Source organism: Oncorhynchus mykiss, chromosome 15, assembly GCF_013265735.2.
Source record: "Oncorhynchus mykiss isolate Arlee chromosome 15, USDA_OmykA_1.1, whole genome shotgun sequence".
Lineage (NCBI taxonomy): Eukaryota > Metazoa > Chordata > Actinopteri > Salmoniformes > Salmonidae > Oncorhynchus > Oncorhynchus mykiss.
The window spans coordinates 52,054,740-52,176,635 of record NC_048579.1 but is presented as its reverse complement, the minus strand read 5'-3'; the positions used below and the strand labels follow the sequence as shown (position 1 = coordinate 52,176,635).

Genomic DNA, 121,896 nt, shown 5'->3' with positions numbered 1-121,896 from the left:
ATTTCAGTTTGAGATCAGTTTGTGGGAGCAGACATACCAGGGGGTTATTCAGGTATTCAGACAGACCGTGGAACATCACTGGACAGTCAGATAGAACTATTAAGTGTAGATCAGAAATGCTCTGTAGCATATAAGAGAGATTCAAGTCTGCTCTATTCATTAAATGCTATATGTATCGTTCAAAGACCCCATGTGAATATGTCTCAGCTGTTGTCTGCTCAATCATGCCAAGCTGCTGGTGATGAGAGCTCTGGTCATCACTCACTACTGATGGAAGGGTTGCCAGAGGGCTTAGTGCACATGCACGCACACATCCACGTGCACGCCTTTAACGTGCTCAAACATCAAAACAAGTAAACACTCAGGAGTTGCTCTCCCTCAAACAACCCTAGGCCCAAACAAACACTTATTGTACAGTATCCTACTGTACAACGGCTGGTCATATTTATCATCATACTCACATCCATCCCACAGAAAACAGGAGAGCGTCGCTGTAAATATTAACATTTATTCGAGTGTACAATTTAATAGTCCATTATTCTTCCAACCTCATTTCTGAAGGTTTGAGGTCCATATATCCTGGTTACTGAACAGTTTCACTAACCGTGAAAACAGACAGAGCGATACTGTAAAAAACAGCATTAGTTCCCTTCCCCAATGAGAAAGCAGTATCCCTCTGTGTAGAGACTAGGTTAGTTTCAATGGTAGATGAGTGTTAGTGTAGTTCACTGGTCCTGAAGGACAGTTTTGTTAGTGAAACAGTTCAGATGTCATATTAAGTTAACACTAATTCCTCCTCAAGCGTTGCATCCGCACCGACCTGATTCAAACAAAGAACTGCAGGCGGCTGATTGCTACAGTAAAACATATGTTTGTAGAGTATACTGTAACTGTATATTGTAACTGATGAAACAAGCCGAAACGCAGAGCAGACAGCTGTGTGTGTGTGTGTGTGTGTGTGTGTGTGTGTGTGTGTGTGTGTGTGCGCTACTGTAGTGTACGGGTTGACAGTATTGGATAATTGAAGTGATATCGGTAGCCTTTAAAGCATAACTTTGCAGATACAGCCATGATACTGCTCCGTATTCACGTACTGAGCCGCTTCTTTCAATTCGTGCAAAAATACAAACTCTGAGTAGATTTACCATTGACAGCGAATGGGACTAAATATTCCAACAGAGCTGATTTCGTAAGAAAATAAGAGCTAAACTAGGATTTTTGAATAAGTAAAAATTAAGTAAGAGAAGGGTATGAAAATAGTGTTCTCGTTCTTAACAACTCTTAACATTTAGGGCCCTGTCAGTTTGTTCATTTGTTCTCCCTCCAGTCACTGACTGAACTCTACAGATCAAGAGAAACTTGACATAAAAAAAATGTTAATGCAGGAGAGAACAACTTTACAGAAAGAGAACATGACAAACCTTTACAGATTAAATGAGGTATTGCACAGAATACAAATAAAAAAAAAAGCATAAAGGCAACAAAAATATACAGCAAATCGATAAAACATTTACATTATCATTTGAATAAGATTTAGAAAAACAATTTAGGAACAATGTAGTGTTGTCATAATCATCTGGGGGGGGGGTGTCACTAGTCATCCCACTCATCATCATCCTCAAAGTCCTCTTCCTCATCATCATCGTCGTCATCATCTAGGGAGAGAGAGACACACGAACATAGAAAATACATTGGTATGAATATAACGGCAACCTCTTATCTGATATGTATATGGGTGTGTGTGTGTACCTGAGGAGTGGATGGCTTTGCTCCTCTTCTGCATCACTTCCATCAGAGCTCCTACGATGCCGGCTGAGGGACTGGCGGGTCCTCCTGACACTGGTTCGTCAGTCACCTGGAACACGCAGGAATACACACCAGTCAACACGCTCCAGTATAGGGGAATGTGCATCTAGTATCACTAGGGTAGGGGAAGTGTAGAAGTCAGGCCATTCATACTTCCTGCGCTTCGCAGAGCTGTTGTGAAGGAAGATGTCAAGGAAGTGATTTGTGTGTTTATAGAGGACTTCCCGCTCCCACCTATCGCCAACCAATCATGTCAATGCGGAGCTATACAGAGCAATACGGAGCCCTCCACATTGTTACAAAATTTGAGAGGTGCACGGTGATGCGGTACAGAGCTCGATTAAGCTCTACAATTGCATCATACCCTCAGTACTCAGCATCTGGATCGCAATGCCGGAGCAATCATAAATTGGCTTTTAGTGGTTGAGGTAGGAGCTAGGGTATAGGGAACATGGGCATAGGGGTTAGAGTGTAGTGTATAAGGTAATGTCCACTCACAGCCTTTAGCTGCTTCCCCTGTCGTATCTGTTCGAGGAGACCGTCTCGGCCGGTGCTGGTGGAAACGGGCCTCTCCTTCTGCTCCACCTTCTTCAGCGGAGCCCCCTCCCTGATCTGGCTCAACAGGGCTGAGGGCTTACCAGCACCACCACCCCCTCCATCAGCTTCCAGCAGCATGGGTGGGGGAGGAGGGCCGGGAGGCGGGGGAGGAGGAGGGGGTGCTCCGGAACCCATACCTGCTGGGGCGGAGGAGGGAGGCGGGGGAGGAGGTGGGGCATGGGGAGCCAGGGAGGCATGGGAAGGCTGGGGAGGAGGGGGCAGAGGGCCTCTGGTTGGGGGTGGGGGTGGAGCTCCCATGCCTGTTCTGGAGGGGGGAGGTGGTGGTGGGGCTGAGGTGGGCGCTCTGGAGGGGGGAGGAGGTGGAGGTGCGCCCCTTCCCCTGATGGGTGGGGGCGGGGGGCCGGAAGTCTGGTGTGGGGGAGGGGGTGGTGGTCCACCTCTGGAAGGAGGGGGTGGGGGGGCTGGACCAGAGAGAAGATACATTATTTTTGCATGGAATCGACTATTGCATATTAACACATACTGAGCCTACTGTACACTTCACAACATGCTTTCAATTCTAGAAGAACCTCAGGAGGAAAGGCAGCAATAAATACAGCTCAGTTGCTGGTATGACAGCATGCAGTAATGACTGTAGTCACTAGGGACAGCTATGCTTCATGTTATTCTTCTCAACTAACCCAGAAACTCAAAACAAAAGCTCTGTGGTAGCATAGCATTGACTAACATGATATTCTAAAGTCAAAAGGCAAACGTCTCTTCAGCACACTGCAAACTGACTCCTGGTCTGGTCTGTCAAGGCAGACATGTTAGATCCAGCCCAGGGTTGCACAGCTATGGGTCCTTCTCCACAAAGGGTCTGCGATTAGGAGTGCTGATCTAGGCTCTTTCCATAGAATCTTATTCATTATGATCTAGAAGAGAAAACAGAGCCTAGATCACCCTTCCTACTCAAGACACTGGACAGAGACCCTGGTCTTCAAGGGCATCAGTCCTGAGGAACTCGGGGGCCTGAGTTGTGCACCCCTGTGTTAGACCAGGGATTCCCAAACTCGGTCCTGGGGCCCCTTCCTGGGAGCACATTTTTGGGCGTTTGCCCTAGCACTACACAGCTGATTCAAATAATCATAGTTTAGGGCAACAAAACGTGCACACAGGACCCAGTTTGGGGAAACCCCATGTTAGACTTTGGGACAGAGATGGAACTACTCTTTTGTCCTACAGAGGTCAGAGTTAGTCTATCAGACAGCTCCCAGTCAGGTTAATGCCACAGCAGCACCATGCAGAGATAAACCAACCTACCACACCACCTCGGAGGTGGAGGACCTGAGGAACATACGATGAACATTAGAGCACTAAACAATCTACATGGACTCTATCACAGTTTAGGCTACAAGACTACTTGTTTGTCAGTCACTATGGATATTCTTCTGACAAACACAGAACCTAAAGCCCTTAGTCTCCTCCCCCCCCCCCCCCCCCCGACTCTCTCACACACACACACCTTGTCTGCGGAGCTCGATCTTGACTGCCTCCACGCCTCCCTTCTTCTCAATGAAGTCATAGATGACCTTGGAGGTCTCCTTGTCCTTCAGCTGGGCCTCAGAGATGCCACACATGTCAAACAGGTTCTTCAGCTCCGGGTCTAGGTTGTTCAGCTGGAGGAGAGAAGAGAACACTGGGTTGGAACCACACTGAAATACTGGAAAAGAAACTAACAGGAATTGAACCAATGCCGGGTTCAGTTAGAACATCACTCAGCACTTCAATTGGTTACAACTTCACTTAGTTTGAACCTCAATGAGTTAGAACGATAAAACACTACTCAGTTAGAAACACATGTCAGAGCTGGCGGTCTCATGTTCAGATAAACTGCTCAGATGTTGGCACCCCTGTTGTAAACAGCCCCTGCATCGCCACCTGGTGGCTGAGGGGGAACTGTGCCAGGTTGGCACTGCCCAGGCGGGAGAGTGGATTGAAGGCTGTGGGATTATATTCACACAGAACTAGATTACACAGGTTTATATCACATCTACTTTAAACCACCACTCTAGATCTCTGGGCAGAGACACAAAACAACAGCTTAGTTTAGCGTTTAGTTTATGTAACTCAGGTTGTGTTTTGATGTAATGAATTACTGCTGTAAGGGGTATTCTTTCCTGTTCCTGTCGAACCATGTTAAACCACCCTACAGCTCTTTCTCTTAAACTCGCTCATCTCTCTCTCTCTCTCCACTTAAATTCTTGAAAATATTAAAGCTCAAACTCAAAAATCATTGAAACCTTAATTTTAGAAATGTCAACAAATCATCCGGTTCCCCGTCTGTTCGATGTGCGTGTAGAACACCACGCAATAATTACTTATCCTTTTTTGGAAACAACTGAATGGATGACGCAGAAACAGGTTTAGTGACTTCTGCAGGGGGCTGAGAGGAGCGATGACATAATATTTCATATTTAGTTCAGAGGAGAATCATGTCTGATGAACACGACATCAGAAATAAACAAGTTCTGAGCCTGAGAACTCGTAAGGGGGGTAAAAACACCCCCCCCCCCCCCTTCTCCCAATAATACACATCCTCGGAGAAACCATCCCACTGTCCAGGCCTACTGGTTTGAGTTTGCAAGACCGGCATTTCACTGTACTTGTGCATGCGACAATAAAACTTTAAAATGTCCCATACCATTAGAAGTAGGGGATGATTCTACTAGTCAGATGCTACAGTGTAGACAACAACAATATCTCCTCAGTCAGAACCCAGTCAGTCAGTCGGTCAGTCATACTCACATCGAAGCCTGTGTTAGGGTCCCAGCCGACGTGGCCAACGTGCCTGGAAGGAAACACATGATCAGACAGAGAGGAGTACAGAGCCTGCGGGAATGATCACATATGCTACCTACTATACACACACATACCAAACCCTAAACTCACACACAAGAGGAAGTGTAAACTCTAAAAGTAGCCAAGCTAGAAAGGTAACTCCAAGCACATTTTCGCTAAGAGCAGCTGTTTAAACAAGGGTGAATCATGTGTTGGCAAAAATGTATGTCTTGCCTTGGACACTGCACCCGCCACACTGTCAGGCTTTGAAAAAGCACCTGCGAATAGGCTATGTCAAACACTCCAGAGACTGTAATTAGCTTAACATTAGGAGTTGAGAAATAAAGTTGGATAGAAAGATACTACTAACTCAAAATGTGTTTATTCTGTTGCTAGTGATATTCATAAAAACATCAAAAATATATATCACCCCCCCACAACATGATGCTGCCACCCCCATGCTTCACGGTTGGGATGGTGTTCTTCGGCTTGCGAGCGTCCCCCTTTTCCCTCCAAACATAACAATGGTCATTTTGGCCAAACAGTTTCATCAGACCAGAGGACATTTCTCTAAAAACTATGATCTTTGTCCCCATGTGCAGTTGCCAACCGTAGTCAGGCCTTTTTATGGCGGTTTTGGAGCAGTGGCTTCTTCCTTGCCGAGCGGCCTTTCAGGTTATGCCGATATAGGACTCGTTTTACTGTGGATATAGATACTTTTGCACCTGTTTCCTCCAGCATCTTCACAGGGTCCTTTGCTGTTGTTCTGGGATTGATTTGCCCTTTACACACCCAAGTACGTTTATCTCTTGGAGACAGAACGCGTCCCCTTCCGGAGCGGTATGACGGCTGAGATTTAATATTTGAGATCAGATGATCTGGCCTCCACTATCACACAACCAAATTGAGATGGTTTTGGATGAGTTGGACTGCAGAGTGAAGGAAAAGCAGCCAACAAGTGCTCAGCATATGTGGGAACTCCTTCAAGACTGTCGGAAGTGTGTGCAATGCTGCCATCAAGGCAATGGTTGGATACTTTGCACAATCTAAAATATATTTTGATTTGGTTACTAGATGATTCCATATGTGTTATTTCATAGTTTGGATGTCTTCACTATTATTCTACAATGTGGAAAAGAGTATAAAGAAAACCCCTTGAATGAGAAGGTGTGTCAGAACTTTTGACTGGTACTGTGTGTATGTATATACACTGCTCAAAAAAATAAAGGGAACACTAAAATAACACATCCTAGATCTGAATGAATGAAATATTCTTATTAAATATTTTTTCTTCACATAGTTGAATGTGCTGACAACAAAATCACACAAAAATGATCAATGGAAATCAAATTTATCAACCCATGGAGGTCTGGATTTGGAGTCACACTCAAAATTAAAGTGGAAAACCACACTACAGGCTGATCCAACTTTGATGTAATGTCCTTAAAACAAGTAAAACTGAGGCTCAGTAGTGTGTGGCCTCCACGTGCCTGTATGACCTCCCTACAATGCCTGGGCATGCTCCTGATGAGGTGGCGGATGGTCTCCTGAGGGATCTCCTCCCAGACCTGGAATAAAGCATCCGCCAACTCCTGGACAGTCTGTGGTGCAACGTGGCGTTGGTGGATGGAGCGAGACATGATGTCCCAGATGTGCTCAATTGGATTCAGGTCTGGGGAACAGGCGGGCCAATCCATAGCATCAATGACTTCCTCTTGCAGGAACTGCTGACACACTCCAGCCACATGAGGTCTAGCATTGTCTTGCATTAGGAGGAACCCAGGGCCAACCGCACCAGCATATGGTCTCACAAGGGGTCTGAGGATCTCATCTTGGTACCTAATGGCAGTCAGGCTACCTCTGGCGAGCACATGGAGGGCTGTGCGGCCCCCCCAAAGAAATGCCACCCCACACCTTGATTGACCCACCGCCAAACCGGTCATGCTGGAGGATGTTGCAGGCAGCAGAACGTTCTCCACGGCGTCTCCAGACTCTGTCACCTGCTCAGTGTGAACCTGCTTTCATCTGTGAAGAGCACAGGGCGCCAGTGGCGAATTTGCCAATCTTGGTGTTCTCTGGCAAATGCCAAACGTCCTGCACGGTGTTGGGCTGTAAGCACAACCCCCACCTGTGGACGTCAGGCCCTCATACCACCCTCATGGAGTCTGTTTCTGACCGTTTGAGCAGACACATGCACATTTGTGGCCTGCTGGAGGTCATTTTGCAGGGCTCTGGCAGTGCTCCTCCTGTCCCTCCTTGCACAAAGTCGGAGGTAGCGGTCCTGCTGCTGGGTTGTTGCCCTCCTACGGCCTCTTCCACATCTCCTGATGTACTGGCCTGTCTCCTGGTAGCGCCTCCATGCTCTGGAAACTACGCTGACAGACACAGCAAACCTTCTTGCCACAGCTCGCATTGATGTGCCATCCTGGATGAGCTGCACTACCTGAGCCACTTGTGTGGTGTTGTAGACTCCGTCTCATGCTACCACTAGAGTGAAAGCACCGCCAGCATTCAAAAGCGACCAAAACATCAGCCAGGAAGCATAGGAACTGAGAAGTGGTCTGTGGTCCCCACCTGCAGTACCACTCCTTTATTGGGGGTGTCTTGCTAATTGCCTATAATTTCCACCTGTTGTCTAGTCCATTTGCACAACAGCATGTGACATTTATTGTCAATCAGTGTTGCTTCCTAAGTGGACAGTTTGATTTCACAGAAGTGTGATTGACTTGGAGTTACATTGTGTTGTTTAAGTGTTCTCTTTATTTTTTTGAGCAGTGTATGTATATATTTTTTTTTTCCCCCACGGGTCCCTGCAGTACCGGAGGGTGGACCCCTGGTTAAATACACCTGGTTTACACTACTTCAGTAAGCCAGTACTATAGTATTGACTACCAGTGTCCTAGTCCTAAAAACACGGGACAGAATCCTCGCATCAATCATGCCAGATACATATTACATGAGATTAAAAATATGTCCAGGATTTTAAAAAGTCCCATCAACTCTTTGCCACACATTAACACATGGCAGTATGGCTAGAGGTACTCCTCTATACATTAGCCATGCAATACCCCACAGATGACCCCAACGGGCCACATCCTAACTTGACATCACAGAACTAGATGTTCCCCACAAATCTAATGTCATGTGAGGATTCAAACCACACTGTGGGCTTGAGAATGACCCTTACTGCTCAGGTGTGACACAAAAAAAAGAGCAGAATTTAAAAACAAAATACACCTAAATAGAACAGAATGAAATAGAACATAACAGAATATAACAATCATATAGAACAGAATAGAGAGTAATAAATGAGAAAGGAATGGAAAACTCACTGGAAGTTGCTGGGCGTTCCGATGTCTGCCTTGGTCAGCTTCTTGCCCTTCTTTCCCTTCACCTTCTTCTCCTTCCTGTTGTTGTTATTGAAGCTGCTGCTCACCATGTTAGTCTGAGAGGTGTGTCCGTGGAACCGTGACACAGTGTTGATCTCTGGGTTCTTGATGTCCACCGTGGCCATGGGCAGGGCCGGGCCTGGGGGGGGGGGGGGGGGGGGGGGGGGGGGGGGGGGGGGGGGGGGGGGGGGGGGGGGGGGGGGAGAAGAGAGTCAGAACTACAGTACCCACAACGCAACAGGCCCGGAGAGTCTTGGTCTGGGGAAGACCAGAGTCTCAGATCTAGGTAGTTTAACATACTGGATTACAATAGAGACTTTTGACATTTCATTAATGAGGTCTACGTCCATCGTTGACTCGTCCTCCTCCAATTAGTTTGATGAGAGGGCACACAGGTTGACACAGTGCGTTGGCTTTTAACACCTGGAGAGTTCAGCCAGCGTCACAACACAATCTGCTGCTGGGATCACATTACATTCTCACTAACCACTCCTTGTGTACAACCATCTCCTCTCGAATGCCTCCCATTAGGCTTAGGACAGTCAGAGAGATGTGTCTGCTAACCAACGCACAGCAGACAAGAAAAACGACCACCACACTGACTGGATGAGATGCGTGTGGAAACCTCACACGGAATAATATTGCCACTGCCTGCGGCTCACACGTCCTGTGACACCCACATGGTGGTCAAACCAAACTGAATTCTACGGACATGAGTGTCCTGACTCCTCAGCCACCTACCTCTGTGGCTCGAGTCCCCACGGGGGCTCTTTCTGACCGAGGGCGAGACTGAGGGACTACAGTCACAGGGAGTTCCGTCCCCCTTCCTCCCACCTCTGTCCCCCTTACACCCTCCGGCAGCTGCCATGTTGACGTCCAGAAGCATTTCACCAACAACGCCGCAGGCCTGGTCCCCGTGGCGTAGCGAGAGGCGGTTGGTAGGGTCAGAGGGGGGTGCATATAGTTCCTCCTGGGGAAGGATCAGGCAGTGGAGGGTGGAGAGACACCCTCCTGGATGGATCCCTCCTCCTCCCCCCTCAGATAGGTCCTCAGAGGGAGAGGACAGGAAGGTGGTACAGAACATCATCACAGAGCGATGGCGGCAGCATGGGGGGCGGCAAGACTACGTGGTGCCCAGTCCTGGGCTATAGCTTAGAGATCCACTGATCCAGAGATCTTTTGGTCCTGATAATCAGAGAGACATCCCGAAAGGAACACAGGGTGTGCGAGCCACAGAACTAGAGAACCAACTCCAGGATTTTCAGATCCAGAGAACCAGGTGGAGGAGCAACCAGAGAGATCAAGAGAGGAGACTGAGCAGGGTACTGACCAGACAGACAGCAGGCAGAGCCAGGCAGACTAAGACCCTCCGGCTAAGTGAGGAGCCTAGGGTTTGGGCAAATGCCACAGCAACAGCTGGCCCCGCCTCCAAACTGAGTACTCTCTCCTCCCCTTCACAACAGGGAGCACTGCCAGGTCCCAGCTCTGAGCCTGACTCTTTCCCTTACTCTCTCATCCCTTCCCTTCTGCCCTTCTCCACCAGCGGACCAAACCACACCCCCAACTCCAGCCCACCTCTAATCCCAGCAAATCACGATGATGCTGGATTTTACATAACCATTAATGCCCACTGCTAATCCACCATAATCCCTGAGGTTCTCTTAAACATGATGAATCTACATCAGAGAGAGAGGCTGGCTGGGTGGGTGGGAGACAGGACTCAAGAGACAGCATGGAGAAAGGAGGGGAGATGGTGTGAGAAAAAGGGAGAGAGCGATAAGGAGCGGGAGAGGTGAACGAGAGAGGGCATTCAAGGCAACGAAAACTGGAACCTTCCCGGGTGAACACAGTTAATTCCGCAGACACACACCCAAACCCAAACAAACACGGTACCACATCCATCTGCCCAATGCGGATCTGTCTGTGCCCTCTTCCTATCCGCAGGGTCATTCTCACCTGTCCTTACCGCAGACAGAACACACAATGCCAGCCAGACCGGAATGTTGTCTGTATGGGCAAAGCCCAAGCCATGCCAGTCTGGCTTGGGCACTATGCGCGGGAGTAATAAACTTGACCACTGCTACTCTAACTTCCGCGATGCATACAAAGCCCTCCGTCACTTCGGCATATCCGACCACAAAGCCATCTTGATCCTACCGTCTTATAGGCAGAAACTCAAACAGGATGTACCAGTGACTAGAACCATTCAATGCTGGTCTGACCAATCGGAATCCACGCTTCAAGATTGTTTTGATGACTGGGATATGGTCAGATGACTGGTCAGCCTCAGAGAATAACATCGTCCTATACGCTGACTCGGTGAGTGAATTTTTAAAGGAAGTGCATTGGAGAGGCTGTACCCACTGTGACTATTAAAACCTTCCCTAACCAGAAACTGTGGATGCATGGCGGCATTCGCGCAAAACTGAAAGCGCAAACCACCCAATTTAACCATGGAGAGAGGTCTGGGAATATGGCTGAATATTAGATATTAGATTAGTTAGATGTTAGATATTACTGCACCGTTGGAACCAGAAGCACAAGCATTACGCTACACTTGCATTAACATCTGCTAACCATGTGCATGTGACCAATAACATTTGATTTGATCAAGGGGACAGGATAGGTCTAGGCCGCACCATGCAAAAACAACCCTCAGCAATCTGTTTACAGTTCACCGCTATGATGAAGAGAAAATGTCACCAATTCTGACCTCCCCCTTTCCTCTACCCCCGCACCACAACTCCTTCCGTTCCACATAGCCATTGCTATGAGTGTTAGGGGACTGGGGTAGTGTGAGTGCTGTGCAGTAACTAACATTAGCAGCTGAATTAAATCCTCTTAGCCTGATTAAGCAGAGCAGGGGTTGACACCGTCTGTCCACCCAGTCAGACCAGTACAATACTATGGGGAGCCAGGCAGAGCAAACTAGCTGAAGTCCAATAGTATGCACTGTTGCCAAGCGATGCCAAGGAGTGCTATGAAAGTGTGCCACTGTACTGTTCCACAACAGCAAATCTACATGACCAGTTCAGAGAGCATCTCTAAAAGAGCTTTTGACTGCTATAGTATCTGTACAATTGGGGAAAGCTCTGGTACCAAGTGACATGAACCGTATCACCCCCAGCCTGTCTGGGTGCTGATGAGAGGGGATTTGAGCATGAGATGCCGCTTATACGCTACAAGGTTATATATATCTTATCTATAGCTAAGTGATCTACTGTGAATGTAGGCTGATTATTCATATGGCCTGGTTTGGAGAATGAGTGTTGTTACAGGTTTGGTATTTTCAGATTGAGGGGAGGGATCTGCTCAACGTCCCTGTGGAACTGGCTTTCTGGAGAGTGTGTGTGTGCAGAATACCTAAAGCATGTCCTGTATAGTGGATGTATGTACTTAGAAATTGCCTCTCACCACTGATGCTACAGTCAGATATACAGTACTTCCATGCCCCTTTTGGTTAATATTAAGACTGGGGAGAGGTCATCTGTTAGCCAGGGGCTTGAGAGAGGTGTTCACTCTAAGACCCTGCTATCAGGGGATTATCCAATGGCTTTACACTGGAACCATTCAATCAAAGCCATGTGGGGAAGTCGGGGAGTGACGATTGTGTTTGTGGAGGAATATTTTAAGTCAAATCATTTCTGAGTTGTTTAAAAGCGTAGTGTCTACATCAATGTCTGATTAAAATTAAAATTATAAAAAAAAAAAAAAAGACCCGAGTGAATTTCATGAAGGACCTACCATTTTGACCTGGAGGGTCACGTCTCTTTTCTGTAAAACAAAATGTATAGAATTAAACTCCTGTATAGTGCTGTGTGTTAGTGTTAGTGAAAGGGAGAGGTGAGGGATTGGCATGGAGTTACAGGTGACTGAAGTGCACGGATCAAAGAGGAACTCTTCTGCAACAAGGGGAGGGGGGGGTTCGGACCGAGCTAGTTTATAAGCAGCAGGGGTGTATGTGTGTGTACGGATTAATTGTCAAGCGTAGGTGTACGAGTTAGTAATTTACCAGAACGATCACAGGCAGACTGACAAAACGGAGCTCAGATCTAAAAGAGTCGAGGGCCATCATCCATACAGAGACTGCATAGACAAATTGCTTGTTTGGGACAGAGGGCAAACAGTCCTGACCTTATTATAGCAAGCTTATTTCCAGGAGTACTTCAGGAGCACTGTTGCCCTTGGACACTGGTCTTAGCTGATCAGGCACATGTTTATGTTAAGGATTAGAGGTCGACCGATTAATCGGCATGGCCGATTAATTAGGGCCGATTTCAAGTTGTTTCCATAACAATCGGTAATTGCCATTTTTGGATGCCTATTATGGCCGAATACGTTGCACTCCACGAGGAGACTGCGTGCAAGGAGCAAAGGTAAGTTGCTAGCTAGCATTAAACTTATCTTAGAATGTATTTTTTTTAATCAATCTTCACATAATCACTAGTTAACTACACGTGGTTGATAATATTACTAGTTTAACTAGCTTGTCCTACGTTGCAAATAATCAATGCGGTGCCTGTTAATTTATCATCGAATCACAGCCTACTTCGCCAAACAGGTGATGATTTAACAAAAGCACAATCGTTGCACAACTGTACATAACCATAAACACCAATGCCTTTCTTAAAATCAATACACAGAAGTATATATTTTTAAACCGGCATATTTAGCTAAAAGAAATCCAGGTTAGCAGGCAATATTAACCAGGTGAAATTGTGTCACTTCTCTTGTGTTCATTACACGTAGAGTCAGGGTATATGCAACAGTTTGTGCCGCCTGGCTCGTTGCAAACTAATTTGCCAGAATTTTACATAATTATGACATAACATTGAAGTTTGTGCAATGTAATAGCAATATTTAGACTTAAGGTTGCCACCCGTTTGATAAAATACGTAACAGTTCCATATTTCACTGAAATAATAAATGTTTTGTTTTCTAAATGCTAGTTTCCAGATTTGACCATATTAATGACCTAAGGCTCGTATTTCTGTGTGTTTATTATATTATAATTAAGTCTATGATTTGATATTTGATAGAGCAGTCTGACTGAGTGGTGGTAGGCAGCAGCAGGCTCGTAAGCATTCATTCCAACAGCACTTTCCTGCGTTTGCCAGCAGCTCTTTGCAATGCTTGAAGCACAGCGCTGTTTATGTCTTCAACCCTATCAACTCCCGAGATTATGCTTCAATACTATAGTGCCTATAAGAACATACAATAGGCAAAGGTATATGAAATACAAATGGTGTAGAGATAAATAGTCCTATAATTCCTATAATAATTAACTACAACCTAAAACTTAACTTGGAATATTGAAGACTCATTTTAAAAAGGAACCACCAGCTTTCATATGTTCTCATGTTCTGAGCAAGGAACTTAAACGTTAGCTTTTTTACATGGCAATTATTGCACTTTCACTTTCTTCTCCAACACTGTTTTTGGATTATTTAAAACAAATTGAACATATGTCATTTATTTGAGACTAAATAGATTTTATTTATGTATTATATTAAAATAAAAGTGTTCATTCAAAATAAATAGTCGGCATCGGCTATTTTTTTGTGCTCCAATAATCGATATCGGCATTTAAAAATCATAATCGGTCGACCTCTAGTTAGGATTTCAGAGATGGTAAAGCTGATTCTAGATCTGCTCCCCTTCTACCGGAGGTAACAGTGGGCCAGAGAGAGAAAGGAAGAGAGCGAGAGAGAGAAAGGAAGAGAGCGAGAGAGAGAAAGGAAGAGAGCGAGAGAGAGAAAGGAAGAGAGCGAGAGAGAGAAAGGAAGAGAGCGAGAGAGAGAAAGGAAGAGAGCGAGAGAGAGAAAGGAAGAGAGCGAGAGAGAGAAAGGAAGAGAGCGAGAGAGAGAAAGGAAGAGAGCGAGAGAGAGAAAGGAAGAGAGCGAGAGAGAGAAAGGAAGAGAGCGAGAGAGAGAAAGGAAGAGCGAGAGAGAGAAAGGAAGAGAGCTGTCAATTGAACAATTAGGAAGTAAAGGAGATGGCAGATAAAGGTGAGATATATATCTCAAAATGGAGAGGACCTGTCCAATCATTAGCAGACCGCGCTGAGGTCAGAGGAGAGGAGATGGTTTTAATAGATGTCTGAGGTCAGTAGAATCAAAGATGGCGTCGGTAGTCACCAGATTTTCTCTGTCGTCTCCCCAGCAGGTCTCCCACGGCGACTCGGAAATGCTTGGCCTCCTCCTCGCTTGCGAAGTTCAGTCCCATCTGGCACGACTACACACACAAATACGCACAACCACAAACGCATGAAGTAGAATGTCATAAGAACGAACGAACACGGCAAGCTTGAAAAAACAACACACAGGTTTTTGCCATAAACAAATGGCCATGTCATGTGAAAGGACTTGGCTGGAGCAAGATTTATCAAGTACATAGAGAAAGGTATAACTCACATCTCCTGCGAACGTGAAGAAGTAAGATTTGGAAACGGTGATTGAGAAGTTGTTGTAGAGCTCCTGCTCAAACACGGTTTTACCCTCCTGTGGGGAGAGAGCGAGAGAGAGAGGATATGTGTTTTACAGGGTCAGCCATAGTAGTGCGGGACACTCAGAGCAAATTAGGATTAAGTGCCTTGCTCAAGGGCACTTCAACAGATTTAGTGTGTGTGTGTCTCTCATCTCTATAGTAAAGGACATTGTAAAGGTGCTGCCATGTCCCCGAGTTGGTCTGTGTTTTGTGTGTGAACTAAACCCACCTTGATGTCAAACACCCTGATAAAGTAGGATCGTGCTGGGTTGTCTTTGACCAGACAGGCCACACCACAGCACCTCTTGGTCCAAGCTGAGTTCCTGTCTGCTGCATATACCTGCACCACTGCAGAACACAGCGACTGCAGAGTGACAGAGAGAGTGACAGAGAGAGTGACAGAGAGAGCGACAGAGAGAGCGACAGAGAGAGCGACAGAGAGAGGCACAAGGGGTTAATGAATGATTGTGATGAGAATATAGTACCCCTAATACAAGGAATGAAGGCACTAACTAAGTCGCTCTGGATGAGAGCATCTGCTGAATGACTAAAATGTAAAATGGATGGAATAGGGATTTAACTTTACAGTGATTTTTTTAACTTTTTTTTTTTTACTTTAATAAAACAGAGGTATTCGACCTCAATGGAATCAACTTTCTAGTTAAAAAAAAAAAAGGTACACTCAAGGACCCAAGTAAACACAATATCAGGCCGACTTATACAACAACTAAGAGCGTGGAAGCGCGTGGCTAAACTTCTCCGCTGTTTTGGTCCCGTAGCGGTCATGCTGAAACTGTGTGAAGCGCACCTGCGCAAGATACTCTGTGACTGCGCAAAATGTTTGCATCGCGCTCATCTCAAAGTCCGCGGATCTGCTCAGGGCAACCTCATCTTACCAAGTCGACCTTTAAATCAAGGTCAGAAAATAATGTATGCGCAGAAACACTACTACAGAGGTGTGACAGCACTGGCAGAGTTTAGACTACCGCAGCGTTGTTCAATTCTCAGCAGGAATAAAGTCACCCTGTCCTTGTGTGTGTGTGTGTGTGTGTGTACACGTGTACCAGTACCGTCCTCTGTATGGCTTACTGACATCTAGGCGGTCTCCTCACGCAAGACGGTAAAAGTAGCCTGCCAAGCAAATGGGTCTTCCAAATGGACAATAACCCAGAGCATTCTTCCAAAGTTGTGGCAAAATGACTTAAGGAAAACAAAGTCAAGGTATTGGAGTGGCCATCACAAAGCCCTGACCTCGATCCTATAGAAAATGTGTTGGCAGAACTGAAAAAGCGTGTGGGAGCAAGGAGGCCTACAAACCTGACTCAGTTACACCAGCTCTGTCAGGAGGAATGGGCCAAAATTCACCCAACTTATTGTGGGAAGCTTGTGGAAGGCTACCTGAAACGTTTGACCCAAGTTAAACAATATAAAGGCAATGCTACCAAATACTAATTGAGTGTATGTAAACCTCTGACCAACTGGGAATGTGATGAAAGAAATATAAGCTGAAATAAATCTTGACATTTCACATTCTTAAAATAAAGTGGTGATCTTAACTGATCTAAAGACAGGGAATTTTTACTAGGATTAAATGTCAGTGAAAAACTGAGTTTAAACGTATTTGGCTAAGGTGTATGTAAACTTCCGACTTCAAATGTAAGTACAAACACCCCTGAGTCAATATTTTGTAGAAGCACCTTTGGCACCAATTCCAGCTGTGAGTCTTTCTGGGTAAGTCTCTAAGAGCTTTGCACACCTGGATTGTACAATATTTGCCCATTATTATTTTCAAAATTCTTCAAGCTCTGTCAAGTTGATTGATGATCATTGCTAGACAAACATTTGAGGTCATGTCATAGATTTTCAAGTAGATTTAAGTCAAAACTAACTTGGCCACTCAGGAACATTCGTCGTCTTCTTGGTAGGCAACTCCCATTGTAGATTTGGCCCTGTGATTTAGCTATTGTCCTACTCAAAAGTGAATTAATCTCCCAGTTTCTGGTGGAAAGCAGACTGGTTACAGGTTTTCCTCTAGGACTTTGCCTGTGCTGAGCTCTATTCCTGTTGTTTACGAAGCATGTGACAAATATATATGTACATGTCTATTTACACACACACAAAGGTATGCAGACACCCCTTCAAATTAGTGGAGTCGGCCATTTCAGCCACACCCATTGCTGACAGGTGTATAAAATAAGAACGAGCACACAGCCATGCAATCTCCATAGACAATGTCAGTAGACTGGCCTTACTGAAGAGCTCAGTGACTTTCAACGTGGCACCATCATAGGATGCCACCTTTCCAACAAGTCAGTTTGTCAAATTTCTGCACTGGTCGACTGTAAGTGCTGTAATTGTGAAGTGGAAACGACTAGGAGCAACAAGGGCTCAGCCGAGAAGTGGTAGGCCAGACAAGTTTACAGAACGGGACCACTGGGTGCTGAGGCACGTAAAAATTGTCTGTCATTGGTTGCAACACACTACAGAGTTCCAAACTACCTCTGGAAGAAACGTCATCACAATAACTATTCGGCGGGAATTTTATGAAACGGGTTTCCATGGCTGAGCAGCCGTACACAAGCTTAAGATCAACACGCGCAATGCGAAGCGTCGGCTGGAGTGTTGCAAAGCTCGCCACCATTGGATCAGTGGAAACAAATCTGGGTTTGGCGGATGCCAGTGCCAACTGTAAAGTTAAGTGGAGGAGCAATAATGGCCTGGGGCTGTTTTTCATGGTTTGGACTAAGCCCCTTAGTTCCAGTGAAGGGAAATCTTAATGCTTCAGCATACAATGACATTCTAGATGATTCTGTGCTTGCACCTTTGTGGCAACAGTTTGGGGAAGGCCTTTTCCTGTTTCAGGATGACAATGCCCTCATGCACAAAGCAAGGTCCATACAGAAATGGTTTGTTGAGATCGGTGTTGAAGAACTTGACTGGCCTGCACAGAGCCCTGACCTCAACCCCATTGAACACCTTTGGGATGAATTAGAACGCCGACTGCGAGCCAGGCCCAATCGCCCAGCATCAGTGCCCAACCTCAATGCTCGTGGCTGAATGGAAGCAAGTTCCAGCGGCAATGTTCCAACATCTAGTGAAAAGCCTTCCCAGAAGAGTGGAGGCTGTTATAGCAGCAACGGTAGGACCAACTCCATATTAAATAACGGTAAATAACGAGCGCTTTCAAGTGCAACTTTAGTAACAACGGTTTTGGGAAACAGCACAGAGATTTACCGATGCTCCTACGAAAGTTCTAACAGCGAACTTAGCCTTAAAATGCTTTTGGGAAACGGGGCCCAGGTTCTTCCCTGAGTTTACTAGCCTTGTCGCAGTGGGGTTCAGGCCCATTGCCCTGCAGATGAAAGGCAGGCCAGAGCAGAAAGTGGTAAACCAAGTTTACTAGAAAACTTAGTAGCTAACTACACACAGATGTGCTGTGCAGGGACTGGGGACGGCATACATTTCAAAGAAAGCAATATCTGTCTGTGCTCATCTAGTGGGCTGTGCTACCGCAGTGAGGTCACAGAGCTGAGCTGTATCATCCATCAGCCTCTCCAGCGGCAGCCAGAACGAGCCCCGCTGGCCACAGGAGGCACCCAGTCCCAGTGACATCATCAAAGCTCGCCATGGCACCACTCTCCAGGCTGCTGGTGCTACTACACACTACAGCCAGTGGGACTGTAGAGGGCTCACAGGGGGAAACAAACAGGATGTTGAATGCACGGCAGTGTCCATCCATGTCCTGACAGTATTTCCCATGTATCCTAAAAAGTGGGATAGGGTAGGAATGGCTGGGGTTGGGAAGGACAGAAAGAGAGGGGGAAATTCAGAGTGGAGTTGGGAAGGAGTAGAGACTGGAGAGTAGTAGGAAATACAGACACTGATAAGGGGAGGCAGAGGCCCAGAATAGGGCTGGTAAGGGGAGGCAGAGGCCCAGAGTAGGGCTTGTAAGGGGAGGCAGAGGCCCAGAATAGGGCTGGTAAGGGGAGGCAGAGGCCCAGAATAGGGCTGTTAAGGGGAGGCAGAGGCCCAGAGGAGGGCTGGTAAGGGGAGGCAGAGGCCCAGAGTAGGGCTGGTAAGGGGAGGCAGAGGCCCAGAGTAGGGCTGGTAAGGGGAGGCAGAGGCCCAGAGTAGGGCTGGTAAGGGGAGGCAGAGGCCCAGAGTAGGGCTGGTAAGGGGAGGCAGAGGCCCAGAGTAGGGCTGGTAAGGGGAGGCAGTGGCCCAGAGTAGGGCTGGTAAGGGGAGGCAGTGGCCCAGAGTAGGGCTGGTAAGGGGAGGCAGTGGCCCAGAGTAGGGCTGGTAAGGGGAGGCAGTGGCCCAGAGTAGGGCTGGTAAGGGGAGGCAGTGGCCCAGAATAGGGCTGGTAAGGGGAGGCAGTAGCCCAGAGTAGGGCTGGTAAGGGGAGGCAGTGGCCCAGAGTAGGGCTGGTAAGGGGAGGCAGAAGTGGGGAAAGAGTGGGAACAGGGAAGAGGTTGGGAAGGAGAGTATGTGGTAAAGATCAAAAGGCAAGTTTTTGCCACTCCTGCACAAAACACTGAAGGAGGTTGACTACCGCACTTCCTGCCGGAGAGGACTGCTGCTCAGGCAGTCTCACACATACACACACGAATTGGATAGCTTCCAACTCTAGCCCGGTGCTGATAGTAAAAAGTGAAGCAGTAGGAATACCAATGAGTTGAATGTCAGTAAAGCCACAGCAACACAGGTTGGACCTCTCACACGTGTGATTCATCATCTGGCAGGGCCCTGCGTTTCAGAGTTTGCGGCTCACTGTTTATATGTATGAATGACTGAAAGAGAGGAGAGAGAGAGACACTGAGCTGAAATCCACTGACAGCTCTGATTCCGAGTAGCATTTAACAGCTACGTCTCAACAGGCAACTTGGGTATTAGACATTAGCTTCTGGCTCAGCTAGCATAACATTACTTGCCTTTAACGAATGGAATAAACCAAAGGTTAAAACACAGAAGCCAGGGGCTGTTCAGTGTTCAGTTCTCTGTGGAGGAAGAGAAAAGACTGCAGCAGCAATGACGAGTTCCTGCATTTTCTTCTCTAGCTACGTGAGACCACTACATAACAAGCAATCACTCAACTTAAAATATTTTTTTTTCAAGACGAGAGTGAGGCAGGAATGTTCCTCACGCAACTGCCTGGGCTGTGTCACATGGTGAGTGACATGGCCTGGATGTCTGTGGAATGACGTCATTGGCTGTGTATGCAGGTGTACAACACATGTGCAGAGACACGTGGGACAGGTATGTATGACTGACTGACAGGTAGGAGGCGGGACTCTCTTCTGGCCCACCACGTGAGCAGTAGGAAGTAAATTAAGACTACTTCCCCCACACCACCTTAGCCTACTTTGTGAACATGACAAAGGTAACATGACTCAAAGCCAGATAATATGGGGAAGGGTGTGGTAATGTGGCATGGGAAAGTTACTACCCGAGACAGAAAACATCTACTCTGGAGAAACTGTCGGCTCAACCACCGTAGGGAACCTGTGCGAGCAGTATCCGTCTTCACACGGGGCAGAAACCTGCCAAGAAGCCATACTTAGTTTCAAACATTACGCAACACATCCTGACCTATATCCACGAGGAAATCTGATTAAACCACATGCCCGATGAACTGATTAACAACATGAAATGGCGTCCAATTGTATCAACCAACCTGGTGTTTACAGGAAGTTCATACCTGTATGGAGAGTGAAATACAGGGTGGGTGCATTCTCTCTGAATTGTCATCTGATGACAATTAGTTAACCACCCAAGGCTAGCCAGGTAGTTTATTGACATACACCCCAGTGTGTCAACTTGATCTAAAAAAAACAACAGCGAATAGATACTGTACTGTTTTGTTGACATAAGTGTAGGTTACAATTCTATTGTACATTACACCAATTTAAAATACCCAAGGTTAAAGAGTGCAATCAATGCAGATCATATTTCAAGAGGACACATTGCTTCTATTGAAATATAATTTCCTGGAAGTGTCAATTGATAACAAAACGCGTTATATAACATACATTTCAGGCCGTCACATTAAATAGCGCCTTGCCCAGCAGAGATAATTTGCCAGTGATACACTAACGCTACATTGGACACATTCTCCACTGATTGCGGAAGAAAAAAAACCCGAGGAGAGCAGTCAACTGAATTGAATCGTGTGATTGCCTATGAGAAAGTATCGTGTGGACAGCAGAACAATGAATGGCAAGTGTTGTAGCATGCCAGACAGATTGTTCAGAACACACAGGCGGCTTCCGAAATCTGCCAAGGCATTATGCAACGCTGGTACGAATAATAATAATTCGTAGCCGGGTTGATGGGTTTTCCAGATCCAAACACTGGCCTTCGTCTAGGCCAACAAAACTGAGGAGCACATTCTTGTTAACAGTGGTTTACCTCGTTTGGGTGTTTCCATGCTATGCAGGTGTGTCAGGAAACACAAGAGGCCTCCGGGCTTGACAAACTTTCTACCGCCTAAATGGCACTGTGTCCTGGGATATCAACATTCCCTTTTCCTTAACCCTGTTCAACCGGTCTAGCCCAAGCCAATGGAAGGAACGTCAGTGCCAGTGGCGAGAGTGGTTTCCCTTTAGATTGTTTTATCAAATATATTGGAGGCATCAATTACACAGGTTTCAATTCATCCTGAAACGGGTAAACATCATCCATGAGCAATTAGTAAAGAAAGTATGACTGATAAAACTTACCGTGCATTTCCTGCCGAGGTAATTGAAGAGACAGTCGTTCTCTTGTGGGGTTAGCAGTATGGATCCATTGTTAGCGGGCCGCCGTTGCGGCAGATGGCCACTCATTACTGACAATCAACCAAAAGGTGTGTTATGATTCCGATTCGTCGATGTATGAAACTCAAACAAATAGTCATTGATCTGCCGTGGCCTGCAACCGGACCCTCACATCGATGCACGTCTGACCACAACCCGATAGAAACCGCTTTAGTACGCGAACATCCCCGTTGGTTCCAAACACAACGCAAGGTCCTCCTTCAATCCAAATTATGAGAACATTACTGCAACGTCCTGAAGACGGTAGATACTAAAGTTTCATCGGAACTCCAGCGCGAACAGCAGCAGATTTGTGGCTCAATCCAACATGGCAGTCTGTGGGAATAAACCAAACACCTAACGGGGGGAGTGCGCACTTTTTGAAATGCAGGACTAGATCATCTTGAGAGCATTAAGCGGTTGTTACACAACATGTATCACATACACATATAAAATCTTTATATTAAAAATGAATGCAAATTCGTCAAAAGAAGCGCAATTAAAATATTTTTTGAGAGAACGGTACGATCCAGTCCGCCTATGCTTATACCAAAGATTCTTATAACTAACCCAAGATGGAACAAAGCCTGACGTTTGAAACGGGAACAAATTAAGCACAGTGGGCAGAACGAGCAAGGAGGTGGGGAGAGGCAAGCACGAACTAGTGAGATCCTATTGGCGCGTTTAAGCATTAGGGAACGCCTACTATGGGAAGTGCGCCTGTGCGATAACTCTATTTCAACCTTGCACTCCTTCTAAACAACGCAATTTTTTGAAACCTTGGCAAATGGTCATGTCTACAAAACGCAGTCCACTCTGTTTGTTTCAGATTCTGGTTTTGGAAACAGAAACCTGTTAGTTTAATTGATGAGAAAACTTGAGGAACATTGGCCAAAATCCGTGTTGCTCCATCTTCTCCCACTGCCTGCCACTGGGCTTCCTCTCATTACCATATTTAGTAGTGAGTGGACACGCAAACCGGATGCTTCACATCTATACATCCGGTGAAATATCTGGCTCATTGTTTTATCTGTGGTTATTCCTGAACGCAACTAGGAAACCTGGACATTCCGACTTGCTACGTCAACCAGTTATTAAGTCGGACATTTCCGAGTTTCCGAGTTCAGACTAGAAAGTGAACACAGCACTGAGGATAAGGATAAGCATTGAGGATAAATCGGAGATGAGGCTATGGTGGAGTAGGCCTAGGCCTGGACAAATCAAATCACATCAAATTTGTGTTTTTTTTGGGATGGTGGACCATTCTTGATACACATGGGAAACTGTTCGCACGTGAAAAACCCAACAATGTTGTATTTCTTTACACAAACCGGTGCCCCTGGCACCTACTACCATACCCAGTTCAAAGGCACTTAAATATTTTGTCTTGCCCATTCACCCTCTGAATGGCACACACACACAATACATGTCTCAAGGCTTATAAATCCTTTAACCTGTTCTCCCCTTCATTTACACTGATTGAAGTGGATTTATCAAGTGAAATCAATAACAGATCATAACTTTCACTTGGTCAATCTATGTCAAGGAAAGAGGTGTTCTTTATGTTTTGTACACTCAGAGTATACAGTGCATTTGGAAAGAATTCTGATCATGACTTTTCCACATTTTGTTACATTACAGCCTTTTTTTAAATGGATTAAATTGTTTCCCCCCCTCATCAATCTACACACAATGCCCCATAATGACAAAAACAGGGTTTTAGACATTTTTGCAAATCTATTCAACATAAAAACTGAAATATCACATTTTACATAAGTATTCAAACAAAGTTTACTCAGTACTTTAAAAAAAACCTTCGGCAGTGATTACAGCCTCGAGTCTTCTTGGGTATAACGCTACAAGCTTGGCACACCTGCATTTGGGGAGTTTCTCCCATTCTTCTCTGCAGATCTCCTCAAGCTCTGTCAGATTGGATGGGGAGCATCATTGCAAAGCTATTTTCAGGTCTCTCCAGAGAAGTTCGATTGGGTTCAAGTCTGGGCTCTGGCTGGGCCACTCAAGGACATTCAGAGACTTGTCCAAAAAACACTCCTGTGTTGTCTTGGCTGTGTTCTTAGGGTCTTAGTTCTGTTGGAAGGTGAACCTTTGCCCCAGTCTGAGGTCCTTAGCGCTCTAGAGCAGTGTTTAATAAGGGATATCTTTGCTCATTTAATCTTTCCCTCAATCCTGACTAGTCTCCCAGTGCCTGCCGCTGACAAACATCCCCACAGCATTATGCTGCTACCACCGTGCTTCACCGTAGGGATGGTGCCAGGTTTCCTCCAGACGTGATGCTTGGCATTCAGGCCAAAGAGTTCAATCTTGGTTTCATCAGAACAGAGAATGTTTCTCGTGGCCTGAGAGTCCTTTAGGTGTCATTTGGCAAACTCCAAGCAGGCTCTCATGTACCTCTTGCTAAGGAGTGGCTTCCGTCTGGCCCCTCTACAATAAAGGCCTGATTGGTAGAGTGCTGCAGAGATGGTTGTCCTTCTGGAAGGTTCTCCCATTTCCACAGAGCAACTCTGGAACTCCATTGGGTTCTTGGTCACCTTCCTGACCAAGGGCCTTCTCCCCCGATTGCTCAGTTTGGCCGGGCGGCCAGCTCTAGGAAGAGTGTTGGTGGTTCTAAACTTCTTCCATTTAAGAATGATGGAGGCCATTGTGTTCTTCAATGCTGCATACATGTTTTGGTACCGGTTCTCAGATCAGTGCCTTGACACAGTCCTTTCTCAGAGCTCTACAGATAATACCTTCGACCTCATGGCTTGGTTTTTGCTCTGACATGCACTGTCAACTGTGGGACCTTATATGGACATGTGTGTGCATATCCTAATCATGTCAAATCAATTGAATTTACCACAGATGGACTCCAATCAAGATGTAGAAACATCTCAAAGATGATCAATGTAAACAGGATACATCTGAGCTCAATTTACAGTCATAGCAAAGGGTCTCAATACTTATCTAAATAAGATGTTTCTGTTTTTTACACATTTGCAAACCTGTTTTCACGTTGTCATTATGGGGAATTGTGTGTAGATTGATGAGGAGGAAAAATGATTTAATACATTTTAGAATAAGGCTGTAATGTAACAAAATGTGGAAAAAGTGAAGGGGTCTGAATACTTTCCGAATGCACTTTATAATGGTGTGAATGGACAGTATATGAATAGAAAAGGTGTGTACAGCAGTAGTCATATAGGATGAGCCAGTATGTAAACATTATTAAAGTGACAAGTGTTCAATGACTCTATGTTGATAGGGCAAAGCAGTCTCGGTGCAGGGTACAGTACCGGGTGGTAGCCGGCTAGTAACAGTGACTAAGGTTCAGGGCAGGGTACTGGGTCCTCTACAGGATCGGTGGGTATTACGTTTTAAGGTATGACCCAGGTGCAGACAGTGTTGAAGAAACAAAAGTTTATTCCTCGAACAGCGGCAGGCAAACGACAGGTCAAGGCAGGCAGGGGTCAATAATCCAGATAGGGTGTAAAGTACAGGACAGCAGGCGGGCTCAGGGTCAGGTCAGGCAGAGGTCGGTAATCCAGAGTAGTGGGCAGGCTTGGGGTCAGGGCAGGCAGAACGGTCAGAAATGGGAAACTAGAGCAAGGAGCAAGGAAACAGGAGCAAGGAACAGGTGGAAGCAGGGAAACAAAACGGCGGTAGGTTCTACGAACAAAACAAACTGGCAACAGACAAAAAGAGAACACAGGTATAAATACACAGGGGATAATGGGGAAGATGGGCGACACCTGGAGGGGGGTGGAGACAAGCACAAAGACAGGTGAAACAGATCAGGGCGTGACAGTGGATCCCCCAAGGGACGGTTGAGCTAACGTAGGCTAATGTGATTAGCATGAGGTTATAAGTAACAAGAACATTTCCCAGGACATAGACATTTCGGATATTGTCAGAAAGCTTAAATTATTGTTAATCTAACTGCACTGTCCAATTTACAGTAGCTATTCCAGTGAAATAATACCATGCTATTGTTTGAGGAGAGTGCACAGTTATGAACTTGAAAGTGTATTAATAAACAAATTAGGCACATTTGGGCAGTCTTGATATAACATTTTGAACAGAAATGCAATGGTTCATTGGATCAGTCTATAACTTTTCACATACACTGCTGCTATCTAGTGGCCAAAATCTAAATTGTGCCTGGGCTGGAATAATACATTATGGCATTTCTCTTGCAATTCAAAGATGATGGTACAAAAAAAAAACGCATGTTTTTTCTTTGCATTATCTTTTACCAGAACTAATGTGTTATGTTCTCCTACATTAATTTCACATTTCCACAAACTTCAAAGTATTACCTTTCAAATGGTATCAAAAATATGCATATCCTGAGTGAGCTTGAAACATTTGTTCTACATAGATGGTAGCGGGATAAACATGACGTGGCTCTGGTGGTTGAGGTTATTGATTATATTCGTAGCCTTCTTGTGACACCAGGTGCTATAGAGGGCAGGCAGTGTGCCCCCATTTCAGGTCATCAGTGATGTGTACACCGAGGAACTTGAATCTTTTGACCCTCTCCACTGCGGCTCTATCGATATGGATTGGGGGAGTCTCTCTGCTGTCTCCTATGGTCCACGATCAGCTCCTTTGTCTTGTTGACGTTGAAGGAGAGGTTAATTTCGTGGCACCATACGCCAGGGCTCTCACCTCCTCCCTGTAGGCAGTTTCATCATTGTTGGTAATCAGGCCTACCGCTGTTGTGTCGTCAGTAAACTTGTTGATTGAGTTAGAGACATGCGTGGCCATGCAGTCATGGGTGAACAGGGAATACAGGACGGGGCTGAGCACGCACCCCTGTGGAGGTCTGCCTGTCAGGAAGTCCAGGACCAAGTTGCACAGGAAGGGGTTCAGACCCAGGGCCCCGAGCTTAGTGAAGAGCTCAGAGGGCACTATGGTGTTGAAGGCTGAGCTGTAGTTGATGATCAGCATTATTATATTTCTCTTGTCCAGGTGGGATAGGGCAGTGTGCAGTACATTGGCGATTGCATCAGCCGTGGATCTGTTGGGGCGGTATGCGAATTGTAGTGGGTCTAGGTTGTCGGGTAAGGTGAAACAATCTTTAACTAGCCTCTCAAAGCACTTCATGATGACAGAAGTGAGGGCTACGGGGCAATTTACAGTTACCTTCGCTTTCTTGGGCACTGGATAAATTGTGGACATCTTGAAGCAAGTGGGGACAACAGACTGTGAGACAGACTGACAGATTTAATATTTGAAGACGTGGCTTGGGATGCCGTCTGGGCCAGCCGCCTTGTAATGGTTAACGCGCTTAAATCAAATCAAATTTGTTTATATAGCCCTTCGTACATCAGCTGATATCTCAAAGTGCTGTACAGAAACCCAGCCTAAAACCCCAAACAGCAAGCAATGCAGGTGTAGAAGCACGGCGGCTAGGAAAAACTCCCTAGAAAGGCCAAAACCTAGGAAGAAACCTAGAGAGGAACCAGGCTATGAGGGGTGGCCAGTCCTCTTCTGGCTGTGCCGGGTGGAGATTATAACAGAACATGGCCAAGATGTTCAAATGTTCATAAATTACCAGCATGGTCAAATAATAATAATGACAGTAGTTGTCGAGGGTGCAGCAAGTCAGCACCTCAGGTGCTGAACAGTTGAAACTGGAGCAGCAGCACGGCCAGGTGGACTGGGGACAGCAAGGAGTCTTCATGCCAGGTAGTCCTGAGGCATGGTCCTAGGGCTCAGGTCCTCCGAGAGAGAGAAAGAAAGAGAGAATTAGAGAGAGCATACTTAAATTCACACAGGACACCGGATAAGACAGGAGAAGTACTCCAGATATAACAAACTGACCCTAGCCCCCCGACACAAACTGCTGCAGCATAAATACTGGAGGCTGAGACAGGAGGGGTCAGGAGACACTGTGGCCCCATCCGATGATACCCCCGGACAGGGCCAAACAGGAAGGATATAACCCCACCCACTTTTCCAATGCACAGCCCCCACACCACTAGAGGGATATCTTCAACCACCAACTTACCATCCTGAGACAAGGCCGAGTATAGCCCACAAAGATCTCTGCCACGGCACAACCCAATGGGGGGGCGCCAACCCAGACAGGAAGATCACATCAGTGACTCAACCCACTCAAGTGACTTACTCAAGTCAGACACGGAGAACGAGAGCACACTGTCCTCGTGAGAGGAAGCGGCCCGCGTTGGTGGCTCAATGTTGTTTTCCTCGAAGCAGGTAAAGAAGGTGTTTAGAGAATTGAGCGAAGAATTGGTGTCTGCGACGTGGCTCGCTTCACTTTATAATCTGTGATTGTCTGGAGTTCTTTCCACATACGTCTCATGTCTGAGCCATTGATTTGCGACTCCACTTTGTCCCTGTAACTGTCGCTTTGCCTCTTTGATTACCTTACAGAGGTCATAGCTGGTCTGTTTGTACACGTCCAAGTTCCCAGTCACCTTTCCATAGTTAAATGTGGTGGTTCACACTTTCAGTTTTGCACAAAGGCTACTATCTGTCCACGGTTTTGGTTTAGATCAATTCTAATTGTCACAGTGGGAACAACATCTTCTATGCACTTCCTGATGAACCCAGTCTACCCAGTATACGTCGATACTATTCTCAGAGGCGACCCATAATATTTTTCAGTCCGCGTGATCAAAACAATCTTAAAGCATAGATTTAGATTGATCAGACCAACATCAAATAGTCCCTACCACGGGTGCTTCCTGTTTAAGTTGATCCTTCTGTGTGCGATTTTTAAAAAATCAGTTCAAGGACATACATCTGGTGTATTAGAAGCAATTATTGGTAACATGATTGTCTTCATAACCCTTTTTTACTTACTGGAAGATTAACCAACATGATAGAAATGTTCTATCCACTATAATGGGGTATCCTGTTTTCTGCAAACTATGCCTGCAGTAGCACGGTCTGCCTTGAACTTCTGTGGTTTCAATGAACGGGGACAGTCGTTCCCCCACTAATAGGCCATACATTATGGACAGGAGGACATAACTAGATAACATGTATTAGTAGCTGATTATTACATGGATAATTCATTCTAATTAAATGCATAATTATTTATTATTCCTATTATTTGCAGTTTAGGCCTTATTTTATTGCAATTAAATCCTAGGAATATAATAGAAAATACAAATAAAGATGGAAAAATCGGATGCTCTGCAACTGCCTTGCTCAAGGGCTGCTCCCCAACATCAACTGCTCCCCGGGTGCCGATGACGTACACTTCAATTAAGGCAGCCCCCCCCAGCACCTCTCTGATTCAGAGGGGTTGGGTTAAATGTGGAAGATACATTTCGGTTGAATGCACTCAGTTGTGCAACTGACTAGGTATCCCCCTTTCCTTTCCCCTGAGGGCAATAGTGTGCACGTGGCAGGGCTGGAACAAATCACACATTAACCAATTGTGTCAGCAATTGTTGTTGGCCCTTTCAACTCAGACAGTACAGTACCCAACACACATCTAAATATTTTTGTTCAGTTTTCACAGTTTCATTTTGCTTTAATATTCACTTAAACAATGAAGCAAAGCCTATGTAGGCCTACGAGAGCAGCATACAAGTTTCTATGTAGGCCTACAAGAGAAGCATACACGTTTCTATGTAGGCCTACGAGAGCAGCATACAAGTTTCTATGTAGGCCTACGAGAGCAGCATACAAGTTTCTATGTAGGCCTACGAGAGCAGCATACAAGTTTCTATGTAGGCCTACGAGAGAATCATACAAGTTTCTATGTAGGCCTACAAGAGAAGCATACAAGTTTCTATGTAGGCCTACGAGAGAAGCATACAAGTTTCTATGTAGGCCTACGAGAGAAGCATACAAGTTTCTATGTAGGCCTACGAGAGAAGCATACACGTTTCTATGTAGGCCTACGAGAGAAGCATACACGTTTCTATGTAGGCCTACGAGAGAAGCATACACGTTTCTCTGTAGGCCTACGAGAGCAGCATACACGTTTCTATGTAGGCCTACGAGAGCAGCATACACGTTTCTATGTAGGCCTACGAGAGAAGCATACACGTTTCTCTGTAGGCCTACGAGAGCAGCATACACGTTTCTATGTAGGTCTACGAGAGCAGCATACACGTTTCTATGTAGGCCTACGAGAGAAGCATACACGTTTCTATGTAGGCCTACGAGAGAGGCATACAAGTTTCTATGTAGGCCTACGAGAGAAGCATACAAGTTTCTATGTAGGCCTACGAGAGAAGCATACACGTTTCTATGTAGGCCTACGAGAGAACCATTCACGTTTCTATGTAGGCCTACGAGAGCAGCATACACGTTTCTATGTAGGCCTACTAGAGAAGCATACACGTTTCTATGTAGGCCTACGAGAGAAGCATACACGTTTCTATGTAGGCCTACGAGAGAAGCATACACGTTTCTATGTAGGCCTACGAGAGAAGCGTACACGTTTCTATGTAGGCCTACGAGAGCACCATACAAGTTTCTTGCTGCATATTTTATCATGGAGCTCGAGGGGGTAGAGATGCAGAGCCTCGGCTCCCAGCCTCTAACAGAGGGATTCATACACACATGCGCACGCACATACACGCACGTACGCACTCCTGATGAGAGCATCAGGACAATATGCCTTTATAGTTTCTCTGGGTCTACATCATGACAGTGGACTCTGGCCACTCCCATCAAAACTGATTAGTTGCCATAAAATGATACATAGGCTGGTTTTGCTGAGTGGCTCAATGGAGCAGACTGAAAGAACCCGTGGAACCAGACAGGCAGGCAGAGAAGGACCCTCCTCAATGAGAACAGAGGTCTCAATATGGGTCAGTGAAACAGAGAAAGAGGGAGAGAGGCCCACGGCATGCCAGCACAGGAGGCCTGTCAAACACAGATAGGAAAACAAGTGTTTATCAGGAAACATGCAGACAGAGAGAATGAATGTTGTCAAGGAGAAGAATGTAGTACACAATACTCTTTCAGAGTGTAAAGGAAATCACGACGATGGTAAAGATGATGACGATGATGATCATGATGAAGAGGACGAGGCTAACTGCTCACTTAAGTACAATGACAGCTCTGTTGTATTGTCTCTAAAGGGCAGTAGTGGTAAAGCCAACGAAACACAAACCAAGCCAGAGAATGGGGCGTTACTGATGTAAACTTGGTTTTCTGAGTAGAGTTACACCGTTTCACATCCCTCAGTGTTCTGAGGTGTTTCCCTGTGGTTGGGACTGAGCTGAGCACAAAGGAGAGCCCTGCAGTCACAAATTACAGCTGGATCGAATTAAGGACAGGGATGTGTGTTATAAGGTAACTTGGCTGTCAACATTCGGACACCGTCTTTTGTGATTTTTCAATATCATTGGGTGCTTTATGGTTTCTCACCATTCTCACCATTCTTTGGTACGAATCACAAGGATCTTAAGAGTATGTCACCAAATGAGAGAGAGAGAGTTGACATACAGACTGTTTGGGAGTAGACCTAGGTCAGGTTAGCTGATCAACTACAGTATGCTCTGTCTGATGATGACTGAAGAGTCAGGGCTGTGGCCCATTAAACTGATCTCAGATCTGTTTGTGTTTTAACCAGCTCCTCTGACCGTTGGTGTCATGCATGCCATTGTTGTCAGAATAGTTGGCTAAAGCAGGGCATGCAGATGGGACCAGGCTACTGAACTGCACACACAAACACACACAACACTGAGAATGTTTTCAGTGCTCTGGAAACTCTAACCTCTAGGATTAGATTACATAATAGGATTTGAAGGAATGGGAAGTCAGACGGACAATAGGTCTTCCAAGGTTCACTCCCAATCAACTTGAGATGAGGCATCTTGTGAAATGTATAATGACTAAACTGACCAGGCTGTGGCAGTAACAGAGTCATGTGAATTTTCAAACTTCAGGCATGGAGCCCCATCCATGCCTGAAACTCCATGCCTATTCAGGATACTTGACCCTTCATCTTTGTAGCTCAGGGGCAGCTCATCAATCCGTCCACTTGATTGAACTACAACTCCTTGTCCTCCTCAGAGAGTGTTCTGTAAAATCTCAATGCCCCAAGAAGAGAAACTCCCACAGAAAGAAAACAGACCCAAGAGTGAACATTGTAAGAGATGGAGCCACCACAGACACAGCTACAATGCAAACCCTGGCCTCAGTGATCAAGCACACACACGCACACACACACACACATTGTCCCAGTGCCCAAGAAAAACAAGGTGACATGCCCAAATGACTATCGCTCCATGGCACTCACCCCGGTAATCAGGAAGTGCTTCGAGAGGCTGGTCATGGGCCACACCAAGGTCAGCATGCCAGGCACACTGGACCCACTCCATTTTGCCTACCGCTCCAACAGATCCACGGGAGATGCCATTTCCATCGCTATTCACACGACCCTTACACATTTGGACAAGATGAAAACCCCATGTGAGAATGCTGTTCATTGACCACAATTCAGCATTCAGCACTATTGTTCCCTCCAAGCTCAGAGCTCAGAGCCTGGGTCTGGACACCACCCTCTGCAACTGGACCCTGGACTTCCTGACAGGCAGACCACAGGCCGCAAGGATCGGCAACAACATAGGGGATTTTAGAAACACTTAAAATAAGGGCTGTGTTTTGTGTACGCTAACTCTGGCCTGACATTTTGATAACTGTGTAAATCTCTCTAGGACGATATGACTTTTATAAATATATTTGCCTGTATTTACCCCCCGAAAAATGAAATGCTAATTAGCTGCTAATGTGTCTAAAATAAATAACTACAAATTTCATGATGATCTGGACGAAACTTATGACTTGAGGCAAAGGTAAGAAATCTCTGGATTAACTATTGAATGTTAGCTAAATGTAGTATTGAATACATTGGGAAAATGTCTTTAAATGGACAATTCTGGGAACTGTCTTGTGGAAGTTTCAAATTGACAAAATACCTGTTAGCAAAAGTATCAGATAGAGATGACTTGAAGGTGCTTGCAAGGATTTATAGTTTTGCACGATGGCTGCTTTGATGCTAATTAGCATTTTAGAATCTGAGAGTAAATTGAGATGAATATATTGATCAAAGTCACCTTGTCTGAACGAGATTTCCATGGTTTTCAAAACGTCACCCCAGGGTAAGCCTTCACGAAACACAGCCCTTATTTTAATTTTCCCCTATGGGAAAAATGAATGGTGGAAAAACAATTGGAACCATTTCCCTGTTTGACTGCTTGGCTTTATGGGTATTATGACACCTCCACTGTGGGGCTCTATATGCATATGATGGGTGTTCTGCAGTGACATCTAAAAATGTTGCTGTACATTGATGTCTTGAAAGGCTGTAAGAGATTCAGACTTGGGTAAGCCCCACAGCTCTGCTCGAGCATGTGTTCATAGTACATATTCCGCAGTGACGTCTAAAATAATTTTAATGAATCAGCACCTTGGAGAGCGCTGTCCATTTCACCACCATAGATAGTAGGCTTCTTGGCTTTTTACTCTGTCTGCTGCACTCCTACGTTGTGTTTGTCACTTTTCTTCTCATGCGTTGCGCTACCTCAGAGACCCCTGGACAACCTCCCCCTCAACGTCAGCAAACCAAAGGAACATGCTCCGATCCACATCAACAGGACTGCAAAAGAAAGAGTCAGAGTTTTACCGAGGACTTGACATGGACTTGACATGGACCAACAAAACCACCACTCTTGTCTAGAGGGCGCAACAGCGTCTCTACTTCCTAAGGCGGCAGAAGAAATTCGGCATGCCGACTAGGGTGCTCTCCAAATACTGCTTAACATCGAGAGCGTCCTGACAGAATGCATCACGACCTGGTTTCGGGAATTGCTCCGTCCAGGACCACAAGACCCTCCAGCGGATGGTGAAGACGACCCACTACATTACTGGGACCGTGCTCCCAACCCTCCTGGACATCTACTCAAAATGGTGCCTGAGGAAGGCCCGTAGCATCATCAAGGACACCACACACCCCGGCCACGAGCAGTTCACTCCCTTACTGTCAGGCAGACGGCAACGGATCATTAGGTCTGATACTAAAAGGCTCAGAGACAGTTTCTGGCTACAGGCCATTAGACAGCTGAACACTCACACAAACTGGACTGACCACCTGCACCTTAGCACACATGCACTCACTCAGTCACGTACACACACACACACACACACACACACACACACGCGCGCGCGTGTGCGCGCACACACACACACACACACACACACACACACACACACACACACACTAGGGTTGAATATTTTCCCGGTATTTATAAATGTTCCATCCCGAGAATAGATCACTTTTCTCCCAGGTAACCCAGTATTTCCCGCCAAAATCAGAAGTGTCATTCTAAAGCATATAAATATGTCTGGATTTGATTAGAGCTTTGACCAGCATGAAGATTCAAGCCTGATGCTACCTGAGCCTGACGAGCCATACATTAAAGATATTTTATGAGCCCTACTTCAAGTAGATTTTATGATCCCAAGCCCAAAAAAGCTATTTATCCAATAAATAGCCTATGATATACAGTATGCTACCTCACATAATGCATGACAGAAAAACATAAAAGCCCACAAATGCAGCAACGCTCTCTTGGGAAAAGAAACGAAACAAGCTCCAATAGGCTAATTTTGTGGACTGTATTACTTTTCTGTATTGTATTATACTGTATTATATGTACTGGAATTACACACCTCTTTAAACCATGAAGCTGGGAGAGAACTTGCGTTGCTGGTTCAGGACATGCTGCCTTCAAAGTTACAATTATAGGCTATGAATGTCATTTTAATAGGAACGTTTTAAAAATGGTATAATTAGGAGGGTGATATATACAGAACCAGTCAAAAGTTAGGACACTCCTACTCATTCAAGGGTTTTTCTTTATTTTTACCATTTTCTACATTGTATAATAATAGCGAAGACATCAGAACTATGAAATAACACATATGGAATCATGTAGTAACCAAAAGGTGTTAAACATATCAAAATATATTTTATATTTGAAATTCTTCAAAGTAGCCACCCTTTGCCTTGATGACAGCTTTGCACACTCTTGGCATTCTCTCAACCAACTTCATGAGGCAGTCACCTGGAATGCATTTCAATGAACAGGTGTGCCTTGTTAAAAGATGATTAGTGGAAATTCTTTCCTTCTTAACGCGATCAGTTGTGTTGTGACAAGGTAGGGATGGTATACAGAAGATATTTGGCCCTATTTGGTAAAAGACTAAACTATGGGAAGAACAGCTCAAATAAGCAAAGAGTCAGTCCATCATTACTTTAAGAAATTAATTTCAGTCAATGCAGAAAATTTCAAGAACTTTGAAAGTTTCTTCAAGTGCAGTCGCAAAAACCATCAAGCACTATGATGAAACTGGCTCTCATGAGGACCGCCACAGGAAAGGAAGACCCAGAGTTACCTCTGCTACAGAGGATAAGTTCATTAGAGTTAACTGCACCTCAGATTGCAGCCCAAATACATGCTTCACAGAGTTCAAATTAAGTAACAGACACATCTCAACATCAACTGTTCAAAGGAGACTATGTGAATCAGGCTTTCATGGTCAAATTGCTGCAAAGAAACCACTATTAAAGGACACCAATAATAAGAAGAGACTTGCTTGGGCCAAGAAACACAAGCAGTGGACATTAGGCCGGTGGAAATCTGTCCTTTGGTCTGGTGAGTCCAAATCTGAGATTTTTGGTTCCATCCTCTGTGTCTTTGTGAGATGCAGAGCAGGTGAACGGATGATCTCCGCATGTGTGGTTCCCACCGTGAAGCATGGAGGAGGAGGTGTGATGGTGTGGGGGGTGCTTTGCTGGTGACACTGTCTGTGATTTATTTAGAATTCAAGGCACACTTAAGCGGCATGTCTACCACAGCATTCTGCAGTGATACGCCATCCCATCTGGTTTGCGCTTAGTGGGACTATCATTTGTTTTTCAACAGGACAATGTGTCACGCCTGTTCCCACTCTTCCTTCATGCGCTCGAGGGTGCAAGGCTGCCCAGCACTACGTACTCCTGCCGCCATCATTACGCACATCTGCTTCCCTCGTCACGCTCATCAGCAAATTATTGCACTCCCCTGGACTCAATCACCTGTCTCATTACCTCCCCTATATCTGTCTGTTCCCCAGCTCTGTTCCCTGCTTCAGCATTACATTTTTTTTTGTTTTTTTGTTTGTTACTCAGTTCTTACGCTTTTCCTTTCCTGTTCCATTTCTGTGCAAAATTAAATGTTCACTCTCCGTACCTGCTTCTCTACTCCAGAGTCGGTTCTTACACAATGACCCAAAATATACCTCCTACATTATACAGTACAATAAATAAAGAAAAACCCTTGAATGAGTAGGTGTGTCCAAGCTTTTGACTGGTGCTGTACTTTCATAATATTTCCCCTTATTGTTCTCCTTTCTCTCTCGATTGTTGCTTCGTCCCTTCTTTGCTTTCAACAGTTAAATGAAATAAGTTGTGTTTTCCTTATCTTCATTGTTCTAATGACATGCTTGAATAAAACTAGAATAAAATGCAGAAGGCTTTCACTTCTCTTCAGTTAGAGTGAATGGTTATGGGTCTGAATAAATAACTGCAATAGCCTACCGCCATTGTGTTTTTTCTCTTCTTTCAGACTCCCAGTGAGTTCTATTGGCTGCTGTATTTAACATGGAGCAATCAAGAGCTTGCATCCCTCTACAAGTATTCTATTAGTATAAGAAATGCTAAAGAAAAATGCCCAGCAAGCTATTCTAGTCTAGGTTTTTTCTTTTTGTTGGGGGGGGGGAGACTCCAAGAGAAAAGGAGCGTTTTTTAGGAAGCGAGTCCACGGGAGCGCAGGTGCAAATTGTGCAAAAGACAGAGGCTATAAGTTAGAAGCTTATGTATAACCCCATATCCGCAGGAAGTAGCTGCAGCCCCCCCCCCCCCCCCAAAAAAAGGTAAGTAAAAAAATATATATTCATAAAAGTAGTGCACTAGGCATTTAATACTCCTGTATTAGGAGACCTATTCAGCTGTCTGCAGCGCGGGAGAAATGTCCTGGGAAAAGGGAGTGGAAATCTGGTCTGGGAAATCTCTATAACCCTGTTCCCACTACTCAACCCTAACACGCGCACACCCACATACATTCATGCTACACACATATCACAACTGCTGCTACCAGACTCTTTTATTATTATTGCTAAATACTGCACAATTTAAACACTTGCCCCCCAAGGTCCCCGTCTCCAAAACACTTGTACATTTTGGGCTATAAATTGTGCCTTCCTGTATTACACTTATGATAAAATGTTTATTCTATTCTACTGCCATTGACTTTGTTCGTATTCCTTTCTTTTATTATTTGTTACTGTGGTAGCATTGTCGAGAAGGAACCTGCATGTAAGCATTTCGCTGGACGGTGTGCATCCCATATACAGGACTACTAAAAAAACGGGAAACTTTAAACACACACGCCCCTTGCCATACCAGTGCTCTCCTCACACACAGAGCGATGGGAAGTGAGGGGAGAGTAATGCAGCAACCAGGTCAGTTCCTCAAATGCCCACAGAACAGAAATAATTGATGATGTAACTTAATGAATGAAGAAAATTATAGTTCGTATGAGACAGGAAGGGAGACAGAGATCAGAGGGAGATAGAGGGAGAGATCAGAGAGTGACAGAGGGAGAGATAGAGAGATCAGAGAGAGACATAGGGAGAGATATAGAGGGAGAGATAGAGATCAGAGACAGATAGGTGAGATATAACTGTACCACAAGAGGGCAGTATATGCTAGGCAGAAATAAAGATCATATAATATAGCCCTTCTTTTTTCCCTTCTCCACTCATTCACTCATTCAACTGCACAAATGAATACTAAAAGGCCTCCCGAGAGGCGCAGCAGTGCTTGAGGCATCACTACAGATCCGGGTTCGATCCCGGGCTGTGTCACACACACAATTGGTCCAGCTTTGTCCGGGTTAGGGGAGGGTTTGGCCGGTCGGCTGGGATGTCCTTGTCCCGTCTCGCTCTAGTGACTCCTGTGGCGGGCGTTTCCTAAGGTGTTTCCTCCGACGCCTTGGTGCGGCTGGCTTCCGGGTTAAGCAAGTAGCGTGTCAAGAAGCAGTGTTTCGGAGGACGCGTGGCTCTCGACCTTTGCCTCTCCAGCGATGGGACAAGACTGTAACTACCAACTGTATATCACGAAAAAGGGGTAAAAAACTAAATACAAAAAAAAGTAACACTAAAAGGTATGAAAGGGACATCTACAGGAAAAGGCTGAGTGAGGAACCTGTGAAAATAGCATTGCATTGGAAAGAAAAAAATAAGAAAAAGGTTCCGTCTTTGTCAGAGCTTGGGCAACTCTGATGGGGGTGGGGGCCACCAGAAACATGAATTAATCCTGAGGGGTTGCGGTGGCTCACGGTTCTACATGCAGTCAGAGCCATCCCTAGCCTTTTGGGGCCCCTAAGGTCAATTGTGTTGCTCCCCCCATTTTACAATTGTACAACTCATTGGGTGGAGAAAAACGATTGCAGTTTTTAATATGATATCTGAGCGAGAGTGACTAACAAAATCAATGGGGATGGTGACTAATTGAGTGAATCCCAGTGACTGACATCACAAGTGAAAAACTGCTGATGCACAGCCACATTCCAAAACGGCACCTTGTGTATTCTACTATTCTAACTCTAATATCTTATATTGTATATTTTTATGTGTTACTGCCATTCGTCTTCAGGTGTGTATATCCCCCTCTACTGAAGGGGAACACAGTTCAAATGTCTACAGGCTCCAAGGCCTATCGGGAAAGAGAAAGGAAAGGGGGATACCCAGTCAGTTGTACAACTGAATGCATTCAACTGAAACGTGTCTTCCACATTTAACCCAACCCCTCTGAATCAGAGAGGTGCAGGGGGCTGCCTTAATCGACATCCACGTCTTCGGAGTGACTGCAATGGCAGCACACACTCATTTGACCATACCATACCATGCATGTTGTTTGTTTTTTGGTTTGAATTGAACAATTTAGCTTTGTTCGATTTTTCGTAACATTTTTGTAACAAGAAGAACGACAAATACATGGATTCTTATATTTCGACTTGAATCAAACTCTGGACATTGGATTCGTTTGCATCAAGACTAACAGTTCACCTCTCTCCATTATGGCGGAAGGATTAGGATGGAAATTGTATTGGGACAATTATATTGGACAATTTAGCCACCACAACCCCATGCATATGTCATACCAGGAGCACCATCTTGTGGTTGGATTTGAAAATGTACCGGAAAGTCACTCACATGCAAATTCTCTCTGACTTTGTCTTCTCAAAAGACAATGTCAACAATGTACTATACAGTGGGGCAAAAAGTAGTATTTAGTATTAGTATTTTAGTATTTAGTCAGCCACCAATTGGGCAAGTTTTCCAACTTAAAAAGATGAGAGAGGCCTGTAATTTTCATCATAGGTACACTTCAACTATGACACACAAAATGAGAAAAAAAATCCAGAAAATCACATAAGTATTTGGTCAATAACTAAAGTTTATCTCAATACTTTGTTATATACCCTTTGTTGGCAATGACAGAGGTCAAACGTTTTCTGTAAGTCTTCACAAGGTTTTCACACACTGTTGCTGGTATTTTGGCCCATTCCTCCATGCAGATCTCCTCTAGAGCAGTGATGTTTTGGGGCTGTTGCTGGGCAACACGGACTTTCAACTCCCTCCAAAGATTTTCTATGGGGTTGAGATCTGGAGACTGGCTAGGCCACTCCAGGACCTTGAAATGCTTCATACGAAGCCACTCCTTCGTTGCCCGGACGGTGTGTTTGGGATCATTGTCATGCTGAAAGACCCAGCCACGTTTCATCTTCAATGCCCTTGCTGATGGAAGGAGGTTTTCACTCAAAATCTCATGATACATGTCCCCATTCATTCTTTCCTTTACACGGATCAGTCGTCCTGGTCCCTTTGCAGAAAAACAGCCCCAAAGCATGATGTTTCCACCCCCATGCTTCACAGTAGGTATGGTGTTATTTGGATGCAACTCAGCATTCTTTGTCCTCCAAACACGACGAGTTGAGTTTTTACCAAAAAGTTATATTTTGGTTTGATCTGACCATATGACATTCTCCGAATCTTCTTCTGGATCATCCAAATGTTCTCTAGCAAACTTCAGACTGGCCTGGACATGTACTGGCTTAAGCAGGGGGACACGTCTGGCACTGCAGGATTTGAGTCCCTGGCGTGTTACTGATGGTAGGCTTTGTTACTTTGGTCCCAGCTCTCTGCAGGTCATTCACTAGGTCCCCGCGTGTGGTTCTGGGATTTTTGCTTACCGTTCTTGTGACCATTTTGACCCCACGGGGTGATATCTTGCGTGGAGCCCCAGATCGAGGGAGATTATCAGTGGTATTGTATGTCTTCCATTTCCTAATAATTGCTCCCACAGTTGATTTCTTCAGACCAAGCTGCTTACCTATTGCAGATTCAGTCTTTCCAGCCTGGTGCAGGTCTACAATTTTGTTTCTGGTGTCATTTGACAGCTCTTTGGTCTTGGCCATAGTGGAGTTTGGAGTGTGACTGTTTGAGGTTGTGGACAGGTGTATTTTATACTGAAAACAAGTTCAGACAGGTGCCATTAATACAGGCAATGCGTGGAGGACAGAGGAGCCTCTTAAAGAAGAAGTTACAGGTCTGTGAGAGCCAGAAATCTTGCTTGTTTGTAGGTGACCAAATGCTTATTTTCCACCATAATTTTTACAAATAAATTCATAAAAAAATCATACAATGTGATTTTCTGGATTTTTTTCCCTCATTTTGTCTGTCATAGTTGAAGTGTACCTATGATGAAAATTACAGGCCTCTCTCATTTTGTTATTGGGAGAACTTGCACAATTGGTGGCTGACTAAGTACTTTTTTGCCCCACTGTATGTGAAATAATACATTAACCCTCTGTAACAGGGGTGTCAAACTCATTCCATGGAGGGCCTAGTGTCTGTGGGTTTTTGATTTTTCCTGTCAATTAATACCTAGACAACCAGGTGAGGGGAGTTCTTTACTAATTACTGACCTTAGTTCATCAATCAAGTACAAGGGAGGAGCGAAAACCCGCAGACACTTGACCCTCCATGGAATGAGTTCGACATGTGCTCTTTAACATCATACAATGTAATTGTATTTCTGACCTCCCCACGTCCACCTCCCATCCCCCATCAGAACCCTGTGCCTGTGGCCCTGGCACGTGTCCTCCCCCATCACCGTCACTGTCGACCACTCCCCAGCCCCATGACTGTAATCCTATAGTAAGCCAGTATTACCAGGTCAGAGGTCATATGTCACAGAGTTCATTGTGCGAAAAGAGAGAACATGAGGTGTGCTGCCAGTGCTATGTCCTCAATAGATTCAGAGGAATTTAGTCTATCACGATTCATAAAGTATAGCCCATCTTCATTTCAAAATGAGTCTGTTGTTGTTTTACTATCATTTCATATCGTACTAACTACATTCAATACTTGTACTACATTCAAGACTCTGCATTCAAGCCCTGGCCATTTTGTCTAATGATTTATGGTTTATTATGGTTTCTCAGTTCTACGTGAACCCTCCAGCCTGTATGTCTACCTTACATTTGACCTCACAATAATGTACCGTAAGCTGCAGAGAGACCTTGCAATACCTCCCACCCTCTCCCAGCTTGCCCTTTCCATGCCTGAAAGAAGTATGTATTCATCAGTGTCTGAATCGCATTGTCGCGTTGGAGGCCTAGGAGGAAAAACATGTCTGTTCCCACAAACACGTTTGACACCCCGGACTACAGTGGTGTTGCTGCTAGTGAGTCTCTAAGCAACATTCAGTGTAGGATCTATTACGTAATGGTCCTCTCTCCTGTCACTGAGGTGTGAGATGGTCTGCATAGACAACTAGTCTGGCCAGAGCGGAGCGCTGCACAGATAACCAGTGTTCCCATCGAGCTGCGTACTGGAGATGACCGAAACAATGTGCTCTGAACCAGACAATAGAAAGTTACAATTGTTATAAGCTCTTCCTCAGACTGTCAGGTTCAGGAAGTCTCACTGATTTAGATTACTACACAGCTACAGTGCTTTGATAACTAGCCCAGTTTCATAACCGGAACCCCTGTGTGGTTGACTGTGACATGTGACACCTCTATTTTAAGGCGGCTTTGATTCAGTGCAGTGTAAAGGCAATCAAATCAGAATGAGTAAGGCATTCGGAAATACTGCTATAAATACAAAAGCATAAACTGTTTGTGATGCTCTGTCCAGTCCCAATCTCAGTCCCAACCCCATATGCAGCCCCAGCTCATCCCCTTAAAGATCCCCTTACCAATCTCCTTATCGATCACAATCCCCATCCCCTGCCGAACCCCCATACCCCAGCCTAACCTAGCCCTAGTCCCATATGCTGCCTCAGCCGATCCTCTTAACAATCCGTATTTACTCCGGCCAAGCTCCTGCCCCCGGTCCCTGCCCCCGGTCCCAGACTGTTTGCTACAGAGGTTAAAACAGTACACGCTCCACAACCTCACACCCAGGTGTCTCATCCTCTCTTGCTCCAAGACCAACTTGGCTGGTGCAGACCATAACAAGTTATTCTTGATAGACAAACAGGCAGTGGTGGGTGCATCCTTATACACAGCTCTGCCCAGCTTTCTCCTCCCTCCTGTTGGTCTGTGTAGGAAATGGGTCTAGTCTCCTCTGTATAGGATACCCAGAAGGTTGTTTTTACAGTACCTTCTTAGTCTGGTCCGATGAGGTGCGAAAGCCATTTCTCCAAAAGCCAAGGTGTCTTCGTTGGATCCAGAGTGTCGTCAGATCAAGGAGCTGTGGTTAAGACCTGATGTGAAGGGATGACCAGGTACTGTGTCGTCTGTCTTTTACCTTGTCGTTATGTCTATCTGTGGGTTTGGCTTGGCAGGCTAGGGATAAGGGATAGTGATTATCCAAATGGCAGTTCCATGGCAGTTCTTCCATACAGTGCCAGCCATCTTTGTGGGCATCTTTGAGGCTGGCACTCAGCTGCCATAGCCAGCATTCTGACATGGCAACAACCTTTAGCCAAGGAGGTTCATTTAAGGACATGGGGAAAGGGATTGAAAAATGTTTGTGAGAAGATTGTTAAGACGATACAAATCTCTCTGTGAAACAAATAAATGTCTGTAGAAGTTCTAAATGACTGTAAGTTCTAAATGACTGTAAGTTCTAAATGACTGTAAGTTCTAAATGACTATGTTCTAAATGACTGTAAGTTCTAAATGACTGTAAGTTCTAAATGACTAAGTTCTAAATGACTGTAAGTTCTAAATGACTATAAGTTCTAAATGACTGTAAGTTCTAAATGACTATGTTCTAAATGACTGTAAGTTCTAAATGACTGTAAGTTCTAAATGACTGTAAGTTCTAAATGACTGTAAGTTCTAAATGACTATGTTCTAAATGACTGTAAGTTCTAAATGACTGTAAGTTCTAAATGACTAAGTTCTAAATGACTGTAAGTTCTAAATGACTATAAGTTCTAAATGACTGTAAGTTCTAAATGACTATGTTCTAAATGACTGTAAGTTCTAAATGACTGTAAGTTCTAAATGACTGTAAGTTCTAAATGACTATGTTCTAAATGACTGTAAGTTCTAAATGACTGTAAGTTCTAAATGACTATGCTCTAAATGACTGTAAGTTCTAAATGACTGTAAGTTCTAATTGACTGTAAGTTCTAAATGACTGTAAGTTCTAAATGACTGTAAGTTCTAAATGACTGTAAGTTCTAAATGACTGTAAGTTCCAAATGACTATAAGTTCTAAATGACTATGTTCTAAATGACTGTACGTTCTAAATGACTGTAAGTTCTAAATGACTGTAAGTTCTAAATGACTATAAGTTCTAAATGACTGTAAGTTCTAAATGACTATAAGTTCTAAATGACTGTAAGTTCTAAATGACTAAAATTCTAAATGACTGTAAGTTCTAAATGACTAAAACAAACAGCCATCTGTAAATCTGTACAGTATATATGCTCTATACGCAGTACACTTCCTACTGACAGTTTGTTGTCTGTTTCTTTGCTGAATGTTTCTCCTCCACAGGAGAAAGGATGGGTTGGTACATCCAGAAGAGCAGGGGCTTTGTACTGCTGCTGTCCGCCTTCACCCTCTCTCTCCTGGGTGTCATCAGCTCCACTACCCTCCTACCTCCAACAACCTCCAGCCCTTCTCTTACACTTACGGCCACCTCTCTTCTCACCCACACTTCCACATCCCCCCAGCTCCAACGTCAAACTTCCTTCACCACCTTAACCCTTCCTCTCTCTCAGTCCTCGCCCTCTCCTCTCCCCTACGCCACCATCTCACTCCTCTCCAAAACCACTGTTCCTCCTCTTCCCAAAAGCTCCCATGCTACTCTACCTCATACCACCCGTACCAAACCCAAAACTTTCCGCCCTCGACTCCCCCATACTACACGCCTCCTCCAAAAACCCTCCCGCCCTCGTCTCCCCAAAACTTCCCTTCCTATTCCTCTCTATACGACCAGTCCCCTCCCCAGAACTTCCCGCCTGCGTCTCCCCAAAATCTCCCCCACTCATCTGCTCAAAACCCCTCGTCCACTTCTCTCCAAAGCAATCATAATTCCTGTCTCTCAGTCCTCGCCTGCTCCTCTCTCTTACACCACCTCCACCACCATACATCCCCTCTCCACAAAAACTGTCCCTCCTTTCCCCAAAACCTCCCCTCCTCCCGTCCTCAATACCTTGCCTCCCCTAAACCAAACCTACCGCCGTCGTCCCCCCAAAGCCTACCGCCCTCATCCCCCCGAAACCTACCGCCCTCGTCTCCCCAAAACATCTCCTTCTCTTCTCCCCGACATAGCCAGTCCCCTCCCAAAAACCTCCCTGACTCATCTCCCCAAAACCTCTCGCCCTTGTCTCCACATAACCTCTCACCCTTGTCTCCCCAAAATCTCTCGCCCTCGTCTCCCCAAAACTACCTCCCTTCTCCTTCCCAAAACCTCCCCTGCTCCTACTCCCTATATGACCATTCCCCTACCCAAAACCTCTTCCAAAACCCCCAAAACTACCTTTCCTCATCTCCCCATAATTTGCCCCACTCGTCTTCCCAAAATCTCCCACCTTCGTCTCCCCAAAATCACTGTGCCTCCTTTACCCAAAACCACTACCCCTTCTCTCTTTCAGTTCTCCCCTTATCCTGTCCCCTACACTTCCTTCACAACCACTGTCTCTCCTCTTCCCGATACCTCCCATCACCTAACCAAAACATATCGCCGTCGTCTCCCCAAAATCTTCTCCTCTCATCGCCCGAAAACCTCTCGGCCTCGTCTCCCCAAAACTACAACTCCTCATCTCCCGAAAACCGCCCGCCCCCGTCCTCCCAAAACGACCATCACTCCTCTCCCCCAAATCTCCACCTCTCCTTTCTCTCAGTCCTTCCCCGTTCCTCCCCTCTATACTTCCTCCACCACCATCCCTCCCCTATTCACAACCACCATCACACCCCCCCCCAAAACCTCCCCTCCTCCACCTCCCCATACCACCCCTCCCCTTCCCAAAACATCCCGCCCTCGTCTCCCCAAAACGACCAAACCTCCTTTACTCAAAACCTCCCCTTCTCTTCCTCCTCCTCTCCCCCATACCACCAGTCCCTTCCCCAAAACTTCCCATCCACGTCCCAAAACTACCACTCCTCATTTCTTTCAGGTCTTCACCCCTCCTCTCTCCAGAACTACTGTTCCTTCTCTTCCCAAAACAACAATGGCTCCTCTTCCCTCTACCACGCGTCCCTTACCCAAAAACTCCACTCCTCATCCGCCCAAAACCACCCCCCATCCTCTCCCCCACACTGCCCCCCCTCTATTTGACCGTGAGCCCTTCATAGTGACCTGGAACATCCCAAAGCTGGTCTGTAACAGGTACAACATCTCCCTGGACACCTCCCCCTACAGAGGCGTGGCCACACCTGCCAAGGTAAGAAACAATAAGTACATTCCTCTTGGATAGCTGGTAACGTGTTTGAAATTGAAGGATGTCCATAACAATATTTGACACATCAAACCTGAAACAATCATATACTTCAATGTCCTAACAGGGATTTATTGCGAGAAGTACAAGACATAACTTTTTCCTAACAAAAACGTTACTGTGCTTCCTTCCTCCCTGTTTCTAGGTGCCAGGTCAGTTCCTGTCTCTGTTCTATACTGACCGACTGGGGCTCTACCCCCACGTAGACCTGCCTTCCAGGCAGCAATTCTACGGAGGCATCCCCCAGAGAGGAAACCTTAGGGCCAGTCTGGCCAAGGCTCGGGCTGACATCAACTACTACATCCCCTCCAAGTACTGACCTAGAATCAGCTCCAAAACCCTAACCTTAATTATTAACCGTGTAGAGGTTGCCCTTAGGCACAGATCGATGTTAAGCTTACCATGTTCAAACACTAACCTTAACCATTAAAGGAGAGTTGGGGACACAAAACTGACCTTAGATCAGTGCATAATAAGTCTATAACTTTACTGCTCCACCACCTCCCTCCAGGACGGCCCGTGGCCTGGCTGTGATCGACTGGGAGGACTGGCGCCCCCTGTGGGCCAGGAATTGGGGCTCCAAGTGGATCTACAGGACCCTATCAGTGACCCATGCCCGCCAGAGGGACCGCTCCCTCACAGCCTGGCGGGCCACGGCTACGGCCAAGAAGCAGTTCCAGGCAGCAGCCCGCAGCTACATGGCAGAGACTCTGTCCTTGGGTAGCCGCCTCAGGCCCAACTACCAGTGGGGATTCTACCTTTTCCCCAACTGTTATAACCATGGATGGATGGTGCCGGGATACACAGGGAGATGTACCAAGGAGGTGATGGGGCAGAATGATGAGCTGCTCTGGCTGTGGGAGGCAAGTTCCGCACTCTACCCCTCTATATACCTGCAGGTAAGAATGTTTTTTGTTTGTTGGGGGTGGGCAGGATATGACTAATTCATAATCTAACATCTACCCCCAGATGTGTTTTGGTTTTGCCATCTCCTATCTAGTCTGTCAGGTTATACTAAAGTGCTTCCTAGTTTGTAGTGCTTCCTAGTTTGTAGGTAAGGTAAGGGAGACTAACTCGTATGGGGTTGTTGTGCCTCTTTTAGGCGTCTCTAGGGGACAGGCATAGCGCCGCCCTCTTGGTGAGAAACCGAGTCCAAGAGGCGCTGAGGGTGTCTGCCCTGCCCGCCCGGCCCACCACCGCACCCGTCTACGTGTACACACGACCCGTCTTCATCGACCAGAACAGACGCTTCCTCAGCCAGGTGAGAAATATCTTCTTACAGAGGCTTTTGACCAATCCTAAATGAGTCTCTAGCCCCCCCCCCCCCCCCCCCCCCCAGACACATGAAACAGGGTGATGGTGGGGTTCTGAGGTCAGAGAAATGTTGTCATGAGGTGCAGTTACCTCTGTCATACCCCCTACCACCGTAATAATAACCCTGCTTTAACCGTGTGATGTTCTCCAGGGGGACCTGGTCAGCACCATCGGGGAGAGTGCTGCCGTGGGGGCCTCAGGAGCCGTGCTGTGGGGGGCCAGTGCCGACTACGATGACAAGGTTAGGTGATACTCTAGCCCTGTTCATACCTGGTTGTGACATTTGTCCACATCTTGTCCACATTCTGATTGTGCCCACATTTTCATGCAGGTGTACGTAGACAATCAAAAGATGCATTGTGATCAGATCTTGCTCAGCACCTCCGGAGGTGGTCAGGCACACATTGTGTCTGGATATCTTACAAGTGTACATGGATCTGGACGGTGAAACCATTTAAATCATCCTTATCCTGCCTTCTAAAATATTTGACAGGTGGCACCATTAACTTATGGCATTAATATGTATCTTAAAACAAATAAATACGCATACAGGGAGGGACCAGGAAATCTGGTCACAATGTGGACACAATGGACAGATTTGAGTCACACGTTAATACCAAAGCCTCACATAGTTCTGAAAATGTGGGCAAAATCAGAATGTAGACAATATCAGGACAAAGGACGCATGCTAGAGCCAGGTATAAACAGGGCTTCTGACACACATACACACTCAAGGTGATACTCCCTACTCACACTGAAAGCCAATGCCACTGACATGTATAGGGTGCCATTTGGGACACAGAACATTGTTTTAAGCAACAAAACTATACGAAAACAGGAAAAAGTATTCTCACCATGAATAGAATATTACGTTAAACTCCAGCACACATGAATCCACTTGACTTCCTTTGGTGTATTGTTCCTTCCCTCCACCCTCCCTTCCCACGGGCGTCCTGTGAGCCTCACTAGGTGTACCTCACCACTACGCGTGGACATGAAGAGTTTTCATTTCCTCTGAGCTTTTTCTCTCTCTCCCTCCCCATAGGCGTCCTGTCAGGCTCTTTCCTCGTACCTCACCACCACGCTCAACCCCTACGTCGCCAACGTGACAGCCGCCGCCCAGCTCTGCGGCGACTTCCTGTGCCAGGGGAACGGGCGCTGCGTCCGGAAGCACTACGAGTCGGACCACTACCTCCACCTGTCCTCAGGGAACTTCCGTATCCTCCGGGCCAGGGGCACGTACATGGTCCTGGGGACGCCCAGTCTGGCTGACCTGACTCTCTTCTCCAGGAGGTTCACCTGTCAATGCTATGCAGGACGGACATGTTCCCCCAAGCTGCCCATACACCTGTCTAAAGCACTGGTGTTTAGACTGAAGCATCAGGGTCTGTCAGACAAGACTAAGACACTGAATAAAGTGATCGCTGATATGGAACAATCAACCATTAAAGAGAACTTGAAAAAACACTGAAACACCAATGGATGGATCATGAGTGTTGACCTGTGTAACTGGACTGTGTCCTATGTAACATACACAAGGTGGCCCAAGTCTCTTGTTTGACCTTCATAATAATACTGTAATAATTATCAGAGGTAAGTGATGTGCGGCAGGGTAGCCTAGTGGTTAGAGCATCGGACTAGGAACCGAAAGGTTGCAAGTTCAAATCCCCTAGCTGACAAGTTACAAATCTGTTGTTCTGCCCCTGAACAAGGCAGTTAACCCACTGAAAATAAGAATTTGTTCTTAACTGACTTGCCTAGTTAAATAAAGGTAATAATATCTCATGCAGATGTTGATTGCAGATAAGGACAATAGAGTGTGCCATGCAGTACTGTGCCATGCAGTACTGTAAAACCTGGGTGTTTCAGGTCGCTGTTTTCTCTGTGTCTTAATAAGGTTCAGGCTGCAGTAATGATGAAGCTCCTCACTGATTTACCGGTCTACTGATGTCATTCGGCAGGAAATAGATATGTTGCGACTGGAACAAAGAAGAGTTTCTTGCAAGTAGAGATGGTTAATCTGTGACAACATTCCTTCAGTAGTTATTTGTATATCATTTGAGTGCATATGTAAATCAAAACACGACTCTCTGTCTCTGTGAGTATTTACAGTGTCATTGGTTGACCCTCACGGTGTTGATGTTTTGAAGACAGGCACCTATTACAGCTATTACAGCTGTTGTTATAAATATTTTATTAATTGACATTGACAAGACTAATAGTTTCTTCTCCACTCACTGCGAACGACTGTAATGAAAGTTAAAGGCCAATAGTGTAATATGAGATTTTCCTTGCCCTGCCCTGATAATAATATACCTTGAGTGTGTGTGTGTGGATGACTCCTGCCTTGGTTTGGAGTTTCTTGAAACTCGAGGGGGGTAGACCACGGTAGAGCCCAAAGCCTTATTAAGCATTAAAGTAGATTACTGTAGATATTTGGAATTTAAGCGTTAGCCTGCTTTACTCTGTAAAGAATGACCTTGAATTTTAGCCAGACTTCTGGAGTTAGACCTATTAAGAGTTTGAGCGTGTGCGAGTGTTATAACTGGAAATGGACAAGTGATACCTCAGAGAACCAGTGAAGCAGTAAGCAGCAACACTAAATACTGTGTTAGTATCATTGTTTTACTGTTGTAACAAATAGAGGAAGTCTGCAGGGAGATAATGAGTCCAGAAGGAGAAGTGAATGATGGGAGCCATCCGGCCAATTAGATAAGCCAATGCTGTCCCTAGAAATGTATGGCCAATCAGATAGGCTGATGGTGCTGTGTCGCTGGGTATCAGATATATGAGAACATAAATAACAGGTCCCTACATGTACAACACAGCTCTTCTTACCTTACCCCTCCAACCGCGCTGAATGGCCTCCTTGACAACTTTCCATGGGTAGCCTAGTCTAAACACACACACACATACACACACGCGCGCACGCACACACACACACACACACACGTACACACAACACACACACACACACGTACACACACACACACACACACACACACACACACACACACACACACACACACACACACACACACACACACACACACACAACAAACAGTGCAGAGGTGGAAAAACCAGATTCATCATCTCTGCCTCTCATACAGACTCAATCTGACACCAGGCACAGATAAGAGTCATTTAGTATCTCTTGATCCACTCACAGAGCAGTGTTGACTTTATATATTTGAGGTGCGGTTTCCTGTAAAGGTCAGGCATTTAGTTTTTTATGACATTGTGCAGCTTTCCAAGGAAGCTGATCTGAGAGAAACACAGACAACCTGTAAATACAAACAATTTAGTGAGAGCACAACGTCAATCAAGACAACATGAACATGAACTGGGCCAACCTTGTCGGTTCAACATGGAATTCTTTGAGATTGAAGTAATGTACAGTATACAGGCAACACTATTTCCATCCAGTGATTGATTCAATTCAATTCCACCATGGGCATACTATAGCAAGAATACTTTCGGGCTCCCTTCATTTATAACCTAAAATAAACATGGTTTTACTTCCTCATTGTGAGCCATGTAGTACATGATTGTAGTGTATTATTAAATACAGTTGATCAACGATTTCCAAACCTCACATTTGAAAAGAAACCTTGTCATATAGTTAAGATAACAACTTCACCAGGGACAGGAGATCCTCCCCGACCACATAACCAGGAAAGAAACTCCTGGTCCTATTCACCATGTGTATCCTTCTTTTGCATCGCTCACAACAAAAGCCCACCATTTTGAAACGACAAACCAAAAGGAAAATAATTGTGTCATTTCAGTCCGTCCAGTGTGAGTCTCCAGACGACTGGAAGGTATTGTTTGTTCGCGCAGGACAGGGAAACTCCCACGGCATGAAACATTCAGTCCATATTCATAACAATCTGACACAAATCAACATGTGTAAAAGTTGTAATATTTTAATGACATTATGTTATAAGATATTTCTCCCTGCACTAGTATTACTCATCAATATTACCAGCTTTCAGTTACCTCCAACCTTCGTTTCACGGGATCCCCAAGACTGATGAAGGCAGGCAGTAAAATGCATTAAAAACATGCTAGAGAATCATGACAATCAGTAAAAATAGCAAAAACGATAGGTTTCAAAACGTACTTTCCAAAGAGTATAAGGTTGGAACAGGTTGCTAATGAAGTCACAGTGCCAGGTATCCACACATACTGTATGTGTTTGGCCCCTCAGAGAGAACATGAGACTTGACCGTTTGGTACATTGGCAAACGAGGAAATAAAACAGGCAGAAAGATATATGCCAAAGAGCTCTATGCATGGAGGTTGATCCCAGACCTGGATTCAAATACTATTCTGAAATCATTTCAAATACTTTATCTAGGCTTGATTGAGCTTTCCTGGCGTGGAACCAATAGAATAGCTGCAAAAATTCAAACCCCAAACCCCGTCCATCTCGCACTCCGGGCAGGTTAAAACAAACAGTGAAAGTGCCTGAAAGATTTCAAGTAGTATTTGAACCCAGGTCTGCTGACTCCCGATATTGCCCATTCCAGATCAACCTATAGTGTAAACCATAAAAATCTGACTCGTGCTCCACTGCTTTATAAATGTTAGGTAAACAAGCCTGGGGCTGGGATGCCCCTATGTAACGAAGGGAGAAATATAAAGCTGATCATCAGGGTCTGTCTGATTGGCACACATTGCCTGTTTACATGACCCAGATTAAGCCTATAGTTGTAGACTAAAAAGCACTATCAATTCCCCATTGAGCTTCATTTTGAGTTCGGACAGGCCTAGGGGGAAACTGGCCCACAGTGTAGTTCAGTTTGTCTTTAGTCCAGCTGTCTGTAGGTTTGCTCAGAAAGGCACTCCAACACAGTAAGGTTAAGGTTTGGTTCAGAAAAAGATTCACAGTGAAATGAATTCGGTCCACCACCTGTTCTATTCGGTTCGATTACATCTCACGCTACATACATTTTGAACTTTTTAGAAGCTATTTTATTTCCAAATGTCATGCATTGTTTTTAAGGTAATACGATTTAAGCAATTAAGTGATCATGAATGCAGCCATGCAGAAATGAGTTCAAAGCATGCTCTGGGATTGAAGAGACCAATCTAGTCAAATGGTGCCTCCATGCATATGGCTGACTTTGTCAATATAGTTTAGGAAATAATTCACAGCTCTAAAATGAGCAAGCAAGTAAAGTGTAAAATGTTAAATATTATTGTTTCATCTACATCAAAGTTCGAAATGTCAGTTGTCATCACAGCAGAAGGCATGTCTGTGTGTCATCACATGCCAGGCAAGGCATGTCTGTGCTTTTAGGCTACCTGTCACAAATTGATAGGCTATTTGTTAGAATCACTGATAAAAGATGCTGTCTAAACAGCCACATCAATTCCACATTTCCACAAGGGAAATACACATGATTTAAGTCCGGGTACAACATTGATGGTCTTAAATGTCCTCTTCTTTCTTTGTATTGGTATCAATAGTTCCTAAATCAAATGTGACCTAGGCCTATAATACAGTTTTTTTCCCTGGACACATGGCAGACGTTGATGCCAGCGCCCTGCCCTGGGTGCCTTCACTCCTCGTCTTTGGCACACACCACCACGCGCAGCAGAACGCTGGACAGAATATCCTGGTAGAGACTGATGCAGACCCATCCGGGCAGGTAGAGGAGCGTGATCAGGCCCATGAAGTTGAATGGATAGTGGGAATAGTCCCATGAGCATGCGCCGTACTGCCGCAGCGCCAGCCCCCAACAGAACTCCCAGGTGTAGATGAAGCAGATATAGATGGGGAGCCGCCTCCAGGTGCTCCAGCCCCGTCTGAAGTGCAAATGCAGGTAGAGTTTCTCTACCACGAAGCTGCAGCTCCCGTACATCAGGAAGGACCACAGGGACGTGTGGCCGCTCATGGTCCGGTCCGATTTCTCCACAAGGTTGAATATCGAGGTAAAAAAGATCTCGTCCAAAAAGCCGTGCATTCCAAAGAAGAGGAATCGCACAACATCGGGCAGACCATTATTAGGCAGCGGCTCCAGGGTGCGCTTTTCCGGTGTAGACATGGTCCGTTTCCCGGGGCAGTGGTAGCGCAGCCGCTCAAGCCCCTTGTGGAAAACTTGGGTGAAGTACAGTGCCAGTAGGTAGTGAACGACGAGATGAGTGGCAGAGACTATTCTAACGTGCTCGGTCAGCGTGTTTATATTCCCAATCAGGATCTGCAACCCAATGTACACAGAGGGATAAAAAACAAGGTGAAAAATGACTGTGCGTCCTTGAAAGCACTTCTTTTGCGAATATATTTTTTCCAGCAAAAAATGGGTCACCGAGTGCATGATGCAGAGGTACGGGGAGGAAAAGCCGAACAGTTTGGGGTCGCTGTCAGCCAAAAGCCCCTGTGCCGACGACAGGAGGATATCCAAAGTGATACCGTGCATCCCATAGAAATAAAACCGCAACCATTGTGGTAGCTCTGTCATTGATTCGCCCGCGTCCCCTAACTCGCTGGAAGGATCTCTCTGCCCGGGCTTCCTCGCTGCTCTCAGACTGCCACTTGCCTGTCCTGCCCGGCTCCGTGGGCTCTCTCTCCGACAGCTGGCCATGGCTGATCTCTCTCTCTCCTCGGAGAGAATCAGAGAGCAGCTCTTGTTCTTTGTTCCTGGCACATTCTGTACTTTAACCGAGCTGCCGCGGTGTCGTTAGCGGCTTTGCACCTGACAGCGCCTGTGCCACAGCAAAGATGTTCTATTATATTGATAAGATAGTCGAGTGACCGCTTTAACAATTGAAATACATGTCCTCAAAGGTGGAAGGCAGGTGGGAGGAGGCGAGATCAGATGGGACAATTCTAGTCAACGAGAGGGCAGATAAGCTTGTGAACAACAGGCACAAAGTCAAACACAGTATGGCTACAGTATGAAGATAGGCAGAAACTGCTTCTCCAATAGAAATCCCAGATCATGCTTGTAGGTAATGTCATATTCCTTGCTAGATACAACTTTGAGGTTTCAAGCAAGGAATATGACACTGTTATTAAAGCTATACATAGTGGGATAAAATCTTTACTTCAGAATAATGCATATTTTGGAATAACTCCATTTGTAAGTGATATCCAGGTGAACGGCATAGGTTTACTAGATAAGAAATTTAACGATCGTTTATTAAGGGATATTTTCTACATGAAGTCTATTCCCTCTGTGATATTTTGTTGGGCTTCATCGTTTGATGTAAACTGGCGCCGTGCTTGGCTCACTGCACACAAATGTATGGTGGCCAATAAAGTAAAGGAGATCTCCTTTAAGATTATCCATAGATTATATCCGTGTAATAGCTTGATTTCTAAATATATACCTGATGTTACCTGTGAATGCAGTTTTTGTAAACTACAAACCGAATCTATTGAACACTTATTCTGTTATTGTTTACATAGTGAAGTGTTCTGGACTGATGTAAAACTATATATTGGCAACAAAATGCATACAACCATTGAAATATCTAAATTGGACATATTATTTTACCACACTGATTCCACAATTGAACGTGAGTATATTAAAAATCTCTTTCTTTTATTAGGAAAATTGTTCATACACAAATCAAAAACTATTTAGAATCATTAAAACGTATGCAAAACAAAATGTCTTAAACATGTATTCGTTACATGGTTGTATTTTAATTGATATAATGTGGATTTGTAATTTAAAGAAGAAGAAGATATATTCCTTATTTCTTTGTGGAATCGCTCTGGCTGTTCTGTTTATTTGTGTGTTTTGCATGTCACTGTTTAATAAAAAATAAAATAAATGAAATAAACTCATGCGCAAAAAAAATGTAATCGGATCAATTGGTAATTTCGCGCCGAACTGCGCATGTGCAAATCAAAGCAGCTCCTTCGATGTAAAGTTTTTGATAAAAATTAAAACGTGTCAGTTTGTCACTTTCACAAGGTTGGAGTAATGACATGTTCAACTACTTAAGATATTGGCTTGAATCTAGGTTGTGCCTTTATATTTATTTAGAAAATTAACAACTAAAGAAACATTTTCACTTCTCTCATTGACTTCTCAAACCCCAAACCCTGACCTGCTCTGCTTGGTCTGTTTCAAAGCATTCCCGCCTCTGGGTTTTGAAACTCTGGAATAAATTGGTTTTTTTAGTTGCCAAAATGACACGTGTGTTCAGTGCATTTGTAACAACAGCCTAACCATTATAAAACATATATTAGACCAAATAAGTCTCGAGTAGCAAATGACCAATTACATTTTCTGTTGACCAAATTTGACACTCTCTCGTTGACCGCCATACAAACATTTCTCACTTATTTTCATGGGCACATTTTGGGCGGAGTAAACCCTCTCGCATCGCCTCTTCTCTCTCTTCAGCAAGAAGAGGAGAAAAATTGAGCGCCGCGGAGGGGGCGTGACAGGAGAGAAAACACGCTACTAAACTGTACAGTAGTGAGTAGTGACCTAACATCCCGCTGGTCTAACGGTCATGTGGCCATCTGAGATGTCAAACAAACATCTGTCATCGATATATAATGGCCTGCTAGCCTATAGGCCATATTATGAATTGATCATTTGAATACTGTTTGACTCCAGAGTGGCGCAGTAGTCTTTGGCACAGCATCTCAGTGTAAAAGTTGACACTACAGTCCCTGGTTTGAATCTAGGCTGAATCACATCCGGCTGTGATTGGGAGTCCCATAGGGCGGTGCACAATTGGCCCAGCGTCGTCTGAGTTTGGCCGGGGTAGGCCGTCATTGTAAATAAGAATTTGTTCTTAACTGTCTTGCCTAGTTAAATAAAGGTTAAATAAAAAAACATAATTGAGCAATGTAATCTCAGTAGCCCTAGGTCTGTAGGCCTGACATAATGGCTTAATTAATATACACTACTGTAAATATTTCTTTAGCCTAGTGTACCACTTTACAAATCCTGACCTAGAAAGATGGAATATCCTAGGCTACTGCAGTTTGGTCCCAGACAGTATTTTAGGATGGTATCATGTGCAGGATCTCTCAGTTTCCTAGGTAACTATGTTTCCCACAAGCCTCTGCTCCACGATTTATGTTAACTCACTCAGGGTGTTCAAATGTCTCTCTCTCTCTGGGACCTATAGGCTGCTATTACTGAGGTATTAACAGGTTACTGGGTCCTGCTTTTAATGTGATATTACTGTGATATAAACACCCACTGGCACAAAGGACACACAGGTGTCTTGGATCAGAGGTTAAGGATGCTTTGACTGAATAAATGCAGACTCTCCTCTGCAGCTGCAATGTTATTTGTCAAACGTATCCTTTTGTATAGACTAGCGTGACAAACATGTCCTTCAACTGCACAGTCTGTCGACATCGTTTACAGCTCAACAGTCCAGACTTGTAGCCCAATTCAGATTCTCCCCTCTCTCCCGGAAACCTGTACTCACTCACTCCCCCTCAGGGATTTAAAAGTATCAGATTGCTGTAAGACATATGGCAGTTGGCCAACCCTCCTCCGCGAGAGCATTCAGGTATGTCGGCTTATGCCTGGGGTGAATCGGGAATTGGGCAAAAATGAGCAAATAGAATGACAATATACCATAAAGATCAACTAATCAAAGTGAACCACAAATGACTTGTATTTTGTCTTTTAAAATACAGAAATACTTTTGTAGGTAGCCGGCCTGAACAGCAACAACATTCTCAGTAACAATTACAGAAATGTTTTCCTTGCTATGACTGTGATATGTTCTTGTTTATCTTCCTTAGTTGAATACACTTGACTATAAGTCACTCTGGATAAGGGTGTCTGCTAAATTGCCGAAATGTAAATGTATTTGTGAAAGTGAACCAAAGTGAACTGCAAAGCACACTGACCTTGTTTCGGGCCGGAACTCATTAGAATAATACTGCAAATGCTTTGCAAATGTATATTTTTACATGTACAATACGTTTACACTGAACAAAAATATAAACAAAACAAGCGTTGGTCCCATGTTTCATGAGCTGAAATAAAATATCTATGTTCCATATGCACAAAAAGCTTATTTCTCTCAAATTTTGTGCACACAATTGCTTACATCCCTCTTTTACATTTCTCCTTTGCCAAGATAATCCATCCACTTGACAAGTGTGCCATATTTAGAAGCTGATTGAACAGCATGGTCAATACACAGGTGCACTTCGTTCTGGGGACAGTAAAAGGCCACTCTAAAATTGTGCAGTTTTGTCACACAACTTAATGCCACAGATGTCTCAAGTTTTGAGGGAGCGTGAAATTCATATTCATTCATATTCATTCATCTTTGCTACGTTGTTTTAGGGAATGTGGCTTTACGTCCTAATGGCCTGACAACCGCAGGCCCCGTGTATGGAGTCGTGTGGGCGAGCGGTTTGCTGATGTCAACGTTGTGAACCGAGTGTCCCTTGGTGGCGGTGGGGTTATGGTATGGGCAGGCATAAGCTAAGGAAAAAGAACACAATTGCATTTTATCAATGGCAATTTGAATGTACAGAGATACCGTGATGAGATCCAGAGAACCTTTGTCGTGCCATTCATCCGGCGCCATCACCTCATGTTTCAGCGTAATAATACATAGCCCCATGTCGCAAGGATCTGTACACAATTCCTGGAAGCTGAAAATGCCTCAGTTCTTCCATGGCATGAACACTCACCAGACATGTCACCCATTGAGCATGTTTGGGCTGCTCTGGATCGACTTGTGTGACAGCGTGTTCCAGTTCCCGCCAATATCCAGCAACTTCACACAAGAGGAGTGAGACAACATTCCACAGGTCACAATCAACAGCCTGAATAACTCTATGCGAGGGGATGTGTCGCTCTGCATGAGGCTAATGGTGGTCACACCAGATACTGACTGGTTTTCAGATCCTTTTTTAAAGGTATCTGTGACCAACAGATAAATATCTGTATTCCCAGTCATGTGAAATCCATAAAGTAGGGCCTAATGAATTTATTTCTAGTGACAGATTTCCTTATTATGAACTGTAACTCAGTGACATTTTTGAAATTGTTGCATGTTGAGTTTAGATTTATGTTCAGTATATATTTAGTTCATTTCGCAGATGATCTTATCCCACCATAGTGCCATCAGACTTCTGATACCAATGCAAGGTGAAAGGGGAGGGGGAGGGGGCAAAATTGCGAACCACAATTAAAAAATGAGCATAGAAAACGATTTTGTATTTTGAAAATACAAATTACAGCTCTGGAAGGTATCTTGTTACAAAATCCATTGGAGTGTAGTTCAGCCCAGTGTAATACGAATGACTAAATACTCCGAAGTAGTTGAAACACATCTATCAAATTCATGTAACAGATGTACTGTCCGTCTCTGGGGTGAATGAGTGCACACTTCAGGGAGGAGGGGCATGTCGCAATTGAGCAAAATATGTCCAGTTAACTGCAATGTGTCTGTTTGGCTGATGAGTTTGCTTTGAATGGCTTCTTCCCCCTAATAAGGTGATGATGTTCTGGTTGGGTTGACTTGCCGGAGTGTCGCCATGTAGTCGAGAGTGAGTGGTTCAGCAGCTGGAGTGCAGACGAGGGGGTTAGTTGGACCATGTGGGTTTATTTGGCACTGTCTGATAGGACACAGACAGAGACACAAGATGGTTTGCTTGTGAAAGAGATAGCTGGGATAAAACAGAGTGTGGTCTGTGGTCTACAGGGATTAGACACACACACACACACACACACACACACACACACACACACACTCACTCACTCACTCACTCTCTCTGTCACTATTATTGTATCAATGGGGAATCTGCCTTCTCTACTGTTACCAGTAGGTGGAGTCAGTGTAACATATTATATCTGGTGGCCTGGGCAGGGCAGTTCTTCCAAGGCATCTACAGCTCTGTCATCAATTCATTGATATATCAAACCTGATATTGTTACCCCTATACTCTTTATAGACTATGACAAATAATGTCTCATTACCGTCATTAATATCCTTAAAAATGAGTCAATGTGTGCTGGGGACAAAAACATGGGGTGAGGTTAATTCGACCTGCCTTCCATTTTTTCACGACAGTGAATCTTTTTGACTGCAGATATATTAGGATGTATCTATATTAGGTGCATAATATTGTAACCCCATTACCATTCCGTTTTCTCAGCCTCTCTGTCTCTATAACCTGATCAAAGGGACGTGAATGGGCAGATGTTATATTGCTACGTGATGCTTGACTAATATTTCTGATGTCCCTACAGGATATTGAGTCTTAATATGAATCTAACCAGGTCTCAGGCATGCACTTTCAATGAGACTCTCTGAAATGTAATTTTAGATCCCATTTCCTCCAATTTGAGCTGTTATTCGTTGGTCTAGCTGAGCGCCTAGCTTTGTCCCTCAGGCACAGAGGGGATGGGCTGAGGGAGGTGTGTGCCTGTGTGTGTGTGTGTGTGTGTGTGTGTGTCTGTGGTGTGTGAGTTTGTGAGTGCGTCAAGTGTTCGGTGTGTGTTTGTAAGTCTGTGTAGCGAGAGCGCGGGGAGTGGGAGGGTGGACACTTCCTGTTAGAGAATAGAATTCCTGATAGGAAGCAGCAGAATTCCCGAGTGTGGATTCCGAGTCTTGTTTACAGTTCAGAGCTCATTAGGAATTCTGCTCACCTCCGGGGGCTTCGAGGGCCTGGTCACAGTAACACAACACTCTGCAGTAACCCTGCCTCACCCCTACTCACCCACTCCTCACCTCACCCCCTCCTCACTGAAACACAACTCTTACACTACCTCACCCCTCCTCACCCACTCCTCACCTCACCCCCTCCTCACTGAAACACAACTCTTACACTACCTCATCCTTCTACTTCTCCATCCTCCCCCTCCTCCCAGACAAACAACACACTGCTTCAACCCTTTCTCACCTTACCTTTCTTCCTCCCTTCCCCTCCTCTCCCCTCCCTCCTCACCATCTCTCTCTCCCCCTGAATACTTGATCATGCCAAACTGTCCTCGTCAGGCCATTAGCACTGTGCCTTTGCTCTCTATCTGTCTACCACTAATTAGCCTTGTGCCCTCTCCATCTCCCTCTATCTCCCTCCAGTTAGCTAGCCCTCTGCCCTCTCTCCACTCTCTGTCCTCAGTCTCTTTCTGTATCCCTTTGTCTAGACAGGCAGAGCAGGACTGGAGGACGAGACTGTTTGCTACTCACCCCAGAGGTCACCCGAGAGGTCGCAGACACCGAGACAGACTTCCTGTGGGCTGAGTCTGTCTCTGCATTCTGATTCCCTACATCCATAACATCCCTTCTATTCCTGTGCACTGCACTGTGTCACTCCCCCTGAAGAGTAGGAGGTATGCCACTAGCCTAGCCTCTTGATAGGTCAGAGGGTGGGTCCACCATCTTATTGACACTTACCCAGTCCTCTCAGATCTTTGAGGGCGCGTCAGTAAGGAAGGAAAGGAGGCGAGGTAGATAAATGGAACACCCTCTATTTTTCTTTATTAATTCAGGGGATCTCTGACAGGTGATGCGGGTCAGAGTCGTTGCTATGGGATACAGTTCCTCTATGAGTGTGTGTCATCCTTTGATTGGCTCTGGCTGCCGTGGGCAGGGGCGTACTATTAGCCCTGTAGTGATATGGTTCTGGATCATCAACCAAATGAAATCAAATGTATTTATATAACCCTTCTTACATCAGCTGATGTCACAGGACTGTACAGAAACCCAGCCTAAAACCCCAAACAGCAAGCAATGCAGGTGTAGAAGCACGGTGGAAAACTTCCTAGAAAGGCCAACACCTAGGAAGAAACCTAGAGAGGAACCAGGCTATGAGGGGTGGCCAGTCCTCTTCTGGCTGTGTCGGGTGGAGATTATAACAGAACATGGCCCAGATGTTCAAATGTTCATAGATGACCAGCATGGTCAAATAATAATAATCACAGTAGTTGTCGAGGGTGCAGCAAGCACCTCAGGAGTAAATGTCAGTTGGCTTTTCATAGCCGATCATTAAGAGTATCTCTACCTCTCCTGCTGTCTCTAGAGAGTTGAAAACAGCAGGTCTGGGACAGGTAGCACGTCCAGTGAACAGGTCAGGCAGGGTTCCATAGCCACAGGCAGAACAACTGGAACTGGAGCAGCAGCACGGCCAGGTGGACTGGGGACAGCAAGAAGTCATCGGACCAGGTAGTCCTGAGGCATGGTCCTAGGGCTCAGGTCCTCCTGAGCACACGTGCACCAAGCACACGCACACGCACACACACACACACACACACACACACACACACACACACACACACACACACACACACACACACACACACACACACACACACACACACACAAAGGAGATAATGTCCTGTCTGGTATAGTGTAGGCAGCTGATGGGTTGTAGTGAAGGAAGTCACTCCATGCTAATATGTGTGACGCCAGGAACAAGTAGAGCAGCTGATGCTGGCTGTGATGTTAACCCTCAACCTGACCTCTAACCTTTGAACCTTATTAGTGAGCGCTGCTCTACTCTTGGCGCGGAGGCTTTATGGCTCACTCTATGGCTGCTAGCAAACTAACACCTGTGCTACTTGGCTGTACTTTAGTTCTCGTCTTCGTGTTGAGTCACTGTGATGTGAAACAAACGACCACCCAGTATTCAGTCAGTGTCAGTGTAGAGATGCAGCGGTCTGATGTTAGAGAATAGAGATGTTCAGTAGAGATGCTTTTTCTTATAATAGAGATGTAGATAGAGATGTCTGCTCTCAACACATAAGAAAAGAAAATACACACTCCTTCTCATGAGCTCCTTGGTTGGCAGGGTAGCCTAGTGGTTAGAGCGTTGGACGAGTAAACGGAAAGGTTGCAAGTTCAAACCCCCGAGCTGACAAGGTACAAATCTGTCGTTCTGCCCCTGAACAGGCAGTTAACCCACTGTTCCTAGGCCGTCATTGAAAATAAGAATTTGTTCTTAACTGACTTGCCTAGTTAACTAAAATAAAAATTCTGGCTACAAAAGCAGAGTGACTGCTTGTGTGTGTATATCTCCTGTGTGTGTTGTAAAAAACAGCGTGTGGGTAGGTAAGAGGTAAGGCTACACTCACATTTAGCCGGTTGTTGGTTTCCTATCTCTGTGATCAGCTCTGAGGATGAACTTTCACCCTGTGAAAAGTAGAATACATTAGCTACACCGTACAACTCCCTTATGGACTTCCTTCACTACAGTACATCTTGTTAGTGGAGCTTTCCCTAGCAGGGCCACTGTGCACATCTCTGTTCATGTTTAAATGTCTATGTTCATGTTTAAATATATCTGTTCATGTTTAAATGTCTCTGTTCATGTTTAAATATATCTGTTCATGTTTAAATGTCTTTGTTCATGTTTAAATGTCTTTGTTCATGTTTAAATGTCTCTGTTCATGTTTAAATGTCTCTGTTCATGTTTAAATGTCTCTGTTCATGTTTAAATGTCTCTGTTCATGTTTAAATGTCTCTGTTCATGTTTAAATGTCTATGTTCATGTTTAAATATATCTGTTCATGTTTAAATGTCTTTGTTCATGTTTAAATGTCTTTGTTCATGTTTAAATGTCTTTGTTCATGTTTAAATGTCTTTGTTCATGTTTAAATGTCTCTGTTCATGTTTAAATCTCTGTTCATGTTTAAAGCATGTTCTCTATGAGTACAGAACATTAGGAACACCGGCTCTTTCCATCACATAGACTGACCAGGTGAATCCAGGTAAAAGCTATGATCTCTTATTGATGTCACTTGTTAGATCCACTTCGATCAGTGTAGATGAAGGGGAGGAGACGGGTTAAAGAAGGATTTATAAGCCTTGAGACAATCGAGACATGTATTGTGTCACGTTTTTTTGTATGTGAAGAAGGAGAGTCGGACCAAAATGCAGCGTGTAGATTGCGATCCATGTTTAATGAACAAACGTAAAACACGAATCAATTATAAACACTACAAAACAAAGAACGTAACGAAAACAGCCTATACTAGTGTAATCTAACACAGGAACAACGACACTAAGGACAATCACCCACGACAAACTCAAAGAATATGGCTGCCTAAATATGGTTCCCAATCAGAGACAACGATAAACACCTGCCTCTGATTGAGAACCACTCCAGACAGCCATAGACTTTGCTAGATAATCCCACTAGCTACAATCCCAATACATACACACCAAAACCCCAAGACAAAACACACCACAATACAAAAACCCGATGCCACACCCTGGCCTGACCCAATACATGAAGAAAAACACAAAATACTTAGACCAGGGCGTGACATATTGTGCATGTATACCATTCAAAGGGTGAATGGGCAAGACAAAATATTTACGTGCCTTGGAACGGAGTATGGTAGTAGGTACCAGGCACACTGGTGTTTCAAGTGTGTCCTGAACTGCGTTTCTGAGTTTCTCACGCTCAACAGTTCCCCGTGTGTATCAAGAATTGTCCACGACCTGACATCCAGCCAACTTGACACAACTGTGGGAAGCATTGGAGTGAACATGGGCCAGCATCCCTGTGGAATGCTTTAAACACCTTGTAAAGTCCATGTGCCGACAAATTGAGGCTGTTCTGAGGGCAAAGGGGGGTGCAACTCAATATTAGGAAGGTGTTCATAATGTTTGGTACACTCCGTGTATGTTGCAGCCCTCACTAAGCCAGAGGATATCTCTATTATTCTCTATCATCAGGTATAGTCTTCCTGTCGGAGGCTATAGAGGATAACAGGGAGGTCAGTCACTGTGTTAAAGGATAACTCCACCCACTGTTTTGATATTTGTTTCATTGGTCCATTGTTGACATAGTCCCAAAATGTTTTGCATGTCAGCAATCAAGTTCTCAAGATATGCGACTTTCAAAATACAGAAATGATCCCCAGTATGATGCATTTTGCATGATGTGATGATGCGTTTTGCTTCATATGATGCTGTGTTTTGCATGATATGATGCTGCGTTTTGCATGATATGATGCTGCGTTTTGCATGATATGATGATGCGTTTTGCTTCGTATGATGCTGCGTTTTGCATGATATGATGCTGCGTTTTGCATGATATGATGCTGCGTTTTGCATCGTATGATCACTAGGGGGATGAATTTAAGTTCTCAGGATATGTTCTGTCGTTCTGCCCCTGAACAAGGCAGTTAACCCACTGTTCCTAGGCCGTAATTGTAAATAAGATTTTGTTCTTAACTAACTTACCTAGTTAAATAAAGGTTAAATACATTTGTTTTAATAAAGAAGACCCAGATGCAGACGGCTAGAGTCAAAGATGTTTATTGACAACAACACAGGGGGCAGGCAAAGACAGGTCAAAGGCAGGCAGTGGTCCGTAATCCAGGGTAGAGTCAATAAGGTACAGAACAGCAAGCAGGCTCGGGGCCAGGACAGGCAAATGTTTATACAATGGTCAGAGTCAGGCAGGTACAGAATGGCAGGCAGACTCGGGGTCAGGGTAGGCAGAATGGTTTGAACCGGGGTAACTAGGAAAAATAATTTGAGAAAGCAGGGAGATGGGAAAACACGCTGGTAAGACATGACAAGACAAGATGAACTGGCAACAGACAAACACAGAACACAGGTATAAATACACTGGGGATAATGAGGAAGATGGGCAACACCGGGAGTGGGGTGGAGACAAGCACAAAGACAGGTGAAACAAATCAGGGTGTGACAGATTTCTGTATTTTGAAAATTATATTGCTGACAAGCAATTTTTTGCAGGACTGTGTCAACTATAGATCTAATGAAAAAAAATGCTTTTGTGTGGTACTTTCCTTTAAGGACATCATAACCAACGGGCTAACTGATGGTTGGGGGTGGGTAGGAGGACTATTAGTGAGTGGTATTGAGTTACACCTTCACTGGGAATGGGATGTGATCCCCCATTAGTCATCAAACGATCCATCGGCTGTACAGGCACTTAGAGAGACTATAGGGAAGACAGACAAGCTGAGAAGCTGGAGAGATGAATAGTGTATTTGCCAGGCACTATGTAGAACTCACACTTCACCAGATTGAGCTACACAGCCAATTTCCATATTCAGTCAACATGTTATTTACTTTGAGTAATGATACGATTATATGGCATCAAGGGTTCATTAATTGAACCTTTGAAAGTGAACTACATACGATCTGCTTTGAACCATAGCTTACATGTTATTGAATGTTATTGAATGAATGTACTGTGGGATTGCATCAAGAGCTCCCAAGCACACAGAAGTAGTAGGATGGAGCTCATTACTGTGGAGAACACATCATAACACTGACATCTCAACACTCTAGAGACTGGAGCATAGAAAGAGAGGGAGATAGAGAGAGAGAGAGAGAGAGAGAGAAAGGGAAAGAGAGAGAGAGAGAGAGTTTGAGAGAGAGAGAGAGAAAGAGAAAGAGAAAGGAAGAGAGAGAGAGAGAGAGAAAGGAAGAGAGAAAGATAGAGAGAGAGAGAGAGAGAGAGAGAGTGAGAGAGAGAGAGAGAGAGAGAGAGACAAGAGCAGGGAGAGTTTCATCTATGAAAATGGAACAGTGGGGATGGCAGCCCAGTGGTGCTCCTTCCCGTCACTGTTCCCCGGTCAGGTGGAAGAGGCGATTCAGTAACCAGGGTTGTATTCATTAGGCGTCAAACAGACTGAAACAGTGAGTAACTACCAGGACTTGTCCAATAAGAAACACTTGTATTTGATATGTTTGCTATGTGTGCCTTAATGAATACAGCAGGTAGTAACACGTTAACAACACCAGTAATAGAGTAACCAGCCATAAGAGGCTGAGGTTTTCTTCATCTGATATTGAAGGTCGTAGGGTGCCAGCCTGTTACTGGGGGAAGTAGGTAGAGCTGCAGAGAGATGCAGCCTCTGTGTGTAACCATCTATTCTATAAACCCCGACATGTCTGTTTATGCAAACTGAACTCCTGCTTCTGAAGGCTTTCTCCTTGAGACCCCGCGTCACACACACAAACACATGGATGCATCACGCACGCACGAATGCACAGACACACACACACACACACACGCACGCACACCCTGCTGTGTTTTAAGCTCTTTCCAGCGAGGTGCCAGGGGAGTGTAAGGCCAAGTGTCAGACATTAGATCCCATCCATCATCAGACAAGCATCAGATGTCTGTCTGTCAAAGAGGAGAAAAGGACCAGGGAAGGACATCAGCTGGTATACAGGGATGAAATGACAAAACAGAAGATAAAACAGAATGCCTCTCCTCTGACACTGCCCTGCTTTCTCTCCTCTCTCTGAATGCAGCAAATGACCACAGCAATGTTCAACATAAACATAATCCAAGTTGGATGATTAATAAACAATAAATGTGATGGATATAATGTGTGTGTGTGAGCATGCAGGCATGCACGCATATGCTGTGTGTGTGCCTGCGTTCGTATGTGTGTGTGTCTGTGTGTGTATAATCTGTGTATCAGCAGCACTGTGAGTCTGCAGCGTTCAGTGTTCTGAGGAGAGAGTGTGAGAGATGTTTCTTTAATTCAGTGCTGCAGCCTCTGGCCTACGCTTTCTCCTCTCCTCGGCCTCATCCATAACCATCGATCAGGCCTGGTTCAAACACAGCCCCGGCCTTTAAGATATGAAAAGACACAAATCCCTCACACCCTTTCTCAACCACAACCACTAAATTATTCAGAAGTGTATTCCAATATTAAGCACTTACTCAATGACTCTTTGTCAACATACATTCTAACAAAGAGAGTAAAGTGTAGATGTAGCACAGCTGTAGAATCTACTGGCCTTGCTCCAGCCCTGCAGCCCCAGTCCCATCCTGCAGGCTGTCTGGGAGTGTGTGTTTGTCTATAATCAGCGGTGCCGTTCGAATGACTGGATTGCCATGCAGCTCAGACCCGAGCACACAGAACAGGCTGGGAGGGACACACAGACATGGAACACACACACACACGCACGCACGCACGCACACACACACACACACACACACACACACACACACACACACACACACACACACACACACACACACACACACACACACACACACACACACACACACACGCTCAGAGAGCAGACACAGGATGCTGTGACAGCTTTGAGGTTGATATGGTGAGCAGGGGGTGCTGGGTAATTTCACCCTGTGTGTTTGTGTGTGTGTGTGTGTGTTTGTATGGGTGGGTGGGTGTTTATGAATATGTGTGTGCATGGGTGCATGTGCTGGATTGTGTGTATGCATGTGTGGGTGTGTGATGGGGTTACTGGGCCGAGGCGTCCACACACTGTTCTATTTTGATTTGCATAACCCTGGCTTTGATTTCCACAGGGTGCTTGGTCTCCACAGGTGACTAGAGTTGGGAAAATATTCCTCCATGTTAAAGACAGGACCTCTACACTATAACGCGATTAAACAGAGCAAAACTAACAAAACATAGCCACAATAACAGAAACAGGATGAAAAGAAGAAACAATATTAATATTTTATGGCTAAAAGGTCCAGAGTAGCAGCACTTTGGGAAAGAACACATCTGAATACATTAAGTCATCCAAGTCATCCATTTCCCTGTGCAGTCTGGGTTAGAGAAGGTGACTGGTGTCTCTCTAAGATGGCTGCTGAGGTTTGACCCAGTGACACACTTCTCCCTCCATCTGTCTCTAAGACCCAGAGGAGGACTGAACCAGAGCTGCAGTCTCCCCCAAACACACCACAAGCAGGGGCCCATACATAACAGTGAGTGTGTGTGTGCGCGTGCGTGTGGATACATCTCTCTGCCTGTTTAATGTTTGCCCACTCTGCCAGAGCTCATTTGTGAACAATTGTTAGTACACACACTCTCTAAAAAATGCTGGGTTGTTTGGTTGACCCAACTGCTGGGTTGCAGGCGTTGAGTCACTTAATTGGGTTGTTTTCTTTAAAAACTGCTGGGTTATTGATGCTGGGTGCTAGGTTATTGGTGCTTGAGTTATGACCCAGCAGGTCAGATCAGAACACTGGAGGTGTAGTTTAGTAGGGCGTGGATTTAGGAGTTATTTTTAGCCAGAGTAAATGTAAATGTAATTCATCTGTTTTTTTCATAGTTACTTCAAATTAAGCTTGAAAATAAAAAAATGTATAGGTTAATAACGCTTACAGAGCTGTCTGAGTTTCCTAAAAGCCTATGTAAATCACCCTGTTGGGAAACAAGAAGGTGGCATAACTTATTATTAAAGTCATTAATCATTTTTATATTAAAGAACGTGTTAAAACAATTATTATTGAACATTGAATTTACAGTATGTCAACTTAACATGATGAACGAGTGATATTTACTCTCACGGATGGCCAATAAGATTTAGCGGAAAGCCACGCCTCTAGTAAGCCACGCCTCCTGAGCATGACCTAAGAATTACTTTCAAAAAAGACCCCGATGCTAGGTCAACCCAGCATGAGAGTTAAATTCACCCATATTTGGGTAATCATGCAATTATAACCAGATGTTTTATGTCCCCTATTTAAAGGTGTAATGTGCAGAAATAGTTCCACCATTTCCTGGTTGCTAAAATTGTGATAGTTGGCCTAATTTCAGTTTATGTGACAAAAAAAAAGCATATGTATAGTGTAGAGAATCATTGTAGCATCTAAACCCCTGTGGAATATGTTTTCAATAACCAAAAATATTGTATTTTCAGCTGTTTGAAACTGGTGTAAAATCCAGCATCAACAACTCACCTTAAAGAAAACAAGAAGTGTTTTGTAACCCAGCATTTCTTAGAGTGTGATGAGCAAAGACATAAACAAACAATATGAATAGAAAAATAACTGAACTTTATTGAAAGAATGAGGTTAGGGAAATACATTGTGTCATTCAAAACTGTATGAAAATGGGCAAGTTATCACTAATCATAGCCACATTATATACAATATTCAGCTGAGGGATAATGTCATCAACATGTATCTGGAACTACATAATATGATAAGAATAAGGCATGTAATAATAATAATTGTCTTATAAAACGTACATTTTATCTGTTCATCCATTACACTAGGCCTATAGCCTATCACGTGAAGAGTCAGAACGGGAACAATTTTAAAGGCCATTCATTATTATTTTACAGTCTTCAAGAGGGGTTGGATAGCTATTTGATTAGATGTTCAGGAGTCTTATGGCTGGGGGGGGTGGGGGGGGCTGGAGTCCTTGACAATTTTTAGGGCCTTCCTCTGACAACGCCTGTTAAAGAGGTCCTGGATGGCAGGCAGCTTAGCCCCAGTGATGTACTGGGCCATATGCACTACTACTCTGTAGCTCCTTGCGGTCGGTGTGTTTGGACCATTCTAGTTTGTTGGTGATGTGAACACCAAGGAACTTGAAGCTCTCAACCTGCTCCACTACAGAGAAGTGGGGCATGCTCGGTCCTCCTTTTCCTGTAGTCCACAATCATCTCCTTTGTCTTGATTACGTTGAGGGAGAGGTTGTTATTCTGGCACCAACCCGGCCAGGTCTCTGATCTCCTCCCTATAGGCTTTCTCGTCGTTGTCAGTGATCAGGGCTACCACTGTTGTGTCGTCTGCAAACGTAATGATGGTGTTGGAGTCATGTTTGAGTCCCAGGATCCTTAACTTAGTGATGTGCTTTCCACACTATGGTGTGGAACGCTGAGCTGTAGTCAATGAGTAGCATTCTCACGTAGGTGTTCCTTTTGTCCAGGTGGGAAAGGGCAGCGTGGAGTGCAATAGCGATTGCATCATCTGTGGATCTGTTTGAGCGGTATGCAAATTGGAGTGGGTCTAGGGTTTCTGGGATAATGGTGTTGATGTGAGCCATTACCAACCTTTCAAAGCACTTAATGGCTAAGGACGTGAGTGCTACGGGTCTGTAGTCATTTAGGCAAGTTGCCTTTGTGTTCTTGGGCACAGGGACTATGGTGGTCTGCTTGAAACATGTTGATATTACAGACTCAATCAGGGACATGTTGAAAATGTCAGTGAAGACACCTGCCAGTTGGTCAGCACATGTCCGGAGCACCCGTCCTGGTAATCCGTCTGGCCCAGGGGCCTTGTGAATGTTGACCTGTTTAAAGGTCTTACTCACTTTGGCTACGGAGAGCATGAACACACAGCTGTCCAGAACAGCTGATGCTCTCATGCATGCCTCAAAGTGAGCATAGAAGTGATTTAGCTCACCTGGTAGGCTCGTGTCACTGGGAAGCTCGCGGCTGTGTTTCCCTTTGTATTCTGTAATAGTTTGCAGGCCCTGCCACAACCGACGAGCATTCGAACCAGTGCAGTACTATTCAATCTTAGTCCTGTATTAGCGCTTTGCCTGTTTGATGGTTCGTCTGAGGGCGTAGCGGGATTTCTTCTAAGCGTCTGGGTTAGAGTCCCGCTCCTTGAAGGTAGCAGCTCTACTCTTCAGCTCAGTGCAGATGTTGCTTGCAATCCATGATTTCTGGTTGGGGTAAGTATGTACAGTCACTGTGGGGATGACATCATTGATGCGCTTATTGATGAAGCCAGTGACTGATGTGGTGTACTCCTCAATGCCATCGGAGGAATCCTGGAACATATTCCAGTCTGTGCTATCAAAACAGTCCTGTAGTTTAGCATCTGCTTCATCTGACCACTTCTTTTTTGAGTCACTGGTGCTTCCTGCTTTAGTTTTTGCTTGTAAGCAGGAATCAGGAGGATGGAATTATGGTCAGATTTGCCCAATGGGGAGTGTGAGGGAGAGCTTGTATGTGTCTCTGTGTGTGGTGTAAAGGTGGTATTTTTTCCCCCTCTGGTTGCACATTTAACATGCTGATAGAAATGAGGTAAGACTGATTCAGTTTTCCTTCATTAAAGGAGGGGCCACTAGGAGTGCCGCCTCTAGTTCGGCATTTTCCTGTTTGCTTATTTCCTTATACAGCTGAGTGCGGTCTTAGTGCCAGCATCTGTCTGTGGTGGTAAAAAACAGCCACGAAAAATAGAGATGAAAACTGATTCTCTGTCAGTCATTGTCTTAGAACACTCCGGCTGGAAAGGGTTAACCGGTGCTGGGTTACCAAATAGGGTTGTTTTTAGCCCATCATTTTTGAGTGCATGCATGTGTATATACACACTCACAAGCACACACAAGCAAGCACTCAAACACGCACTCATACTTGTGCCTGTCCCAGCAGCACCCAGACTGGTCTAACTCTCACTGTCAGCCTGCATTAGACACTAACAGCAAAACATTTTTTAAAACATCCTCTCCTCTCTCTCTCTCTCTCTCTCTCTCTCTCTCTCTCTCTCTCTCTCTCTCTCGCTCTCTCTCTCTCTCTCTCTCTCATACATTAGTAAATAAGAAGGTAGAAATCGTCTCACCGGACCTCATGTTCTGCCACTCTGCAATAACGATACATTTTTGAGCAGACCCAGAAGTGAGAAATTAAGTTATAAAGTTTAAGCTACAATACCAACAAGTATTTTGGAAAACGACGCCTGATAGAGGCAGGTCAATTGTAGCCTACTGCACATTGTAGAGTTGAGTACTGCAAGGAAGGGAAGGATGAAGGAGGGAAGGAAGGAATAAAGGAAGGAAGCAGGGAAGCAAGGATGAAATGAAGGAAGGAAGGATGAAAGGAAGGAAGGACACGCTGATGAGTGGTGACCTTGGGGAGCAGCCGCCAGGTGAAATGTAGTCTGTCAGGGTTTAATAACAGTCATCCCCACATCACACTAAAGCCCAGTCATGTCTTCAAATCCTCCTGTCATCCAGCATCCATAGGACACAGTGTCACATTGATGTTATTATGGTTCAACCCTATACTCCTCTCTCCTCTCTCCTCTCCTCTCCTGCCTTCCAACAGAACAGAATAACATTTCTCCACTTCAGATTCATTTGTACCGATACTACATCCTGAATCCAGATTCACTCGTGTATAATATAATATAGAAAAACGTTTATTTAGTCAGGGGGTCACCATTGAGACCAGGGTCTCATTCTCAAGGGAGCCCTGTGAACATGAACATGTAATTCAATACAACAGAAAGCAACAGAACAACATTAACACGATACAATACATACAATAGGATGACTCAAAACAAACAGGCAATCCCCTGGCATACCACAAAGACACAGAGACAGCGGTGGACTGTAATAGTAATTGATTAATCAGCTATGCAAATCAGGTGTAATGCGATGCTGTTCAGTGGGCTTTGGCCAGAGGAATGTAGTTAAATGACTGGCCTGGACACAATGTGTCTCTAGCCTATTAGATACTGACCCACTTCTTTCTTTCTCAGTCTCTCAGTCTCCCCGTCTGTCTGTCTCCCCGTCTGTCTGTCTCCCCATCTGTCTGTCTCCCCGTCTGTCTCCCCGTCTGTCTCCCCGTCTGTCTGTCTGTCTGTCTGTCTGTCTGTCTGTCTCTCTCTCTCTCTCTCTCTCTCTCTCCCTCTCTCTCTATATATATAATATATATATATCCATCTCTCTCTCAGACTCATTCTCTCATAGTAATAGCTGCACTCTATCATAATTTCCAATCTCTCTGTCAGGAAATAAGCTAGTCTGACTCGGCTGGGGTGACTGAGGCTGTGCAATCAGGACATGGAGTCGTTTTTGGAATGAGAAATGCAATTATAGTGACGGTCTTGTACTGTGTGTGTGTGTACTGTGTGTGTGTGTGTGTACTGTGTGTGTACGCAAACAAACACATACTGTGCACACACGTATGCAGGGGTGTAGGCTACTATTTCATCTTTAGGTGGATGCAGTTTACAGTACATGAGTCAGAGGAAAACACCACAGTACCATCTCTTCTACATCTCATATCTGGTAGTGTTTGTTATCTGTTCTCACACCTGTGTCAGACTGAGACTACTTCCCATTGCCCTGATCACCCTGTTGCCATGGTGAACTCCCTCTGTGTGTGTGTGTGTGTGTGTGAGTGAGTGTGTAGCTCCCCCAGGAACAGAGAGAGTAGGACTCTGATGACTCACACAGTAGGAGGCTCAGGGTCTTGGTCTCCTTTAGCTGGCCCTTTGTTGTCCCGATGCTCTTTATTTCTCATCATTAACAGTCTCTCCAGTCTGAGTGGGTTTCTTCAGTCTGTGTGGGTTCGTTTACTTCTCCAGACCGACTGGGGGTGTTAGAGTGGGTGTTGGCAAGCTACAGTGTTATACAATGTTATAAGAGTTACAGTACCTCTCTGTTCTGCTTCAGCCTCCACCTAACAACAGCCAACTCCCCAGGTGAGGATTCTTTCCCACCTACCTACCCGGTCATCAGCCCCCCCCCCCCCCCCCCCCCCCTCCCCCATCTGATGACGGCAGATAATACTTTTCCCATTTTGTTCTGAAAGATACTCAGCAAAGACCTTTCGGTAACTATGGCGACGGCAGAAATATGAATGGAGCAGGTCTTCATAAATGCAGCGAGATTGAAGACATTACCATGTAATTACTGAGGTGGAGGTCATTCCTAAACTACCACCCGTCGCACACTCCATCCCTAACCTCACCAGCATTCCAAAAAGCAGCGAACCATCAATATAGACGTGTATGTTATCAACAACATGTACTTTTAGCAGCATCTAATTTTATAGAAACGTCAATGCAAGGAAGGATATGTTACTCCATAAAAGTAATTACAGGATTTTGCGGTGTTCTTGCTTCTGAGGTCATTGTTCCCGGTCTGCAAGCTCCTCTTCACCCCAGCATCTTGTAAACACAGATCGAGGATCAGCTTAGCCTTCCTCACTACCAACATCAACCAATAGAAAGAAAACACAAAACTGACCTGAGATCTACATCTAGGGGCAGCTTCATCCCACTCAGTCCCAGGGAGACAGACACACATGACTGCCCCACAGGGATCTGACCTTTTTTGAACATCCCTGATCACTGAGCTGTAAAATGCTACGCCAAACACATCCAACTGGAAATTCACTGGAACAATCAGATGAATCATCCTCTAAACTAAGGTATAATAATCAGATAGCCATTTGTAATAAATAGCCTTTATAAGAGCTCATGGCGGATTCTCTCTTTCACCTAAAATAGGCCTGTTTCACTCAGCCGAGCCATAGCAATAGTCTCCAACACATGCTGTTTCACAAGCATCTTGCATGAACAATGATCAAGAGGCATATGCACTTAAAACCCGACACTCCCAGAAACATTAACACCTAATCAACACAGCCAGGTCACCCGTGATACAAGTCAATATTCAACATCCATGATGAGGAAACTGGTGGCAACAGTGAGCTCTGTTGCCTAGGTTTCGGTTTTGCTAAGGCGTTGTGGATGGGCTGTTAAGGATATGGCAGACATATGCCCCCTTTGGAGAGATTGGGTACCCCTAGTAAACTGAAAAAAAAATCTGTCAAAAATTGCTAATATATGCATATAATAATTATTATTGGATAGAAAACACTCTAAAGCTTCTAAAACCATTGGAATTATGTCTGTAAGTATAGCAGAACTCACAGGGCAGGCATTCTTCCAAACTAGTTTTTGTGGTCATGAAAGTTGGAGCAACTTTGACGTCATCGCCCCCACCCTTCCCAACCAGTTATGATTCTGGGGAGACTTTCTATGTCTTCCACTAGATGTCCTCATTCAGTAGAGCTTTAAATCGTTCAAATCCCGCGAGAATTGGCCCTATGGGAGTGAAATTAGTGCGTGCCACGAGAAAATATGTTGTGCGTTGTGGCGCGAATTGGTCCCAGCCATTCCTTTGTTCCAGCACTCAAGAGAAGGACAGACGATGGCCGATTGAATTGAAGTTTGTTTTGTGTGTTTAAAACATCATAAAGCTTGCTTCTGCACTTAGTTTGACCTGTTTAGTCGACATATAATATGTAATTTTGAAGTTTTGATGCGCAACTTTTCCGGACCAGAGGACATTTTGGGTGCATTTCAGCTGATGTTATTAGCAGTAGCTAATACAAAGACGCAAGACTTGAAACCAAACGATGTATTGGGTAAGTATGAAGCCTTCCAGAACATTCTGAACGAAGACCATCGAAGGTAAGGGAATATTTATGCTGAAATCTGTGTTTCTGTTGACTCCAACATTACGGAGAAATGTAGCTTGTATCTGAGCGCCGTCTCAGCATATTGAATAGTGTGCGATTTCTGTAACGTTAAAAATAAATCTAACAAAGCGGTTGCATAAAGCAGTGTATCTTTCTAACTATATGTAGAACATGTATATTTAGTCAAAGTTTATGATGTCTATTTACGTTATCTTGCCGCGCTACCTAGATTTCCTGCGGACATTTTTGAGTAATTTCTGAACGTGAACTCAATGTAAATGGACATTTATGGATATAAATGGCATATTATTGAAAAAAAAAATGTACTGTGTAACATGTCCTATTACTGTCATCTGATGAAGATTTTCAAAAGGTTAGTGAACTATTTATTTTTTAATCCTGCGTTTGTTGATTGCATGTTTTGGCTATTCAAATGAGCTGTGTCTGGTGGTGGTTTGACATATATATGTGCTATGTTTTCGCCGTAAAACATTTTAGAAATCTGACTTGCTGGCTAGATGAACAAGGTGTTTATCTTTCATTTGAGCTATTGGACTTGTTAATGTGTGGAGGTTAAATATTTCTAAGAATATTTTTGCGTTCCATGTGCCACCGTTTCAGCTGAACGTGGGAGGGTTGATTCCCAAATGGGAACCAATATCTTTAACAAGGCATCTGCCTCTGGTTGCATGTTCGAATCCAGCGTTTTAAGCCTATCCCAGCGTATCTCAAACCTTATCCCTTACCTTAAACATTTGGAGTTAATGGGGTGGCAGGTAGCCTAGCGGTTAGTGAGTTCGGCCAGAAACTGAAAGGTTGATGGATCAAATCCCCGAGCTGACAAGGTAGAAAGTTGTCGGTCTACCCCTGAGTAAGGAAGTTAACCCACTGTTCCCTGGGCACCGAAGACGTGGATGTCGATTATGGTAGCCCCCCCCCCCGTACCTCTCTGATTCAGAGGGCTTGGGTTAAATGTGGAAGATGCATTCAGTTGTACAACTGTCTAGGTTTCCCCTTAATGGTTAAGATTAAGGAATCAATGCCTAAACTTAACCTTAAAAAACACTTTTAAAACTTCTTGATACTACCCATCCCGCATGCGGGAGCGTAATCATTGCCTCAAACTAATTAGCATAACGCAGCGGACATAATTATCCCTAGAACATCTTCCTATTCATGAAAATCACAAATGAAATATATTGAGACACAGCTTAGCCTTTTGTTAATCACACTGTCATCTCAGATTTTCAAAATATGCTTTACAGCCAACGCTAGACAAGCATTTGTGTAAGTTTATCATAGCCTAGCATAGCATTATGCCCTGCTAGCAGCAGGCAACATTTTCACGAAAATAAGAAAAGCAATCAAATTAAATCATTTACCTTTGAAGAACTTTGGATGTTTTCACTCAGGAGACTCCCAGGTAGATAGCAAATGTTCCTTTTTTCCAAAAATATTATTTTTGTAGGCGAAATAGATCCTGTTTGTTCTTCACGTTTGGCTGAGAAATCGACCGGAAAATGCAGTCACTACAACGCCAAACTTTTTTCCAAATTAGCTCCATAATATCGACAGAAACATGGCAAACGTTGTTTAGAATCAATCCTCAAGGTGTTTTTCACATATCTATTCGATAATATATCCGTCGGGACAATTGGTTTCTCATAAGAAACGATTGGAATAATGGCTACCTCAGTACTTTACGCAAGATTTTCTGCGGGAGCCATCATCTGACCACTTGCTCAATGTGGTCCCTTACGGATATTCTTCAACATAAATGCGTAAAAAGACGTCACAATGCTGTAGACACCTTGGGGAATACGTAGAAAACGTAAGCTCATTCGTAGCCCATTCACAGCCATATAAGGAGTCATTGGCATGCAGCGCTTTCAAAATATGGGGCACTTCCTGATTGGATTTTTATCTGGGTTTTGTCTGTAACATCAGTTCTGTTGCACTCACAGACAATATCTTTGCAGTTTTGGAAACGGTAGAGTGTTTTCTATCCAAAGCTGTCAATTATATGCATAGTCGAGCATCTTGTCGTGACAAAATATCCCGTTTTTTTATCCAAAAATGAAAATACTGCTCCCTAGTTACAATTAAGAAACATGGGTGAAGGTCTAATTCCGAGTCTATGAGAGCTTGTTGAATAAACACGTCGGGCCCATATGAAGACAAGTCAACATTTGCGTTATAAACTAAATACCGTAGAGAAACATTTACACATCAACAAGGATAACTACAGTCCCTGACTGGAGCAAATGTGAATATCTACCATTTGCCACACAGAATTAACCAATGTATAATAAATGCCACCAAATATCCTATCATTAACTTCAGCCAAACCAATCTTAAAACACGTGTAACTGATCATTAGGCCTGCATGTTCTTATGAATCCCTCCAAGTGCCACTGCGTTATGAGGTTCATAATGACTGTGTAGAATCTGTCCTGATGTTGTGTACAGATACAGGATCGTAATTTGATCACTCTTTTGTTGCTGAGATTTTTCCTGCACCGCAGAAAATGAGGAGGAGCGTCATTATTGACATAAATTCACTGTAAACCCGCACTGGCACACGGTTATATTAACAGTATTGCACTTTTCACGTATGCTACTTTTTTTGCCAGCTAATAGCCTAACCACCGATCAGGCAACATAAACATTACAATCCTGCTGCTGCAGGATGATTTTGCTGGGACTATACTGATCAAATTAAGATCCACCATCTGTAACTACTGTACGATGCTGCATCATGTCTATATCCTTCAGCAGTGAGAGGGAACATATGGGGGAACATACTGTATGTCAGCAGAGTTGCATGATTCCATTGAGCATAATGGAGCTAAATGAGCACCATCAGTGAGCTAGCAGTAATCACTGTTAAAGGATGGAGAAAGGAGGGAGGCACTTCTGTGGTCTATTAGGAAATATATAACCTTGCACGTCATATATACTGCACATAGCTCTGGCCTCTGGAGCTCCCCACAGTACCCTCATCATTATGTGCTGTACTGCCAGGACAACAGCCTCTCCCTCAACGTAACCAAGACAAAGGAGATGATTGTGGACTACAGGAAAAGGAGGACCGAGCACGCCACCAATTCTCATTGATGGGGCTGTAGTGGAGCAGGTTGAGAGCTTCAAGTTCCTTGGTGTCCACATCACCAACAAACTGGAATGGTCCAAACACACCAAGACAGTCGTGAAGAAGGCACGACAAAGCCTATTCCCCCTCAGGAGACTGAAAAGATTTGGCATGGGTCCTCAGATCCTCAAAAGGTTCTACAGCTGCAACATCGAGAGCATCCTGACCGCAAGGCACTACAGAGGGAAGTGCGTACGGACCAGTACATCACTGGGGCCAAGCTTCCTGCTATGCGGGACCTATATACCAGGCGGTGTCAAAGGAAGGCCCTAAAAATTGTCAAAGACCCCAGCCACGCCAGTCATAGACTGTTCTCTCTGCTTCCGCATGGCAAGCGGTACCGGAGCACCAAGTCTAGGTCCAAGAGGCTTCTAAACAGCTTTTACTCCCAAGCCATAAGACTCCTGAACAGGTCATCAAATGGCTACCCGGACTATTTGCATTTTGTCCCGCCACTCCCCCAGGGGTTCAATTGGAATTGTTTTAATAATCGAATGAGTCCTCTCATTAAGTTGTGTCTCTAAAAGAGCACAAATTCCCACTGTAGACTAGAGTGTGCTGCCTCGTGTCTTCAGGTGGGTGAAATCAGTTTCCCTTCCCAGTTACCCTCTCCGTTCCTTCCTGATTTAACCCAACGTCGACCCTTCATTCATCACCACACGTCCATTTGACAATGCCTGTCAGGGCTGTGGGTTGAATGGAGGGAGAGAGCTGAAAGTGTTTTAAGAGAAGGTCGGGTCTGCAGTGATTGAGGCAGCCTGTGCCAGTACTACCAATGTCCTTCCTTCTTGTGTGTGTGTGTGTGTGTGTGTGTGTGTGTGTGTGTGTGTATGTGTATTTCAATGTGTGTGTGTGTGTGTGTGTGTATGTGTATTTCAATGTGTGTGTGTGCCCATCACCATGCCCGCCTCTGTGCATTTGCTTGCGAGGACACAGGTCCAGCCGGCTGGTTCACTTGGACCTGTCTCCCACTCGTCGCCCCACTCAGGAAACACACTGCAGCCACATTGTCACACAGAAGCCATTGTTCCTTCAGGGCATGTGACTCAGAATGACGCATGTCACCGCCTTTGTCTTTCAGATCATCGAAGGTTAAATACTCTAGTGTAGTGTTGGGGCACACACTGTGACTACTGCAGAAAGCACTATGTTGTCTTTGAAATACTGCTTGAAAACGCTGCTAATTTGCTACCAAAAGCATACAGTACGTACCGCTCGAAAATGCATGACCTGTCGCTAAAATTGGATAGTTATGACAGTATCAGAATCATATGAAGCGGCTCATTCATGTCTATAATCAACCTGTGAATCAGATATTATGGTCTGAGATGTCTGAGAGTCTCAAGCTGTCCCTTCAGTTTTCTCTCTTGCCACCCGGCACTCTGTCTGTGACATAAGCCCTCCCCCAGCTCTTAGTTTGTCCCTTCAGTGCAAATGCTTCCACACACACAATGCAGGGTCTGTGTGAGGGCCTATACGGTGTGCATTGTGCTCCAGTGCCGTCTCCCGTCATCCATAGGGAACTATTTCCCCTGCCCTTCACTGGGTTGGAGTGGGTTTGTCTGCGCTGCTCTCAGCTGTTATCTATGGCCACATCAACTGCCTGACCAACAACACAACATGTGACTCTGATACAGTGCACTCCTCTCATAAGAACCACATCCGTCAAGGGCCACTTGATTTTTGTTGCCGATTCATGAGCATTCATTATTGATTCCTTTTTTGAGCTTAATAACCTTGTAAGTATGAGGAGGTATCCATGGTTTTTGACTAACACAAATGGTTGATTCTTACGTCTGTGGTTCTTAGACATGGAGGGCCAATGTGCTAAGGAGGACATCTGATCCCAGTGTCACATATGGTCTGTTTTTCATCCCCACGTCGTGTCATTGGGGACCAATGCAGTCTCGACGGCATTGTCTGCTCTGATGCTCTAAATACAGTAGGCTACAGTATTAGACTGCATACCACATGAGCTGTTCTGATGAACTCATCTCGTGGTTCACTACACTTCCCCATTTCATTCCCTCCTCTTCATTTCCAATCCTTCCCATCCCTCCATTTTTTTTACCTGACAACAGTCACTCACATCTCCCTACTGCCTATAAGGAGGGACTGAGCCTAGTCAGGCTCGCTAGCCCAGAAGGCTTGGGAAATAAACATGTTGTTTTTTGCTCATGAGGCAGAGTAAACACAGCTGACCTTGCTCTCTGCACGCAGGTAGTTCTAATCTACTGACCATCTACTGAACAGCATTGGGGATTTATGTGAGTGGGGAGGGGTTGGTGGTGGTATTGATGTGTGCGTAATTGAGAAGGGAAGACGGGATACAGAGGTCTAGGCCCATGTCATCACTCCCCCTCAGTAGACATGTATCTGTGTATCTGCCCTACAACTGAGCGAAAGAGGCTAGCCAGTGACGCCCCAGATGAGTTTACATGGTGATGATGATGCCCCATGGAAAGTGTAATAGAAAGGGTAGTGCGAGACAGTGTGTGTGGGTGTGTGTATGACACACACATAGAGAGAGAGAGGAGAGAGAGAGAGAGAGAGAGAGAGAGAGAGAAAGGGAGAGAGAGGGAGCAAGAAAGAGTGTGGGAGAGACAATATTTGAGTGTGTAGGTTTGTAGGATAGCAGGTATGCGTGTGTGTGTGCGCGCGTCTGTGCACGCTCCCGTGCGTGCATGAATGGCCCATGAATGACTCAACTTAATGGGTGTTTTGAGACCATGATCCATTCTGAATAGCCTTGTTCCTCACAACTCCTCTACAGCAATACTAGGTCAAACGGTCTGTGATAAATCCTCATTAAATATGGATAAGCAGCATTTCGTTAGCTGGTGTGTGTCTGTGTGTCTGCTCTGCTAGCAGCTAGACTCAGAGGGAGGTTCTCCACCTAACAGCTTGTCAAGGAGGAAACATGTCACACAGCCCCAATATGTAATTCTTGCTGATGCAACCCATAGCCAGTGAAATATTAGAATAATCCCTACAAAGAGAGGAAGAGAGAGGGTGTGTGTGGGGGGGGGGGGGGGGGAGTGTGTGGGTGTGTACCTGTGTGTGCGTGTGTCTGTGTGTGAGCGAGAGAGAGCTTAGGGAGACAGATAATGAAAAGTGGAGGGAGGGAGGAGAAGGTGGTCTTGTTTAGTTGACAGCAGAATCACCTGAGACACCCAGATGAGCTATCACCTAAGCAGTGAACAGAGACAGACAGGTGATAGAACGGACAGCCAGCTAGCTCCCCTTCCAGCCCTGGTTACCTTAGTCTGCAGATTCACACACATACAGACAGGGTCAGGCAGCTCTGCAGTTTGCTAAATATAAAACCAACCCAAGTTATTTAAATGGAACGAAGCTGCTGTCTGAATGTGAGGATATGTATTCATCTCAAAGCTCACTAAAGAGATGGTAGTGGAGTAGTTAAAGCACCCCTGTGCTTCCCAAATGTTACCATATTCACTATATTGTGCACTACATTTGACCAGAGCCCTATGAGCCCTATGGACCCCGGTCAAAAAGTAGTGCACTATATAAAAAATATGGTGTCATTTAGACACATCCTCAGACACTTTTTGAAGATCCAGCTTCATGCATTCGCTCTCTCTCTCTCTCTGACCCTGTGAAATGTCAGACATTTACAGCTCCTCAGCTCTGCAGGCTGTCTGCTTCGTCCAAGGTGCTGACATTTTGGGATGAGAATCTGAGACATTCGCTGACATTTCCATTGGGGGAGATAGCTCCAAGAAGTGCAGTCGTTTCTGTCTGACTCAGAAACCACCAACGCTGTCAGTGGAGGAGCCGAGGGAGGATAGACAGGAAGTGACAGAGGCCAGAGGAGAGGTGGAGGAGAGATGGGGCTATCTTCAGCTACCTTTACCAAGGCGACAATGTCAACATCCCCCATTTACAAAATGGACTGCTGATATTAAGAGACACTTTAAAGGGTTGGCCCAGGTACAGGGGAATGACCCTGAATAATTCTACGAAAAGGGTTAAAGTTGACTAAAGATTACTCATCACTCAAATTGTAGTGTACTATTAGCAGTATTGTGGTGTACAGTGCCTTCGGGAAAGTATTCAGTCCCCTTGACTTTTTCCACATTTTGTTACATTACCAACTTATTCTGAAATGAATGTAAAATTTAAAAAAACATACCAATCTACACACAATACCCCATAATGACAAAGCAATAATATTTGTTTGACATTTTTGCAAATGTATATAATTTTTAAAACGTAAATACCTTATTTACATAGGTATTCAGATCCTTTGCTACAGTATGAGACTCGAAATTTAGCTCAGGAGCATCCTGTTTCCATTGACGATCCAAGAGATGCTTCTACAACTTGAATGTCCACCTGAGTCCACCTGTGGTAAATTAAATTGGTTGGACATGATTTGGAAAGGCACACATCTGTGTATATAAGGTCCCACAGTTGACAGTGCATGTCAGAGCAAAATCCAAGCCATGAAATCGAAGGAACTGTCATAGAGCTCTGAGACAGGATTGTGTCTAGGCACAGATGTGGGGAAGGGTACCAAAGCATCTCTGCAGCATTGGAGATCCCCAAGAACACAGTGGCCTCCATCATTCTTAAATGGAAGAAGTTTTGAACCACCAAGACTCTTCCTAGAGCTGGCCACCCAGCCAAACTGAGTAATCGGGGGAGAAGGACATTGGTCAGGGGGGTGACCAAGAACCTGATGGTCACTCTGACAGAGATCTAAAATTCCTCTGTGGAGATGTGAGAACCTTCCAGAAGGACAACCATCTCTGCAGCACTCCACCAATCAGGCATTTATGGTAGAGTGGCCAGACGGAAGCCACTCCTCAGTAATAGGCATACGACGGCCCGCTTGGAGTTTGCCAAAATACTCTCAGACCATGAGAAACAATATTCTCTGGTCTGATGTAACCAAGATTGAACTATTTGGCCTGAATGCCAATTGGAGGAAACCTGGCACCATCCCTACGGTGAAGCTTGGTGGTGGCAACATCATGCTGTGGGGATGTTTTTCAGCGACAGGGACTGAGAAACTAGTCAGGATCTAAGCAAAGATGAACAGAGCAAAGTACAGAGAGATCCTTGATAAAAACCTGATCCAGAGCGCTCAGGACCTCAGACTTTGGCGAAAGTTCACTATCCAACAGGACAAGGACCCTAAGCACATAGTTGCCCTCTTTGGGTACAGCAAGCCCCATCCCCCTCTCCCTGTCTCTTACACCCAGGCTGCTGTGGTCAGAGAGAGGTCATAAATTCCTGGAGGAGATTATCTCCTCATGGCCACAGTATAGAGACAGAGTGAATTTTCATAGAGAACAAAGGAATGTCTTCCACCTCACAGAACTTGAGGTCCGAACAACATTTATGTTCTGGAGAAGGTATAAAAGATCGGTGAAGAATCCAGCTACGAACTGGTCCGTTTGGTACAATATTGTGAAACTCATGGGAGGCAATACGGCCACATTACCATAACACTGTTTATATAATAGCCTCAGAAATGAGGCTTACATCTAATTGTTGTATAAGATGAATGAGTGAGGATGATACTGTTTGTGAAATTGTGGAATGTGATTTTGGACTGTTTAATCAAGGAAACTCCAATTCCCTTGGGATTTTAACTAAATCAGAGGACCGCCCATGAGCACAGTTATGGTCGGGCATCCTGGGACAGGCCCTTTTCTGCTCTCCCGACTAAAACCCCCACTTTGAGAATTTCTCAACAGACCATGTTGCTCTCAACTACGAGAGGACAAAGGTTGCAGACCAGCTTACCTTGATAACGAGAGGGCCAAGGTTTGAAACCAGTTTGATGAATCTTTTAACCATCCCACGTGGTTAAACTGTTAGACTATCGATACTGACAGAAGAAGAACAAATCTTTGATATTAATTACTAGTCTGCAGCTAGGAATTCGGTATCATTGAATGCGAAGACCGACAACCGCCGAAACCTCGATTCATAACAACACGAATGAATGTCACTCTGAACTATCCATTCTAACCACGACGGAGAGGGAGGACAAACTCTCCAACAGAAACAAACTCTTCAACAGAGACCCCGACGACACACTGAGCGTAAATATATATATTGATTGCATTTGTTCCCGAATGAGTGTGCAAAGGATTACCATTTCAATTGTTATAATTATCAACTGTGTGTTGTCTTATCTCAGTCAACCCCCACTTCCCTTATGTACACCAAGCCGCGATGCCGGTTTATCCCACTAGGGAAACTCTGTTATCATTTCCTTGTAACTATCTACTGTTTGTTTATGCATTTCTGTGAATTACTTAGTTAGTAAATAAATAATTTAAGACAATTGATGTATGGATGACTCATAGTGAAGACTGGGTTTGTGCAGATAACCAACAATTTACGACGTTTGGAATGAGACTAATGTGAGGTAAAGAAGAATTCATTAATCAGAAGAATTCATTGATCAGATATGAATATATCTGAAAACTTATATTAGGAAAATTATATTCTGAATATTTTCCTTGGTGCCCCGACTTCCTAGTTAATTACAGTTACATGATTAATCAGTTTAATCGCGTAACACTAATTACAGAGAATCTTTTATAAAAACGAAAAGCCTTCATTTAATGATAGTAAAGACATGACAGCACACAACCAAGACAGTGCAGGAGTGGCTTTGGGACAAGTCTCTGACTGTCCTCGAGTGGGCCTTTCAGAGACTGGACTTGAACCCGATCAAACATCTCCGGAGAGACCTGAAAATAGCTGTGCAGCGACACTCCCCATTCAACCTGACAAAGCTAGAGAGGATCTGCAGAGAAGAATTGGAGAAACTCCCCAAATACAGGTGTGCCAAGCTTGTAGCGTCATACCCAAGAAGACGCGAGGCTGTAATCGCTGCCAAAGGTGCTTCAACAAAGTATTGAGTAAAGGGTCTGAATACTTATGTAAATGAGTTTGAGTTTTATATGAGTTTTATTTTACATTTGTTTTCTGTATGTGAAAGAGAGTCAGACTAAAATGCGGCATGGCTATTGCGATCCATGTTTAATGAAACAAAGTAAACACAAATCAAATACAATAAACGTAACACGAAAACCGAAACAGCCTAATACTGGTGCAAAGTAACACAGAGACAGGAACAAGGACAATCACCCACAAAACCCAACACCAAACAGGCTACCTAAATATGGTTCCCAATCAGAGACAATGACGAACACCTGCCTCTGATTGAGAACCATATCAGGCCAAACATAGAACTAGACAAACTAGACATGTAACATAGAATGCCCACTCAGCTCACACCCTGACCAACCAAAACATAGAAACATACAAAGCAAAACATGGTCAGGGTGTGACAACATTTTTTAAAATAAATTAGCAAAATGTCTAAAAACCTGATTTGCTTTGTCATTATATTGTGTGTAGATTGCTGAGATAATTAAAAATAAAATACATTTTAGAATAAGGCTGTAACGTAACAAAATGTGAAAAAAGTCAAGGGATCTGAACACTTTCCAAAGGCAATGTATACATCACATGACTTGGCATATAGTAGAGTACAGTATGACTACAGTGGCTGGGTGGGGTTTTGTTTCTTTGTTGTTTTTACTGCATCTGGGCTGGGAGCCAATTGTCTTTACACCTGACAACTCTCCAGAATACATGTCTTGTGCCAGGTCACTCTGGGCAAGACAGAGAGAGAGGGGTAGAGGAAGAATAGGGGGATAAAGGGAGAGAGAGAAAGAAGGAAGGAGAGAGGGATTGAGATGGAGGGGATGAGAGAGAGCTCTGAACAGACAAGAGTCAGTGGCACATTGGTGGCGAGGGGACGTGATGTGCTGCAAAGGTCCCCTGCTGTTAGTCTGATGCATCCCCACAACCTCTTCACTCTGCATCACTGCAAGTGCATCACAGAGGCTGCTGATACCTTATTCACTAGCGCACTACTTAGCTGTACTCACAGAGTTCCTAGAATTAACTGTGTTCTATTTGATTATGTTATTACACTGGTCTGATCAAAAGTAATGCACTGTATAAGGAATACAAATGTGTAATTTGAGAGCTGTCCACACAAACAGACGGCAGTGACTAGAATATCTCATCCTGTAGTGTTAGGGTCTTGTCGGTCAGTGCTACTGATACCATCCCTGCTGGCTCTGAGTCATCCATCCACCCAGCCTTACCGCCCAGGGGAAATGAATGGCAGGTGATAGTCAAAGCTCCCAGCTCTCTATATCTACAGCAGCGTGACAGTTGAGTTCTGTTAGAGCAGAGCTCCATACCATCAGCATTCAGCTCCAGAGGAGGGCTCTGTCGCAGTGGAGCAGAACAATCACAAAACAGCCGCTGGAAGAGAGGAATATCTCTCTCTCATACAAACACACGCGCGCACACGCAAACGCAAGGAATTCTGTCATTCAGCCCGTGTGAAATCAAATCAATGTTAGCTTATCAGCCAGTGATCCTCAGTTACAGCTCTGTAAAGCTAAAATCCTCTCCGGTAGATACAGTGTGTTATGTGGCTGGGTTGGACACAACAGGAGGAAGAAGGACAGGCAGTGTGCCAGGCAGCTAATAATACACCTCAGCCCACAGAGAAAGGGGACCGGGGATCCTAACTGCCTCCTCCAAATGCAGGCTTTGTGACTTCAGCAATCACCATGGAAATCTCCAAGGCAACAGTGTTGAATTGAGTTGCCGTAGTGACAGTGCTCCATTTTCCCACAGTCACCCCATGCTTAATTGTCATGAAAGATTTCAGCAGATTGTTTGATGAAATTATAGGTGTTTGGGCAGAAGGCGGAGGGCTTGTTTTTTTTTGTTTGATTAAGAGGTAGAAAGAAATCACTTGAAATAGGAAATTGTCACCTCTTGATGAAATCACATTTGCTGCAGTACGACTCCTGCATACTAACAAACTCTGGATTAAATTAAACTCTTAGAGTGACCAGATGTCTCAACCTTAATGACTAATCAATTAATACAAAATCTGAATTCAAGTAATTAAAAGTAGGGTTTGAGGAAAAGGCCCATATTACAGACTACAATCTCAGTGGATTGAGAACCACTGGGTTGAGAGAGAATACAGCCATATTGGATTTTGGACACCATATTGGATTTGAGGCAAAATCCATGGTGGCCCTTGACTTAATTACAAGAGTAGATACAAAATCCTTCAAGGAACGTTGGACCCAAATAAATCTAATTCCGATGTCTGAGCCCACTTGTTTTCCTTAGAGCAGATTACACTAACCACAACATAAAAAAAACATGTCTAACTGAATGTATTTTTGTCAGGCAGGACCATACAGCACTGAATGAAAGCAAATTTGACTTGGAAAAGTGTCTATTAATCCCCCCCCATTAAGTAGGTAGAGCAGCAGGTGTCTTTTCCTGCTTCAATCACACACACACACACACACACACACTCCTCCCCTACGAGTCACCTCAGCTCTCAGAACCCTCTTCAGAGTTCAGAGATGAGCAGGGGCAGCCCAGTGGGGTGTATGTGTGTCTCTCTCTGTGTGTGTGTGTGTGTGTGTGTGTGTGTGTGTGTGTGTGTGTGCGCGTGTGCGTGTGTGTGTGCGCGTGTGTGTGCGCGTGTGTGTGCGCGTGTGTGTGCGCGTGCGCGTGTGCGTGCGAATGCGTGTGTCCCCCCGAAACTACATCACACACCTAATCCCCCTCTGCCACTGCAGGACCCGGAAGACTGCCAGGCAACGCAGGGAGGAGCAGAGCTGGGCTGCTCTCTTTAACACATCTGACAATCAGTGGGAGTCTCAGTTAATCAATGAAGAGAAACACCATGGGTAGAAGAAGAGAATCACTTGAAGGACACATGCTGTAATTGTAAGAAGTATGAAAAAGAAATATTGTGCTGCTCACAATGCAATCATGAGGAAAATACTTTTAAGTGTTAATAAAATTGTGTTGCCATACTTTCTGGCAGCATGATACAGTCTCTGGTTCTTACTTAGAGTGGGGCAATGGAAACTATGTTAGAGACAGAATGTGATTAATGCCACACAGTTTGGAAATGACTGTAATTGTAACTCTTGGGAAATGCTGTGACAAGCCAGGATTTTTTTTTTACAGCTCTAGCTGAAGACTCAACCCTGCCCAAACCCACTTCTCTTCCCCCCCCCCCCCCCCCCCCCCCCCCCCCTAATGAGGTAAACCATTTGAATACATAAAATAATAATGGACTAATTACTAGGCATTTATGCTTGGGAAATAATAGCTTGAGAGAGAGAGACCGGGTGTGTCTGTATGTGTGCGTGTGCTTGTGTGTATGTGTGTGTATTTGTGTGTGGTAGTGTGTGCTTGTGTGTGTGTGTCTCCATTCCCTTACACTCACCCATCAGTGTTTGTTGGGATTTGTTCTCTAAACAGTCTTTCATCTATCTGCCTATCCACGAGAGAGAAAAGTGTTAGCACTGCTAACGCTACAATGTGCTGATGTCAGGCATAATGCTAGCAGAGGTCAATGGGAGCAAAGATAACAACACTAGCCAAGTCAAACAATCATCCCAGACATTGACCTGCAGATGCCCATGACCCAAATCTCAGCCCTGAAGAATAGAATGGATCTTTGAAGAGAATTCATCCAACATCAGCAGTGCTTTAACAAAACTGCAAAGGGCCATCTATCTATCTAATATATATATATATATATATATATATATATATATATATAGAGAGAGAGAGAGAGAATAGCAGCTGAAGCATGGCAACCTTTTAGGGTAGTGAAGTGAAGGCTCTTACAATGTCTACCGCAGCCTCTTCACCTCTCAGAGACAGAGAATGAGATTCTTCAGTGAGCACATCTTAAATGCACCCAACCATTCAGCGCTGGCACTGACCTAGAAATGAATGGCAGTCCAACAAAAGCCGGAGAGACAATCATAGAAAAGAAATAAAAACACTCATCAAATCAAATTGTATTGGTCACATACACATATTTAGCAGATGTTATTGCGGGTGTAGCGAAATGCTTGTGATCCTAGCTTCAACAGTGCAGTAGTGTCTTACAGTTCACAACAATACACACTAATCTAAAAGTAAAATAATGGAATTAAGAAATATATAAATATTAGATCGAGCAATGTCGGAGTGGCATTGACTAAAATACAGTAGAATAGAAAACAGTATATACATATGAAATGAGTAAAGCAGTATGAAACATTATTTAAACATTATTAAAGTAACTAGTGTTCCATTATTAAAGTGGCCAGTGATTCCAAGTCTATGTATATAGGCCAGCAGCCTCTAAGGTGCAGGGTTACGTAACCGGTTGAAAGCCGGCTAGCGGTGGCTATTTAACAGTCTGATGGCCTTGAGATTGAAAAACTGCTTCTGTCTCTCGGTCCCAGCTTTGATGCACCTCTACTGACCTCGACTTCTGGATGATAGTGGGGTGAACAGGTCATGCTTTGGGTGGTTGATGTTCTTGATAATCTTTTTGGCCTTCCTGTGACATCAAGTGCTGTAGGTTTCCTGGAGGGCAGGTAACAACCACACTCTGGAGCGCCCTGCGGTTGTGGGCGGTGCAGTTGTGGTGATACAGCCAGAGAAGATGCTCTCAATTGTGCATCTGTAAAACTTTGTGAGGGTTTTAGGGGCCAAGACAAATTTCTTCCCTAAGGCTGGAGATTGCTTGGTCAGTCACCAGTATCAGATATCAGGGATGCTCATATCAACCCTTATAGAAAAGCTCTCACAGATTTAGGACTCAATTCGATCAGATACGCTTTAGCCGACATCCGCCTAGCGGTTGTTTTGGCGGTGGAATTGCCTTAGAGCTATACTATTCACAAGTGGCTCCTGGCACTATAGGCTACCCAAGGTAGAACAAAAAACAACCATGTTTTTTTCACATCCCTACTGTCTCCCATATATAAAATGGGGGGTTGTGTAAACATATTTTACTGCAAAAGTTGTTAAATTTGAAGATATTGTGACACACCCCCTAAACAAAAAAAGTGCAGAATAATGCCTTGCTGGAGGGGGGATGGGCCTCATAAGCTTACTTAACCCAATATCGCAAGCTCTAATATTGCTACAATTTAGAATAAAAGCAGTCAGTTGTCTGCCCGATAAAAACAAACTAGCAACATTAGGATATCTTAATGAATCTTGGAAATTTAGACCAGTAAACACAGAGATACAATAGGTGGAAATGTCAACAATTCATATTTATTATGGATGTAAGCTTTACTTTTTGTTAGCTGATTAATAGACACTTTTCCAAGTCAAATTTGCTTTCATTCAGTGCTGTATGGTCCTGCCTGACAAAAATACATTCAGTTAGACATGTTTTTTTATGTTGTGGTTAGTGTAATCTGCTCTAAGGAAAACAAGTGGGCTCAGTGTCATGTATTGTCATGTTGTGTCTTGTTTCTGTCCTTTCCCTTCACCCTGTCTCCCTCTGCTGGTCGTTACTAGGTTACCGTTTCTTCCCCTCTTTCCCCCAGCTGTTCCTTGTCTTCTCTGACTACCTCATTCACCCCTTTTCCCACCTGTTCCCTTTTTCCCTCTGATTAGGTCCTCTATATCTCTCTCTGTTCCTGCTCCTGTCTTTGTCGGATTCTTGTTTGTGTTGTTCATGCCTGAACCAGACTATCGTCATGTTTGCTGCAACCTTGTCCTGTCCTGTCGGAACCTGCCGGTCCATCTGAGCCTACGTTTTGTTTTGTTATTAAAGAAGCTCTGTTTACGTTAATTCGCTTTTGGGTCCTCATTCACGCACCGTAACAGAAGAATCCGACCAAGAATGGACCCAGCGACTTCGGATCCTCTCCACTCAGCCGTCGAGATCCAGGGAGCGATGCTAGGCAGACACGAGCAGGAATTGTCTGCTGCTCGACATGCCGTTGAGACCCTGGCCACCCAAGTCTCCAACCTCACAGAACAGGTTCACCATCTCCGCCTCGATCCACCGGCCACTTCCAGGGCTTTCGAATCTCCGGAGCCCAGAATCAATAACCCGCCGTGTTACTCTGGGGAGCCCACTGAATGCCGCTCGTTCCTCACCCAGTGTGATATTGTGTTTTCTCTCCAGCCCAACACTTACTCCAGGAGCACTGCTCGTGTCGCCTACGTCATATCTCTCCTTATTGGACGGGCTCGTGAGTGGGGCACGGCAATCTGGGAGGCAAGGGCTGAGTGTACTAACCAGTATCAGGACTTTAAGGAGGAGATGATACGGGTTTTTGATCGATCTGTTTTTGGGGAGGAGGCTTCCAGGGCCCTGTCTTCCCTATGTCAAGGTAATCGATCCATAACAGACTACTCTATTGAGTTTCGCACTCTTGCTGCCTCCAGTGGCTGGAACGAGCCGGCTTTGCTCGCTCGTTTTCTGGAGGGTCTCCGCGCAGAGGTAAAGGATGAGATTCTCTCCCGGGAGGTTCCTTCCAGCGTGGATTCCTTGATTGAACTCGCTATTCGCATTGAGCGACGGGTTGATCTTCGTCACCGAGCTCGTGGAAAGGAGCTCGCGTTCTCCGTTGCCCCCCTCTCCGCATCACTACCATCTTCCTCTGCCGGCTCGGGTGCTGAGCCTATGCAGCTGGGAGGTATCCGCATCTCGACTAAGGAGAGGGAACGGAGAATCACCAACCGCCTCTGTCTCTATTGCGGTTCTGCTGGTCATTTTGTCACTTCATGTCCAGTAAAAGCCAGAGCTCATCAGTAAGCGGAGGGCTACTGGTGAGCGCTACTACTCCTGTCTCTCCTTCAAGATCCTGCACTACCTTGTCGGTCCATCTACGCTGGACCGGTTCGTCAGCTTCCTGCAGTGCCTTAATAGACTCTGGGGCGGAGGGCTGTTTTATGGACGAGACCTGGGCTCGGGAACATGACATTCCTCTCAGACAGTTAAGGGAGTCCACGGCCTTGTTCGCCCTGGATGGTAGTCCTCTCCCCAGGATTCAGCGTGAGACGCTACCTTTAACCCTCACTGTTTCTGGTAATCATAGCGAAACCATTTCTTTTTTAATTTTTCGTTCACCTTTTACACCTGTTGTTTTGGGCCATCCCTGGCTAGTTTGTCATAATCCTTCCATTAATTGGTCTAGTAATTCTATCCTCTCCTGGAACGTCTCTTGTCATGTGAAATGTTTAATGTCTGCTATCCCTCCTGTTTCCTCTGTCTCTTCTTCACAGGAGGAGCCTGGTGATTTGACAGGGGTGCCGGAGGAATATCACGATCTGCGCACGGTGTTCAGTCGGTCCAGGGCCACCTCTCTTCCTCCTCACCGGTCGTATGATTGTAGTATTGATCTCCTTCCGGGAACCACTCCCCCCCGGGGTAGACTATACTCTCTGTCGGCTCCCGAACGTAAGGCTCTCGAAGATTATTTGTCTGTAGCTCTTGCCGCCGGTACCATAGTCCCCTCCTCCTCTCCCGCCGGAGCGGGGTTTTTTTTTGTTAAGAAGAAGGACGGGTCCCTGCGCCCCTGCATAGATTATCGAGGGCTGAATGACATAACAGTGAAGAATCGTTATCCGCTTCCTCTTATGTCTTCAGCCTTCGAGATCCTGCAGGGAGCCAGGTTTTTCACTAAGTTGGACCTTCGTAACGCTTACCATCTCGTGCGCATCAGGGAGGGGGACGAGTGGAAGACGGCGTTTAACACTCCGTTAGGGCACTTTGAATACCGGGTTCTTCCTTTCGGCCTCGCTAACGCTCCAGCTGTCTTTCAGGCATTAGTCAATGATGTCCTGAGAGACATGCTGAACATCTTTGTTTTCGTTTACCTTGACGATATCCTGATTTTTTCACCGTCACTCCAGATTCATGTTCAGCACGTTCGACGTGTCCTCCAGCGCCTTTTAGAGAATTGTCTTTTTGTGAAGGCTGAGAAGTGCTCTTTTCATGCCTCCTCCGTCACATTTCTCGGTTCTGTTATTTCCGCTGAAGGCATTAAGATGGATCCCGCTAAGGTCCAAGCTGTCATTGATTGGCCCGTCCCTAGGTCACGCGTCGAGCTGCAGCGCTTTCTCGGCTTCGCGAACTTCTATCGTCGTTTCATCCGTAATTTCGGTCAGGTGGCAGCCCCTCTCACAGCCCTTACTTCTGTCAAGACGTGCTTTAAGTGGTCCGTTTCCGCCCAGGGAGCTTTTGATCTCCTCAAGAATCGTTTTACATCCGCACCTATCCTTGTTACACCTGACGTCACTAGACAGTTCGTTGTCGAGGTTGACGCGTCAGAGGTGGGCGTGGGAGCCATTCTTTCTCAGCGCTCCCTCTCTGACGACAAGGTCCACCCTTGCGCGTATTTTTCTCATCGCCTGTCGCCGTCGGAACGTAACTATGATGTGGGAAACCGCGAACTGCTCGCCATCCGCTTAGCCCTAGGCGAATGGCGACAGTGGTTGGAGGGGGCGACCGTTCCTTTTGTCGTTTGGACTGACCATAGGAACCTTGAGTACATCCGTTCTGCCAAACGACTTAATGCGCGTCAGGCGCGCTGGGCGCTGTTTTTCGCTCGTTTCGAGTTCGTGATTTCTTATCGTCCGGGCTCTAAGAACACCAAGCCTGATGCTTTATCTCGTCTCTTCAGTTCTTCAGTAGCCTCCACTGACCCCGAGGGGATTCTCCCTGAGGGGCGTGTTGTCGGGTTGACTGTCTGGGGAATTGAGAGGCAGGTAAAGCAAGCACTCACTCAAACTCCGTCGCCGCGCGCTTGTCCTAGGAACCTTCTTTTCGTTCCCGTTCCTACTCGTCTGGCCGTTCTTCAGTGGGCTCACTCTGCCAAGTTAGCCGGCCACCCTGGCGTTCGGGGTACGCTTGCTTCCATTCGCCAGCGTTTTTGGTGGCCCACCCGGGAGCATGACACGCGTCGCTTCGTGGCTGCTTGTTCGGTCTGCGCGCAGACTAAGTCCGGTAACTCCCCTCCTGCCGGCCGTCTCAGGCCGCTTCCCATTCCCTCTCGACCGTGGTCTCACATCGCCTTAGATTTTGTCACCGGACTGCCTTCGTCAGCGGGGAAGACTGTTATTCCTACGGTTGTCGACAGGTTCTCTAAGGCGGCTCATTTTATTCCCCTTGCTAAGCTTCCTTCTGCTAAAGAGACGGCACAAATCATCATCGAGAATGTTTTCAGAATTCATGGCCTTCCGTCAGACGTCGTTTCGGACAGAGGTCCGCAATTCACGTCTCAATTTTGGAGGGAGTTTTGCCGTTTGATTGGGGCTTCCGTCAGTCTCTCTTCCGGCTTTCACCCCCAGTCTAACGGTCAAGCAGAACGGGCCAATCAGACTATTGGTCGCATCTTACGCAGTCTTTCTTTTCGCAACCCTGCGTCTTGGTCAGAACAGCTCCCCTGGGCAGAATACGCCCACAACTCGCTTCCTTCGTCTGCGACCGGGCTATCTCCTTTTCAGAGTAGCCTCGGGTACCAGCCTCCGCTGTTCTCATCTCAGTTCGCCGAGTCCAGCGTCCCCTCCGCTCAGGCTTTTGTCCAACGTTGCGAGCGCACCTGGAAGAGGGTCAGGTCTGCACTTTGCCGTTATAGGGCGCAGACTGTGAGGGCTGCTAATAAGCGTAGAACTAAGAGTCCTAGATATTGTCGCGGTCAGAGAGTTTGGCTCTCCACTCAGAACCTTCCCCTTAAGACCGCTTCTCGCAAGTTGACCCCGCGGTTCATTGGTCCGTTCCGTATTTCTCAGATTATTAATCCTGTCGCAGTTCGACTTCTTCTTCCGCGATATCTTCGTCGCGTCCACCCGGTCTTCCATGTCTCCTGTATCAAGCCCGTTCTTCGCGCCCCCGCTCGTCTTCCCCCCCCCCCCCCCCATCCTTGTCGAGGGCGCACCCATCTACAGGGTCCGTAGGATTTTGGACATGCGTCCTCGGGGCCGTGGTCGTCAGTACCTAGTAGATTGGGAGGGGTACGGTCCTGAGGAGAGGAGTTGGGTTCCCTCTCGGGACGTGCTGGACCGTGCGCTGATCGATGATTTCCTCCGTTGCCGCCAGGTTTCCTCCTCGAGTGCGCCAGGAGGCGCTCGGTGAGTGGGGGGGTACTGTCATGTATTGTGATGTTGTGTCTTGTTTCTGTCCTTTCCCTTCACCCTGTCTCCCTCTGCTGGTCGTTACTAGGTTACCGTTTCTTCCCCTCTTTCCCCCAGCTGTTCCTTGTCTTCTCTGACTACCTCATTCACCCCTTTTCCCACCTGTTCCCTTTTTCCCTCTGATTAGGTCCTCTATATCTCTCTCTGTTCCTGCTCCTGTCTTTGTCGGATTCTTGTTTGTGTTGTTCATGCCTGAACCAGACTATCGTCATGTTTGCTGCAACCTTGTCCTGTCCTGTCGGAACCTGCCGGTCCATCTGAGCCTACGTTTTGTTTTGTTATTAAAGAAGCTCTGTTTACGTTAATTCGCTTTTGGGTCCTCATTCACGCACCGTAACACTCAGACATCGGAATTAGATTTATTTGGGTCCAACGTTCCTTGAAGGATTTTGTATCTACTCTTGTAATTAAGTCAAGGGCCACCATGGATTTTGCCTCAAATCCAATATGGTGTCCAAAATCCAATATGGCTGCCATAATACCATTTGATGGAGGTTAAATCACCTGTAAATATGAATTTTGTAGATGAGAGGCATTCTTCTTCAGAAACGTGTACAACACTCATGCCCATAAAGATTTTTTGAAGTAAATCAATTTGATTCTGAATCCAATATGGCCAACGTGGTACACTCAAACACATTCACCAGCATATCAATTACCCTTGTTTATTTTGTATTGAATGTGTTATTCTGTCTTTAAAATATATTTTTTTTAAAGGCTCTTGGTATTTCTAGGACTGTGAGTGGCACTGCCATGCCTCTGTTGTGTTTGAATACCTGGAGCCAAATAGCTTTTTAACGTGTGTTCATGTTTAAATCTCATTCACACACTTACAGCATATCAACAATGGGCAATTCCACAAAAAATGATATGATAACAAGCCTTTCACGGCACAAGCACATAGTAGCGTACCCAAGTTACAGGAAAGAAACATGTTATACAACAGTCAGCTACTCTAGCAGCCTATATGTGCAGCTCTAACCTTTCCCCTCTTTTCCCCCAAGTGCAAAGGTTGATTCAACGCCTTTGAGATGACAGGACACGAGTGCTGCGCACTTAAAGGATGAGGAGACAAAGTAGCCAGTGGTGGCTGTAGTTCTGGGGCCTGGCCAGCTCGCACAGCTAACTGGTCATTCTGGGCAAGCGGCAGCGACAAGGGCAGTATCCTTTCAATATGACTGGCGGGCTATTGGGGCTGTGTGGTGATCAGTATCCAGTTCTACAACAGTTGGGTGCGGACACTCAGGAGATGCTGCTTGCATGCCAACGAGACCCATTGACTAATCTCGGCCTGGACGATGCTGGGGATACTTCAGCAGTGGAATGGTTAGTTGTCTGGTTGTGAAAGAGAGTCTGTGAAAAGGCTGTCACAAACAGATCTGTCCTGAGATCTTTCCAATGCCTAATTGACCTGTGTGAGGAGTTTTTTTTATGTTGAATGTGGAACAAATCCTATTGGTCAAATCCTACATATTCCTTCATATTCCCTTGTTTGTTGGGTAGAACGATCATTTTAAGCTGATATTAACTGTGGTTGGATGGCTGTGATTACGGTCTGGGGCAGGCCCAGCAGGACATGAGGAGAGTGACAGAACCGGTGAGGGTGACCTCAGGTTAACAAGAAGTTAGCTAGAGTGTATGTCATAGACTATGACCTAGGACAGTAAAGTGGGTGCAGAGGAGCTGGTCAAGCGTGAAGCACAAAGGCCACTATCTCACAGTCAATCCCCAGCCACCATACATAATGACAATCATCTTTGTTTAAATTTGACCATCCTAAGGGGACGGCATATATCCTTAAAAGAATGCTGGGATTACAGCATAGTTTCCCAGACCAATTCATGAGTCACCCTAACATGAGAGGTCATTCTTTACATGCGAGTCCAGTTCAGGTATCACATGTGCTGGCCAGACATGGGTGGTAGCAAAATAGGTACATGTGATGGCAATGCACGCCAGCATTTTCCACGTGGCATTTTGGCTGCTGAATGGCCTACTGACAGTCTGTCAGTGGCATTCCAGTTCCTTGGTGTCTGTCTGTAGTTACTGCCAGAGGGGAGGACTGAAGGTGGAGGGGGCCTATCCAGGACAGTTCTGGGAGATTCAGGATGGCATTGACACTGGAGAGCTGCAATTCCTATGAAATGTGAAAGCCCACTAAGTTGATGGCATTTCTTGTCAATGAGTGTCAGGTTGTGTTGGTTCATTGTAGTGACCTGCCTTATATTCTTGTCGTAATGCGTGATTGCATTCTCCCCATACACCATAATAACACCAAGTCAACAGCAACTCCAGGGCAGAGGGTGAGGGTGTCAGGGAGAGGGTTTCATGGTTGGATTCTCTTTCCTTTCGTTGGAGCCTCCCAGTTGCCTCATTGATCCTCAAAGCGGTTCATGACTTGGGACACTAGGTGTTGCCATGCCAAGCAATCTGTTGCCTTTTCTATATGCATAAAAAGGTGTTTGAGTGTAATTATGGCAGGTTTATTGTATTCCCAACATAGTTGAATTGCACAAAAAGAGTCTTAAGATCAGATCATAAGAACAGTACACAAATCTGAAAGATGTCCCTCATTTAAAACATGCATATAAAACTGAATCAAATCAAATCACAGTTTATTGGTCGCATACCCTCATTTGCAGATGTTATCGCAGGTGCAGCGAAATGCTTGTGTTTCTAGCTCCAACAGTATAGTAATACCTAGCAATACCGTACCAGGGGGTGATACAGATAGACAGGATGTTTGTGAGGGTCTTAGGGGCCAAACTGACTTTCCTCAGCTTCCTTCTTCAACAAGCTGTTTGTATGAAGGGACAAATGTATCCAATATATATACAGTACAGGTGATTAAACCACCATTGGAATTAAATTCCAATCTGTTGTTCTACCCCTGAACAAGGTAGTTAACCCACTTCCCCGGTAGGCTGTCATTTTAAATAAGAATTTGTTCTTATTGCTTAGTTAAATAAAGGTTAAGTGTAAAAACTACTTTTTGTTAGGCAGGAAGATACTGTACTTATAAAGATCAAATTTTACTTGTCTATTAATCAGTTACCAAAAAGTCAAGCTTACATTCATCATAAATATTCATAGTTGACATTTCCTCCTATTGTATCTCCATACTCACAGGTCTCTATTTCCAAGATGCTAACAACTGACTACTTGTATTCTAAATGTTAGTAATATCAGAGCCTGCAATATTGGGTTACATGACCTTATGTGGCCCATCCCCCCTCCAGCCAGGGGCATTAATCTGCACTTTTTGAGTTTAGGGGGTGTGTCACTATATCTATAAATATAACCACTTTTGCAGTAAAGTATTTACATAATAATTTCATAAATGGGAGACATGAGAGAGGTGAACTACATGTCTGTGTTTTGTTCTACCTCGGGTAGGGGTATCTCAAAAACAAAAGACCTTTTCGAGCATTGGCGACTAGCCTAATGGGCTATACCTGAAGTGGACATTGCCAGAGGCTGCAGAGTCGTATTAAGTGAAATCTCTTGCAGCCTTGTTTACAAGTTCCTACACTGGAATGTGAGATAAAATCTAGACCATGATTCAGCTGATAGAAATCCTCATTATGTACTTTAATGATTTTCAATTTGAGTGTCATTATTTCTATATAGCTTACACTTTCTTGTTCTGAACTTTTAACACGAGTAGGAAGGATGTGACTTCATGACAATGATCAAGAGCAGCTGCTCACCAATTTGACAGCTCCAACGCAGTTACACCTCCCATCAGCTATGCGGGTGTTGGTTAACGTTTGATCTGATTGAATCTAGGCCTTATTTTCTATTTCTCTATCTCTGATCTCTAGTGTGGCAGCAACCTCGTCTCTTCCACCCCAATGCACACATAATACTGCACGGTTTAGGTTCCTGTCTACATTGCCCAAGATACATATTTCAGATTGATTGTATAGATAAAGGGTTAGGAAAACCACTCAAAACCCTGATTGTGGACTCAAATCAATAGAGTATGCAGAGAGCAGCATACGTCTCGTTCTCATTATCGCTCACTCTCTCTCTCTCTCTCCCTCTCTCTGTCTCACCCATGTTAACTCAAATGGCACTGACAGATTGTGTCAGAGACAGTGGGAAAGGAGGTCTTGGGCCAGTGGATCGCATCGTGACTGGCTCCTTATACATAAACATGTCTTAGCATGGTTCCCAGTTAACAACCTAGCACTCTGTCTAAAAACTAAACTCGTTTACTACTTTTCCATCTCTTCTGTAGTGCATATGTATGCTGTTCTGTACAGCTGACTGTTGGTTAATTTGCCAGGGTTGAATTATGCATTGTTCCCACTGTGCTACTGGCTGGACACATTTGAATGTGTTTGACTGCACAGATCAAAACTCACCCATTAAAATGGCTGAAGATAGCATACTGCAGATAGGGAGAAAGAGGTTAGAAGGAGAGAGAATACACACAGAAAGACAGAATATTCCTCTACTCCTCAAGGAATATGTCAATTTCCTTGCATGTCACGCCCTGATCTTTTTCACCTGTTCATGTGATTGTCTCCACTCCCTGTAGGTGTCACTTATTTTCCCCAGTGTATTTATCCCTGCGTTTCCTGTCTCTCTGTGCCAGTTCGTCTTGTATGTTTAGTCAAGTCAACCAAGGTGTTTTTCCCGTACTCCTTTTGCTATTCTCATTTTTATAGTCCCCGCAGGTTTTGACCCTTGCCTGTTTCTGGATTCTGTACCCGCCTGCCTTGACCACGAGCCTGTCTGCCACTCTGTACCTCCTGTTTTGACCTTTTTGCCTGTCCACAACCATTCTCTTGCCTACCCCTTTGGATTATTAAACATTGTAAGACTACAACCATCTGCCTCCTGTGTCTGCATCTGGGTCTCGCCTTGTGCCTTGATATTGTAATTGTGTGAAACACGGCCATCAAAATGAAAATCAGGTTCCTCCTAGTAGATATCTGATTCCATGCAATATATCTGCACCCAGAGAACTCATGGAAGACAGTAATGACTGTTGACAGCGGGCAACTCATATTTCTGGCAAACAGAATAAAGTGATAATATCAGGAGGTAACTCAGTGGAGAGTGGTTTGACAGTGATGTGAGGAGAAAGGAGTTAGCGACTAGCTTAAGTTTGCAAAAAGAAATGTGAGGAGCAAGGGCTAGCTAGCGTTAGTACTGGGCTGCAGTGATATGAGGAGAAAGGGGCTAGCGACTAGCTTTAGCATAGCGTTAGCCCTGGGCTGCAGTGATGTGAGGAGAACGGGCTAGTTAGCGATAGCCCTGGGCTGCAGTGATGTGAGGAGAAGGGGCTAGTTAGCGTTAGCCCTGGGCTGCAGTGATGTGAGGAGAAAGGGGATTGTAAGTGCTGAGCTGCAGTGACGTGAGGACAGGGGGGCTAACGTTAGTGTAGCACTGGCCATAGTTAGCGCTGATGTGGCGTGAGCTTGTGTCAGGGCTAACGGGTAACTGTTATGATGTCACCCAGCCCAAAATATACTCATACTGTATGTTTACTAGAATTTTGTAAGCATGACTGCTGATACTGTAATACAAGCCAGGTAGCTCAATAGATGTAGCCTACCAGTTAAGCCTATTCCTGGACTGAAAAGCATGAAACTCAATGGGAATCTTAAACTTAATTTCAGGCTTTATCTGGGTGTGGGAAACTATTCCTGAGATTGAATGACAATGACAACAGCGAGTTGAATAAGACAGAGTACTCTTCATCCTGCTCCCTCAGAGACAGACAGACAAAGGTGTGGATGGAGCTGTACACAGGGCTGTAGCTACTGAGGCTCTGATGGAGTGTGATTGAACCACTGTTGATGTCTAGAGTCCTAATGTTTCTGGAAAATTACCAGCATGAATGGTACAGATGCCTGTCATCCTATCTGCGACGCGATGGTGACAGCATCCCACGATGCAGCTTGAACTCAGATGGGAAGAGAAGGAAAAAGTTTCAGACAATAGCCCCAATTTATGGTGTTTTTTTAAAGTGCACAGAACTGTTATTGTAAACAGGATGTAAATTGGGCTTTTTGATTCAGAATCTGAGAGGTGAATGACATAGATGCCACAGTGCCGCATAAAATGCCAAGAATCAATGCCAATCCTGTTGCCTGTCTGTTGCAAATGGAATGGAAATGGAATGTTGATTGATGGTCAGTCAAATGTTACCCCTAATGACCATGTCTCGATAGAACGTCAGAAGGCATGGATTGCCAATGGAAAACGTGTGTCTTGTCAGTAGAATGTTAGTATGGTCCGTTCCTGCCTGTCTTTCCGAGCTGTTCTCTTACACAGACGGAAATAGCTGATCTATCTCTCGCTCTCTGCGACACATCAAATAGAGGAGCGGATGTGCGGTGGTGTGAGAAAGAAAATACCACCTCCTCAGAGCAGTGGGAGTGCAGCAGTATCCACAGCAGATTCCTCCAGGAGTGGAAACAAGAGCTGGCTCTGCTTAGTTTTCTTATGACAGACAATTCTGTTATGGAGATGATAAACACAACATTCATCTCTCCTTATCGCCGCTAACCCAGACTCACATACATGCCAGACGCTTCTTTGCTATCGTCCTCGTTGTATAACACTGTAAAGAAGGTTATAAGGGAATGATACACAGAGATATATGCTGCTGGTGTATGTTCTGCTCTGTCTGCGTAATCTATAGATGATGAATTTGGAAGCGTCTGTGGCGTTGCACACCCACGGTGCATTTTTCTGTCCATTTGTACGGGGAAAACATTGTGAATTCTAATTCTAATAAAGAATCATCTTTTCTGGTCAGGAATACAAGGTAAGTAATACACCACTCAAAACATGTTTTTTTTACAGAGCTGCAATCCTGCAGTCAAGATCAAGTTATTTTTTTTAATCAAAGGGACAGTTTTTTTGGCTATATAAAAACCTATCTAGAAACCAGAAACTAGACTGATGACTGTGTGCGCTTACATCTTCTGCTATCAAATACAGACAGAGTGAACAAGATACTCACAAAGTTCAATTAAACAAGTCGACAAGAAGCACCGACTTCATCAAGAGTTTGAATCACAACACTGTACACTCGGCCATTTAGAACAAGTTACTGTCAGAAAAGACACAGAGACAGAGAGGCCCTGACTCTGACACTAACAGGAGGGCACGACAGAGTGTGAAAGCGAGGAAAGGTGTTTGGCAGTGCAGAGTTGTATGCAGAAATCAACCACGACGATTACAGTAATATTAATGTGCATTAAAAGAAAACAATCACAATATGCTTGTAATGTCCCTGTATTCCTCCTCTATACGCTTCCTTCATTCCTTCCCTATATAGCTTTCCTTCACTAGAGTGATAGAGTGTGTAGTATACAGTATGTACAGTCCAGTGTGCGAGTAAGGCGTGTGTGTGAACTGAATCGTGAGTGCAGAGTTTGAGTGAGGGGTGACGTGACTATGTCCGTTCTAGCCCAGTCCACTCCAGTCAACTATTCGGAGTCCACTCCAGCCCAGCCACGCCTAGTCCACTCCACTGAGTCCATTTCAGCTCAACACAGTCCAGCGTAGTCTGGTCTCGAGTGTCTGGCTTTGTCCATTCATGTCTGGGCCCAGTTCAGAACACTGGGTTTGTGTACTGGGTTGGAGCACAGTATGTGTATTGGGAGTTGTAGTGCAGTTGTCTCGGCAGTATGGCTGTTCAGATGTTACTTGCTCCCTGCGGATGTATAGTGTGTAGTCCTGACACTTTTCCCCTGCTAGTGTGTAGTTATATACAGTAGTTGTGTAATAGTATGCTGTACAGGAGTTGTGTGGCCCTAGCACCCAGTTTGTCAGTTGTGTAGCTAACTGTGTTGTAGTTTACTGTAGTTTTGTACCGTTGGTGTACAGGTATGTAATCCAAGCAGTTTGATTCTGCTTGTGAAATGTTGTATAGTTCTGTAGTTGCAAAGGTGTGCAGTCTTAGCAGTTTGACTCTGCAGGTGTGAAGTTGTACAGTTCTGTGTACTAGTATGTTTGTATAGTCCTGCAGGTGAGTAGCTGTGTAGTCATTAAAGTTCCAATGCAGCCATTTTTATCTCAACATCATATCATTTTTTGGGTAATAATTAAGTAACTTGTCAAAAATGAAAAACAGCTTCTTAAAAAATAGCAATTTCTCCAGCAAGAATTTAGCTCAGATTGTCTGGTTAATGGTCTGAGTGGGGAGGGGAAAGACTGAAAACTTGCCGTTTTTGACAGAGACGTTTGTAACTCTCTTTCTAATTGGTCTAACTAATTTACCACCTGGTGGTGTCACCAGGCAGGCCAAAACTCCATCCCACCAAAACAGGATGAATTTCAGGCGGTCTTCTCAAACGGATCTTATACTAAAGGGGCATTATCATCATTTTCACAATTTCACAGTATTATATCAACCTCATAGTGTGGAAATATACACTGAATATAAAACACTGAAAAATCATGTTTTTGACTGCACTGGACCTTTAACAGTAGTTGTGTGGTTTTAACAGTTGGACCCTGCGGGAGTGTAGTTGCTGAGCTCTCTGCGTATGGTGCTGAAGGGCGACAGCTCCAGCTCTGTGGTACACTCATGCTCATTATCATCACTAGCCGTGCCTGAGGAGTGGGCATGGTTACAGCAGCAGCAACAACAACAGTCCAGGAAGGCTCTGCCTAGCGGACGACATAATAACAGGAGCAACACAGGCGTCACTGCCGCCCGGCAGAACAACAACAGCTGTGACAGGAGGTGTAAGACCGCCATGGTCCGCTCCGGCACGCCCGCCGCCATGTATGCCGACACGATGTTACAGATGTTCTCCGGGACCACGCAGGCGCCGTAGACGATGGCGAGCGCCACGACGGTACAGTTCATCTGGCTTTCTAGGCGTATCTGCTTCTTGTTGCCGCGGACGCAGGCCTGCTCGGCGCGGCGGATCTTGCGGGCGGTGACGAGGGAACAGCCGATGGTGAAGAGCGTAGGGAGGCAGAAGTAACAGCCGAAGCACCACCAGAGCCGCGCGCCCTCGTAGGTTAGACCCAGGATGTAGAGTGTATCTGGGAGCGATGTCGAGATGCGCACCACACAGCGCTCCGTTGGGAGGTCATCTGGTAGGGCGGGGTCCTCGGTGACCAGCTGGCGGATCAGGAGCTCAGGGAGAGCCAATAGGAGAGCTCCGATCCAGATGACGGCGAGCTTGGCTGTAGTGGAGGTGCAGTTCTCGATCATCTCGTAATACATCTGGACATTGGTGGCTGCGCGGAACCGGTCAATGCACAGAGCACACAGGGTGAACGTGGTCACACCTAGAGATGCCACCTGGGGACAAATACAGGGAGAATTGGTTAATGGTTTATCACAAAGATAAATGGTTCATCAGAATGTTGACTCATCTGACAGTGTACACCAAATAGTCCTTTCTCATTTTACTTTCACAATGATGACAACACAATTCATAGAAATCTGACAGAGGATTGTACTGAGTCTCCTCCTTGAACTGAAAGAACGCATTAAACCGAAAAAATATGCCAAATTGTAAGCCTTTCAAAGCTTAGAAAACAATTCATTCAGAACCAAGTCTCTGCTATGCCTTGGTTGGTGTCTGAAAGACTGAGGCACAGCAAGGAACCTGGAACGTATCCCTCTCCATCTGGAATCACTTTGACTGTAGTTACTACAGGGAAAACTAACTGTAGCCAGACCCAGACCCAGCTGCTATAGTCTGTATGGTCCTGCTCTGTGATTACTGCTGCTGCAGTTTACTACATAAACAGTAAAGCTGTGGAGGTTTCTCTCTCTCACCCACTCCCTCTTCTCGTTACCTCACTCTCCTTCTCTCATCGCTCTCTCTCTACTCTCTCTCATGTTCTCCCTCCCCTCTCTCTCTCCTTCCCCACTCCCTCTCTATCTGTTAATTAGACTAGTGTTTCCCAGACGTCCCTGGGAGGCCACAGCCTTCTAAACAGTAACATCCTGCAGAGATCGAGATAGAGAGGAGAACCACACATGAACAATTGATCTCTGCCAAAGCTGCTACTGTTCTAATGAATTAGAGCCAAAAGAGAACAACACTGGGTCAGCCATTAGAGAGACTTATGAAAGGAAAGTAAATACCTGCATGCTATTGTACAGCATGCTCCGGTAGACTTCAAAGAGATGTGACAGTGTGTAGGTATTCCTAATCCTTTTATGAGACATTTTGATACCTTGCACCTGGTATATACTCCTGTACACTTCAAGGAGTATAACATAATTTTTTCCTGTTAATACTAAAACAGTAAAACTGGCAAAAAAAAAATGAGTTGGTGAAACATTGATTCAACCAAAAACTTGGTTTATATCTTGAAAACAACCATGGTGACTAATGATGACCTTCAGCCTGTGCTGCTGTGTGTGATTGGTTGCTTTAATTACAGCCTGAGAGGGCTTCCTGCTTCCTGGACAACCATGCACCATCGTGTCTGTGTGCCAGGTTACTGCCTTCGAGCCCTACTCTGCTTTGTACACTCATACAGGTGCCAACATGGTGAATATTTCATAGCCTGAACACTGGGCTGGAGACAAGTCAAACTAAACACTGTCACACAGACCAGGTGAATTCTTTGGTCAGATCTCACAGAGCAGGAGAGAGAGGGGGGGGGGGGGGGGGGGGCAGAATAGGACATGCCCAGTTTTGTACAGATATGTAGATCAAAGATATGGGCCAATGACCATGGTGCTGGAGCTAGTGTGGAGCTAACGTTGACTAACTGAAAGCTGTGTGTGTGTGTGTGTGTGTATGTGTGATTATTCCTATCGCTAGCCTAATTATTCATACCACAGCCTGACATCTTTATAAAGATTAACAGGCCAATTTGGCAGACCTGTCTGCCATGTCTGTGGCCATGCTCACAGTCTGTACAGCACCATTGTCTGTCTCAGTTACTTATACTGTACAGCAGGTAATAGAGAAGTTTCCCCTGTTGCTGGTTTAATAATGGCCCACGAATTCCCTCATTAAGCTCCTCTGAGCAGCAGCCTTCAAAACCCATGTTAATAATTGGAGTTTAATGGCGACCGAGTGGCTGGGGGTCCCACGGCGGGCGGCCATTTTGGATCCTGAGCGGCTATCATGGTAATGACTCTTATCTATTAATAAATGGTGCAATACTCACAAATGCACACACACACACACACACACACACACACACACACACACACACACACACACACACACACACACACACACACACACACACACACACACACACACACACACACACACACACACACACACACACACACACACATATATATATACAGACACAGAAACACACACACACATATATATACAGACACAGAAACACACACACACACACGCATTAATAAGCTGAAGACAAAAGCTATTACAGTTCAGGTCTGTTACAGGCTGACTGCGTCTGACCCTCCCTCTCTCCCCCCTTCCCCAGACCATAACTCCAACAGGAGAAGCCTAGGCCCCCGGCTGCCACTCTGCCACGGGGATCATCAGTCTCTCTGTACAGTCAGGGAATGGATCATCACAGAGACAAGCTGGCAGACAGGGCTAAATATGGACCTGAGCACTCTTATGACTCCATGACGTAGCCTCTGAACTGTAACACTGATTCAATGTTCACTGTTTTAGCTCTGTGTGTGATACGGTTATCCTAGGTTACTGTTGAGATGAAGCTCATGGTAAATGTCTATTACCAAGTGGACATTACAGTTCTATTCTTTTCCAATTTTGTTCTACACTGGCTGTGCATACACATGATTCACGCAGTTATAAATAAGTCAATATTTCATTTCTGCTTCTATAATCATTTTGTTTGATTCTCTCTGGGTTGTGATGTTGCTATCTATCTATGTGGCCTATCTCCCAGCAAACTAAGCATCTACTCATCCACTAGCTAACAAATAGCCTGAATGGGATAAATATCACCCATCATCCATTATTTACAAATATTAATTATATACACTGAATCATTAACATATTTTCCAATGAACTATTATGTATGTGTCCATCAGACCGCATGAGTAATGAGTAATAGAGGGACAGATAATGTGCTGTTGGATGGAGTGTATATGTGGGAGTGTGTGGTGTGTATGTGGGAGTGTGTGTATGTGTGTGTGAGCGTCCTTCCCCTAACCACGGTGAGCACGTGCAGAGAGGATCACTGTGGGTAAATATCAGTGGAGCGCAGGCCATCCCACCCATCTGGAATATCAGTACGCCCTGCTACCATGTGTGTGTGAGAGAGAGTTTCTGCGTGTGTGTGTGAGTGAGTGAGTGAGTGAGTGAGAGTGAGAGTGTGAGTGAGAGAGTGTGAGAGTGAGAGAGAGACTAGGTGTGTGTGAGATTTAGTGTGTGTTTGAGATTCTGTGCATGTGTGTCCATAAATGAGAGAGATTGAGCCTATGTGTGTGTGATTGAGCCTGTGCAAGTGGGCGCCCACATACATGGGTGACAGGGTGATGAATGTCTAGCTATTAACACCAGTCCCCGCACAATGCAGTCTTCCACCTCTGACCTGAATGGCTCCCAGTTTCCCAATTCCCTGCAGCAGACTGGGATGAGTTTATCTCACTGCATACAGCAGCACCTCAGCCTCCCAGTCTCTCTCTGTCTGAGAGTGGACAAAGCTGCTGGAGAGAACCCCTCTATGCCTATCTGAGCCTCACTGTTCACACTGAACTTATAGAAGCATTATCTTTACTATTCACTACTGGCTGTTGATATAGGCTACCCTGCAGACATTAGCCAGGGACGTGATTCATATAACAGCACTCTGAACCAATTATATCAACTTGGGGAAAGGTCGAAAAAGCATTAAACATTTATGGCAATTTAGCTAGCTGAAATGCACAAGGTCCTCTACTCCGACAATGAATACACATAAAACGGTCAACCGAATTGTTTCTAATCATCTCTCCTCCTTCCCGGCTTTTTCTTCTTTGGACTTTATATGGCGATTGGCATCTAACTTTCATAATAAGGTTTATTACCATAACTGACTGACTGACCTCAGTTCATCTTTCAATCACCCATGTGTGTATAATCAATGAGGAGATGGCACGTGGGTATATGTTTCTATAAACCAATGAGGAGATGGGGGAGGCAGGACTTGCACCGCGTTCAGTGCCACAAATCTGACTTCTATTTTAGCGTTTTGCAACACAGACGTTAGTTAGCGCTTTGCAACACAGACGCTAGTTAGCGCTTTGCAACACAGACGGTAGTTAGCGCTTTGCAACACAGACGCTAGTTAGCGCTTTGCAACACAGACGCTAATTAGCGCTTTGCAACACAGACGCTAGTTAGCGCTTGGGAGCAGTGTGGGTGCAATGCTAGCGGTGTGGTCAGCATGTTAGAGCTCTGCACATCACTGGAGACTTGATTACATACACATACCACATGAGCAGGCCACAGAAGCCACGCGCACACATACACACACCACAGAGAGATCCTCCCATCAGTGTCAAAGGGACTGTCCATGTCAGTGGAAAACTGTAGCATCTCTCCTCCTCTCCTAGCTGTCTGTATCTAATGCATTATCGTCACCATGTTAGCTGTGTGGTCATGTACATGCGTACGTGTGTCTTCGTCTGTGAGTCTGTCTGATTGTGTCTGCATACACATCTGTGTGTGGGTGTGTGTGTCCTGAGTCAGTGGGCAATGCAGCCCGAGGCTTCCTCTCCTCCCAGTGGAGTGTTCTCTCCCACATCCTGCCTGCGGAGTGACTTTACTCCCCACTTAATCCACATACAGTCACAGTGGGTCAACTCAGCACTGCACTGGGCTGAGGACACGCATGGACACACACATGCACACGCATGGCCGGACGACACACATGCATGCACTGACGCACGCAGGGACTCATGGGCATGCATGTTTAAAATTCACAAACGTGCCTGCACGCACTCACCCACATGCAAGGAAACCAACCCCCCCCCCCCCCCTCCACACACGGTCTACTGACACCTTCTTCAAGCGCTCCTCACTGCACACCTAGTGCTCTACTTAGAAGTCATGTTTCTCTGCAGCAGAAACCCAATACCATTCACCAGTTTCACCACTACACTGTTCAATAAGATTAGGAGTTCTGGGAATAACAAACGGGTTTTAACCCAAAGTCACAAAGTAAAGGCATGACTGCACACAGAGAGAGAGAGAGAAATAGAGAGAGAGAGCGAGAGACACACAGAAGTGGGAGAAAATGAGGGAGAGATAGAGGGAAGGATTAAGTGTGTGGGTGTCATGAGGTGAGGGTGGAGGTAGGGATGCCACTTCCATCCAGCAGCCAGCAGGTGTATGTAGCAGTGTCACACTGGGTGTCACAATGAGTTGAGGTGACATCTGAGTTTGGTGGGAACTCATCTTGTTTATTATTATGCCGAAGATGGCTAGTCCCCTGTTAGGGGGAAATGGATTAGTGTCATGTTCTTTGTGATAGACTTTTCTATCACAACTTGTTCTGAATGTGACAATACTGTATTATAAATGTGTACTAGACAATGCAATTCTACTTCAAATTGTGCCTTTGCAAAGAGAAATGTGCAGATGCCCCATCAGCCACCAATATAGGAGACAATCTGTAGTACAATATAATCAAATAGAATAGAACATAATAGAATACCTCTAAATATGGCACGATTTTACAGGTGAAATCTCCCAGTAGCCAGGACTTAGTCAATTCGTGGAAAATGACAAGGGGCAGGCAAAAGAAGACGACTACAAAATCCCAGATGGCCAGGTTAGCTATGAGAGAGTTGGAGATGCTCTTCATATAGTAGTTCTGACATACGATGCACAGTATGGCTATGTTCCCTGCTATCCCAGCGAGGAAAATTATGGCAGAAACGCCCATGATAGCATAAGCTCCAAAGGTTTCACTTGTCACTGGGTAAAATGGGTTTTTGATTTCACTTCCAAAATCTGCCGTGTTGGGAGGTGTCATTGGAGTGGCATCCCACGGGTTTTCCTCCCGGTAAGTAAACATCTCGTTCTTCCTGGTGAAGAAGTCGAGGGGTAGGTCGGTAGAGGTGAGAGCTAGGGGCTTGGGTATTGGTTCCCATGGAGAGAGAGGGGGGTCCAGCCCGCCCACTGCGCTGTGTGCCTGAGATAAAGCCATTGAGCTTTTGTTCACTTTTCTCCCCCTCTCCCTCTTAAACGCCTTCTTCTGCTCGTCTTTTGTGCCTCTCTTGCGTCTGTCGCTATCCAGTTGTCCCCCGCGCTGCTGGCCCATTGCTGGAGACTTAGTGATATTGTATCCACCTGCCGTACCCATGGCAGCGGCTGCGCCAATCTCCCTATTCAACTTTCTCCTCTTGTGGCGGCGTACCATGTCCCTGTGTGGGGTGGCAGAGTAATCCCCCAGCGTTAGTGTTCTGTTGGACTGGTGTTGTTTTAATCCGACATGCCTATGTTTTGTTTCATCCGTAATTACGCGCGTCCTTCTCACATTAGTAGAATGAATCTTTTCCATCCACGTTTGAATATTCTGTTTGGAGTAGGACGTACCTGTAGCGTGTCCCCCAGAGCGAGTGCTGTTGTAAACTGTGTTTTCGGGACCTTTTCCGATGGCTGTGTGAGCGGTCCTGTGTGTTGCTGTGGCGTTAAACCCATAATAACCCAACGCTGTTTCTCTTGTTCGCATGTAGCCATTATTTCTGAGAGACAAGATATGTGCATTCCCCAACAACACACACAGCGTCCTCAGCATCAGAGTCCGCATGGTCCAGATCATAGCGCAGATAGAGATATCCTCCTCAGAAAGCCATCGTTATCTCGGTGAAGAGAATACGCTCCTGTTCAGTCTACACCCATAATGACAAGAATCACACTAAACTTAAACGCTCAATGTAGATCCCAAACATATTTTAATGTTGGTAAACTTTTAGCTCATATCTAAATTCAGTGCACTGGGTTTGGTCTCCGCCTTGCTGTTGTTCTGTGCAAGCCAGCCGCCACCTTCTGTGAGATGTATTTGGTCAAGTAGAAAGCGCCTTGCCTTACCGAACTAGATATCCCTGCAAGGTTCTCATGGCACCACATGCCGCTAGCAAACTCATATTACAGCGACAACATGGTCACATGCATCTCATCTCCATAAACAGCAGATCACCGGACTTTCCCTTGTGAGCCGAACAGGCTGCACTGGCTGTGGTTGGGTCGGGCTGAGAGTCTCGCAGACTGTGCGGCGCTGCTGCTGTGTGCTGCTGTGTGTTTGTTACACAGCTGCGAGCTGAGAGAGAAGAGAGGCGCGGCTCTGGCTCGTTCTCTCTGTCCGCTCCGTGGAGCACGGAGGTGAGCTGGGTGTCTCGGGGAGGACTGTGAAGGAAAATGGACTCCCCTGGCGGCTAACCCTGATCTGTCAATCCGCATCCACCAGATCCTGCCTCCTGACTACCGCCGCTGGCAGCCAACCACGCCCGATGACGCGCACTCGATTAATATATTATCATCATAATTACCATAGCAATATCGGCGTACCACCTCTTTCTCCATGGTTTAACATAATATTTTGGGTTGAAACTATTCTGATGTCTGTTTGTTCGATATCAGTTATTGTGCAAAACATCTGCAGTAGCCTACAGGGTATGTTTACACATCCCAGCTAGCACATAAAGTTCGACAACCATATGTTTCTTAGAGCTTGGTGAGAGCGTGGTTGTCCTATGGTTGTTTTGCATACAACCTTTCTGGGAATGGTGTCGAATAGTTGCTTGGCTTTGGAACATTCTCAGTACATTTAAGGAACTTGACAAAAAAATAAATAGATTTTCTTGATATTTCATAACGTTAACATGATAATGTTCTAGGAACGTTCTCCAACTGGAATGTTCTCAAATTGCTCCAAGAACCTCAAGAAACAACGTTCTTCTGTCTACATTTCAGTACTTCACCATAACGTTTCATACAGATATTCAAATGGTTTTTTATTTAAAGTCAAATTGTTCCCAAGATCTTTAAGATAACTTTTCATTAAAAAAACACAAGAAATCCTTAGTGACGTTCAGAGAACGTTCTAAGAATGTTATTTAAAAAGCATACATTCCGTTCTTAAATGTTAAGAACACTTTAGTAATGTTCAGAGAACGCTCTAAGAATGTTATTTAAAAACATATGCATTCCGTTCTCAGCATCAACAAAGCTATCTTGTTAAGTGTGTCCAAGTGTGTTGGCCGAGCCCACTAATAAGCCATGCCTGATCATAATGAGTGTGTGTTTTCTTTGAAATGGGGTCTGTTTGAATAGGCTAAAATGAACAGCTTTGTATGCGTAAAAAACATTGCATGCTAGCTCCATCTTGGTGACGCAGTGTACTAATTCCATAGATAGTCAACAGAAGCTTATAGGTTAAAATCTCACAGATGTCGTGTAACAATAAAACCAAATGTGTTTGCATGATTAATGAATAACGATATACATTTCTATGTGTCTTGGAAATCAAAAAAGTTAACCTAAGCTACCAGTGTTATTAAAACATTCAGTTAAGGTTTTAAGAAAGTTATTCAAAAACCTCCAAATAACCTATTATTTCCATTCTCAGAGCATTTTCAAAACCTCTCGGAAACTTTAAAGGAGCCAGAATGAAACGTTCTAAGAACCTCCCTGCAACCTAAAAAGTAAACATTCCCGGAACAGGCGAAATGTTCACTTCTGTTCTCAGAATGTTTAAAGAACTATTCATTTTACTGGTCAGGTGAATCCAAATGTGAAACCAATTTGAAACCAAAAACATATGTTCCCACAACTTCCAAGGAACCAACTGTGCTAGCTGGGATGTATACACAATTAATAGGAGACCATGATTTGTGTGCACTGCCATACCATGCATATGCATAGGCCTAATAGGATATGTATCATCCCTTAAAAATAATGTTATGAGGAAGAGTCATTAAACTCATATTGGTAACAGTTTTTTAGCACATCCCCTAGCTGTCTTTTTAGTTAGAGAACAGACTTGTTTGACAAGAGTTCTGACTCTGGGCTGACACATTAAATGGAAACAAATTGTTTTGAGTATATGGACAAGATGGAGCATGTCCAGGCTTGCAGAAACATTTCCTGCAGGAGGAGGGAAGACGGGAATGTTGTAACTGTTAAAACTGGCCATCCTTTTTACAAAAGGATAGATTTTGAGTTAGATAAACTTGGATTTTTTGGCAGGTACATATGCAGGATGCTACCCTCCAAAGCATAGCCTTCGTTCCAGATAAAAACTCCAACCCCACAACCTAATTTTGACCAAAATTAACTGTAGCGATTACTGCTTCCAAGGTGTTCTTTTTCCAAGCTATGCAGAGGGTGCTCTAGCAAACAAACAGCAGAGACCTGAGGACACCATCCAACCTGGAACTGAGTGAGTAGTGTTTGGTCTGATGCTATTTTCAAAGCCAGGAAGAAAAAGAAAAAAGGAAAAATAAAGTACATTACAATGATATATTTGACTTTCTGGGGACTGAATGCTGAGTTAAGGCTCCCAGGCTTGCAAGGACAGACCAGATACAAATTCAATTAGCACTAAGGTGTGAAGTAAAAGGTGTCAAGGAATTTGGGCCCAACATGTTACGGTGCGTGAATGAGGACCCAAAAGCGAATTAACTTAAACAGAGCTTCTTTAATTACCAAACATAGGTAGGCTCAGACGGACCGGCAGATTCCGACAGGACAAGACAAGGTTACAGCAAACATGACGACAGTCTGGTTCAGGCATGAAACACAACAAACAAGAATCCGACAAGGACAGGAGCAGAAACAGAGAGAGATATAGGGACCTAATCAGAGGGAAAAAGGGAACAGGTGGGAAAAGGGGTGACGAGGTGGTTAGGAGGAGACAAGGCACAGCTGGGGGAAAGAGGGGGAGAAAAGGTAACCTAACAACGACCAGCAGAGGGAGACAGGGTGAAGGGAAAGGACAGAGACAAGACACAACATGACAGTACATGACAGTACCCCCCCACTCACCGAGCGCCTCCTGGCGCACTCGAGGAGGAAACCTGGCGGCAACGGAGGAAATCCTCGATCAGCGCACGGTCCAGCACGTCCCGAGAGGGAACCCAACTCCTCTCCTCAGGACCGTACCCCTCCCAATCTACGAGGTACTGGTGACCACGGCCCCGAGGACGCATGTCCAAAATTCTACGGACCCTGTAGATGGGTGCGCCCTCGACAAGGATGGGGGGGGGGGGGGGGGGGGGGAAGACGAGCGGGGGCGCGAAGGACGGGCTTGATGCAGGAGACATGGAAGACCGGGTGGACGCGACGAAGGTATCGCGGAAGAAGAAGTCGAACTGCGACAGGATTAATGACCCGAGAAATACGGAACGGACCAATGAACCGCGGGGTCAACTTGCGAGAAGCCGTCTTAAGGGGAAGGTTCTGAGTGGAGAGCCAAACTCTCTGACCGCGACAATATCTAGGACTCTTAGTTCTACGCTTATTAGCAGCCCTCACAGTCTGCGTCCTATAACGGCAAAGTGCAGACCTGACCCTCTTCCAGGTGCGCTCGCAACGTTGGACAAAAGCCTGAGCGGAGGGGACGCTGGACTCGGCGAACTGAGATGAGAACAGCGGAGGCTGGTACCCGAGGCTACTCTGAAAAGGAGATAGCCCGGTCGCAGACGAAGGAAGCGAGTTGTGGGCGTATTCTGCCCAGGGGAGCTGTTCTGACCAAGACGCAGGGTTGCGAAAAGAAAGACTGCGTAAGATGCGACCAATAGTCTGATTGGCCCGTTCTGCTTGACCGTTAGACTGGGGGTGAAAGCCGGAAGAGAGACTGACGGAAGCCCCAATCAAACGGCAAAACTCCCTCCAAAATTGAGACGTGAATTGCGGGCCTCTGTCCGAAACGACGTCTGACGGAAGGCCATGAATTCTGAAAACATTCTCGATGATGATTTGTGCCGTCTCTTTAGCAGAAGGAAGCTTAGCAAGGGGAATGAAATGAGCCGCCTTAGAGAACCTATCGACAACCGTAAGAATAACAGTCTTCCCCGCTGACGAAGGCAGTCCGGTGACAAAATCTAAGGCGATGTGAGACCACGGTCGAGAGGGAATAGGAAGCGGCCTGAGACGGCCGGCAGGAGGAGAGTTACCGGACTTAGTCTGCGCGCAGACCGAACAAGCAGCCACGAAAACGACGCGTGTCATGCTCCCGGGTTGGCCACCAAAAACGCTGGCGAATGGAAGCAAGCGTACCCCGAACGCCAGGGTGGCCGGCTAACTTGGCAGAGTGAGCCCACTGAAGAACGGCCAGACGAGTAGGAACGGGAACGAAAAGAAGGTTCCTAGGACAAGCGCGCGGCGACGGAGTGTGAGTGAGCGCTTGCTTTACCTGCCTCTCAATTCCCCAGACAGTCAACCCGACAACACGCCCCTCAGGGAGAATCCCCTCGGGGTCAGTGGAGGCTACTGAAGAACTGAAGAGACGAGACAAAGCATCAGGCTTGGTGTTCTTAGAGCCCGGACGATAAGAAATCACGAACTCGAAACGAGCGAAAAACAGCGCCCAACGCGCCTGACGCGCATTAAGTCGTTTGGCAGAACGGATGTACTCAAGGTTCCTATGGTCAGTCCAAACGACAAAAGGAACGGTCGCCCCCTCCAACCACTGTCGCCATTCGCCTAGGGCTAACCGGATGGCGAGCAGTTCGCGGTTACCCACATCATAGTTACGTTCCGACGGCGACAGGCGATGAGAAAAATACGCGCATGGGTGGACCTTGTCGTCAGAGAGGGAGCGCTGAGAAAGAATGGCTCCCACGCCCACCTCTGACGTGTCAACCTCGACAACGAACTGTCTAGAGACGTCAGGTGTAACAAGGATAGGAGCGGATGTAAAACGATTCTTGAGGAGATCAAAAGCTCCCTGGGCGGAAACGGACCACTTAAAGCACGTCTTGACAGAAGTAAGGGCTGTCGAGGGCGGATACCTCCCAGCTGCATGGGCTCAGCACCCGAGCCGGCAGAGGAAGATGGTAGTGATGCGGAGAGGGGGGCAACGGAGAACGCAAGCTCCTTTCCACGAGCTCGGTGACGAAGATCAACCCGTCGCTCAATGCGAATAGCGAGTTCAATCAAGGAATCCACGCTGGAAGGAACCTCCCGGGAGAGAATCTCATCCTTTACCTCTGTGCGGAGACCCTCCAGAAAACGAGCGAGCAAAGCCGGCTCGTTCCAGCCACTGGAGGCAGCAAGAGTGCGAAACTCAATAGAGTAGTCTGTTATGGATCGATTACCTTGACATAGGGAAGACAGGGCCCTGGAAGCCTCCTCCCCAAAAACAGATCGATCAAAAACCCGTATCATCTCCTCCTTAAAGTCCTGATACTGGTTAGTACACTCAGCCCTTGCCTCCCAGATTGCCGTGCCCCACTCACGAGCCCGTCCAATAAGGAGAGATATGACGTAGGCGACACGAGCAGTGCTCCTGGAGAAAGTGTAGGGCTGGAGAGAAAACACAATATCACACTGGGTGAGGAACGAGCGGCATTCAGTGGGCTCCCCAGAGTAACACGGCGGGTTATTGATTCTGGGCTCCGGAGATTCGAAAGCCCTGGAAGTGGCCGGTGGATCGAGGCGGAGATGGTGAACCTGTTCTGTGAGGTTGGAGACTTGGGTGGCCAGGGTCTCAACGGCATGTCGAGCAGCAGACAATTCCTGCTCGTGTCTGCCTAGCATCGCTCCCTGGATCCCGACGGCTGAGTGGAGAGGATCCGAAGTCGCTGGGTCCATTCTTGGTCGGATTCTTCTGTTACGGTGCGTGAATGAGGACCCAAAAGCGAATTAACTTAAACAGAGCTTCTTTAATTACCAAACATAGGTAGGCTCAGACGGACCGGCAGATTCCGACAGGACAAGACAAGGTTACAGCAAACATGACGACAGTCTGGTTCAGGCATGAAACACAACAAACAAGAATCCGACAAGGACAGGAGCAGAAACAGAGAGAGATATAGGGACCTAATCAGAGGGAAAAAGGGAACAGGTGGGAAAAGGGGTGACGAGGTGGTTAGGAGGAGACAAGGCACAGCTGGGGGAAAGAGGGGGAGAAAAGGTAACCTAACAACGACCAGCAGAGGGAGACAGGGTGAAGGGAAAGGACAGAGACAAGACACAACATGACAGTACATGACACAACAAGTGGCAGGAGTCTTTGAAGCATCCTTTGAAGCCCCCTCCTGCTGTTCAAAGATCATTCACTTGCATTTTCTATAAGAAGTTTGCCTCTAGAAATAAAAGCTTCTCCCAAGTGGGTGTGACACCTACTTCCGTTGTCTGCTGAATTGCTGCTTGGATTCCACCTGGTAATCTGTTCATCGTCTGCCCTGGTCTGTCTCCCCCTGTCTGGTACAGGTGCCCCCATCACACTCACCCCTCTCCTGAGCTTTCCCTCGCATCCAGCACTCGTGCACTGTTGGGGAGAGTGACTCTGACCTTACAATGGCGAGCGCCAAGTCGTTATATATTTTATGATTTTCTTGTATATTTTGCTTTTTTTTTTCTTATGACACCTGCATACTTTGTTGACAACATACCTTCTTTAACCGACCGTGGGACAGATTATGTTTGTTCCCACCCACGGGACTCTGACTCTCTACTGGTTACACAGACTTTTGGCCTCCCATCCTATTCTAACCACGTCTCGCCGGCTTTGTATCCATTTTACCTGATGAAATTGCTGTACAACATGATCTTGTTGCCATCTGATGCACATTCAGATGTAAAAAATCAGCACTGCAGAGCTCTCCTTGTCCTCTGCCGTGCCTTGATGGTATTACTGTAGATGATATTTGGAAATGTGCATGTACACCCTTGCCCATCTACTGTTGCTAGCCCCAATTCTAACTTGTGCTCTGATCTCTGCTTAACTGATTTCTGCTCTCGTAAAAGCCTGGGTTTTCTGCACGTTAACACTAGAAGCTTATTACCTAAAATGGATCAATTGAAAGTGTGGGTTCACAGCTCCAATCCAGATGTGTTGGTCATTAATGAGACCTGGTTAAGGAAGAGTGTTTTGAATACTGATGTTAACCTTTCTGGTTCTAACCTTTTTCGGCAAGACAGATCTTCCAAAGGTGGTGGAGTGGCAATCTTTACCAAGGATCACCTTAAGTGCTCGGTTGTCTCCCCCAAGTCTGTCCCCAAACCATTTGATTTGCTGGTTTTAAGCATTAAACTTTAAAATGGCTCTTTGTTGACTGTTGCTGGTGCCTCCGTCCTCCATCAGCCTGTACCCTACCTGCCCTAAGCTCTCTCCTGGCCCCTTACACTAAGTCTGAATTTGTCCCGCTAAAACACTTTAATGAGCAAGACCTTCTTTTTTTGATATTTTCAGTGGTATTGTTAACAAACACACACCCCCATAAAGAAAATGAGAATTAAAAAAATGTCCCACCCCTTCTAATGGGACTCTCCCTGATGCTTCTCCTTCTTTTTCCCCAGCCCTGCAACAAAGTGTCTCCCTGCAGGCAGTCACTGAGCCTGAGGTGCAAGGAGCTCCTTAAACTTGACCTCAAAAAACATCTGGGTCAGATGGTTTAGACCCTTTCTTCTTAATGAGGTCGCTGCCTCTATCATCGCTAAGCCTATCGCCAACCTTTTTAACCTGTCTCTGACCTTTCTGAGGAGGTTCCCACTGCTTGGAAGGCAGCCACGGTTCATCCTTTATTTGAAGGGGGAGATCAACTGTTCTATTTTGCCCTGTTTATCAAAAGTGTTGGAAAAACTTCTAGTCAACTGACTAGAATTATTGATATCTATTGTATTCTCTCGGGTATGCAATCTGGTTTCCGCTCAGGTTATGGATGTGTCACTGCAACCCTTAAAGGTCCTCAACTGTAGCGATTACTGCTTCCAAGGTGTTCTTTTTCCAAGCTATGCAGAGGGTGCTCTAGCAAACAAACAGCAGAGACCTGAGGACACCATCCAACCTGGAACTGAGTGAGTAGTGTTTGGTCTGATGCTATTTTCAAAGCCAGGAAGAAAAAGAAAAAAGGAAAAATAAAGTACATTACAATGATATATTTGACTTTCTGGGGACTGAATGCTGAGTTAAGGCTCCCAGGCTTGCAAGGACAGACCAGATACAAATTCAATTAGCACTAAGGTGTGAAGTAAAAGGTGTCAAGGAATTTGGGCCCAACATGTTACGGTGCGTGAATGAGGACCCAAAAGCGAATTAACTTAAACAGAGCTTCTTTAATTACCAAACATAGGTAGGCTCAGACGGACCGGCAGATTCCGACAGGACAAGACAAGGTTACAGCAAACATGACGACAGTCTGGTTCAGGCATGAAACACAACAAACAAGAATCCGACAAGGACAGGAGCAGAAACAGAGAGAGATATAGGGACCTAATCAGAGGGAAAAAGGGAACAGGTGGGAAAAGGGGTGACGAGGTGGTTAGGAGGAGACAAGGCACAGCTGGGGGAAAGAGGGGGAGAAAAGGTAACCTAACAACGACCAGCAGAGGGAGACAGGGTGAAGGGAAAGGACAGAGACAAGACACAACATGACAGTACATGACAGTACCCCCCCACTCACCGAGCGCCTCCTGGCGCACTCGAGGAGGAAACCTGGCGGCAACGGAGGAAATCCTCGATCAGCGCACGGTCCAGCACGTCCCGAGAGGGAACCCAACTCCTCTCCTCAGGACCGTACCCCTCCCAATCTACGAGGTACTGGTGACCACGGCCCCGAGGACGCATGTCCAAAATTCTACGGACCCTGTAGATGGGTGCGCCCTCGACAAGGATGGGGGGGGGGGGGGGGGGGAAGACGAGCGGGGGCGCGAAGGACGGGCTTGATGCAGGAGACATGGAAGACCGGGTGGACGCGACGAAGGTATCGCGGAAGAAGAAGTCGAACTGCGACAGGATTAATGACCCGAGAAATACGGAACGGACCAATGAACCGCGGGGTCAACTTGCGAGAAGCCGTCTTAAGGGGAAGGTTCTGAGTGGAGAGCCAAACTCTCTGACCGCGACAATATCTAGGACTCTTAGTTCTACGCTTATTAGCAGCCCTCACAGTCTGCGTCCTATAACGGCAAAGTGCAGACCTGACCCTCTTCCAGGTGCGCTCGCAACGTTGGACAAAAGCCTGAGCGGAGGGGACGCTGGACTCGGCGAACTGAGATGAGAACAGCGGAGGCTGGTACCCGAGGCTACTCTGAAAAGGAGATAGCCCGGTCGCAGACGAAGGAAGCGAGTTGTGGGCGTATTCTGCCCAGGGGAGCTGTTCTGACCAAGACGCAGGGTTGCGAAAAGAAAGACTGCGTAAGATGCGACCAATAGTCTGATTGGCCCGTTCTGCTTGACCGTTAGACTGGGGGTGAAAGCCGGAAGAGAGACTGACGGAAGCCCCAATCAAACGGCAAAACTCCCTCCAAAATTGAGACGTGAATTGCGGGCCTCTGTCCGAAACGACGTCTGACGGAAGGCCATGAATTCTGAAAACATTCTCGATGATGATTTGTGCCGTCTCTTTAGCAGAAGGAAGCTTAGCAAGGGGAATGAAATGAGCCGCCTTAGAGAACCTATCGACAACCGTAAGAATAACAGTCTTCCCCGCTGACGAAGGCAGTCCGGTGACAAAATCTAAGGCGATGTGAGACCACGGTCGAGAGGGAATAGGAAGCGGCCTGAGACGGCCGGCAGGAGGAGAGTTACCGGACTTAGTCTGCGCGCAGACCGAACAAGCAGCCACGAAACGACGCGTGTCATGCTCCCGGGTTGGCCACCAAAAACGCTGGCGAATGGAAGCAAGCGTACCCCGAACGCCAGGGTGGCCGGCTAACTTGGCAGAGTGAGCCCACTGAAGAACGGCCAGACGAGTAGGAACGGGAACGAAAAGAAGGTTCCTAGGACAAGCGCGCGGCGACGGAGTGTGAGTGAGCGCTTGCTTTACCTGCCTCTCAATTCCCCAGACAGTCAACCCGACAACACGCCCCTCAGGGAGAATCCCCTCGGGGTCAGTGGAGGCTACTGAAGAACTGAAGAGACGAGACAAAGCATCAGGCTTGGTGTTCTTAGAGCCCGGACGATAAGAAATCACGAACTCGAAACGAGCGAAAAACAGCGCCCAACGCGCCTGACGCGCATTAAGTCGTTTGGCAGAACGGATGTACTCAAGGTTCCTATGGTCAGTCCAAACGACAAAAGGAACGGTCGCCCCCTCCAACCACTGTCGCCATTCGCCTAGGGCTAACCGGATGGCGAGCAGTTCGCGGTTACCCACATCATAGTTACGTTCCGACGGCGACAGGCGATGAGAAAAATACGCGCATGGGTGGACCTTGTCGTCAGAGAGGGAGCGCTGAGAAAGAATGGCTCCCACGCCCACCTCTGACGCGTCAACCTCGACAACGAACTGTCTAGAGACGTCAGGTGTAACAAGGATAGGAGCGGATGTAAAACGATTCTTGAGGAGATCAAAAGCTCCCTGGGCGGAAACGGACCACTTAAAGCACGTCTTGACAGAAGTAAGGGCTGTCGAGGGCGGATACCTCCCAGCTGCATGGGCTCAGCACCCGAGCCGGCAGAGGAAGATGGTAGTGATGCGGAGAGGGGGGCAACGGAGAACGCGAGCTCCTTTCCACGAGCTCGGTGACGAAGATCAACCCGTCGCTCAATGCGAATAG

The 121,896-nt window shown here is 45.5% G+C and overlaps 4 protein-coding genes across 5 annotated transcripts; 1 reads left to right on the top strand and 3 right to left on the bottom strand.

Annotated features, from left to right (window-relative positions):
* Window positions 1–492: 492 nt before the first annotated feature.
* LOC110490276 (neural Wiskott-Aldrich syndrome protein) lies at window positions 493–22,481 on the bottom strand. 2 transcript variants are annotated; one of them, XM_036944575.1, is made up of 11 exons: window positions 21,779–22,481; window positions 15,289–15,423; window positions 14,987–15,073; window positions 14,711–14,807; window positions 12,318–12,347; window positions 8,517–8,712; window positions 5,152–5,194; window positions 3,869–4,022; window positions 2,305–2,825; window positions 1,750–1,855; window positions 493–1,655 (listed from the first exon to the last, which is right to left on the bottom strand). In XM_036944575.1, the coding sequence occupies exons 1-11, from the start codon at window positions 21,881–21,883 to the stop codon at window positions 1,594–1,596; spliced, it is 1,536 nt and encodes a 511-aa protein (XP_036800470.1). In that variant the 5' UTR covers window positions 21,884–22,481; the 3' UTR covers window positions 493–1,593. The 2 variants fall into 2 exon arrangements, with proteins under 2 accessions (XP_036800470.1, XP_036800471.1); XM_036944576.1 differs by lacking the exon at window positions 12,318–12,347 and having other exon boundaries at window positions 21,779–22,478.
* Window positions 22,482–45,597: 23,116 nt separating this feature from the next.
* LOC110490745 (hyaluronidase PH-20) lies at window positions 45,598–48,649 on the top strand. The gene is made up of 6 exons (XM_021564201.2): window positions 45,598–45,810; window positions 46,010–46,176; window positions 46,376–46,763; window positions 46,967–47,125; window positions 47,330–47,419; window positions 48,224–48,649. Exons 1-6 carry the CDS (start codon window positions 45,598–45,600, stop codon window positions 48,647–48,649), a joined length of 1,443 nt encoding a protein of 480 aa, XP_021419876.1.
* A 1,681-nt stretch (window positions 48,650–50,330) lies between these two features.
* On the bottom strand, window positions 50,331–54,050 carry LOC110490275 (transmembrane protein 229A). Its single transcript, XM_021563571.2, has one exon. It carries the CDS (start codon window positions 53,766–53,768, stop codon window positions 52,746–52,748), a length of 1,023 nt encoding a protein of 340 aa, XP_021419246.2. The 5' UTR covers window positions 53,769–54,050; the 3' UTR covers window positions 50,331–52,745.
* Window positions 54,051–102,091: 48,041 nt separating this feature from the next.
* On the bottom strand, window positions 102,092–111,757 carry LOC110490274 (prosaposin receptor GPR37). The gene is made up of 2 exons (XM_021563570.2): window positions 109,883–111,757; window positions 102,092–104,564 (listed from the first exon to the last, which is right to left on the bottom strand). The coding sequence occupies exons 1-2, from the start codon at window positions 110,990–110,992 to the stop codon at window positions 103,749–103,751; spliced, it is 1,926 nt and encodes a 641-aa protein (XP_021419245.2). The 5' UTR covers window positions 110,993–111,757; the 3' UTR covers window positions 102,092–103,748.
* Window positions 111,758–121,896: the final 10,139 nt, after the last annotated feature.

What these genes read in the sequence shown, in the direction of transcription:
- LOC110490276 (XM_036944575.1), bottom strand. Translation starts at nt 21,883, where the DNA reads ATGAGTGGCCATCTGCCGCAACGGCGGCCCGCTAACAATGGATCCATA. An exon ending in ACCCTAACACAGGCTTCGAT is followed by an intron (nt 4,023 to 5,151) that starts GTGAGTATGACT and finishes TCTCTCCTCCAG; the next exon opens with CTGAACAACCTAGACCCGGA. An exon ending in AGGGGAAGCAGCTAAAGGCT is followed by an intron (nt 1,856 to 2,304) that starts GTGAGTGGACAT and finishes TGCGTGTTCCAG; the next exon opens with GTGACTGACGAACCAGTGTC.
- LOC110490275 (XM_021563571.2), bottom strand. Translation starts at nt 53,768, where the DNA reads ATGGCCAGCTGTCGGAGAGAGAGCCCACGGAGCCGGGCAGGACAGGCA.
- LOC110490274 (XM_021563570.2), bottom strand. Translation starts at nt 110,992, where the DNA reads ATGATCTGGACCATGCGGACTCTGATGCTGAGGACGCTGTGTGTGTTG. An exon ending in AAATCGTGCCATATTTAGAG is followed by an intron (nt 104,565 to 109,882) that starts GTATTCTATTAT and finishes ATTTGTCCCCAG; the next exon opens with GTGGCATCTCTAGGTGTGAC.
- LOC110490745 (XM_021564201.2), top strand. Translation starts at nt 45,598, where the DNA reads ATGGCTCCTCTTCCCTCTACCACGCGTCCCTTACCCAAAAACTCCACT. An exon ending in ACCCCTCTATATACCTGCAG is followed by an intron (nt 46,764 to 46,966) that starts GTAAGAATGTTT and finishes TGCCTCTTTTAG; the next exon opens with GCGTCTCTAGGGGACAGGCA. An exon ending in ACAGACGCTTCCTCAGCCAG is followed by an intron (nt 47,126 to 47,329) that starts GTGAGAAATATC and finishes GATGTTCTCCAG; the next exon opens with GGGGACCTGGTCAGCACCAT.